The sequence below is a fragment of the Centropristis striata genome, chromosome 11 (assembly GCF_030273125.1).
Source record: "Centropristis striata isolate RG_2023a ecotype Rhode Island chromosome 11, C.striata_1.0, whole genome shotgun sequence".
In the NCBI taxonomy this organism is placed as follows: Eukaryota; Metazoa; Chordata; class Actinopteri; order Perciformes; family Serranidae; genus Centropristis; species Centropristis striata.
This window is the reverse complement of record NC_081527.1, coordinates 24,342,249-24,447,972: the sequence shown is the minus strand read 5'-3', so window position 1 is coordinate 24,447,972 and position 105,724 is coordinate 24,342,249. Positions and strand designations below refer to the sequence as shown.

Below are 105,724 nucleotides of genomic sequence, written 5' to 3'. Positions count from 1 at the left end.
TGGAAAAGAAAATGGTGCATTAAATTAATTTTGAATAATAATTAAATGTCTAACATTTAGTTTTACTTTGATTTTTTTTTTACCTTTATTTAACCAGGAAATATCCCATTGAGATTAAGAAGCTCCTTTTCAAGGGAGCCCTGGCCAAGAGGCAGCAAACAGTAAATACAGTTCCATATTTACATAAGACACAGACCTTAAACTTGTTATGCGAAACAAGTGCATATTGTGGAATTGGCCTCAATAACTCTCAGTTTGGATTTAAAAGTGCTCAAAGAAATGAAGTCAGTTAGTTTCCAGTCTTTCTGTAGTATATTCCAGCATAAGGTGCAGAGTAAACAAAAGCCCTTGGACCCAACTCTGTAGAGCAGAAGGGACAGAAAGCAACAACTGATCTTGTGAACAAAGAGAATAAGATCCAGCATTTCTCACAGTAATTAAGGTGCAAATGTATGAAGGCAGCAGTCCTAATATTACCTATCTTGTTTGGTCCGGAATTAAGGACTTTTCAGTTTGATCCGATCCTAAATTCCAGGTGTGAAAGGTGCCACAGACCACGCTCCGCACCAAAGGACTAAAGTTTGGTCCGACCAAAAGAGGTGGTCTCGGTCCGGACCAAACGAACCAAGGTCCGAACCTTTTGCTGTGTGAAAACAACTTTTTTTGTAGTTCGGACCTTCGTATCAATGACAGGAATGTTTTTTCTTCTTCTGCTCTCGAATTACGGTACAGGAAAAGACTGTGCCATAACTCGCAGGATTGCGAGCCGTTTTCTCCTCCTCTCCTGTCAACAGTGATACAGTTTTCCCATGATGAGGAGGCTCATCTTGCGAATACCAAGCACTCTCACGTATTGCTCATTAAGCTGGTGCTGCTGGTAGCAAAAGACCAATACCAAAGTATTACCATAGGTAAAAGGTTCCTAGCTGGATTCTTTTAGTGTAAACACGTTAAGGAAGTAACACTGAGGTCAGATGCCGGCCGGCCTAACAACGCAGCGTAACCAAAACAAAATGAGCCGTGGAAGTACACAGGGAGATGACGTGTCCAGTAGAATTGTCTTGTAAAGTCTGTTATTCCTTTTGCAGTGTGAAACCAAAACCAACAGGACCAAATGTTTACAATGTAACAGAACACAGACCTTGGTTCGGACCTTGGTACGGACTTTCAGGTGTGAAAACGACCTTAGAGTTGTGAAAGACGCTGCCACGCACGGACACACAGACACACACTGCTGCCTCAGAGGGCTCTCTGTGACTGAAATGTTACACAACATCATTCTGACAGCCATTGTGTTCACATCACGTCTGCATGGCAGGACACGACAGGAATCATTTTGTTTCAGTGAAATCTGGAAGTGAAAGATTGATCTACTCAGTTCCTCTGTTTCTCTGTAAGTATGTGACGTTAATCATTACTATTAAACATTACTTTCATTATTTTTTCTCTCTAAAAAATACGTACAGAGCATTGTTTCTTTACCATGAATGATTATTTATTTAATACAACTAGTTGACCATTTTACACCCTATGACAGACTTTATAATTAAACTGGATGCATTCTAGTGGTGGTGGCATGCTCTGTCCATAGGTTGGCGCCAGTCCCAGCTATGGACTGGGACATTGGTATAGTGCAGGGTTGGCAACCTGCGGCTCAAGAGCAGAGCCACATGTGGCTCTTCAGGCCATCTGCAGTGGCTCCCTGACTGTGAACAAAACATTTATATGAAATGAAACAGTTATTTGTTTACGTTTTAATTTTTATGTAACATTGGTGTAGACCCAAAGCAATTTATATTCTTAGATTGTAATTTTTTTTTTATTACTTTTTGGTCAACTTAAATGTGCATCATAGCTTACGAAAGTCTGCAACACGGCACCTTAACCTCAAAAATTTGCCAACTTCAAGTCTCGTTTTAAGTTTCCCTAGCTCTGCTAGCTTTCGATTCCAAATCTCCTGAGATATTTCTTCAGTGTCAAGTGTCTCATTTGCACTTTGGTTCTCACTGCTTTCTGACAAAATCATATTGATAAATGCTCATTATGACCTATTTTGTCATTTAATCTAACATGTAATGTCTGTCCTATTAAAAAGGAATTGCTCTACAGTGCTGTGACACAACGGTGTGTTCAGTGCACCACTGTTTCAGTTCAAATTAATGTTTGTTACTACACTATAGGGGAGGTGAATGAGCCCCAGCTTTGAAGAACGATCAAATTTCAAATTTCGTTCTAATTTGGATTGCTTTTATTAAAATACTAGTATTATTAATTTATTATTAATTACTATTTTTTTGCATGCACAAACTGACACAGTGAGCATTAGATTTGTCCTCTGCATTTAACCCTTTACACACCAGTGAACACACCAGCTAGGAGCAGTGGGCAGCACTTTTGCTGTGCCCGGGGTGCAGTGGGGGTATAGATGCCTTGCTCAAGGGCAGCTCAGCCCTTGACCTGTTCATTAACCACGAGGCCACAGGCTGCCCCCAACTCAGTAGCTCAATTATTCATGTCAGAAGAATGAGGCATTGCATTAGAAAACAATATAAATGCTGTTGGGAGTACCATGCCTGACACAGGGGTGCCATTTGGGTCTTATAGATCAAAAGGGTTGTTAAGATGGGTTTATTAATAGTTACCACAAATAATTATCCATTATATTGAATAATATGGCTTTATTTGTTACACAGTGGTGCAATGGTTAACATTTTCGCCTCACAGTAAGAGGGCCCAGCAGCACCACACTGCTGTGTGGTTGAGTATAGGGCTGTTTCCACTACCAGGCAATACCCAGAATGAGGCACACCTGGTAGAGTGCGTACCATAGAGGCATTGTCCTCGTAAACGGGCGGCCCGGGTTCGAATCCGACTTGGAGCCCTTTCCCGCATGTCTTCCCCTCTGTCTCCCCCTTCACTCTGTCCTATCAATAAAAAAAATATCTAAAAAAAAACAAAAAACCCAGGATGAGGCAGGTCTTACTCGCTGAAACGCCCCTAATTTGAATACGAGCAGTCCGGAGCCGCCATTTGTCTGGACTTCTTTAATAATAATAATAATACATTTTATTTATCGAGTGCTTTTCAGGGTACACAAAGACACTTTACAGTTAAAACAGTTAAAATGCAGTTAAAGATAAAACAAACAATTAAAATCAACAACAAAGGTCACACATTAAAAGCAGTTCTGAACAGGTGAGTTTTGAGGAGTTTTTTGAATGTGGATGGATCTGAGCAGTCTCTGATGTTTTTGGGGAGAGAGTTCCAGAGGGAGGGGGCGGCGATAGAAAAGGCTCTGTCACCCCAGGTTCGGTGCTTGGTCCGAGTGGGAGGGGCAAGGAGATTGGCCTCAGATTGGTCCCTGTAGAAGAGCAGGGTCTTTTTCCTCCCCTGAAAACAGCCTGGTTACTGATTGGATAGATCTCTAAGCAAGATGTGACGTAGTACTCTACAAGACAACAACACACGCCTTTTCTAAAAGCTGGCGAAGCAGTGTTCCCAACTTAGCAACTTTGTTGCTAAATAAAGCGACTTTTCAGACCCCCTTAGCAACTATTTTTCAAGAAAGGCACTGGAGACAAATCCAGCGACTCCTTCTTACTCTTCTTAACGAGGCGCTAACGAGCTCGAGGCCGGCTTGTTAAGAAGAGCCGCTGTTAGCGGCAGTTAGCTACAGTTAGCTCTGTAGTAGTACAAAGTGTATGTGCTGCTGCTACAGGAGGTGTTCACGTGGTGATCTCTGTTTGTTTACAACAAGCACTGGACACTCTGTGCACAGTTAGCGATGCTGGTTAATTCACAATCACTATGTTTATGATCAGCGGAGACTCATAATTAGCCATGCTGCTTTCAGCTGCTGACGTTGTGCACAGTTAGCGAAGGCGAAAACCATACGTCACCTCCGGAGTCTCTAAATCCCTCTGGGGGCTAACTTGTAATGGAGACACGCAGAGTGAGAGGACTTTTGAGAGGGTGTGGCCTGAGATTTTACCGGTGGACACTTTTCCCCCTAGTGGAAACACGGCTCATGAGAAAAGAGAGTGAGTGAAGGGAGTGCCAGTCTGACTGCAAACCCTGCCCTCTTGAAGTCAAGAGTGAGACAAAGTGAGGCTTGAGTTTTTATAACCTGGTGACACCTTGGAGTGGCAGAGCTTATACTGACCAATGACGGCTGAGGCTGGGATCTTCTCACATTGCTGTGAAACTGCTGAGCCTGTGGAATTGGGTTTAATGGATGTCCCCCTTTGTAGGAGAACAATAGAGAGTCTGCGGCCATTTCAAAAGGCTGAGTAAATTAAACATGCTGTTGCATTTTCCATTAAATCCAGTCCAAGATGCACAAATTAACAAAGCCCATTGGATACCTGTGGTCCCTACAAATACATTGTAATTTTAGAATCAACAAACGAGATCCAACAACATCCAACAGAGAAGAGTCTGTTGGACGACCTTGTACACCTCTAATCTGTCACATCAACCGAACCATTCATTTGAGATGGTTGGACGCGTTACACAATGCAGGAGAAGCATGACCTGCTTAACTGACTTCAGGGCAGATACATGGTACCAACATTCACAGGGACAGACATTTTACAAACTAGCCTGGTCAAATAACAACTCATCATAATGTGAATGGTCCTTATAGCAAAAGCTTCAACTTCCTCTTGTTTCAAGTAAGTCATATGGAGCTTTGTTGGTGAAAATGACAAACTATTTTTGCCACTCCGACACACATTGGCCAAAGTGGGGCAGCAAAAAGAAATATATACTGTCACACACAAGTATGTGGTTGTTCATGAGATAGCTAAAAGCTGTTAAAGAGAGCTAAGAGCAGTTAAATTGAAAAATGGGCTCATGAATGGTACCATGCACAGATAATGGGTTAAACTATTAGCATTATGGCTTTGTAGCAGGTAGCTTCTGCGTAATAGAGCTTTATTTCAGAGCTGAAGTGTTCTTCATCATGTGGTGTGTAAACCAAACTGTGATTCCTGCTGTCAGAAACAGATGAAGAGGTGTAGGGGGTGGATACATTTAGTGTTTCTCTTAGCTTGACTGCTACTGCCATCCTATGGAACATTTGTGAATAACAACCTCTAGCAGAAACATTTATCTTTTGTCAGACATACTGATACATATTTTTCAATAATGAGTCCACATTTTTAAAATGTTTTACTTTGAACAGTGTGACAAAAGAAGAAGGTCAAAGTTGTTGATACTCTGAAGGGATAATCCCCTTTATTATATAATAATATATCTGCTCACACGGCATATAATGCCCATCAAGGTAAAAAGTGCTTATGCCTTTGATACCCATACGGTTCCTGTGTCTACATACATTCAAGCTATCAACTCACATTTTAAAGTTGCAATTAGCTTTTTTAATGTTAAGGATTGCAGTTCTATAATTTTACTTTTTTACTTTTATTGGTTTATTTAAAACAGGGACCATGTGCAAGGTTCATTAATGACGTGGATTAAAAAAATGGGTTGTACCAGATTATAGCTAAAAGCTCATTTCCATCTGCAGTCCCTTGCACAGTCAGTAGACTAAACTGTAGCTCAGTTTTCCTGCTGTGACACAAAATTAATTTGGTGACTAGATCTTTAACACAAATAATAATAATAATAATAAATGAAAAACCCTCTTCAAATGTCACTTCACTGGGCAGCAAAGTAGTACAGTGGTTAGCAGCATCACTTCACAGCAGGAGTGTTAGATTTGGCATTCCCTGTGTCAGCTATCAATCTATCTATTTTAGATATCTATCTATCTATCTATCTATCTATCTATCTATCTATCTATCTGTCTGTCTGTCTGTCTGTCTGTCTGTCTGTCTGTCTGTCTGTCTGTCTGTCTGTCTGTCTGTCTGTCCGTCCGTCCGTCCGTCCGTCCGTCCGTCCGTCCGTCCGTCCGCCCGCACGCACGCACGCACACACACACACACAGAGGATGTTTAGTATCACATATTTTTTCTTCCGTTAGTGAACTCTGAGTGTTTAATGTAGAGAATCAGTGTTTTACTGCACAAAACTGAAACTATTCACACGTTGTTAAACATCATTACACTCACAACAATCATGTAAACAACCAACAACAAATGAAAGGTTTTCTTTGCAAGTTAAGGTTTAACTGTTGTGCATAAGAGTTTAAAAGTATTAATTAAATATATTAAAATATTTGGCTGTGTGTGTTTTCTTCACAATGATCAGAGAACTGCACTGTTAGTTATTATTTATTTTATTAAATAGATGATACATAAGCACGCACACATGCACACACACATACACGACCACACATTCATACACACAGACACATACACACACACACTTGCACATAGATACATACGCACAGACACAGACACACACATGCGCACACAAGCATGCACACAGACATACACACGGACACACATATGCATGCACACATATACATGTTCATAGACACATACACAAACATACACAAATACACATATATACGCGCACGCACAGAGACACATACACACGTACATATAAGCACATATATATATATATATATATATATATATATATATATATATATATATATATATATATATATATATATATATATATACTAAAGTGACCTATGTCAATTAAATGTGATATATGTGGCCCAAAGCAACTGAGAATTAACTTGTTCCAAACTGAACCTCATGATCAACCAGACCAGCAAACCTTCTGAAAGTATGAAAATATCTGAAGGGTTATCATGCACTATGGGATAATTTTGATAATGTGCATGGAGTTATGTCTGAATGTAACACAAATGTATGTAAAATAACAACATATTAGACATTATCTTAACTTAAGACATGACTCGTAATACTTAACAATCATATAGGCTATTGTAAATCTGAGTGGATCTAATGAAAAATGGATATATTAATGCAATAAAAATACATTTTGTATTTTATGTACTGCTAATGCCATCTTGTGGTGTATTATTATGAATACTAATAAATGCCTAATTTATGTCGGCCTACAATCACATATCTGTAATTTTAATTAGCTATATGCTCCATATCCACCGGACAGAGGACAGAATTTCTGGATAAACGTTAATCTAGCCCAGTGGTTCTCAAATGGGGGTACGTGTACTCCTGGGGGTACGTGAAGGCACTCCAGGGGGTACGTGAGATTTTAAAATATACATTTAAAAAAGTAGCATCCATGCAAAAATCCTTTTAAAATAATTATTAATAAATATTTTAGGAAAATATAAGTTTAAGTTCATAAAATGAATTTTATATTCAGTAGGCTATTCAATGTCATGATCCTAAAAACCCAGTCTCCCCCATACCAGGATGGTTCGACCCAACCTGTCATATGCCACCTGGCATCACCTGTCAATCACTTGAAAACTCAAAGATGGAGTCGTGGTTGAAGCGTAGCAGTTATAGTTTTAAATGGTTATATGCTCACTGTTTTTACTACATTAGTTTGAATCACTACATTTTAGTGATGAGAAATATTTGTTTGAAATAGGTTTTTTTTTTTTTTTAATTTTTGAATTTTGTATGTGTTTATCAGTTCCAAAGTTTAATAAATCAGACACTGATGGCACAGTGCTCTGTTTTTAAGGCTTTTTTTCCCAACCAAAAATGCTTTGCCCTGGTTAGGGGGTACTTGGCTGAAAAAGTATTTCACTGAAAAACGGTGGTTGAGAACCGCAGGTCTAGCCTACTGTTTGATGTAAGGTGCAGCCTGATCCCTAAACTGGGCTCAACACAGGATGCACATTTCTGAGTGTGTCACTTGTGTTCAGTCTGCAGGGGGCAGTGGTGTAGTGTTAGTCCAGCTGAAATGCTGGAGCAGACTCTCAATACATTCTGATTCATTATCCTCCCAGCTGATATTGGGGGAGAGGTGGGAACACCCTGGACAGGTTTCCAGAACATCACAGGACAGACACAGAGACAGACAACCACTCACGCTGACACAGGTATAACCATAGGTTTAACATGCAAATTCCACACAGTGTAGCCCACGTACGCTCAATAGCCTATACCAAAAGGTTTGGGTGCTATTGGAGCCTAAAAATACAGTCCCTTAATTAACGAATGATCAGATTAGTCGATATTTTCTTTCTCTCTTTCTTTCTCCTTATCATGAGTTTGTGTTAGTAATTACAATACAAGGAAATAGTTTTACATTTGAATTCAAATACATTATTTGTGGAATTTTGGTCAGATTAATTTATATTCTTACTTCAGCAGAGTCTTATTTAATTATTTAATCCATAAGAACCCATGGTGACACCTGTGTAACACTTTAAATCTTCTAGAATCTCCCATATTCAGCTTTATGCTTCACCTTAACTCATTAAATCCCTAAGGTACACATGGTGTGGTGGATTATGTGACTTTGACAAGAAGTGACTTTTCCAAAATGTGGGTGTGACTGGAAACAGAAATGTGAAAAAGTAGCTAATTTCAAAAAGCTTGATTTTTGTTCCGAGGCTAAGTTTAAAACCATTTAACAATTCTAATCCATTCATGTCCTGTATTGCATTTAACTTGTTTTGACCATATTTCCTGAACAAATTAAAGTCACAATTTTGATACATGTTATGGAGATGCAAACAAAAAGGCAAATGGTTATTTGCTTTTATTTATTATTAATGTATTATTATTTTGTTACTTAAATACAAATCTGAAAAATAATTTGTTCTTAAACAGCACTATTAATGTCACAACTTTTTATATATTGTTTGTTGTTTATTGTTTATTGAATGGATCCCCATTAGCTGCCGCCTTGGCGACTCCTAGTCTTCCTGGGGTCCCTAAAAAGACATAGAACATGACATACAAACAACATAAACAAAAACAGTACATACAAGAAAAACGATAACAAACACGATTAATACATACATACATGCAATACTGTTAAAAAATGTACATTCATATTTACCTGACAAATGAATTCAGATGTCTATGGTGTCAATATCAGCTGTATACACTTATATTTTATCATTTCATTAGAGAACATTTAAAAGGAAGGATCATCCGGCTACAGATATAGCAGAGAAATTAAATAAAGTAAGAAAACAAAATAAATCGCAACATATTAATAATCAGTCATATGGTGGGCGGCATCAAGTGTGTCTTAATTAAGTAATATATGTTGTGGAGATGCAAAGAAAAAGGCAAATTTGTGTTTCTGTAAATAGAAAGGTGTCTAGTTTATTTATTTTAAAATAAGAAATATCATAAACATAAATAGGGGTGGATTCGGGTAATGTGGGACACTTAAGGTTTGGCTGGTTTATTTCCTGCTTAAAGTAAATATAGTCATCAAAACCTTTACTATTGGTCTACCATGGGTGTCATGTGACTGAAATTACATAAAATATTGTTATTGAAAAATATAACAAAGTCAAAATTGCAAAAAGTGTCCAACATTACCCGAATTCACCCTACCATAAACGCCCATTGTAACGCATATGTCACATCACAGATCTTTGACATTTAAGGATAGTTTTTATTTATTTATTTATTTTTAACATCATAAATGTGTTCTATGTGGTCCACTTGGTCTGTGGTATATCCCCCATAATTTTCCTTTCAGGATAAATAGGTTTGGGTTCTTATGGGTTAAAATCAATAGTGGGGGTTAAATACCGCCAGTGTAACTCTTTCACGTGCAGTGTGAAAAGGATCAGCATCACGTGCCGTTTTTACACACTTGACGCCTCTACAAAGAACGGCGCGCGCGTATCGGAGTAGATGAGAAGGGAAGAAGGGAAGGAGGGAAGGAGGGAAGAAGTAAGGGAGGAGGAGGAGAAGACTGTCAACTACTTTTACAGCCAGCTGCTTCTTCATTCCTCTTTTCCTTTGTCCACCGACAGACAGCACCGTGCGCCATGGCGCCCCAGCGGTACATCCCGAGCAGCTCAGCCGCGATTCACAGCGTGACAGCCGCGGGAGCCGCTCCGCCAGGTCCCTACTACGGTGAGTCAGGTTACAGTCCGGACTAGTGGGGACTGTTTCAAACAATGGTCGTCTGATAGATTTATTGGTACTGTTATAACCTTAAAGTATACGCACATTATGTAATAGAGCATTATAATTAGTAGTTTCATAAACTAAGCTAAGATGAACTGATAAAAAACTTGTGGTGATGTGGAGAGACAGGCTGGTTGGCACATTAGATTAATGACGTTATCATTAGAGAGCATAAAGGATGTGGTGTCACAGTGTTTGCACTGCAAAAAAGGTGTGTCTAAAACAAGATAAAAACACAAAATCTGAGGGAAATGATCTTGCTGCATGGACAGATAATTTTACTTGACAAGATTTCTTAAATTAAGGTTGTTGAATCTAGAAATAAGCATGTTGAACGCTTAAAATAAGAAATAACTCTTAAAACAATGAAAAATTATTATCCAACACTTCTAAATATTGTAAATTGTTTTATCTTTGGTAAGAAACAAATAATTTGCCGTGCCCTCTGCTCGGGCCAGTTCATCGCTGCTTGCAGCTTTAATTTATCTTATTTTAAGCGTTCAACATGCTTATTTCTAGATTTAATAATCTTAATTTAAGAAATCTTGTCAAGTGAAATTATCTGTCCATGTAGCAAGATCATTTCCCTCAGATTTAGTGTTTTTATCTTGTTTTTAGACCTTTTTTGCAGTGTGCTGACTGCAGCTATGATGTGTGAATTATTTTCCTAAGGAAATGTAAACCTTTTTTAAAATCGCATGTGGTGTGTCCAGTGTGGGTGCTAGAAACAATATCAGTGTTGTCTGCTCTTTGTCTGTTAGTGCAGCTTGAGTCTCTGCACAGGCTGCTGCTGTCTCTATCTCACTCAGAAAGTAATAACCTGCATCCCGTTTTTTACTGAGCACGACTCAACCAGGCTGCCATTGATCACCATTTGATTTCCATCTGCTGCAACATAAAAATAGGAGCAGCAAAACATACACCTCAAACTAAATATTTATATTTGAAATTTGTTGGCATTACTAGTATTCAAATAACTGTTACACCACAGACTTATTGTGGATATGTTAACTGATAACACTAAATTCTGCTTTAAGTCTGTCATTTTTCAGATAAAACACAAACTAGAAAAATCTTTTTCTTTGGTTACTTCAGGGATGGGCAACTTAAATGCTGGAGGGGGCCACAATTTTTCATGAAAACTACCACAGGGCCACATATAGGACCGTGCACTAAACCAGATATGATGAAACTGCAATTTCAAATATGTTTACAGTGCAGTAACTTAACATAGTTCATGCTCAAAAGCATGTATAACAGTATAAATAGGAATACAAAAGGTTTGAAGCAAATAAAAAAATAATCACTTACTGTGATTTCTTTTTTTTTCAGTGCAAGAACAGCAGACCAACATTAATTGCAAGAAGTAATTTTGTGCATTTTTACACTGCACTTTTAAGATTTCATGCTCAAATGAATGTAGTTGTACTGAGGGCCACTTCAAGTGAGGGTGCGGGCCGTATGCGGCCCCCGGGCCTCCAGTTGCCCATCCCTGGGTTACTTTATTATTTTATTTCCTGTTTTTATTATTGAGCTACAGTAACTTAATTATTCGAAATATAAGGTGACTAAAATGTAATCCTGTTTTCAGTTTCTGCAGCCAGAAGCAGACGCCTGGTTGCCAGTTTGGCAGCTACTTTTACAGTTAGTTTTGGGTCCTGCTGAGTTTTTACTTTCTTGTGAAGGCTGATTCAGTCATTATTTCTGATGACTGATCATCTGAGAGCAGGCTACACTAGGTGGTCTTCAGTTTTGATTGTGAGCGTGCATGATGTTGGAGAGGAGATGGCTGATGAGAAGTTTAAAAATAACCAATGACAACCATGCCAACCACTGGCAGACTCAGGACGTCCTCGGGACAGGGGTAAAAATAATAAAAAGGACATCTGCTGTATGTGGTGGGGCACCAGCGTATAAAAGGGTACTTTATCATGTTTTGTCCACTAAAGGGTACCCTGAAGGGTACGTTATCTACCATGGGGGCATCCAAGAGGGCACTTTTGCCGCTTTTTTTTCAAACATGAGGGCACCAAGGGGGGTGATCCCCCTCCTGGAGTCAACCAGAGACTCCAACAAAGGTGTCAGTGCTTTGTACTAAACAGACTGCGGCTATTTTGGGCAGCAGCAGGATTAAGATTAGCTGAGTATTACTGTTCACTAATGCCATCAGCTGACCTCAGGTCTGTTTATTTCAACAAGGATGCTTCTTACTCATCCTGTCTTTGACATTAACTGCCTTTTATGCACTGGTTTATCAAATATAATTTTAAAAGATGTTCAGGGGTAGAAAAAAAGAGTAGATTTTGCCTTATTGCGTGTGTGTGTGTGTGTGTGTGCACATTCAGAAGTGTTTATTACATCAGTGGTTCCCAACCTTTTTCTTGAGGGACCCACATTTTTACCATTGTAAACTTTGGCGACCCCCCCATTGTCCATTTCTTTTATGAAGCCGAACTCAATGTAACTTTCATGGTACCCTCTCTTTTTCTTTTTGAGATATTCAGCATTTTCGTCTCCCTGACGTTCCGCCATTTTTCCATGAGCGCTGTGTTTCTGTCGTTAGGTGACATTACCGCTAGGTGAGGTTACCGCTAGGCGAGGTTACCGCTAGGCGAGGTTACCGCTAGGCGAGGTTACCGCTAGGTGAGGTTACCGTTAGGCGAGGTTACCGTTAGGCGAGGTTATCGCTAGGTGAGGTTACCGTTAGGCGAGGTTACCACTAGGTGAGGTTACCGTTAGGCGAGGTTACCACTAGGTGAGGTTACCGCTAGGCGAGGTTACCACTAGGTGAGGTTACCGTTAGGCGAGGTTACCACTAGGTGAGGTTACCGTTAGGCGAGGTTACCACTAGGTGAGGTTACCGCTAGGTGAGGTTACCGCTAGGTGAGGTTACCTGTGTATACTGCAGGAGGGATATTACACATGTCCTTATTCTCGCGATATAGCCTTTATTTTTACATTTTTCTATAGTGTTTTTTATTTATTTAAATAAACGAATAGTTTAATGTTGCCCTTATTTAGTTGTTTTTGTCCCACTAATGAATTAAATGCTGACTCATCTATATTTAACACATTAGATTTATTACGTCCCTTAAAATCAAGAGGGCTTCGAGACCCCCCATGGATCTTTGGCGTCCCCCTTGGGGTGTCGGGCCCCCCTGTTGGAAATCACTTTATAACATTATCTGCCTTACCCTATTCTTAGAGTTCTAAACACCTGAAGCTGAACATTTTTTCTTTTCTTTTTCTGAGCCTAAAGAGCATTCTCACCACAAAAAAAGTTATCACAGTTAGAAAATGTGCAGAGCAGTTGAACAATTCCAGAGATTTCTCAGAAAACCATACAAAATATATTTACATTAAGCGTTACCGAGGTGGTTGGTAATAGCAAATGCACAAAAAACATGTTCAGCTCTGCAGCCTCAGTCTCAAAGTACTTTTCCATTCACCTCGCCTCAGCTACACTGCCGTCAGCCACTGCAGAGCCGGCCCAAGGCATAAGCAAAATAAGCTGCTAGGGCCCCGTGGCCACTAGGGGGCCACAAGACCAATTAACAAAAAATATATTTTTTTAATATTTTGCATGTATGAGTGATGATTTATATATGATACTTTTACTATAATTTTACCATACTTTAGGCCAGGGATGGGCAACTGGAGGCCCGGGGGCCGCATACGGCCCGCACCCTCACTTGAAGTGGCCCTCAGTAAAATTATTTCTTGCAATTAATGTTTGTCTACTGTTCTTGCACTGAAAAAAAAATCACAGTAAGTGGTTATTTTTTATTTGCTTCAAACCTTTTGTATTCCTATTTATACTGTTATTCATGCATTTGAGCATGAAATATGTTAAGTTACTGCACTGTAAACATATTTAAAATGCAGTTTCATGGCCCTGTGGTAGTGTTGATGAAAAATTGAGGCACCCTCCAGCATTTAAGTTGCCCATCCCTGCTTTAGGCTGTTTATTTTGTTATAGCCTAAAGATCTCCTCACCTTTGTGTCTCACAGCAACCCTTACCATTTAGTTTATTTGTTTTAAAAATCTACATTTACTTTCTGTTATTTAACATAAAATATAATTTCATTTGTAATTTTAAGAAGGCATATGTGTTGTTTTGCACCGTTTACCCTACCTCAGAGAAATAAAAAGGTATTCTCCTTAATTTGTTAAAGATAAGAGAAAATATATTTTGTAGTTTTTATACATTAATATATATATTTTTCAAAAATGCATTCATTGAATAGTTTGTGTTTAGCAGTTATCTCTACCTCATAAGTTTTTGTCTGAGAAATAACAAAGGACCGCAAGAACTCAATAAATACAGATGTATTACATTAAAGCACCATAAATCAAATCAGTTTCAAGGGAAAAATAGGTTTGATGCAATAAAAAGCAATAACGCACACTTGGGCTTAACCTAGTGAGTTTTGCTGATGAAGACAGCATGGGCTCTGATCGCAGGTTACATAACAAACCATGACTTTGATATCTGACAGGAAGCAGAGGGATGAAAGAGGATAAAATGTTGTCCTCCCTCTAAATATTTCACATTAGCCCTGAGATGCAAATCTGAAAGAAAGTGTGTGTGCACTTGTCTTATGTGCGTTTGCTGTGTTTTCTGTTTGTGTGCATGTTATTACTATGTGTGTGTGTGTGTGTGTGTGTGTGTTGGTGGGTGGGTGGGACTGTGTAGTGTGATGCAGCTGATGTTTCAATTTTGACAAGCATAGTCTCATTTCCATATCTTCAGACCACTCATCGTCTCTGTGAAGGAGGGAAGAAAAACAACATATTCTGAAAGATAATAAAATACTGTCTCATTAATATGTTCAGCTGTAAACCTCCAACCCTCCAAATACAGTCTCAAAATATAGAATGTCAATAGACTAAACATCACATTATGCAAGGTGTTACATACAGTTGCAGTATATAACTTTGATTTTAACTGCAGCAAATTTGACCAATTTAACTTGACTAAATTTAAGTCTGTTGTTAAGTTTATTTATTTCCTCATTTTTGGTGCAATCGAAAAATCACACAAATTTGATGTGGAAGGCTGTCAACAGACAGTGGCCCTCATTTATCGGCCAAACGTAGAAACTTAGTAGTTCACTGGTGTTTCATGAATCGTTTGTACACTGTAAAAAAACCCTGTTGTTTTAATGATAAAAAGACAGCAGCTGTGGTTGCCAGAACTTTACCGTAATGAATACGGAGCAACTTTTTGTAATATTATGGTAAAATTATATTAGCACTGTTGATTTACCGTTTAAGATTGCCATTTTAGTCCATATTTCACTGTAAAAAATAAAACGTTTTTCCATCAAAAGAAACGCTGTTCTGCCATATAATTGACAAGAAAATACTTTATAAATGCCGCATTAATTAAAGATTTTTCTATTAAATATTACAGTATATTTCTGTTAGAGATATGGTGTTTAGTGAGAAAAAGTATTTTTACAAAAAATAAATGCAAAAATAATGGCTTGTATATATATTACAGGATATTTCTGCTACAAACACGGTGGCAGTGTATTTTACAGTAGAGTAATGTCATTTTAAAAATTAAAAAAGTATAAAATACTGTTTTGGCTGACATATACATTTACGGTGTTTCACTGTTACTGAAATTGAATTAACCCATTTATCATTTTACAGTCTTTCACTGTCATGGTTTAGCAGTTTTTCACCGTAAAATCTACAGACATTTTTTACACTGTATCTCACCAATCACAGCGTAAGAATGATTGTCATTTTAATATCATGTCCTAATATATACTTTGGTTAGAGGCCTCACCCTAGAGTTTATAACATGGAAAGATGCAATAAGGCCAAGAGAGGAATTTCTCAGAGGATTTAAGAATTTAAACGCTGATGTCCCAGGTTCAACCAAACCAATTGTTTTTGATGGCAGCTTAAATAGTGCCAGCAAAGCACCAAATCAGTGCTGCGGTCAACAGTGTAGTAGTGGACAAACTCCAGGGGCCGGATTCACAAATCATTCTTAAGAAGAAAATGCTTCTGAAGTGCCACTTTTTGAAAACTTTGCTCTTAAGACAAAATTTAAGAAGATTTGGTATTCATAAAGAAAACCTTCTCTTTTCTTTAGTTTTTTCTTAACTTTCTTCTTAATTTTTTTCCTAAGATAGAACTTGAGAACAAATGAGATTCTTGAAAACAAAGTTCTTAGATTTCTTCTCAAATTTCTTCACAACTTTAAGAGAAGCCCTCAGCAGTCTTAAAACAGCTACAGTGAAAAGGAAAGTCTTGATATGGATTTACTTGAACAATTTCTTCTGAAATGTATTTGATTTCTTTAATATTTAGTTTAGCCCTAGACAATGTGTTAACAAATTTTGTTCATTGAAGTTGGTAAGAGTCGTTTTTTTTTGTGAATGTATCACATAAATATTATTTTGGCAGTTGACATATAATGTAAATGTCCTTTCAGTCTGTGTGACATGTCGGTCTATTCCTAGATTACACTACAACGTAGTGTTAGTATTTGATACTACTTAATTAATCACAATGAACATATTATTTAAGTAGGCCAAGTTACTGAAACCATGGAAGCGATCTTAAGTTAAAAATCTAAGAACGTCCTAAGTGAGAAAACTAAGAAGTTCCTAAGTCATACGACAATTCTTAATAGTCAGGCAGCTTAGGACCAGATTTTCGAATAAAGGGGACACACTGGACAAAAGCACCATTTTTTCCAAATGCTCTCTATCACCATAAGTTTCAATTTTTGGTAGGAGCCACTTCATCAAGATTGCGGATCGGAGATGGCAGCCATATAAAATCTATGAGAACCAATATATCTTCAAAGCCACTTAGAAGGTCAATCTTGGTGTCAAAATCTACATTTTCTGTTGGGAAAAATGTATATACAAAATCTGACATGGGATGAAAGTGTTCACTCGAATTTTTTTGAGCAGTGTACATGGCAGCTAATCCACACTCTCCCGTGAACATTGATTCCAAATATTTTCAACTCAGGATTCTTGCTGCAGCACTTGAAGCGAGTTGCCTACCATTCTGGGTGAAAATGAACATATCTATTTGATCAAATAATCATCTAGTGATATTCTCAATAGCTTTAAATGATTCATTGACCCAGAAAATGTATATTTTGACACCAACATTGACCTTTTAAGAGGCTTGGAAGATATATTGATTCTCATAAACTTTATATGGCTGCCATCTCCGATCCACAATCTTGATGAAGTGGCTCCTACTAAAATTTGAAACCTATATTGATAGAGAGCATTTGGAAAAAATGTGGTGCTTTCGTCTGCCGTGTCCCCTTTATTTAGCTAAGCTGCCTGACTATAAGAAGAAAATGGTGAAAAGCATTTAAGACATTCTTAGAAACATCCTATTTTTTTTCTTAAGAATTTTCTTAAGTTTTATCTTAAGAACCATTTTGTCATTTCGGCCCCTGGTGAGGTTGGAGATGCCCATTTCATTTATACCACATGCAGATGTAGGCTGTAAGAACAAGAGAGCATCCTTTTATCTGTTGACTGACTTTGGCCAGTTGACTTCTGCTTAACCACTTCCCTCTCCTCTTACCAGGTGTAGATTCCATTTACTTAGGTCTAAAATTTTATTAATGTTGTTTCTTCCAGGGGAACCTCACAGATTTGATCCTTCCTTCAGAGGTCCAGTCCGCAAAAGGTAACTGTATACTTCCTTTTTCTTTTTAAAGCAGCAATTATACCTTTTCTATGTACTGGACAAACAAACAGACAAACTAGTTCACTAGTATTTCTGAGATATTCCAGTATAAAGCTAAATTACGGAGTGCAGGAGTGACCACATAGAGAAAAAAATTAACTCTAAGTTAAGCTTACATTGATATTATTTTTATGGCAATTTCTTGTATTTTATACAGATTGAAGATGTTATTTTACATAAAATGGAAGGTAATATTTTACAAATTTCTCCTGTTCATTAAATTAAAGAAAATACAGTACTCAGTCGTCATTCAAAGTGTTTTATTGTACAGATTAAAATTTAATTTAACATAAAACATGAGCTAATATTACAGATTTTCCTGTTTGTGATAATGATGAAATGCATGTTAATTGTTTTAACGATCTGTTTTTACATTCATTTTCTTTTTTAAGGGTAATAACAGTATTGGTACATACACTAAAGTGATTTACTGCAAATTACTGTAGAATGACCAGTAAAAGTGATTATTTTACAGAAAATATAAATTATACAGATTTTTTCATTTTTCTTGTATATATTCAGACATCATCTGGCCCTTAATTACAAACATTTTATGTTTCATTATCGCTGAAAGAGCAATTGCTGGAGATGCTGGAGCAAGCGGGGAAAATATTACGTCACTTTTAGACAGAGCTGATGTTGTGATCCAACTGGTTTTCAAATGAACTGGTTACCTTGAGCTGAAAATCAAAAATATCCGAACACATTTATCAAGTTTCTTCCTCCCTTTGACTAAATCAAGCCTACTGTCATATTTACGACCACATTAGCCCCATAAGAAACATACTGTGACAAATAAGTCTGTCACAAAAACAGCTTTCTTCCATCTGAAAAACATTTCCAGACTCCAACCCTCACTCCCTGACTCTGTGTCTGAGACCCTCACTCATGCCTGTTTTCAACTCCCGCCTGGACTACTGCAACAGAGTCTTGTCAGGGGTTCCAACCATAGACTGTATATAAATAATGGACGTAGTCACCGTGACGTCACCCATTGGTTTGTGGCCCGTTGGAAGCCTCGAGTTCAGCGTTACACTCATCGCCATCTTGCGTCGCCATCTTGTTTCTGATACGGGGAGCAGACCATATCTGGACTGTGGAGGAGGAGAGGGATCTGATCACTGACTACAGCCTCTCTACGCCTCAACCTGACTGAGAGAAGCTGCTGCTAATTCATGTTAGCATTAACTGGAGCATTAACTGGGATGTTAGTTTTGGCTAGCAAAAAACAAACTCCTTGGAGTGTCTGTTACACTGAACAAGACATTTTTACTGAACAAAATGTTCAAATAAACCGTCATTAAGTGAAAATACAGTGAAAATACAGTGAAAGTGACAAAGTTATGGACTGTTGAGTATTACTTGTTGGAATGTGGACCCCAGGAAGACTAGCGAACTGCCAAGGCATAAGCTAATGGGGATCCTTTAATAAAACATAAAACGTAAACCGGTAAACGTCCTTTTTTATATCTATATAACATTATATATAACTTTGTTGACACGTTGCCGTGGATACGTATTGTTCTGCTTCTCTCCTGATGACGGCTCGCCTTGTTAGTTACCTGTCAATCAAAGGTAGCCACGCCCCAAATCATACGATTCTTTATCTTCTATTTTCTTCTAAATGGGGCCATTATTAGAACTATTGGCATCAAATTGTCTTGAAGAAGATTTTGTATTAATGATTGAGACCATAGTGTTGTCCAAAAAAAAAAACTGAGGTAATAAATCAAGTGAGAAGTTTTCTCATTTTGTACTGAAATGAATGGACAGAATTTTTTTGCATCCAAACTTAGCGCCCGCTGCTGGAATTTTCGGTAGAATGCAGCTTAAGGCACTTCCTGGTTTGCCTCCATGCTCAGACCTGGAGGTTGCCGCCTGGTTCCAACTGAATCCTTGATCAGGCTCCAGTACATACAAAACTCTGCCACCAGAGTTCTCACCCAGTCCAGGCCCTGGCAGCACATCACCCCTTTCCCTCCACGTTCCTCACTAATCTCCTCTGCCCATATACCCCGTCCCAGAACCTGCGGTCCTCTGATATAGGTCTGCTCTACACCTCACCAAACTGCAAACATTTGGAGCTTGTGCCTTCAGCGCCGCAGCACCCACCATTTGGAACTCTCTCAAGGCCGAAATCTGTAATACTGCATCTCTGGTTTAAAAAACTCCTCAAGTTCCATCTGTTCACCAAGGCCTTTGTTCTTCAGTTACCCCTTTAACCTGTCATCACTGCCCACTTTCTCCTTGGGTTTCTTGAAAGGCGTTATATAAATTTTTATTATAAAGACTTTTAATCAGTGCCGATCTAACTCAGACAATACCATCACAACTACCTCTCTCACCTCTGAGTATCTTGTAAAAATACTCATACATTTATTTTTCATGCTTTTCAAATGTACAATGTCCTGGCAATCATTTTGTAAACATTCAGTGTTCAGCCCAAGGTACCCAGTTGTTTTAAATCATTCAAAATGTTTCCTTGGACACAAACCTATGCCTCTTAGTCAATATGTTGTTGGACACAGAGCAAACAGATGAGCATGAGTGTCTCACGATGTATGGCTAACAGTTATTGAGCAATTCAATTTTGCTGTTGTGAGACTGAATCCAGTTCTAACCGATCTTGCACTTCACTTCCCCCAGAAAATTGTTGCAATTACAAATGCTTTGGTATTCACATGTTTATTTCTTTTGTTTGCATTGGAAGAACACAAAAAAAGCAGAGAAAAAAAAGCCAAATCTGATCATTCCACACAGAACTCCAAAAATGGACTGGACAAAATGATTGGCACCCTCATTCTAATATATAGTAGCACACCCTTTGGAAAAATAACTGAAACCAATCACTTCCTGTAACCATCAATGAGTTTCTTAAACCTCTCTGGAATTTTGGACCACAATTGCCAACTGCTCCAGGTCTCAGATTTGAAGGGTGCCTTCTCCCAACTGCTGTTTTGAGATCTCTCCACAGGTGTTCGATGGGCTTTAGATCTGGGGCCTCATGTATCAACACTGCGTACATACAAAAACATTGCGTACGCTGTTTTTCCTGCACACGCCTCATGTTTGAAAAGTGAACTTGCCGTGAGAATGTGTGGTACGTGGCACCGCAAACTTTTGTTCATGTCTAAACTCAAACTACACACAACTGGCATTATTTTTTATAGTTCATAGCTCTCGGAAAATGGAGGGAAAATGCCGTTTTCCACCATCAATAACCCGTTCTAAATATGAGGGGATAGATTTTTTTTTTTCATCTATTATCATATTTTAGACTTCACCTGCATACCGCTGCTTACTTGTGCAATGATAGTATGTTGAAGTCTATATGATTTGAAGTTTATATATTCTGCTATTTCCACTATTTTTATATATACCGAATTTCCCTCCGGGGATCAATAAAGTACTTGTGATTCTGATTATGGAGCGCACACATTTTTCACAGTAAACCTTAATCACTGTGTTAAAGTGCCGATCGCTAACTGTTTCCCCTTTGGTTTAACATGGAGTTGTTAACGCTGCAGGTACACAGTGATCCATGACACACAGATCCCTTTCCCTGGAGAAAAAACGTGTGTTGGAAATGATCTGATCTGTGAACCTCCACCATGTTTGAACGTAGGGACCGTGTTCTTTTCTTTGAAGGCCTCATTTCATTTTCTGTAAACAGTACAATGATGTGCTTTACCAAAAAGCTCTACTTTGGTCTCATCTGTCCACTAGACATTCTCCCAGAAGGACTTTGGCTTCCTCAGGTACATTTTGGAAAACTCCAGTCTGGCTTTTTTATGTCTCTGTGTCAGCAGTGGGGTCCTCCTGGGTCTCCTACCATAGCGTCCCATTTCATTCAGATGGCGACGGATAGTGCAAGCTGACCCTGTTTCTGCAGCTCAGCTTGAATTTGTTTGGAAGTCGATCGAGGTTCTTTCTCCACCATCCGAACAATCCTTCATTGCAATATTTCATTAATTTTTCTCTTCCATCCACGTCCAGGGAGGTTAGCTACAGAGCCATGGGCTTTAAACTTCTTGATGACGTTGCGCACAGTTGACACAGGAACATAAAGATATCTGGAGGTGGACTTGTAGCCTTGTGATTGTCCATGCTTTTTCCACACTTTTGGTTCTCAAATCCTCGGACAATTCTCTGCTCTTTTTTTCTATTCTTCATGCTCAGTGTGGTACACACAGACACACAACGTTAAATCAACTTTTCTCCCTTTTATCTGGCTGCAAGTGTGATTTCTATATTGCCAGCACCTGTTACTTGTCACAGGTGAGTTTAAATACAAATTAAAGGAGCATCACATGCTTGAAAAACAATTATTTCTTACAATATTGAAAAGGTGCCAATCATTTTGTCCGGTCCATTTTTGGAGTTCTGTGTGGAATGATCAGATTTGGCTTTTTTTTTCTCTGCTTTTTTGTGTTGTTCCAATGCAAACAAAAGAAATAAACATGTGAATACCAAAGCATTTGTTATTGCAACAATTTTCTGGGAGAAGTGGTGCATTATCTGACAGAAATGCATGGGTGACAATAATTCTGACCATGACTGTATACAACGATGTTCGCAACAGTAGATAGGAGATACAACTTGGAAATCGTCAGTTATAATTTTATGAAATTGGAGTCGTTAACGTAACAAAAATGCAGTGATTTGATAAAACAAATACTTTCTTTTGCACAAACACCTGTCCACCCGTGACTCCCCTAAATACTTTCTATTCCCGTGGGTGATCAGCTGTGCAGGTGACATCACAACAACCTCATACAGCCCACACACACTATCACGCGTGAAAATGGGCTCCAACATATAGAATATTAATGGATTCAAAAGTTACAAAGACAGGTAGAAAGTGTAATGTGACAGTTTAATGAATATTAAAGAGCTGCTGTGGTTTACAGCTCGTCTTCTCTTTTCAGGAGCTGCACTGATATCTTATGTTGTTTGATCTTCATCATTGTCATCCTTGCATATGTGGCCCTGGGGATAGTGGGTGAGTGAGTGTACACACACACACACGCACACACACACACACACACACACACACACACACACACACACACACACACACACAGTGCCCTGAGTGTGGAAAATGAAGCCTCTTTGATCAGACTTTTCTTCCGTTCTCCAGTGAAAATACACACATACAATCTTTGTTGTTTCCTCTTGATCTCTCAATCTTCGCCACACACACCATGTCTTTGTGTTTGCATGCACTGGAGGAATGTCTCCTGATTTACTCTTGTAGGAAGGAAAGAAGTGCTGTGCAGTGTAGCTGGACACACTTGGTAAATATCTCGCAGGCTCCATGTCCATACTTGAGTGGGTCACACTGAGTGGGTTTTGTATGCTGACGTTGTAATTTTCTTAATGTGGCTGTTGAAATTCAGGTCTGAGTCCATGACTACACCCATATTTCTGGTTTGGTGTGTGATTTTTAACAGTGCTGACTTAGATGTTCCTCCTTGGCTCCAGAAACAACTACCTCAGTTTTGCCTTTGTTTAATTGAAGAACATTTTGGAACATACAATATTTGATTTGTTCTATGCACTTTTTCAGCGCTTGTATTGGCCCATAGTTACCTGGTGATGGTTATAAATCTGTGTGTCCTCTGCATGATTATGATAACTTACTTTGTTGTTTTCTGAGCCAATGAAAGCATGTAGATGTTAAACAGAAGCAGAATTGAAGCCAGAATTGAGCCTTGCGAACTCTACATATCTTTTTTCTGTAATTACCTATGTACCTCCCTGTTTTTAAGTAGGATTCAAAACAGTATAGTACACTGTAAAAAAAGAAAAAGAAAAAAAAGTTGTTTTTACGGGGAAAAACCGGCAGCTGTAGTTGCCAGAACTTTACCGTAATAAATATGATGCAACTTTTTGTAATATTACGGTAAAAAGATATTGGCACAGTTGATTTCACGTTTAAGACTGCAATCTTATTCCATTTTAACTGTATAAAAATAAGGTTTTTCCATCAAAAGAAACACTGTTTTGACATATAATTGACAAAGAAATACTTTATAAATGAAAAAGCATAAATTAAAGATTTTACCATTAAATATTACAGTATATTTTTCTGGCTTTTTTTGTGTGTATATTTGGTGGCTTGTATATACAGTAGTGTTCAAAATAATAGCAGTCCAATGTGACTAACCAAATTAATCCAGGTTTTTAGTATATTTTTTATTGCTACATGGCAAACAAGGTACCAGTAGGTGCAGTAGATTCTCAGAAAACCAACAAGACCCAGCATTGGTGATATGCAGCTCTTAAGGCTGTGCAATTGGGCAATTAGTTGAAAGGGGTGTGTTCAAAAATATAGCAGTGTGGCATTCAATCAGTGAGGTCATCAATTTTGTGAAAAAGCAGGTGTGAATCAGGTGGCCTCTGTTTAAGGATGAAGCAAGCACTTGTTGAACATGCGTTTCTCTTTGAAAGCCTGAGGAAAATGGGTCCTTCAAGACATTGTTCAGAAGAACAGCGTACTTTGGTTAAAAAGTTGATTGGAGAGGGGAAAACTTATAAAGAGGTGCAAACAATTATAGGCTGTTCAGCTAAAATGATCTCCAATGCTTTAAAATGGAGAGCAAAACCAGAGACACGTGTCAGAAAACGGAAGACAACCATCAAAATGGATGGAAGAATAAGCAGAATGGCAAAGGCTCAGCCAATGATCAGCTCCAGGATGATCAGAGACAGTCTGGAGTTACCTGTTAGTGCTGTGACAGTTAGAAGACGTCTGTGTGAAGCTAATCTATTTACAAGAATCCCCCGCAAAGTCCCTCTGTTAAAAAAAAGGCATGTGCAGAAGAGGTTACAATCTGCCAAAGAACATATTAACTGGCTTAAAGAGAAATGGAGGAACATTTTGTGGACTGATGAGAGTAAAATTGTTCTTTTTGGGTCCAAGGGCCGCAGACAGTTTGTGAGACGATCCCCAAACTCTGAATTCAAGCCACAGTACACGGTGAAGACAGTGAAGCATCATGATATGGGCATGTTTCTCCTACTATGGTGTTGGGCCTATTTATCACATACCAGGGATCATGGATCAGTTTGCATATGTTAAAATACTTGAAGAGGTCATGTTGTCTAATGCTGAAGAGGACATGCCCCTGAAATGGGTGTTTCAACAAGACAATGACCCCAAACACACTAGTAAACCAGCAACATCTTGGTTCCAAACCAACAACATTGATGTTATGGAGTGGACCTTAATCCAATTGAGAATTTGTGGGGTGACATCAAAAATGCTGTTTCTGGAGCAAACCCAAGAAATGTAAATGAATTGTGGAATGTTGTTAAAGAATCTTGGAGTGGAATAACAGCTGAAAGGTTCCACAAGTTGGTTGACTCCATGCCACACAGATGTGAAGCAGTTATAAAAACTGTGGTCATACAACTAAATATTAGTTTAGTGATCACAGGATTGCTAAATCCTAGAAACAAAAAAGTTTGTACAAAACAGTTTTGTGTTTGTAAAGTCAACGGCAGACACTGCTATTTTTTTTTTACCACACCCCTTTCAACTAATTGCCCAATTGCACAGCCTTAAGAGCTGCATATCACCAATGCTGGGTCTTGTTGGTTTTCTGAGAATCTACTGCACCTACTGGTACCTTGTTTGCCATGTAGCAATAAAAAATATACTAAAAACCTGGATTAATTTGGTTAGTCACATTGGACTGCTATTATTTTAAATACTACTGTATATTACATTAAATACATATTACAGTAACAAAACTGTAAAAAAAAATATTGTTTTGGCTGGTATATACATTTACTGAAACTGAATTAAGTCATTTATCATTTTATGGTCTTTTACTGTCATTTTAGCAGTTTTTCACCATAAAATCTACAGACATTTTTTTACAGTGCAGTACAGTATTTTGAATGGAGCCTTTGGCATAGGCAAAACCAAAGATAGATTTAATGGAAGAGGCTCTTGCAGCTGCAGTCTCCTGTTGTTGCACCCTCGAACAGCAGAGCTGCTGCTTCAGCAGTGTATGAGTATGACATCATCTGTGTTCGAACAGACAGCCCTAAATGATATCATCCAACAGTTAGATCACTCAGATGATCAGATGGTGTCCTACCCTGTACACACTGTTCAGCACTTCGAGGCAAATTTGTGATCCTCCACGATATCATCTGGTCATACTAACATCTGCTTTTATATATATATTACTGTACGAGTTATTACTACTGGTGTGTGTGTGTGTGTGTGTGTGTGTGTGTGTGTACTTATACTCCAATCATAGTGAGGAGCAGAATTAGTTCTTAACTAACTGAGTGAGGACATTTTTGTGAAGTGAGGACATTTCAGGCGGACCTCACTTCTTTAAAGGATTTGGTTTCAGTTTTAGGTTTAGGTTAGGGTCAGGGGCTACAAATTCATTAAATTAATGATGTAATGATGTGTCCTTAAAAAGCTAGAAGTACAAAGATGCGTGTTTGTGTCTTCTCGTACTTCCTACATAGTGAGGACCATGGTTTTAACCAGCAAACTGAGGACATCTTTTGTTTAAAGGCCTGTTTGAGGGTTAAGACTTGATTTTAAGGTTCATGCTATAATTAGCTTTAGGTTAGGTGGTTAGGGTTGGGGTTAGGCAGGTGTATTAGGTGAATACAGAGTCCTCACAAAGATAGAAGGACAAGAATGTGTGTGTGTGTGTGTGTATATATGTGTGTGTGTGTGTGTGTGTGGGTGGGTGGGTGGGTGGGTTGGTGTGTGTGTGTGTGTGACTGATGACATCACCCCATAAATAAGACATGAATCCAACTGTACACACACACACACACACAAGCATGCAGTAGCCTTCCTTTCACTCTGAGCATGTTCTGTGTGTGACTCCGGCTGACTGAATACACAACATGGACATACACAGAAATACATAGCCACACACACTCACAGGTGCACACACACACACACACACACACGCACACACACACACACACACACACACACACACACACAGCCACTTACACAAAGAACCACTCCACTCCAGCTCTGCTACTACCAAAAACGGATGACATCATTCCTGATGACATCACCCTCTCTCTCATGCATACCCACCATCTGCACCTTGTTAGCCCCATCTCCTTTTATCTCATCTCATCCCTCCTTTCTTTCATCAAAGCCACACACACACACACACACACACACACACACACACACACACACACACATACACACACACACACACACACACACACACAAACATACAGTATAAATACTATCTCGTTTGTCTTTACTCGTTTCACTGTGTAATTCTGTAATGGTAACATCACTGATCAGTTTAAATGAAACATATGGCTTCTGAATCATCTACACCGTGAAGGGAACAGAGACGACAGTCCAACAATTGCACACAAATGTTTTATCTCAGATCACGTTGAGTGAGAAAGAAAAACATCTCATTAAATGTTGATCTTCTGTAATTAATTGAAACATTAGCATGCAGTATTCAAGTTGTATTCAACAGAGGCAGCAGTTTTGTGTCATGCACTTGGTCCATAATACATTTTTACTTTGAATGTGAAATTGGGAACAAAAGCATTGGTGACTAAAACTGATTTAAAATATGTGAATAGGAAAAGGAAATTAAAGCAAGATGAAAAGAACAAAATGCTCTCCTACTAAAACAACTGTAATTTCTTGTGGCAACATAATTAATAATTTTGTAATTTCATTTAAATTGTCGCATTTACACACAAAAGGGAAATGCTTCTTGTTAAGGCAAAGTATAAAACTCTGCTAATGGAGGTTTGTGGTCAAAGGTGAAACACACTCCAGTCGTCGTTAGATCACACTATTTTACTGCACTGTGATGATATGAATGTTACTATGATGAAAAGGCTTAATTAGCTGGCTAAGATGGTTTGAATGTGCTTATTCCTTTGAGTAGAAAGGTAGTCAGATTATCCATTCCTCCATACCACGATCATGTAGAGAAAAAGAAAACACAAAACCTTTTTTTTTGCCAATATCGTTCCATTTTTAGAATACATCTCCTCCCAAAAATAAAAAATAAAAACATTGTTTTAATAAGGATTACAACTCTTAGTGTGAAGCTTTGGAACAAATGTCTATGAGTTTATATGAGAGAGACAGACATTGTATGTTGTTATGTACTTATGAAATGATGCATTTCGATTTGCTTTGATGACGGAGGAGAAGAAGTGGAGAGGTAGCGTTCAATACACATGCACACAGACTCGGATTCAATTCTCTCATGCTGCAGAATGAATGAAGAATACATGAAAGGATGATCGTATACTCGTGGCTCTTGTACACTGTAAAAATGTCTGTAGATTTTACGGTGAAAAACTGCTAAACCATGACAGTAAAAGACCGTAAAATGATAAATGGGTTCATTCAGTTTCAGTAACAATGAAACACTGTTAATGTATACATCAGCCAAAACAATATTTTTTACAGTTGTTTTTTAAAAAAAACAAAAACATTACTCCACTGTAAAATACTCTGGCACCATGTGTGTAACAAAAATATACTGTAATATGTATTTAATGTAATATATATATATATATATATATATATATATATATATATATATATATACAAGCCATCACTGTCATTTTTGAATTTATCTCTTGTAAAAAATACTTTTTCTAACTGTTAAATGTACTAAACACCATATCTCCAACAAAAATATAATAAGTAATATTTAATGGTAAAATCTTTAATTTATGCAGCATTTATAAAGTATTTTCTTGTTAATTATATGGCAGAACAGCGTTTCTTTTGATGGAAAAACTTTTTATTTATACGGTAAAAAATGGAATAAAATGGCAATCTTAAACGTGAAATCAACAGTGCCAATATCTTTTTACCGTAATATTTAAAAAAAAGTTCTATTACGGTAAAGTTCTGGCAACCATTTACTTTGTAAATTCTGCATAAATTAAAGATATTAAAGATATCGTGTTTAGTACATTTAACAGTGAGAAAAAGTATTTTTTACAAAAGATAAATGCAAAAATTACAGTGATGCTTGCATATATTACAGTATATTTTTGCTACACACACGTTGCCAGTGTATTTAACAGTGGAATAATGGACTGATGGATGGATTTTGTGCCGACATTTAGTGAATTTAAATATACATTTTTTATGATCATGAATTTCAAGATCAATAAATACATACTCGCATATACAGTATAGAGACTTGGTTTAGACCTGGTTGTTGCACTAGTACTATATAACTGCTTATAGCATTCCTGTTTCTCTGTTCAATGATTTAACTTGTCTGTCTGTCTGTCTGTCTGTCTGTCTGTCTGTCTGTCCAGCCTGGTTACATGGGGACCCCAAGAAGGTACTCCATCCAACAGACAGCTATGGGCAGTTCTGTGGTCAGCAGGGGACCTCCAATGCGTAAGTGTCAAATCAGTACAGTGACTGTTGAAGGACACCTTGCAACTTGTATCATGTATTAATGTCAAAGTGTCCACCGGTAAAGTCTCAAGCCACACCCTCTCAAAAGTCCTCTCACTCTGCGTGTCTCCATTACAAGTTAGTTCCCAGAGAGATTTAGAGACTCTGGAGGTGACGTATGGTTTTCACCGTCGCTAACTGTGCACAACGTCAGCAGCTGAAAGCAGCATGGCTAATTATGCACAGAGTCTCCGCTGATCATAAACATAGTGATAGTGAATTAACGACATCACTAACTGTGCACAGAGTGTCTGGTGCTTGTTGTAAACAAACAGAGATCACTAAGTGAACACCTCCTGTAGCAGCAGCACATACACACTGTACTGCTACAGAGCTAACTGTGGCTAACTGCCGCTAACAGTAAGAAGTTAAGAAGAGTAAGGAGGAGTCGCTTGATTTGTCTCCAGTCGCTTTCTTGAAAAATAGTTGCTAAGGGGGTCTAAAAGGTCGCTAAATTTAGCAAAAATGTCACTGCTTCGCCGGCTTTAACTAATGGCGTGTGTTGTTTTGTCGTGTAAAGTACTACGTCACATCCTGCTTAGCGATCTATCCAATCAGTAACCAGGCTGTTCAGGGGAGAAAAAAGACCCTGCTCTTCTACAGGGATTAAAAAAAAGTCCAGACAAAAGCTGGCTTCGGAATGCTCGTATTCAAATTAGGGGCGTTTCGGTGAGTGAGACCCGCCTCATACCAGGTATTGCCCGGTTGTGGAAACAGCCCTTCTGTCTCTGGCCTCACATTAACTTCACATTAAGTTGTGAAAATAATTTGCATATCTCTTAGAACATCATTTTTTTTATGTAGAATCTTGAAAAACTGTCCTTTAATGCCCAGTTACTACAAGAACATCCTGAACTGCTGCCTCACCAATACTCTCAGTGTCCAAATACATTTTCTTCCTATGTAACAAAGTAATTCCTTTGCTCACTTTTTGAGTAACTAACTTTTACTGAAGGACTTTTTGACTTTTACATTGAGCACTTTGCTACATTTTAAGTTGTATCCGTTACAGAGAAGTCACAACAATATGAAAAAGGATCAGGGCCAAGTAGGAGGAAAAAATAATGAGAGGAGGAAAAAAAGATTCATTATACACTTCGAGAAAAAAGTTGAAATATTGAGAATTTTTGAGTTCCGTAAAATAGACTGCAAGCTACAACTGGATTTTCCTTAATACATCTAATATATGTCTAAAAAATCACACAAAAAAATAAATAAAAGCAGATTTTTCAAAAACAATGGTTGTGGTAGCTCATTTATGTGTAGGGGGATTTTAGTACTACTACACCATTAAATATTGTGCTTATTGCTCTATTTATGACATTGATGAAAATTAGGTTGTAGCTTGCAGTCCAGCTAATTGTTCTGATAGAAAACAGTGTTCCTCCAATCCTCTTCTTTACAACAAACTGTGTGAGAATGGAGGATATCCACCCTAAGACATTGCACACCATGCTCATGTCATAGAGTGTGGATTGAGCGGTCCACTCACATGAGTGAGTGGTGTAACATGAGTAATATGAGCTGGTATACCGTGAAACATATGAACACACATACACACATTAAGTGATCCTGACAGACTTCTAAAAACACTAAATCTGGGGGAAATTATCTTGCTGGACAGATAATTTCACTTGACAAGATGTCTTAAATTACAATCATTAAATCTAGAAATAAGCATGTTGAACACTTAAAATAAGAAATTAACTGTTAAAACAAGATAAATTAAAGATAGTGAAATTATCTGTCCATGCAGCAAGATAATTTCCCTCAGATTAAGTGTTTTTATCTTGTTTTAAGACACACCTTTTATGCAGTGTGGCAGAGGTATGTCTGCCTGCTTACAGCTATGAAGAGGTTTATGCCTCTACAGAAATGTAGAAATATCAGATTAAAAATAATTGTTTGTTGCATTTAAACATTATTGTTTAAATAAAAATTAGGACAAACTGGGTCAATTTTTATAAAACATGATTTCTCTTCTTTCACTGAACATACTAACTTGTCGTGCAGCAGGTTTATCATAGATATCCATATCACTGCTGAATAACAACATGTCCAGGCTCTATTTAACAGTTTACATGAATACTGCAAAAAGTATAATACTATTAATACGCTAGTTCTGTCCATGGACTTGATATGATGTAATCGGGGCCAAAAAGACAGACTTCAGAAGATCCAGACACAGAACACATTCTGTAAATAAATGTGTGGCAGCACAGTAAACCCTTGTGTACTCGTCCCGTCGACTATACACCCATGACACAAGACTGTTTTAGGACATGTAGAAAAAAAAAGAATTATATTTCATTTTATGTAATTTTCATATTTTTTTCATTATTATTGGTCAATTTAGTCAAATATACAAAATTAGGCCTCATTTCAAGAGAAAAAAGTTATATATATATATATATATATATATATATATATATATATGTATATGTATATGTATATAAAAATGTACAATGTTTTCAAAACATAAGTTTCACTAAAAGTTGACATAACCTACTCTGTGCATTCCCATCAAGATTTTTTTTCTACTATTACTATTAAAAAAAAAATCTGATTTTATTACTCCTTTTCTCTTGAAATGAGGCATAATTTTGTATATTTGATTAAAATTGATATGAATATATGAAAATGATATATCAATGTGTTGGTCGTGAGTTACCTTAAAAGGTGAAAAAAAAAAAAAGTTGGTAATAACTGAAACCAGTCTGATGTCATGGGGTCCTTTTTGACCCCTGAGGAGGATGGGTGCTATAAAAATGTATAAAACACGTAAAAATGTATGAAGAAAGTAGAAACTTATATTATCTATAAAGGATGCAGAGGGGCACATATGAGAATTTCAAGCAATTCCATGAAAGTTAAACTATATTAGTCGTATGTTGAAAATGATTTGGGTCAAAAAGGAGCCCAGGAGGACACGAGGGTTAAATATAAAACATGTTTAATACCCACAGTCCTTGTCACTTAATGTGGGAATCATGCTCCATATCGTTCCTGATACCATTTGATTCTGTGTGAAAATTAACATAAACACAACAGTAAACACAAGAGTATGGTATTGAGACACAGACACATAGAGTATGTGTAGTCTGGTCTGCCCTCTACTGGTGACTCCCTGCTGTTACAGACTTAACACTTAGTTCTGTCTTGAAAACATTCAACCAGCAGGGTTTTGATTAAAAGGTCATAGGGATATTTTTATAAAGTAGGATTCATTCGACTGTCCACCCTTGTGGGACGCCACAGATTGAAGCGTGTGTGTGAACATGAAAACTTGTTCTTGCAGGAAGAAACCCATCTTATTCTACTTCAACATCATGAAATGTGCCAACCCAGCCATACTCATCAACCTGCAATGCCCCACCACTCAGGTACTGATGCAGATCTGCTGCATTACTTCATCATGTCACACACACACACACACACACACACACACTGCACTGTAAATCATTTACTGTGGTTTTTACAGTAACTTATTGGCAGCAATTAACAAGCACTTACTGTAATTATAATTTACAATAGAACTACTATTGTATTTTTATTTACAGTGCTGTTTTTTATACTGCAAAATTAAAAAAAAAACAATTAAACACTGATTTTTGTTGTTGTGTTTAACCTTCTGATTTGTTTACTGTAAGAATAAAAAAACAGTTAAACATTGTGATTTTTAATGGTACTGTTTATGGCATTACGGCACAGTAAACAATGCTGTTAATTTGATAATAATTTCATCATTACTTTATATAGGAATAACTAGTTATTGCAAGTAATTACTCTATACACTAAAGAAAATGATATTAATACATTTTCCATACTGTGTTTTGTATGAAAAACTTTACTTTAAGTTAATTTTTTAAACAGCATTAGTATAGGACTGATTCTGATCAAAATTATGATAAAAATGGAAAAATACAGTAGTCTACTTTACTATTCACAGTACTACACTGTCTACTGTGTTTTTTATACATGTTTTGACTACAGTAATTTATTTATTGTAAATTATACAGCACTATACTGTAAAAATCAAACACAGTGATGAACTGTGAATAATACAGTAAATAACTGTAGATTTTACAGTGATTATTTACAGTGTGTTTATTAGCTTATTGCAGCTTTGGGTTTATGAATAGGTGATCTATATGTTCATAACAGTAGTACATGAAATCCCTCTGTGTCAATTTTTTTCCAGATGTGTGTGTCAAAATGCCCAGACAAGTTTTCCACCTACACTGAGATGCAGCTGCAAAACAAATTCAGCAGGACTTCCTGGGAATATTACAGACAGTTCTGTAGGCCGGGCTTTAATAATCCTGACAAGGTACCCATCCTCAAACATTCAGTAGAAACTTTATCCCACTGAGCACAGATGACTACACCAAGGTTATAATAGTTTGGGATTTTTCATTGGTTTAAGTTTTAATTTCGTTGTCAATTTTTGTTTTCAGATTCAGTTAGTTTTAGTTCATTTTTAGAGTGAGTTTGCTAGTTTTAATTAGTTTTTATATTTTGGAAAATTCTTAGTTTTAGTTTAGTTTTTATTAGTTTTAGTGTTAGTTTTGTAATGGGGTATTTGTTGGGTGCGAGATTCAAAAAGGTCACAATAAATGTTGCCTTTATTTCCTTTGTCTGATCCATCTCAGCCCCAATAAGTTTATTAAGTCATAAAACCAGATAGATGAAATAGATTTCATATCAACCAAAAAGGTTTACGTATGTAAAAAGTTTAGAAAGACAAAAACTAAAGACATTTTCACTATAATTTTAGTTAGTTTTAGTTAGTTTTGTAACCACACAATACAGTTTCAGTTAGTTATTGTTTGTTTTGGATGTTTTCTTTCCACTGTCCTTAAAGAAGACATGCTATGTTATACAATATAGTGAAAGTCAAAGTGGATCTCGTCTAAAACTGCAATGGACAGAATGTTAGGGAGTGTGTGAGGCCGTGATAAAGTCTCATCAGAACACTCACACAGTGCTGTAACTCTCTGTCTGTCTGTCTGTCTGTCTGTGCAGCCAGTGTCTCAGGTTCTACGAGACGAGGACTGTCCCTCCATGATTGTTCCCAGTAGACCATGTAAGCATGAGACATGTCTCTACTCATTATAGCAATGTTTATGTTTTAGAGTAGTATTAAGCTCTGTAACATAAATCACATTTTATTTATTTCATAGATGGAGTTTAATCATGTAAATAGAGTTTCAGAGGATGACTGGTGATACAGTCAGAGTTATACAGACACCAAAGTGCTTACAGCTCACACACTGCAAAAAAGGTGTGTCTAAAAACAAGATAAAAACACTAAATCTGAGGGAAATGTCAGGGAAAGGTCTTGTTATCTTCTTAAATTAAGATTATTAAATCTAGGAATAAGCATGTTGTACACTTAAAATAAGAAATTAACTCTTAAAACAAGATAAATTAAAGCTGCAAGCAGCGACACTGCAAAAACTAACTGACAAAAATTAAGAAAAAAATAACTAGAATTGAGCAAATGGATGCTTGAAACAAGCAAAATTATCTGCCAGTGCAGAAAGTAAATTTTTCTTTGTAAGAATTCTTTAAATAGGTAAAAATATCTAGGCACTAGATAGCTTGAAATAAATACAAATATACTTATTTTGAGCAATTGTGGAATGAAAAGCCCAACTGTAGCAATACTTGAAACTAGCACGTTTTGGTGGGTAAATGCTTTTAAAAATAGCATTGAAATGGCATGTAAATAAAACTCTCAATTGGAACCAATATTTTAGTTAACAGCTCACCATATTCAACAATTGAATAGCTTGAGAAACATGTTCAAAGCTCACAATGTCAATCCTAAAAACAAGAAGTGTTAACATCATATCTCACAAACAGACAACAGTTCATCAATATCAACAACTGCTCTTCCTCCACCGCTCCCTTGTCCCAAGGCGTCCCCCAGGGTTCAGTGCTTGGTCCTCTCCTCTTCATCCTCTACTTGCTCCCCCTTGGTAATCTCATACGTCACCATGGTCCCCGTTTTCACTGCTACGCTGATGACGTCCAGCTCTACATCTCCACCAAAACCTTCACTACTGCCACTCACTCCACCCTCCTCCTACCTCACTGACCTCCTCCATTACCAGGCCCCCTCCTACCTCACTAACCTCCTCCATCACCAGGCCTCCTCCTACCTCACTGACCTCCTCCATCACCAGGCCCCCTCCTACCTCACTAACCTCCTCCATCACCAGGCCCCCTCCTACCTCACTGACCTCCTCCATCATCAGGCCCGCTCCTACCTCACTTACCTCCTCCATCACCAGGCCCCCTCCTACCTCACTGACCTCCTCCATCACCAGGCCCCCTCCTACCTCACTGACCTCCTCCATCACCAGGCCCCCTCCTACCTCACTGACCTCCTCCATCACCAGGCCCCCTCCTACCTCACTGACCTCCTCCATCACCAGGCCCCCTCCTACCTCACTTACCTCCTCCATCACCAGGCCCCCTCCTACCTCACTGACCTCCTCCATCACCAGGCCTCCTCCTACCTCACTGACCTCCTCCAGTTCCTCTGAGGCCAATCTCCTTGCCCCTCCCACTCGGATGAAGCACCGAACCTGGGGCGACAGAGCCTTTCCTATCGCCGCCCCCTCCCTCTGGACTGCTCAGATCCATCCACATTCAAAAAACTCACCTGTTCAGAACTGCTTTTAATGTGTGAACTTTGTTGTTGATTTAATTGTTTGTTTTATCTTTAACTGCATTTTAACTGTTTTAACTGTAAAGCGTCTTTGTGTACCCTGAAAAGCACTCTATAAATAAAATGTATTAAGAAGTCTTTAAACAAGACTGAAATCCCTTTGAAGAGGGTTTATTATTTACTTCTTTTTTTTTAAATAAGCACATAAAGCTATGGTCAGTAGGTAGATTATACTCAAAAACAATATGATTAATATACTATTGCTAGATATAAGAAGAAAATACTAAGTTAAAAGCTTCATGTTTTTTTGCAGTGGATGAACTGGCTCAAGCAGAGTGCACTGCAAATTATTTGTTTCTTACCAAGAAAAACCCCCCTTTAGATTTAGAAGTGTTAAATAATTTATCTTGTTTTAAGAGTTAATTTCTTATTTTAAGCGTTCAACATGCTTATTTCTAGATTTAATAATCTTAATTTAAGAAATCTTGTCAAGTGAAATTATATGTCCATGCAGCAAGATCATTTCCCTCAGATTCAGTGTTTTTATCTTGTTTTTAGACACACCTTTTATGCAGTGCAGCTCAGCTCACTCTCACATCATATTTATATAATATGTAAAACATAATTCTAAGTATAGTGTACTCATATTGAATATTCTAAGAATTTGTGTGTGTGTGTTTGTGTGTGTGTGTGTGTGTGTGTGTGTGTGTGTGTGTGTGTGTGTCAGTTCTCCAGAGATGTCTACCAGACTTCATCACTCTGAATGGGACTGTGACTGTAGCGAACAAAACCAGCTTTAAAGACGCTCTGGAGATGCCCCTCAGTGTTACAGAACTCCAACATGCTGCCAGGTACTCTAGGAACCAAGGTTATAATAGTTTTGGATTTTTCATTAGTTTTAGTTTTAATTTCGTTGTGATTTTTTGTTTCCAATTTCAGTAAGTTTTAATTTGTTTTTAGAGTGAGTTTGCTAGTTTTAATTCGTTTTTATGTTTTGGAAAATACTTAGTTTTAGTTTTTTGTAATGGGGTATTTGTTGGGTGCCAGATTAAAAAAAGTCACAATAAATGTTTCCTTCATTTCCTTTTTCTTATCCATCTCAGCCCAAATAAGTTTATTAAGTCATAAAACCAGATAGATGAAATACATTTCATATCAACCAAAAAGGTTTACGTATGAAAAAAGTTGACAAAGACGAAAACGAAGGACATTTTCACTATAATTTTAGTAAGTTTTAGTTAGTTTTGTGACCACACAATATGGTTTCAGTTAGTTATCCTTTTTTTAAAAAAAAACTCTTGTTTTTTATTTCAGTTAACGAAAATGCTTTTTCAATTCTAGTTTTCCTTATTTCGTTAGTTTTCGTTAACTATAATAACCTTGCTAGGAACTTCTATCACAGTTTTTTCTTCCTTTTCCTGTGTCGACACTAGTGAACTAACTGCACTTGGACCTGCCTTCACGTGATTTTAATTAATTGACTTCCACATGTGCAAGTCTTACCTGCAGAAATTAATGTCAGATATGGAGCCAGATATGTTACTGAAAGATAGCTCATGAAGACCTGGAATGTCAAGTGTTGGCATGAAGCTGCTGTACATCATGAAAACATTTCTGACTTTATTTTGAATGTCTTTGTCTTTGATGATGGACTCTGTCCTCCCTGCAGGGGTATAACAGGACTAGTGGACACGAAGGAGCTGGGCATGAAGATAGTGGAGGATTACGCCAAGTCATGGTCATGGATCCTCATGTAAGTACACACACACACACACACACACACACACACACACAAGTACACAATAAGAAAATATGTCTGCTCACTGGCTTCTAAGCCACCAGCAGTAAGTTATTACAGCTCTGGACTCACATACAATGTAGAATAAACATATATGCAAAACATAAAAACATAGAAAGGTTTTTGCTGACTATTAATACAGATTTCAAAATAGGGTTTTGCGACAAGTAAATTAAATGTACGACGACTGATAGACTTCAGATAGACATGAGTCATGAGCTCACTGACATTATAACTCTTCTCTGGTTGTGGTACTTTGAAAGCATTTAGCATGCTACTATATTAACTACATTATTGTTCTGCTGCACTCACTTTTGGACACAGTGACAAACCTGAAATCATTTAGAAAACTCACTGAGATGATGAAGCATGTTGAAAGTTGTGACAAGCAAGGTTATAATAGTTTTGGATTTTTCATTCTTTTTTTTTTTTTTTCAAATTCAGTTAGTTTTAATTAGTTTTTAGAGTGTGTTTGCTAGTTTTAATTAGTTTTTAAGTGTGTCTGCTAGTTTTAATTTGTTTTTTATTTTTTGGAAAATGCTTAGTTTTAGTGAAGTTTTTATTAGTTTTAGTGTTAGTTTTAGTTTTTTTGTAATGGGGTATTTGTTGGGTGCCAGATTTAAAAAAGTCACAATAGGTTTTGTCTGATCCATCTCAGCCCCAATAAGTTTATTAAGTCATTATAATACATACATACATACATTTTGGTTGATACATACATATCAACCAAAAAGGTTTACGTATGAAAAAAGTTGACAAAGACGAAGACAAAGGACATTTTCACTATTATAATATATAATATAATATAATATAGTATAATATAATATAATATAATATAATATAATAACTAACAATAATTTAGTTAGTTTTAGTTAGTTGTGTAACCACAAAATACAGTTTCAGTTCGTCTTTTAAAAAAACTTTTGTTTTTATTTTTATTTCAGTTAACGAAAAAGTTTTTTCAATTCTAGTTTTCGTTATTTCGTTAGTTTTCGTTAACTATAACAACCATGGTGACAAGATCAGGGTGATTTTCAAGTTGAGTTGCAACAACTTTCACAAGCCACCATGTTATCTTGTGAAGGAAGGAGAAATTGTGTATATAAACGTGTATGTGTGTGTGTGTGTGTGTGTGTGTGAGACAGAGGTCTGCTGATATCCCTGGCTGTCAGTCTGGTCTTCATCCTGCTGCTGAGGTTCACAGCTGGGCTGCTGCTGTGGGCCACCGTCATCACTGTCGTCCTGCTGCTGGCCTACGGTGTGTACTCAGGACACTGTGTCATAGTGTGTAAATACACAATAGCTCTTGTGTTGCTGCAGTGTTCTGCCTTTAAAAGAAAACAATCCGTCTCTCTCCATTGACTTTGTATTGAAAGACGGAATCTCCTTCACATTCATCTGCCAGCAAAAAAGAGAAAAATGGTCAAAAGCTGCTGTGTGGTGGAATGTACTACCAACAGGTTAAATAACCCGGAAATATGTTTCTATAAACTCTGTGTAGCAGACGGCTTTCTGCTCTCACACTCTGCGTTGTGTTGTGTAGGAATAAGTGAGACGTAGTTGAGTATCTTTGGGGTTTAGTCTTCACAGAAAAAACGGAAAACACAGGAGTTACACACAGGAGCCACACAGCCTTGTGTCTCCACCCTCCACTTTGAGCACACACAGCTCTTTTTTATCACACAATAAATGGTATAGCCTAGCCTGGCTAACACCAGACTAATCTCAAATGAGATCTAGTCTGGAAACCAGCCGTTCATTTTTCCGTAGAGGAGGCGTGGTTTACGATCCTCCAGAGCCGTTTATTGGGCGCTTAGAATGTCTATCAAAAGCGTCGTAGGTAGCTCTTAGCCAATCGTATCAGTTATACCAGATGACGTAGTAGAGCTACAGAAATTGATGTTTGTTGTGTGTGTGTCTCTGAGAGAGTGTTGCTTGCTACTTTGCTTCTCCAGTTCTCGCTTTCTGCAAGATTATTTATTTACACGCTTTATTCCCCCTCATGTCATTCAGCCACACACATCCACTGATTTTATGGGCAATAAACAAGCTGCTGCGGGTCTCTGGGGGCTCCGCTGTCCCCCGGCTTGTAGCGAGATCGCCGCCTGTGATTAGCGCCGCTAGCGGCTAATAGCCCCGCTACTGTAACGCCGGTGATCTCGCTACGAGCCGGGGGACAGCAAGAGACCTTTCGCCTTTCAACTTTCGCTCTAAACTATTTAAAACACCGTCTACAGCTAAAGAGAGTTTCGCGTCTGCTGCAGCCATGTTGGATCCGTAAGAAAACTAGAAAACTACAAGCTTCCAAGTGCCGAGTAGTACGCGTCATCGTCTTGCCGTCCCTCCCCGCTCTGTGATTGGATCCCTAAAACAGGGCTAAGAAACCTCTCTGGTTGCCAGATTGCCTGGAGGTTAGAAATTAAATTTGAGTGCGCAAGGCAGTATGGGGATACCCAGGCTAGGTATAGCCTATACTACATTATAAAAACAGGATAATACATAAACTCTCTTACAACCATCTCTCTCAGTCTAAAAAAATAAATAATTTCACGCACATATCTCATTTTTTATTGTGCAAAAATATTAAGAACATGAACTAAATTCAACAACTGGCATACCTTCAGAGGAAAAGCAGAAAAACACAGGCGTTACACACAGGAGCCACACAGCCACTCTCCACCCTTGACAAGAAAAATAAAATCAAAATTCACATAAACCACAATCAACCTACACATGACACATGAGGTAATACAATTTCAAATCAGCATAAAAGAGAGAAAAAAAACAAAGAAAAAGTTCAATTTTTAAATTGTAAGTAAATGTAGGCTTGACCAACAGGTTCATAAGCAGTATATATCAGCGTATTGTGGTTTTGAACGGGAAAAAAGTGAAGATAAAAAGAGAGAAGGAGAGAGAGCTTCATTTCATGACTCGCACACTTTTAGCACACACAGCTCTGTGACGCAAGGTGGTGCAATGCCAAAACAACTCCCCATAGGAACAAAAGCCATGCATTGATAGTCACCCTAGGAACTTTTCTACAGGCAGAAAATAATTCTTTTTTGGGGAAGTTCACAACACACAAAAACGTTTTTTATTAGGGAAAACAAATAAACAAAATTAAGTAAAAAAAATTGACTCAGCTACATTTGGAACAGAAAAAATAACTTCCAAGGAAATGAAAGTGGAGACAGATGTGAGACATCAGCAGTTAATATGAGGGGAATGGTACAATACTAAAACTGGGTATACAGTATGTAACGTACACTGGGCGGCTGTGGCTCAGTTGGTAGAGCCCACTGATCAGAAGGTCAGTGGTTCTGCGATTCATGTCGAAGTATCCTTGGGCAAGATGCTGAACTCCCGCCACGTTCTTTGGTGTGTGAATGAATGGTAGCAGGTGGCACTATGGTAGCCTCTGCCACCAGTCTGAATGTGTGTGTGAATGGGTGAATGAGTGCTGTATGTAGTGTAAATTGCTGTGGTCGCAAAGCGCTCAGACCAGTGCAATTTTTGCCATTAAGTGTAGCAATAGCATATTTAGAAATATAGTACATTTCAGAAATTCAGGTAGCCTATAGGTAGGAAGACCTTCTGTAAACTATAATACTTTGGTTTTTTAAGTAAAACACAATACTTTCAAGTACATTCAGAACATTGGAAACCCTGACTATTGGAAAACATCTCTCTGTTGCTTCAGAGGCCATAACAGACTTTGTTGATTTACCAACAGCTGGTTTAAAAAATCAAATTTTTTGTAACAAAATGTCCCATCATCCACGGGGCCAACCAAAGCGCCTCATCAGCTTCTTCATTCATGTTCACTGTGGTTTGTTGTTGTCTGAACTCATGAACGCTAGTTGGTGCTCCGGTATAATCGGTCCGCCTGAAACTCATCCAGTGAGAAACGTTCCGTGGTGCAAAAATAAGTGCGATTAAAATGCGTCAATTTTTTTAACGTGTTAATTTTTGTGTAATTAATTAATCTTAATTAACGCATTAAAGTCCCGGCCCTAATTCAAACATATATATTTTTTATATTTTAGCACTCTATATATGTCTATATCTATATCTACCGGAAAGGAAAAGTTCACTGTTAGCAAGCTATTAATATAGTATCCGCTTTTGTCCTCTTAAAAGTTCAGTTTGTCAGATTTTAAATACTTAGTTCTGGGCTCTTTAACTTGTTGGAAGTAGATTTTTTTTTTCCACACAGCAGCTTTTGGCCATTTTTCAGTTTTTCTGCTAGCGGATGAAATTGTCAAGGAGGCTCCTTCTTTCAATACAAAGTCAATGGAGAGAGATGGTTTGTTTCCCCCCTGGTGGGCATGGCTTTAAGTCTATGACATGTGTCACTCTGTCTCTAAAGAGAAGTTCTGAAAATATGTGTGTGTGTGTGTGTGTGTGTGTGTGCAGGTATGTGGTATTGCTCCATGGAGTTGTCCCAGCTGAGACAGAGACCAGGCTCTGATGTTGCCATAATAGAAGTGGGCCTGCACACAGACCTGCAGGTCTATCTCCAGCTCACACAGACATGGATCATATTTTGTGAGTCTGTCTGCTCTGTGACTCGTCACAGGAAGTCATACCAATACACACTCTGACTTTTGGATGTCTGCAGTCTTGTTCAGACAATGTTCTTAACTTAAACTATCTGTAACATGTCAAAGGGCCTGAAAAGTATAAAAGTCAGCTTCACATTTTTAAGACGACCCCTTTCTATAAAATACTTCAGAGACCTGTATGTGTTCTGTCTGTGACCTACCTCACATCTACACTGCCCTACAAAGTCTAACTGCAGTAACTAGGTTTTTGGTCGAAATTTAGTTATAACTAAAAATGAACTCCTTAATGTCTGTTTTATCTTGTGACAAAGTTTTAGATTTCAATTTTGCTTTATTTCAGAAAAATAATTATATAAAAACCACAAAATCCAACTCAAAACCAAGCAGTAATTGCACTTACCACAGTCTGATTTGAATATATATACTAATTTAAACATAAAAATAATAGTAATTATGAGTTTATTTGATAGGGGAATTATTATCTGGATAGTGATCAAGTAAAAAAGTGAGATACAATTATACTAAGACTAAAATATAACATTACTTTATAATATGAAGTCTATCTTTGAATAGAGTTGTTAAACACTTTTAAATACACTGATAACAAAATCAATTTGAATTTTTTTTTCACTGAAAACAAAATATAAATGCTAACAACATTATAGTTACTGTACTCTGTTTATCATTTCTATTAGAATCTTTTACAGCAAAACCAGAGTGCAGTAACTAAATTTTTGGGGTCAAAGGTCAAATAAATCGTCATGATTTTTGAGCTTATAAATGACATCATCAATACATGTAAAAATAAGTGTCAGTTAAAACATGTTAAAAAACTTGAAAGCAGTTTTTCTCAGTTTTACCTTTTTACCTTTTCTCCTTTTAAACTTTGTAGGGCAATACACTTCATTAAAGACTCACTACAGCATGTTCAAAAGGGCACAGATAACACAGACATTTTAATTCTTAAATACAAATTGAATGTTTTGACATTGCATATTTGATAACATGGGGTAAATAGTAACCATAATAAAAATTAGTTTGAACTAAATGAATATTAAAAAAACAACAAAAACAGATATCTGTGGAGAACAGAAGTGTCACTATGCAACTAACTTGGCTCTCACACAACTAAAGTGTGTGCTCTTTGTGTTTGTCAGTGGTGTCTCTGGGAGTGACAGAAGTCTCCATCTTATTGATGCTGATCTTCTTAAGGAGAAGAGTGCAGGTGGCCATCGCTCTGCTCAGAGAGGCCAGCAAGTATGAACTCTGAAGACAGTGCAGGAAAATATCAATTTATTTTAAACACTGTATGACCATAGCTGCAGTTATGGTTTGTCTTTTGTTGCAGAGCCATAGGTCACATCACATCCACACTATTCTTTCCAGTCGTCACCTTTGTCTTGTTGACTGTTTGCATCTCCTACTGGGCGGTTACTGCTCTGTATCCTTCACACTGAAAGAATTATTACCTGTTAATGTCTAAGTTCTAAGAGATACACTACAGGCCAAAAGTTTGGAAGCAAGGACAATACAAGTTTGATCTTGCTTCCAAACTTTTGGCCTGTAGTGTATGTACATTATTTTCACAACTTCCTAAGCAGCTAGTTAGATTTGTCTTTAACCAGCACTGTGAAATCAGTTACCTAGCGTCTTCAGGTGAAGCCGTCTACAAAGTGATGTCTCCTGACGGGACGTGTCCTTACACCAACAGAACCTGCAACCCAGAGGTACTAAATGTTTTCTTCACTGTCATGTTTTTGTGCTTTTTTACTTTCAAGACAGTCATACCATAAGTGTATCAACTAAGGTTTTAAGGCCTTTGGGTGCAAAACAGTCAAACTACATTTGCCTTTATTTGTGCTTGTAAACACTTTGGTCATGCTGTATGTAGTTTTAGTCTGCTGCTGCGCTCATTTACATCTTCAGTCCAACACAATCTCTTCCTGATGGTAAATTGAAGGACACTTTTACGTTTACATGAAGACGGTCTGAACAGAAGACGCAAAAGTGGCGTCGCGTCTTCACTTTTTATTCCGCGTTTCTGTGTTTTCGGTAGGAAATCTGCGTGCATACGGTGACGCTAAAGTGTGTGAATTGGATTGGGTATCATGCCAGGCGGCATCACTTAAAAAGATAACAGCATCTTTGGGCATGTGGAAGTTTTCACGCCACGCATTTTCATCAGCTACTCCTTCCACAAAGTTCTCCACCATCCACTAGATCTCCCAGGTCTCGTCAAAAGCCGTCTGGCTCGCCTGCGACCAATTGGTGCATCCAAAATGTGATAGAGGTAATTACAGATCCTTCTCTGTTCACTAATACTATCTGTACATATCCTCTACATTTGGTGGAAAGATGCCAGAGCAGCTTGAAGGTCCCACGCATGGAAATAATCCCACATGTTTGTTTATTTCCCTGTACTGGAGCATGTATGTGACGTAAACGCGTACGTGACGTGAGCAGATCTGAGCAGAGTTTTGTGTCTTGGCAGTGTAGATGGACACGCTACGGCGGAGCGGATTACAGTTTTACACTCTGGAGGGTGGTTACTAATTTTTGCGTTTTTAAGCCCCAAAAACGCCATCACCATCTAAACGAAAGGCACTTCAGATAAAATATTTTGTTGTTTTTACCCGCAAGCGTCCTCGTGTAAACGGGGCCTGAGTAAATAACCCCTCAAACTAAGTGCTCATCAACATATATTATGGGGACTTATGGAACAGTTTGAGTATGTCAAAGCAGCCTGTAGATGTCCTTCCTGAATGGGCCCTTAAGTGTCTGTTAAACAGCATTAAATGAGCGCTACATCTGTGCAGTGTACTTTGTCGACACCTTTTCCAACAATACAGTGCATAAAGGAGTAATGGTGCACACTTTCACACAGTCTCGCTATAGAGGTATTCAGAAGGTTCCACATGCTTGTTCACATATTAACTGACAGTAATTGCATGAAGAGTTTAAAATATAAGAGAGAAGTTCAACCCCACACCTCACACACCTGGCCCGTTGCTGTGTCATTGGCATTGGTTTGAGAAAGGTGCAAAAAAGAGTTGGATGCAGCCTGGTGTTGGACAGGTGTGGTGAGGAAGCTGTATGGATAGCTGTCAACAGTACATCAACAATACATGTTGGTGTCTCTTAGTATAAAAATGTTTCTACTTTATTAAATCTGTGCATTTTCTTTAACAAGCGGAAGACAACAATTACCCAGTAATTTAAATTTTATAAAACATAACTTCTATATTTTTAAACTTATATCATAATATCATATCTGTAAAAATGCATATGAATGCTATGGAACCCTTCATATCGACATACCACTAAAATAAATCATATATGAATAAATAAACTTCATATTGCAGAAACTTTACTTTCTCCTGTGATCTCCCCCTCACTTGTCTGTCAGGCCTTTAACAGAAGCAACATCTCCACATCAGCCTCATGTCTGGGTTCTCACTGTCTGTTCGCCTTCTACGGTGGGGAGACGTCCTACCACCGATACCTCTTCCTGCTGCAGCTGTCCAACCTGCTGCTATTCCTCTGGCTAGTTAACTTCAGCTTGGCCCTGGAGCAGTGCACCCTAGCTGGGACGTTTGCTAGCTACTACTGGGCCAGAAGAAAACCTCAGGATATCCCACCATGTCCACTCTTCTCATCATTCAGCAGGGCAATAAGGTGACGACACATCTTTCATGTCTGTTTACAATCCGACAAATAATAAACCACTTGGTCCTCTGATTCATCTTTTATCAAGAGCTAGTAATACGTGTGTGTGTCTGTGTGTGTGTGTGTGTGTCAAGGTTTTCATAGTTTTGGATTTTTCATTAGTTTTAGTTTTAATTTCGTTGTGATTTTTTTTTTTTCAAATTCAGTTTGTTTTAATTCATTTTAAGAGTGAGTTTGCTAGTTTTAATTAGTTTTTATTTTTTTTGGAAAATGCTTAGTTTTAGTTTAGTTTTTATTAGTTTTAGTGTTAGTTTTTTGTAATGGGGTATTTGTTGTGTGCGAGATTCAAAAAAGTCACAATAAATGTTTCCTTTATTTCCTTTGTCTGATCCATCTCAGCCCCAATAAGATTATTAAGTCATAAAACCAAATAGATGAAATAGATTTCATATCAACCAAAAAGGTTTACGAATGGAAAAAGTTGACAAAGACGAAAACGAAGGACATTTTCACTATAATTTTAGTTAGTTTTAGTTAGTTTCGTAACCACAAAATACAGTAACACTTTTTTCAATAACCCTTTTTTGAAACTCTTGTTTTATTTTCTATTTCAGTTAAATTAGACAGTAAAAGTTAGTTTTTGTTAACTATAATAACCTTGGTGTGTGTGTGTGTGTGTGTGTGTGTGTGTGTTTCTTCAGGTATCACACAGGCTCTTTGGCATTTGGAGCACTAATTCTTTCAGTTTCCCAACTGGTCCGGATCATACTGGAATACCTGGAGCACAAATTGAAAGGTTTACACACACACACACACACACACACACACACACACACACACACACACACACACAATTTCTCCATCCTTCCTACTTGTAAAATTGCTGCTGCTATCCTCTACTGATGTTGCATTGTGTGTCCTGTAGGTGTTGACAACAGCCTGTCCAGGTTCATCATGCTCTGTCTGAAGTGCTGTTTCTGGTGTTTGGAGAGATTCATACGCTACATGAACCGTAATGCTTATATCATGGTGAGTTGGATACAGTGGAGCCTGAGTTGTATGAAAACAATAGACTGTATCTAAATAATGATGTAGTCACTGTGACATCACCCACTGGTGTGTGGACTGCCCGATTGAAGCATCAAGTTGGTGGTACGGCTATCTACCGCCATCTTTGTTTTTAGAAACCGGGAGAGACCATATTTGGACTGGGGAGGCGCAAGTACCACTCCTTGGAGACATTTTTAAATTAAAAAAATGTTCAAATAAACTTTCATTAACTGAAAACACAAAGTTCTGAGACGAAAACATGACAAACAAATTCACAGCTGTTACACAGTGCCGTGGATACGCATTGTTTTGCTGCACTTCAATCCTTGATGTGTTAGCGACCTGTCAGTCACAAGGTAGCCAAGCCCCTTACGTTAATACACAGGACAAGATGTTACTATCCCTTCTGCCATAATCCTAGGTAGAAACACATTTAGTTGTCCAATTCAGATTAACAACCAGTCACTAACCAAGTGATTACAATCATCAGATATAACCCTATAGGAGACATCAGGCTACGCCGCCATACGTCTACAGAGTCACTCCTCAGATGGACCAATCACCAGCTACCTCTCCTAGCCACCAGCGCTATGCAGCATGTCATTGGTGTTATCAAGTGGGCACCTTCCCGCATCGATGTTTCGTTAAGTTAGACCCACGACGCCTCAGAAAGGCTCAACGGTGGAAACCAGCGTCCTGGAAACACCCCCCTCCACACCACCACCACAAAAAAACACTTTAACCTCCCTAACTAATGCCTGTCCTCAACCTACACATGATTATATACATTCTTCCAGAACGCATACACCAAAGAGCCTCGCAGCCAGCCATGGACTCTGTGTTTTCCTTCCAACTAATCAAAACCCAAGGACCCTGCAGCTACGCTACCTGGGGCTGTCCTGAAAGGTGCCTGAGTGAATTTAACAATATAAATAACGGACACAATAGGGACAGAATACCTTGACATTCTTGGCTACAAATGTCATCAGCACCATGCGGCCCTCCCCGACGACTAAGACTGTGTCTAGCCTCATTGGCGCCGTTAATGCTAAAACATAACAAGTCCCTCAACGAACTCCGCAGCCAACATGCTTCCTTCTCATCCACAACCACTCACTTCCTTGCTCTGCTGCTTGCGACAATCTTTTTTTATCATCTATTTTCTTCTAAATGGGATCATTATTTACACAATTAACATCATATTGTATTGGAGAAAACTTGAAACTCCTGATTGAGACCATAGAGTTGCCACAAGCATTTTTGCCACAAGGTAATAAATCAAGTGACAAGTAGTCTAACTTTGTATTGAGACAGATAGGAACAGACTCCTTTGTAACCCCTGTTGGATTCTTGAAAGATTGCAGGCTGAAGGCGCTTCAAGGTTTGCTTCACTGCTTTGACCAGGAGTTTGCCGCATGATAAAAACCAGCGATCCACTGTTCATTTTGTTTTTGTGATAACTGTGTTTAGTCTCTTCTCCACTAGGTGGCAATCTATGGAAAGAACTTTTGTACCTCAGCCAGAGAGGCCTTCTTCCTACTGATGAGGAATATGGTCAGGTAAGATAAGTTCACTGGTGATGGATTCTCTGGGGTTATTATAGTATTTATAAGATAGGTTGGCAGCAGCACACTGTACTCTGTAGTACTCTCTAGTGAAGTGGAACTTTTTGCCTCTGTGTCCTCAGGGTGGCAGTTCTGGACAGAGTGACAGACTTTTTGTTGTTTCTGGGCAAAGTGGTGATAGCAGGAGGAGTGGGTAAGTGACAATGCAAGGCTTAGGTCATGTTTATGTTCCACATTACAATTCACAAGAGCTCCTTTAAATGCAGTGTGTGTGTGTGTGTGTGTGTGTGTGTGTGTGTGTGTGTGTGTGTGTGTGTGTGTGGGTGTGTTTCAGGTGTGATTGCATTCTGTTTCTTCACTCAGAAGATCCCTGTAATCCAGGAGGAGGTGCCCGATCTCAACTACTACTGGGTCCCCCTGCTGGTCAGAGTCAACCACACACACACACACACACACACACTGTTTCCACTACCGGGCAATAACAGAATGAGGCGGGTCTCACTCGCCGAAACGCCCCTAATTTGAATATGAGCAGTCCGCAGCCGGCTTTTGTCTGGACTGATTGGATAGATTGCTAAGTGGGATCTGACGTAGTACTCTACACGACAACAACACACGCCATTTGTAAAAGCCGGCAAAGTAGTGTTCCCAACTTTTCCCGCCTTGCTTTAAAACGAAGTCCGAGGCTTAAATGTCCACACACTGTAATAAAAGAAAGTCTTCAGCTTGCTCATAGAATAACAGTCAATGTAGTAATTTTTGGACCTGGACCAACACCATGTTGCTGCTGCCCTGATCTCCCAGGATCTGATATCACAAACCTGGAGCTCCACATAGAACTGGGGATAACATACTTGGTACAATTTGTGCCACCCTCACTCTGAGACCATCTACAGCACCTTTGACCACTAATCTGCTGGAATATAAATTGCATACTTGTACCAACAAGCAATGAAGTGAACATGGAAATACAAAGAAGGACATAGAGTATATGAAGTGCATTGTTTTCAAGATGATTCCAATCTCTGTTTTCATGTATAATCAGATGTGTTTCCCATCAGACAGTCGTGATAGGAGCCTACCTGATTGCTAATGGATTCTTCAACGTCTATGCCATGTGTGTTGACACGCTCTTCCTCTGCTTCTGTAAGTCAATACTGTCACTGCTGTTTCCAGTGCAGTGCTAGTGTTTTATAAGACATACATAGTAGTTAACTGCACCGAAAGCGAGTTGGTTTATACAGGCTCCAGTGTTCATAAAGATAATGGCCCTCATTTATCAAAGGAGCGTAGAAACGAGCGCAGATCTGAGTGTATATTTCGTCTCACGACAGGGTTCATGTGTGATTTAACGATCATATCTCGCCCATCACAGCGTGAGCATTGATCGGCTGTTGATAAACGTGGCGGCTGGAAACAAGCGTCATTTAAATACCACGCCCTGATATATATAATATATATATATATAATATATACTTGAGTCAGATGGCTTGCCTCCAGAGTTTACGACACTGAAGGGCGCAATGCAGCCAAAAAGAGGATTTTTCCCCCCTAAAGCCAGCTTTATTAGCAAAGTGCACCGTTACAAATAACAACAGGAGTGAAATAGACATTTATTTTGTCATATATAAAACCTAATAGCATATATAATATGCAAATATTATTATTATAATGAAGAGATATTATTCACTTATTTACATTTAGTAATAATTCTGTCCTAGTCAGAGGCGTGTGTGACAGCGCTGATTGGAAATGTTTCTATTGGGTCAGAACCGCTGGTGAAGGAGACGCTGATGCTCCGGTGTAACTGGATAACAGTAAACAGCAGAAGACAACAACATTTAATATCCTCGGCTAGTATTCTGGTTAAAGAATTTCACGGTCGCAGGGTGTATTTATTTTAAATTATGTTTTAATTATAAATAATGTGGTCTAAACATGTTTTGCTTTGTCACCATTAAAAATTGCATTAAAACCACAGAGTTTTATCAGCTCCAGGGGTCGATACAATAGTCTAAGATCAATTCTCAGACTCAGACGTGTGGACTTCACGCTCACTCTAATTTGCGTACACGAGCTGAGAGCAGACTGAGATCTAATCGTACCCTCTGCTCACGTCCACATTGATAAATGCAGAGGCTTGTAGAAATGATTGTATGCCCATTTTACGCTCACTTTCTGTCGTACGCTCATTTGATAAATCAGGGCCTATGAGGGCACAGAATTTACTAAACTAATACCGCATTAGTTTGTTGTTAATGCAGCCTCTTTTGCATGTTGCTGTTTAACAAAACTAACTAACCTCTTTGTGTCTTCTTGTCTCCACTTCATTTAAAATCACCCTGGTCTCTCACTGTTCTACTGCCCATCCATACATCTGGATTTGACCGTTGTTCTCAAACTTGAACTCAATCCTTGACTTTCTCCGTGTCCATCATACCAATTCATCCACACATCTGTCTACCTGTCATCTATCTATACCTCATTTTTCTCCCATGCTTCCATTTGATCCACTCATCCATGTATTGGTCCAACCAGGTGATGACTTGGAGAGGCATGATGGGAGTTCAGAAAAACCTTTCCTCATGTCCCCAGAGCTGCACAGAATTCTGGGAAAATCCAGTCAGTCGTGTTAAAACTCATCCTCCCATCCACTGCATCAGGAGCCAATATGGTCAGTCTTTATCAGTCCTACACCTACAAAGTCTAACTGCAGTAACTACGCAAAAGGTAAAACTGAGAAAAACTGCTTTAAAGTTTTTTTAACTGGCCAGCCAAATGGGTTATAGGTAGATAAGTGATATGACACTTATTTCTACATGTATTGATGATATCATTTTATGCTCAAAATCATGTTAATTTATTTGACCTTTGACCCCAAAAACATAGTTACTGCATTGTTGTAAAAGGTTCTAATAGTAATGATAAACAGAGCGCAGTGACGATAATGAAAATAAACATTTTCAAACTGATTTTGTTATCAGTGTAATCAAAAGTGTTTTATAACTATATCTAATAAATAGATCTGCGTATTTTAGACTTAATATTATAAAAGTAATGTTATCTTTTCGTCTTGATATCATTTTATCTCACTTTTTTACTTCATCACTATCTAGATAGTCTCAACTGACTTTCAAATAAACTTTCTATTAAACTTTCTATTATTTTTATGTTTAAATTAGAGCAGACCGTGGTAAGTGCAATTACTGCTTTGTTTTGAGTTGAATTTTGTGGTTTTTATAAATTATTTATCTGAAATAAAGCAAAATTGAAAACTAAAACTTTGTCACAAGATAAAATAGACATTAAGGAGTTCATTTTTAGTTATAACTCAATTTCGACCAAAAATGTAGTTTCTGCAGTTAGACTTTGTAGGGCAGTGTAGAAGGTCAGTGATCTCAGTAACACCACCTGGTGCTCTGTAGAGACCCTGTGAACTGTTGAAAGGTGACATGTCAGCCCTTGTTCACTGCAACTGTCAATGGGAACACAGGAGGATTCCTCATAATATCTAAATATGAACGACTCAGCAGCAGTGACACCACATGTCAAAAATACATGAAACCAACAGCTGAATCATAAGACTTTTCAAAACTTAGTGAGGTCAATAATAGATGAAAGCGAACCTGTTGCTAGAGTATTCTTATTTATGCAGCGAGGAAGAATATTTTGTTGCAGTGGATTAATGAAAAAGTACTGTTAAAGGCTGGCAAAGAGTGGTGTTTGATCTAGTGCCATTAGAGGAACTTACATGTATACTGCATTCAAAAACAGACCAGTTCTACACTGCAAAAAATGTGTGTCTAAAAACAAGATAAAAACACTAAATCTGAGGGAAATGATCTTGCTGCATGGACAGATAATTTCACTTGACAAGATTTCTTAAATTAAGATTACTAAATCTAGAAATAAGCATGTTGAACGCTTAAGATAAGAAATAAACTCTTAAAACAAGATAAATTAAAGCTGCAAGCAGCGATGAACTGGCCCGAGCAGAGTGACCTGACAATGATTTATTTCTTACCAAGATAAAAAAACTTTAGATTTAGAAGTGTTAGATAATTTATTTTGTTTTAAGAGTTAATATCTTATTTTAAGCATTCAACATGCTTATTTCTAAATTTAATCATCTTAATTTAATAAATCTTGTCAAGTGAAATTATCTGTCCATGCAGCAAGATCATTTCCCTCAGATTTAGTGTTTTTATCTTGTTTTTAGACACACATTTTTTGCAGTGTATAAAGTGTGGGAACCCTATTTGAATTATGTTGAGCCTGATGTCTCTAACATCATGCTGCGGGGATTTTCCTGACTGCTCATACTACACATTATTACTGTAACCCCAACTATTATTTATACGAATTCTGGTTCTGTTTTTTTGTGTTATTTGTTTGTTTTGTTTACTTGTTTATTTGTTTGCTTTTTACTTCTGTGAACCATATTTTGTAACCATCTTTTACCTGTGAAAGTGAAAAATTAATGAAAAATATTGTTTAAAAAAACAAAAACCTGCTGTTAGAGTCAGGACCAGGTGCCCTCTGCAGTGATGTACTGCCTGTGTTTTTAATGCTGTGCCATTGTTGGTCTGAATTTAAGCCCTCAAATGAGTGAGTGAGAATAAAATTGTTTTGGATTTAGATTAATTTAAAGTGTTTATGTGTTTTTAACTATTTATTGTACCTTTTACATGTTGTCTATTTGGATGAATGTTCACAAACTTGTAAAAATCTGTTTAAATGGAAGTGATCTGCTCACTACACCTCACAGCACAGCGCAGAGTGTACAAGGAGCTTCATCCACCCATAGTGAAGACTCCTGTTCTCTCATTTCAAACCTCACAATACACAGTCACAAACAAAATAATTATGTCGCAAAAGTGAAGAATGTTATAATTATATTCAGGATACAGTAGAAGAATGTATTCTTCTCTGGAAACCAATATTCAAACCAATGAGGTTGTCATGATTTTGTCAAATTCTGGAGCAGTGCTTCCTTTTCACTCTTGTTTTGACATATCAGGTTTTTTTTATTACAGGACAGAAGTTCAACAAATGATGTATTGACGATGTCATTTTTATGCTTAAAAATCATGATGATTTATTTGACCTTTGACCCCAAAAATGTAGTGACTGCACTCTGATTTTGCTGCAAATGGATCTAATAGGAATGCAAAAACAGAATGCAGTAACTATAACGTTGTTGTCTTCTTTCAGCTTTTATATTTTGTTTTCAGTGAATAAACATTTTCAGATTGATTTTGTTATCAGTGTGTTTAAAAGTGTTTAACAACTATTTAAAGATGTGCCTATTTTAGACTTAATATTATGAAGAAATGTTATATTTTAGTCTTAATATAATTCGTCTCACTTTTTTACTTCATCACTATCTAGATAATAATTTCCCTTTTAAATAAAATTATAATTTCTATTATTTTTATGTTAAATTAGTATATATATCAAAGCAGATCGTGGTAAGTGCAATTACTGCTTGGTTTTGAGTTGGATTTTGTGGTTCTTATATCATTATTTATCTGAAATAAAGCAGATTTGAAATCTAAAACTTTGTCACAAGATAAAACAGACATCAAGGAGTTCATTTTTTGTTATAACTAAATTTTGCCTAAAAATGTAGTGACTGCAGTTTGGCTTTGTAGGGCAGTATAGCCTGGCATCATAAGACTAATTCGCAGATGTGTATTAGTCTGGAACCTCTCACTTCATTTTGGATTCCCACGTTATCAACGGGTGCAGTCCTACAACCCATCAGAGCGCTGAAGCAATGCAAGTTGGACCAACAAAGCTTGGTCTCAAATTACAACATAACAGTCCCTCAATGTGTTTCTGAAAACATTTGAAGAGAGAAACAAACAACATAGTAACAGAATCTTGATTCATATTTGGTCAGTGCTCCCTGGTTTGACAGTTTAATCTGAGTTTCATGATTTTTGCTGGACATCAGTCACCCTACCAAACTCTCTGATTGGTCCTGTGAGGTTCAGGCCATCTGGAAATCAATCTGAATGCCAGAACAAATACAAATGAGCTCAGCAGACTCCTCTGGTTTCACGCTGTAATATATGTAGTCAGATTTGAGCACTGGAGGAGTATGATGACAGCACTGTTTTGATGTAAAGCCACAATTTCATGTAATTTATACACTTCATTAAAGTAAGATGGATTCATTGATTTTTGTTTTTATAATGTGTTGGTTTTTTTATTTGGAAGGTTGATTCAAATAGCATACAATGTGCGTATCTCAATCAAAAAAAGTAAAAAAAAAAAAAAAAGTCTAATCAAGTAAAATCTATTAAAAATAATTTGGAGTTCCATAATTAAGTTATAATGATTTGTTAAAATTCGTTTGGCTTTTTTTCATCAATATGTTACGATGAAAAGTGATTTATAACACAACATTAAAAACCATCAAAAGCAGTGTGGTATCACATCAGCCCTGTGTTAGCTGATTGATGATGTCACAGGTCTATCACACCATGTGCACTGCAAAAAAGCCAAGTTGTATTTTTTGGGCTAAAACAGTGATTTAAGTTGGTAAAACTTGGAAATATAAATTATTGACATTTAGGGCAATAATGTAAGTTAGCACAACAAAGGAAGCCAGTTGTATGCTAAAAAACAAGTTGGTGAGTTGTTGTTACTTATATCTTTAAGTTGGGGTTCACAACAAGACAATAGTTCTGATAACTCTTATTTCTTTGTTGTGAAATGCGGGAAAGCGGCGAAATTCGGTCATTAGCGAAAGCTAGCAGCTAACTGATGCTAGCGGCTAATTGATGCTAGCTGTGCTGCTTGTTACAGCTACAAGAGTAGCCATTAGCGTATCAATGCTAACTCAAAATTGTGGTCGCAACATTAGCTGACATTTCATAGCGGCGTTACAGTCGTGCCAATTCAGCACATTGCAAGAGTTAGCAGAAGTAAGGATTAAAAGTTATTACAATGTAAAATTATAAGTTTGTACATCTTACAGTTGAGTTGACAAAAATCTGAATTCAGAGTTGAGCAAACTCAAAAACAAAACTTAAAATATTCAGTTTAATTGTCCAACTTAAAATTTTATCGAAGTTTGTTGCCTTGAAATTTTGAGTTCACCCAACTTTTCTTTTTTTGCAGTGTGGGGCGTGCTGTTTTATTTGATAAGTGTGAGTTAGATGAGGTAAACGATCACTGAATTGGTAACCTAGCTTAGCCTAGCCTTACTTTTAATATTTGGAATTAATTTTAATGTTTCTGCAGCTTTTAATTCTGTTCCATTTATGCCATGATATTGTAAACAGCAATCTCTGAACATGGCAGCATCTGCAGCCACATTCAGATTGCTGCTTGGTTGGCAGTTGTGGAAGAAGTATTCAGATCCCTTACTTTAGTAAAAGTACTAATACCACACTGTGAAATTACTCCACTACAACACTGCAAAAATGTTTGTCTAAAAACAGGATAAAAACAAATCTGAGGGAAATGATCTTGCTGCATGGACAGATAGTTTCACATCACAAGATTTCTAAAATTAAGATTGTTAAATCTAGAAATAAGCATGTTGAACGCTTAAAAATAAGAAATTAACCTTTAAAACAAGACAAATTATCAAACACTCCAAATCTAAAGTTTTTTTTTTATCTTTGGTAAGAAACAAATAATTGTCAGTGCACTCTGCTCGGGCCAGTTCATCGCTGCTTGCAGATTTAATTTATCGTGTTTAAAGAGTTAATTTCTTATTTTAAGCGTACAACATGCTTATTCCTTCATTTAATAATCTTAATTTAAGAAATCTTGTCAAGTGAAATTATCTGTCCATGAAGCAAGATCATTTCCCTCAGATTTAGTTTTTTTATCTTGTTTTTAGACACACCTTTTTTGCAGTGAAGTAAAAGTCCTGCATTCAAAACTTAATTTAAAAAGTACAATATTTACCTCTAAATATAGTTGAGTAGAAATACAAAGCTGCATCAAATGGAAATGCTCGTGTTAAGTACACATACCTCAAAATTGTACTTAAGTACAGTACTTAGTTACATTCCTCACTGCCAAGAGGGAAGATCATTAGAGGGACACATGTACCTGTAGAAGTGGAGTTATATCCATTAACTACTTTTTAAAAAAATATTAATAATTTAATACCTTCAACTTTAAGGTTTACTTAACCATTAAACCTACACTGTAAAAAATGTCTGTAGATTTTACAGTGAAAAACTGTTAAACCATGATAGTAAAAGACCGTAAAATAATAAATGGGTTAATTCAGTTTCAGTAACAATGAAAACAGTTTTTTTTAACAGTACATACATCACTCCACTGTAAAATACACTGGCAATATGGTGGAATATATTTATAAGCCATCACTGTAATTTTTGCATTTGTTTTTTGTAAAAAATAATTTTTCTCACTGTTAAATATACTAAACACCATATCTCTAACATAAATATACTTTAATATTTAAGTTTTATTTTTAAAAAAAGAAATGAATGCGGCATTTATAAAGTATTTTCTGGTTAATTATATGGCAGAACAGCGTTTCTTTTGATGGAAAAACTTTTTTTTACGGTAAAATATGGAATAAAATGGCAATCTTAATTGTGAAATCAACAGCGCCAAGTTTTTTTTACAGTGTACTTCTGACACACATACAGCTATACCAGTACACACACCTTCTACAGGCTGGAGCAGGCCAGATTGAATTCATTATTTTGACACTAGTATGCTGGATATTCCAAATAAAAGACCCCAGATTGTCCAAAAGAGCTGTGAGATGCCTTTTACCATAATTTCCTTTGTTCCAAAAATAGCTATTATATTTATTCAAAGCATTTCTTCTGTCAGCGTTTTCAGGGAATTCATTTCAACTTCCAGCTTTGATAGCATTCCAGCTGAGCTTTTCTAGCAATGTTTTTCAAATCTTAGCTTTTTGATCTATTGCAAAACATTTTTAAACATTTGAATCAGATGGCATGGAACTCCATATAAAAGTATTTATGAACTAGGCCTTTTTTATTTTTATTTTTTTTTAATTAAAAATAGCTGACATGATGCTGCATGATGGTCAGACTGGTTAGTCAAAACAAAGTGTTGCTGTGTGCTTCTACACTAAAAGTTTAACATGTAGACTAAAACATTTATGGCAAATTATCCCAATACATAAACAATAACACAATATGATATCCATAATTCATATTCATTTCAATATACAGTAGGGTATATATACATGCATGAATTAAAAAGCAACGAATAATTCATTTAGTAACCTCTCTCCATTTACATTTCACTATGTCACATTACTTTGTGTGTCTGTTATTTAAACACAAAATTACACTTTTGAAGGCAGAGTTTCATTTTGTTGAAGTGTTTGGACTTTTGCTTTGTGTGTGTGTGTGTATGAGAATATGCTTTCAAAAAATCAATCAAATCAAAACTACTTTATTTATCCCAGTTAGTCTGGTAGAATCTCTGTTATGGTCTGGTATAAAACAACACACTACCACCACAGACTGATAAAACATCTGCAGCATCGCACTACAGATGTCCAGAGATCTGAGCTTCAAGAAGAAAAAGAGGCGGCTCTGCCCCTTTTTGTAGAGAGCGTCTGTGTTTAGGGACCAGTCCAATTTATTAGACCAAAGACCAAAGATCTGGACTTCAGGAAGAAAGCTGACACCCACGCTCCTATACACATCAACGGTGCGGCAGTGTGACCAGCTTCAAGTTCCTGGGGATCCACATCTCACAGGATCTCACCTGGACCACCAACTGCTCCAGCCTGGTCAAAAAGGCTCACCAGCGGCTCTTCTTCCTGAGGACTCTGAAGAAAAAACACTTTTCCTCAGACATTCTGGTGAACTTCTTCCGCTGCACAATCGAGAGCATCCTAACCAACTGTTTTACAGTCTGGTACGGGAACTGCTCGGCCTCAGACCGGAAGGCCCTGCAAAAGGTGGTGAAAACCGCCCAGCACATCACCAGAGCCACTTCCTGCTGTCAGCGACATCTACAACAAGCGCCGTCTCAGGAGAGCCAGGAGCATCAGGAAAGACTCCTGCCACCCAGCACATGGACTGTTTACCCTCCTGCCCTCTGGGAGGCGCTATAGGAGCCTCCGGACAAAAACCACCAGGTTCAGGGGCATGGTGGCGCAGTTGGTAGGGCTCGCCTCACAGCTAGAATCTCCTGGGTTCGATTCCCGCCAGGACGCTGTGGGCGTTGGAGGCGTGTCCCAACCTCAATGTCTCCGGTGTCCGCAGAGCTGGTCGATGTCGGCAAAAGGGCCTTTCTGTGTGGAGTTTGCATGTTCTCCCCGTGTCCCCCGAGGATCCCCTTAGAAGGACCTCTCACAAATACATGCATTGACCCTGGTCGGTCGGGGCGCCTGATGGGGCGTGATCCTCCCACGCGCTACGTCCCACCGGGGAATCTCCCCCCGTCAGGTGTCAAGTAGCGGTCTGCTAACTCTGCATGTATCGGAGGAAGCATGTGACCAGTTTGACAGAAATAGGACAAACTGGGTGATACATAAAATGGGTTACAAAATTGTGGGATGAAAATGTATTAAAAAAAAACAAAAAAAAACCCCACCAGGAACAGCTTTTTCCCTGATAAACTCCGCCCCCCCCCAGCGGCCCCTCCCTCCTGACACAGACACCACCCATACTAACTGAAATACAGTAACCGTCACTGCACAATAAACAGCACTTTCACCTTGTTCATATACAGCGCACATAATGTTGATGAACATAATGTATCCTCCATTTGCACTACTATGTATATATATATATATATATATATATATATATATATATATATGTGTGTGTGTATATATGTATGTATGTATATGTATATATATACATCTAATTGCACTAATGTACAGTTAGATCTGCATTTATTTATTTTTATCTGTTTATTATATAATCTATACTGCATTTTTTTACAATTCATTCCTGTATATATTGCAATATGATTCACAATTACTGCTTAATGCACTTCTGGTTAGATGCTATCTGCATTTCGTTGCTTTGTACTTGTGACATGTGCAATGACAATAAAGTTGAATCTAATCTAATCTAATCTAAAATGATCCAGGTATAACACCTAGATACTTAGAACTTGGCACCACCTCCAAGTCCAACCCACAGGTATTCACTGGCTGAAGGGGGGGTTGAAGCACTACTTCATGTTTTTAACACAAAATAAAAAATGTATAGCAAATGAACTGTGATTACAACATTTCGCCTGTAGGTGTCACTCTGGCTGAAGTCAGAAGAAGCTGACTGAGAACATCACCTTCATTAGAATACAGAACTGCATCTTCAGCTCCTACAATACTGTTGTTTTGTCTTATTGTTGTTGTGAAACTATCTCACACACTGATCCTGCCACTGCTGACTGTCTGTAACTTGTGACATCAGAAACAAGGCACAAGATAAGATAAGATATTCCCCATGGGGTAAATTCAGGTGCTGAAGCAGCACAAGTACAGAGTAAAACAGATTAAGATAATACAAAGATAATAGAATTGAATTTTTTTTTAAAAAGATTAAGTAAAAATAAATAGTATTAAAAAAATAGAACTATAAGACAAACAAACAACAAAGCTACTACATTCATGAGTGGCACGCCAGAAGTAGTAGTGCAAGCATATGAAGTATATACAGTATACATATGTGCAATGTGAGAACACCATTAATACTGTTGACTTCATTTAATCTGTGTAAACGATGGTCTCTTTTTCTGAAGTGACAAGTCCAACAGCCTGTAGATGTGCTGCATCAATTCAAATAAAGATCAAATGTCTTGAAGAGAGAAAAACCAATGGTAACACTTTACAATAACCCTAATTTAAAAATGGTAAACAGTTTATTAATGTTTCATCATCATTTATAAACCGTATATAGGCCATTTAGAATGGTAGAAACATAATGTATTATGTTTAACTAACCAAATCATTTATAAATGACAAATATATGGTATATTAATGTAAGTTTATAGTTACTTAACAAACAAACAATTAAATTATAATTAATAGTTTATTAATAGTTTTAATTGCACTCATTATAACATTTTAACACCATATTAAGTATGTTAATGATTTTGAAATGATTCATATACCTTTAAGAAATTGGATTTAAACATTTAAAGATTAAAAATGTATAGCACTTTGTGAATGGTTAATAATTGGTCTATAAACCATATATAAACAACACTTACTTGGTTATTGTAAAGTGTTACCAAAACAACTCTACCCATCACATACCTACATTATTTTTTAAAGTGTAACTACTTTTTTATCTTTCTTGTTAATATTGCTTGTTTCTATTTGTTGTCATTTTATTGAGACTGCTTCTACTTTGCTGCTGTTACACCGAAAATGTCTCCTTTGTGTGACAATTAAGGGAATATTGAATCTAATTGAATCAAAATCTCTAACAATTTTTCCTCCTTTGGAATTGTATTTACAGATTTCAGTTATATGCAGGAGGTATTGATCTATTACTAGAATGAACCTACACTGTATATGTAGTATGTTTCGGTGTGTACTGTGTAGAATGTGTTTACAGATGTTCACTGATGTTACACTCATATTTACACGTAGGTCGGTTTAATAATGTATGATGATGATGATACAGCTATGAATCAACATGAACCTTAAAATCAAATAACTGATTTTTTACAATTATTTTTTATTTCTCCAAACTGCCTTAAGCGGAATTATTAACCAATTTGCAGGTACTGCTTTGTTATAATGAACGGTATTCAACTGTGTGTATGAACTGTTATTCAGAGCACTACAGTGTTTGTTTGTTTTGTTTTTATTTAGATCCCCATTAGCTTTTGCAAAGCAATAGCATGCAGCTATTCTTCCTGGGGTCTATCATCATATTCCAGTGTCACAAATACAATGTAGAAATACACAGAATGATAACAGACATGACATAACATCAACTGTACATTGAATCATAGTCTTGGATCTTGGTAAAGTTAAACAACCTCCAACTGCATGCCTTGTTGAATAATTATGTGCCTCTGAAGTGAAAATAACAAAATCACCTCCTTATTATTTATAGAAATTTGTCTATTACTTTCTTAATAAAAACCATCTGTAATGACAAAAATCTAGTTTTTACATCTAACCAACCTAGTGTGTGTTAAGATATAAGAAATATAAAAGGAAGCAGTAATATATAATAATAAAATAATAGTTAAAATAATAATAATATTTAAAATAAAAAATAATAAAAAATAATAGTATACTGTATCGTTGCCTGTTCGCCGACCAATCAGAGGCCAGTATTCAGATGATGGGTGGGCCTGCGCTAAGAATGGAGCGAGCAGCAGAGAAGGAAAGAGGGAGGAGAGGATGTTGTAAAGTCCGAACAGAGACGCAGGACAGGAAAGAGCTCTGGACAACTTCAGAGTTTGACAGTTCGGGTTCCAGCCGATCAGGACCGGAGGAGGTCTGATCCCCGGCCCGGACCATGCCGGTGAGACGGGGCCATGTGGCGCCCCAGAACACTTTCCTGGACATCATCATCCGCAAATTCGAGGGACAGAGTAAGTACGCATGAGACATCCAGAACACTAAAGTTACAAAACATAAAGCTACATTATTATTAATATTATTATTAGATGACTATGTGTGGCTGGGTTGAAATTAGAAGAGTACTTCTTTTTTGTTCGGTTTTTTGTTTCCTTAACTTAAATGTATACAGATTATGTAACGGGTAAAATTAAATACATTTAATTGAAAAAAAAATAATCTGTAAATAATAACAAGTTGTAGATACACTGTTTACAAAACATGTCTACTTAATTTTTTTTATTTTTATCAACCCATCAACTGCGACAGATTCAGGGTCTGTAGATCCCAAAGGGCGCAGTTTTCTTTTGGACATTGGAGGGAAAATAACAGGTCCATACACTTATTATGCACAGGACATATTCAAATATGAACAATATTTCAACTTGTGAAAATCCCAATTTGCACAGCACACAACAAATACATTTTTTACACCAAAGTATTAATGTGTTTAAATAACTCTGAATTACTCCAGTTAGTCCAAATATGGCTGGTGGTTTCCCAATGAAACCATAATGTGTTTCTTTGCCATTGTGATAGCTGCAGCATCACCACCATCTGATGACTTCACATCTGTTGACCACGATGCTTGGCCTTTAATAATTATTCAATATTGTCATCTTCCTCTTACAGAAAAGTGACCCGACTGAGTTTTTATATTCTTCATAAAGTATGAAAGGAAAAATGGATATAATGATCTGTTGCAATAAAAAAAAGATATTCAAATAATACTTGGACTATTCAATCATAAAATAAATTGATTCAAAAAGATAGAGCAAAGAAACACACAGCCAGCATGAAATAACATGAGAAATGAGGGTGTGCATATGTTGTGCATCAAAGGGTTAAACCACTGAAAACAAGTGACAGAGCGATGTCCTAAACAGCTGCAGTAACACACCTCCCAGCAGCAGGACGGACACTCTGAGACACTTTGGAGAAGCAGCTGTAGCTGCAGTGTTTGACAGATGCTTAGCAGAAACAGTTTAGAAGCGGGACAGTTTACTGACCACTCAGGTCTGTGTCCTGTGAGATTGGTGGCAGGTCTGTTGATTCCAATGGGAGAAATTAAAGTGAGCAAAGATTTTGACTGAGTCTTTTGTCTCAGTTGTTTTAAGAGCAAGCTTTTATTTGAACCATTTTTGGAGATTTTTCTGCTCATGCATCTTAGTGTTATTACATCTTCTCTTTTATTTAATTATTTGCAAAATAAAATAAAATAAATAAAAAAAATTTCACAGGCCACGTCATTTGAACATTCAGACACAAAAAGGGCATTTTTTAGACAAATCAGGAGGACAATTTTTTGTCATGTTAAATGTGCCGATTTGCTGTGGAAATGTCTAATGTTAACAAAAGAAAATATAAATAAATTATTCTTGACGTTCACAATATTTCTAAATGAGCGGCCCTCTGCCTCAGCAGTACGGAAGCACCACTTGGACAAACTACCGTATTTTCCGCACTATAAGGCGCATCGGATTATAAGGCGCACCTTCAATGAATGGCCTATTTTAAAACGTTTCATATATAGGGCGCACCGCATTATAAAGCGCATAGAATAGAAGCTACTGTAGTGGCTGGGGTTGCGTTATGCATCCACTAGATGGAGCTGCGCTAAAGGGAATGTCAACTTAACAGTCAGATAAGTCAGTCAGTCAAACTTTATTAATAGAATACAAACCAGCGTTCTAACAACTCCGCTCACTCCCAAAACAAGTTAGTGCATTCACAATACGGTACCGTACGTACCAGTAGTTCTTATTTGCGCCGCCCTCGTTGAAAACAATGTATTTCCAACTCCATTTGTCACAGTTCAAAGCCACATGAACAGCGCTCGAGAGCAAAGGCCGCGCCTCCTTGTTCTTTTGCGGCAGGATCCATAAACACGCCTCTGGCACACATGAACTATTGTCGCGACACAGTTTATCTTTTACCAACAGCAAGGTATAACAGGTAGTGCAACTTTTTATCACGTACTTAGTGCATTCACAAACGTGGAGGGGAACTTCTCCCTGATTCAGTAAACACGTAAAACAAAGTCTGATACCGCTACGGTAAATCAAACGTTAGTGCAATCACAATATAGTAACTCTCGAAATAGTGCAAAGCAATAACAATATAACAATAACTCAACGTTGTTCAAACGTTAATGTCCATATTCATAATATCTTGCAGCCTTGTTCAGTTGTAAACACGTAAAAGAAACACGTAAAACTCACTTTTTCAGTTCATTCCCCATCCAAGAAACCCTCGAATTCTTCTTCTTCAGTGTCCGAATTGAACAGTCGGGCGAGTACGGCATTTAACGTGCCCGGCTCCGTCTCCTCAAAGTCGTCATTATCCGAGTCAGTGTCGCTGCTGTTGTCTGGCAGTTCAGTGACAATTCCTGCCATCTTGAAAGCTCGGACCACAGTTGAGACTGATATATCAGCCCAGGCATCCACGATCCATTGGCAGATAGTGGCGTATGTCTCCCCGTCTTGGTGAACGTGTGGTCGCCTTCTGACATCCACTGCTCCCACGCAGTTCGCAGTCTAGCTTTGAACGCCCTGTTGACGCCAATATCTAGCGGCTGGAGTTGTTTAGTCAATCCACCCGGAATGACGGCAAGCACCGAATTAGTGTGCATCACTTGTTTTTTTACACCATCGGTGATATGGGCGCGCATGGAGTCGTAGACCAATAGGGACGGAGCTGTGTGAAAAAAGCCACCCGGTCTCTTGACGTAAATTTCTCTCAGCCACTCACTCATCTTTTCTTCATCCATCCATCCCTTCGGGTTAGCTTTGATGACGACGCCTGCTGGAAAGTTTTCTTTTGGCAAGGTCTTCCTCTTGAAAATAACCATGGGTGGAAGTTTCTGGCCATTAGCCTGGCAGGCGAGAACTACAGTGAAGGATGACTTCTCGTTCCCTGTGGTGCGTACATTCACCGTACTGGTTCCCGTTTTCTCCACAGTGCGGTTCACAGGAATATCAAAGGTGAGTGGAACCTCGTCCATGTTGATGATGTGCTCTGGCCGGATCTTCTTTTCAGTTATCTTGTTTTTGCAGTATGCGCTGAAAGTGGCCAGCTTTTCTTGGTAATCTTTTGGCAGTTGCTGCGAGACAGTAGTTTGTGTGCGGATGGAGAGATTACGTCTTTTCATAAAACGAAAGCACCAAGTGCTCTAAATTCATTGATGCTCATGTTGCGTGCTAGCGCTGTTGCCTTCATTCGAATAGTGACTGTAGAGCGCTTCTACTTGCTGCTCTCTGTTCAACAACCCACTGTTCGAGTTTGTCCTCTAACTGTGGCCATCTCGCTTTGTTCCCTCGGAAACTCTGTTTAGTCTTCTTTACTTGGCGCAGGTAATCTTGTTGCTGCCTCCACTTGCGTACCATTGACTCATTAACGTTGAATTCTCTCGCTGCTGCTTGATTCCCATGTTCTATTGCGTGACTGATAGCCTTGAGTTTGAACTCTGTGTCGTAAGCATGTCTCTTGAAAGGTGCCATTTTGGGGTCTTTATACACACACAAGTGGTGTGGGACTGGAATTCCCCTTTACCGTTTTTACCGCGGTTACTTCGGCGACGCCCCCTGACTACAGTAGCCCTAATCAACCAATATTGATCCATATATAAGGCGTATCGGATTATAAGGCGCACTGTCGGTTTTTGAAAAAATTAAAGGCTTTTAGGTGCGCCTTATAGTGCGGAAAATACGGTACATGCAAAGCATTTTACTGAAATACTAAAACTGGTAGTAACTGTCATTAATGATGAAGTTGAATGAAGTTTACTCATGATAACATTAGTATCATAGTTAACATGAATTACAGATGAAACCTGCTTTCCAATAACATTAGCTTGCACCAGGGTTAGCTGATAACTGTGTCACAGCGATCATGATGATTGAAATTCATCTAGATAAAATGAATGAAATGAAACAGAAATACATATAACTTAGGCTACATTACATTGGACACAGAAGTGAACTCGTCTCTAGAAGAGAGCTCATCTGCATGTTTCCAATATCACCACTCTATAAAATCCTGACACTAACTGGGGATTTCCACCGGGCGCGTTACAGCCACGGAACGGCTCCACTGCAGTTTTGCTCCGTCTTCTGCCCGGCGTCAATTCACACTGGGCGCGTTACAGCATAGCGAGCCGGTCGTATACACGCAAGATAACGAGAACACGCGTTAATCCTGACCATACGGGAGACCGCAATATCCCGTGATAAACTCTAAACTCTATTTATACAGTCTATGGATAAACTGTGTGTATAAAGTAAACAACAACCAACAGCTTACTTTGCTTCTCTGACGTGAAAGATCTGTTGATCTGACAATCTATCCTTATAATATGTCATAAATGATTGTATGCTGTTCTACTTCAACAATCAGTCTCTTGTCGTCCGTGTCGCCGATCCTCTGAGACCCTTTGATTGATTGATTGCCGATCCGGTGCCCCGGTCATAACATAATGTTGATGTGAAGTAGTTTTAGGCTGCATGAACTGCGTATTGTGTTTTATTTTGAAAGGGGGTGGAAGTTTGTTAGGTTGATTCTGAGTCGGACTTCCTGTCTGGTGCGATCTACTCTGTTGAGATTTACGCGGTTTGGCAGAGTCTCGCGGAGAAATAGAAGTCCTACCTAATGCTCGCGGAGAGCCGCAGCTGAGACGTTGCTGTAACGTTCCGCAGCGCGCCTGATGGAAATGCTCTCATTGATTAGAGTGGAACCTATTTGCAATGGCGCCCGGTGGAAATCAGGCTTAACTATAACTAACCTCCTTTATGAAATAAGACAACAGAGTAGAATGGACACCTCTTGTGGACAAAGCGTGTGCTCTGTCTGGAAAGATGGCATTAAAATCTAAAGGAAAGGGATCGCCGGACTAGACTCCAGCCAGATTTGGTTTTTTTTAGGTTGGCATTTAATTCTGCCAACTCTGTTTCTTAGGTCTACTCATTTTGTTTGTTCCTTTCTATGTATGGCTATGGTCTATGGCTCGTACTACCTTGCAGCATTGCAGCACTTTTATTTTGTAGGCTACTTATATGTTATGCATGTGTTATGTATAGTTTTTATGGATTTCCTGTGAAGCACTTTGGGTACCTTCTGGCTACTGTAAAGGGCTATACAAATAAACTTGATTTGATTTGATTTGATTTTCTGCTCTTCTGTGCCCCGTGTGTGTACATTCAAAACATAATTCAGCTGAATGATTTTGTCTCCCCGAAAGATTTCATTGCTGTTCCTGAATTGGAATATTTTTATCATGTATCTGTTGTATCTTTTTTGTTTGTGACATGCTCTAATTAATAATGTGTATAACCATTTAAATGTGTGCAATATTTGCTAGTTCTCCCTTGAAAAAGAGATTTTGGTCTCAAGGGACATCTTGGTCAAACAATGCTACTATACTTTCTGTTAATGACAGATACTGACCTTCCCTGTCACTGTTACCATGGTGTCAGATCATCAACCATGACTGAAAGAGTGGCCATGTGCATTAGAGTAGAGTGCAGAGAGTAAAACAAAATGCAAAGTTACATCATTTTATTGTCTTTTTTGTGTGGGTAGGAGAGAAATACTGTTTGTTCAGCAGCAGTGTTCTGCCCTCGTCAAAGAGTCCCCTTCCTTCACTCGACAGACAGATAACTCCTTCCACACACTGTAGTCAATATATGATGGATTTTTTTGCGTACAACCGTTTTACATTGACAGCATGAGAATAGGGTAAAACTGAAATGAAGAAAGAATATAAAATAAACAATTAGTGGGAAAACCTCACTAATGAACATTACAACATGTGTATCATCACCAAAAGGTCTATCTAATACATGTACATCAGATGCAATACAACATAGTTAGCTGAAACTGTTAACGAACAAGTCACATAGTGAGCAATGAATAGGATAAAACAAAACCTAGCCGAACATCTACACAAATATAAACATTAATGCAAATATAATCATCTTCGTAACACTGTATTTACAGACAGTGCCTCTATAAATGATTCCCAAAAGAGGATGGATGCAGATGCTCCGACTGCTCAGCTCTGCGATGCACTCACAATGTGAGAGGAAAACAAGATGGCGGCCTACAGGTCAAGCCGTGTGGCTCACATAATTAAATCAGAATTAGCACCACTAGTGGCAGCAGAATGAACTAAAAGTATTTTGATAGGCCCCAGGTCAGAACAAGCAGATTTACCATTTTTACCATGTTACCACTGCGGGGTAAAGTTTCTGGTCCCCATGAACACATACAATGTCAGCTTTGTTCCCATAGTCAAGGCTACTGCCAGATGGCATTTCTTAATCAGTGACATGGTACTTCCACTGTAACAAAGCCAGCACCTGTACCCCATTGACCATAACTGGATGAAATGCAGCATCTTCTGAGCACAGAGTACCTGGTTCTCCAGACATTTCTCTACGGGGAACACAGCAGTAACCGGACAGTTTAGGCTTTTTGAGAGGGCAGTCTGAGGCCTTGTGGCCAGGCTGCTGGCAGTAGTAACAGATTATAGTACCGGCCTCCGGGCGTTGATGTACTGCATTGCAAGCTTCACTGCCTCAACGCTGGTGGCGGGCTCTCGCTCCTTGACCCATGTGCGTATGTTGAATGGAAAGACTCTCAGAAGCTGCTCCAACACGATGGCCTCCCCGATATCCTCCACGATACACTGGTCTGGCTTGGTCCGTCGATACAGGCCTTTCAAGCATTGGTAGGTTTCGGTCGATGCCTCTCCCTGGGGTACAGCTGGATCTCTGAAGCGCTAGCGATAGGTCCCAGCAGAAATGTCAAACTTGGCCAGCACGGCTTGTTTAAGGTCTGGGTAAGAGTCAGACTGCTCTTCATCCATGGCAGAATAGGCCTCCAATGCCTTCCCTGTCAGTAAAGGCACAAGCCTGTAGGCCCACTCAGCCTGTGGCCGCACCGAAGTTTTGGCAATCTGCTCAAAGCGGAGAAGGCAGTTTTCAATGTCCTCACCTAACTGGTATGGAAGCAGCTTGGGGTCCTTCTGTGGGGCTGGTCCTAACGCTGGTGCTGGTGATGGATGTGGCGGCGGCACTGGAGCTACTGATGGCTGCTGCAGGGTGTAAAGCCTTGCTTCAGATCGAGCCCTTGCTCAAGGCTGTGGTGTAGGGAGCCCTATTAGGGAGACAGAACTCCCTGCGCTGGGACTAGGGATGGCTGTTGGTGTAGGTAACTGACTGCCAGCTTGGACGGCTGACCGTAGGCCTCTGAGTTCCCCCAAGAGTGCTTCTTCCCGGCCCCTCTGAACCCCCATAAACTGGCGTAGCAGCATGACCATCTCCTGCTTTAGCTCCTCTCCATGGGAAGGCCGGGGCGCCTCCTCATCCACCTGAGTCTCCTCCACATCAGTCTCCCATTCTCCACCCTCCGCACCCAGTTTGTCTTCTTCCAGATCTGCTTTGAGCCTGGCTGTCCTTCTCCTGGTTTGTACCTTCCATTTCCCCCCTTGGGATCTTTCGGGTGGCCATCCCACCACTGCCACCAAATATCACACTCTGACCTTAGTTAAGGTAGTTTGGCAGAAAGGCTGACTGGAAAAAGTCAATGGCAGGTAGCAAGACAAAGTCGAGTTGGTGCAAAAATGAAAGTTTTATTGTCTTTTTGAGACAAATCAAAATAAGCATAAATGCAGCAGGAAAAAGATATTTACAATTATCTGATCAGAAACTTCATTAGGTCTGCACAGCTGCACAGCACCACAGCACCACAGCACCACAGCACCACAGCACCACAGCACCACAGCACCACAGCACCACAGCACCACAGCACCACAGCACCACAGCTAACATCCCCAGCAGTGCAGCTCTCCCACCATTTAAATACTAGGCCCCTCCCACTGGACCACACCATCTTTAATGAATTCAATTAAATACTCATTTCTACCCCACAGGCTGTTCCTCATCAGGAACCCATACAAAGTCATTGTACGTTTACTAAACACACACCAAAGATTCATCAAAACATTCACATAATATCCAGAACAAGGAATAAATCTATAACCACATTTGAACACCCCCATCAGTTGGTTTGGTGCATTGGGAGGGACTGAGCAGGCTCCCACTCCACTCAGGCACTACAAAAGCCAGCCAAACACCATGCTCAGGTCCTTTGCCACTGACCAGAACCAGGAAGTGATGTGGTGAGAAAAGAAACAGGCAATTATTTTCAATATTTAAACAATAAAAAGGTAACCCAAAACTGTGTTTGTGTGTGTTACTCAGAACACATGTTTGTCTGTGTTTCTGTAACCTCATGTAAGGAAATAGCACAGGAAACCTGCTAAAATGTTAAATGTAGTCCAGTGTGTGCACCCACCAAACTAGCAGTAGCATGCTACCTGGCTAACATAAGGCTAACACATTGACCACAAATGTGTGGTGTGAGATAAGGTCAAAACAAAGTAGAGTAGTGCACACTTTTTTCACATGTAATGACCTGTGCATACACTTGAGTGCCAATGTGACCGCACGGGCCAGATATTTTTGCCTCTGAAGGGCCAGACCTGGCTTGATGCCACCTGTTGAATTTAAGTGATATAGAATGTGCTCAGCAGCTTTGCATATGTGTTTTTTTTGTCCTCCTAATCTTATTTTATCTTTAATCTTTGTCCACAGATCGAAGGTTTATCATCGCCAATGCACAGGTAGAGAACTGTGCCATCATCTTCTGTAATGACGCCTTCTGTGGGATGTGTGGTTACACCCGGGCTGAGGTCATGCAGAAGCCCTGCACCTGTAGCTTCCTGTATGGACCTCACACCAAGAGACCGGCAGTGGCCCAGATGGCTAAAGCGCTGCTGGGAGCTGAGGAGAGGAAGGTGGAGATTTCCCTCTACACTAAAGATGGTATGATCCTGTCAATATTAATTTTTATAGATTCAGTCATCATATGTAGAGATTATTTTTAGTGTCAAACTTAGACTGCTGACTGAAGTGACATCCTTTCAGTTTATTAGACTTAGCACAGCTCCCTCTGGAGAGACTAAAGGCTGCAGACTACTTTTTCACAACACCTGGAGACACACTTTGATGTGTAACATCGGTGACGTTTCTCCAGTAAAAGCAGCTGGTGTGGCATTACATTTCAAGTGTAAAAAGGACAACAGTTTTGTTTTTTTTGTGAGAGAGATTGAGAATGAGTGTTTCTGCCTGTCCTGTCATTCAATTCAAACACCTGTAATGTCCCTGTTAGGACATGGTTTTTGAAAGAAAACCACTCTTGGAGGAGCACCTTGTAGTGGCAAAAATCGTTATAAGGAGGAAAGATCACTGAGTCGTTGGAGTATAAGCCAAAAAGGTTTATTCTAATTGCAATTAGGAGAGCACAAGGTACAGTCAAAAAGGTCTGCACAGAGTGAATCTGCAGACAAAGAGAGCTAACAGTTTTTATAGAGTTACAATGAGTGTGTGTGTATTGATCAAGGAGGTACAGCCTTACAACCTTGAGGACTTGAGATAGCAGGCATCCTACGCAAGAACAAGTAGAAGCAACTGTGACATGTTATCTTACAGGATGAACAGGGCGGATTGTGTTCGCATGAAAATGATATAAAATTAATTAAAAGGGATATGAAGTCATGTGAAAATGTTCAGAGAGTTATGTGAAAAGGCATATGCATGGCACTTTGTCATAACATTTCCCCCTTTTGATCCGTAAGGATCAACTACAGAGAAGATCAAACACAACCAACAAGGAAAACAAAAAAAACCCATAAAGGAATGTACAAAAGAATCACCATTAAACAGTATCAGACTGAACATTCCGCACTGGTTTAAGACCAATCATCATCAATAATGGCAACAGTGAAATAGACTCAAGGGAGAGAGCAACGCTGTTTGTTTTTTTAAGGAGGACAGTCTTCTCGTGTCATGAACAAAGCACAGTGGGGCATAAAGTCAACCTACATATCAGCATCATCATTAACATCAGAGTCAGAGTCAAAAGAGGATTCAGAGAAAGTGTCATCAGAGGCGAGGGCAGACTGGAAAGCAGGAGAAAGTGGGGTGGGGTCAGGCAAGGGAATGAGTTAATTCCTAAGGAGCTGAGTAGTGAACATGGAGGAAACAAAGCCTTTAAGCAGGGGGACAACACAAGTAACAAACAGGAAGAATTGGAGCCATCAGAAGAAAGTCCTAACAGGCAGCCCTGTGTGAGCCAGGCAAGAGAGGTAACGTTAGAGTCGGAAGAGGTCAGAATTGGACGTACACGGAGGTGGGGAGCAGGAGGAAGAGTGGTTAAGGGAGAGGGAGGAGTTAGCGTAAGGTGGGGAAGGAGGGTGTAGGAAATAGAGAAGGGGGAACACTATTAGGAAAGCGAGCAGGCAAAGCAACAGAGGGTACCACGGAGGCCACAAAGGCCAGGGGCACGAAAGGGATGCCAGGGGTGGTGGCACTCCATAGCCTAAAGGTTAAGGGCTTTGAGAATCAGGAAGACAGCAATAAATGAAAGACAAATTAAAACAAAACTTAAAGAGAAAGTCAAGACAACAAGAAAAAATGTGTCACCTGTCCTTCGCCGTAGGTGTTGCAAAAGGAAACTATGGTGGGGTGTGAGAGCAGTGTAACTGCGTATGCCTGGGACTGGCACTTGTGATGTCACAGGTTGCTAAGCCAACCTGCTAATCACAACACTCTCAACACCGTGTGTCCGGGTCCTCTCTTCAGGCGTCGCAGGGGAAAAACTATGGTAGGGTGTGAGAGCAGTGTAACTGCGTATGCCTGGGACTGGCACTTGTGATGTCACAGGTTTCTAAACCAACCTGCTAGTCACAACACTCTCAACACCGTGTGTCAGAGTCCAGTGTGTTGGTGTGTAAATCTGTGGACTGAAGAGAGAGGGGGGAGAGACAGAGCCTAGACTAGTGGCTTGGCACCACGTGTTTCAGTCAGAGCACTTGTTACACCTCTGGCTGATCTTGTCGCAGGGGAGCGCTATTTCACCTCACCCTAAAGTAGGAGGCTTGGCACGCCTCAACCTTGGCTTGCAGAGGGTCCGGAGGAGGCGGGACCTTAAAGTTGGAGGCTTGCGTGGATCCAGGTGGCCCTCTCAACGACTTTCACGGCCGTATGGGTTGTCAGCAGGACCTGGAATGGGCCCTGCCACCTATTATTCTTCCAGGACTTTCGCCTGAAGTCTTTCACCACCACATAATCACCAGGGTGGAGCTGATGGATAGGACTGGTGGCTGGAGTTGGAAGGGCAGCAGTCACCTGTCTCCTAATGTCTGCAAGGTGTTTGGTTAGCACAATACATTAGCATAGCATCTTCACACAGTGGTAGATGGAGCTGGAAACTTCAGGGCGTCCACACCTACAAAGGGAGGAGCTGCAAAAAGAATCTCATAAGGGCTGAGGTTAGCATTAGGTCGCTTGCGCATCCTCATGTACACAAGCACTAGAGGGAGTGCTTGTGTCCATTTGAGGCCTGTGTCTTCACAACATTTGGCCAATTTGTTCTTCAATGTCCCGTTCTCACACCCAACAGCGCCACCACCGGCCAGGTGGTAGGCACAAATGACACAGGCTTGGCAATGTTTTTGAGCATAGGTTGAAAAATCTTTAGTGAACCAATGTTGATCAATCATAACCTGCATTCCCCCTTTTTACGCATGGTCAAGACCATGTGTCAACTTAGCATAATGGGGAAACGGACTGCCACTGCTTCTCGTCAGAAGGAGAGGCTAGAGTCTGTACTGCAGAGAGTGAGTCGGGGACAGAGAGGGAGCTGAGAGAGAGTGTGTGTGTGTGTGTGTGTGTGTGTGTGTGTGTGTGCCTGCTGGGGGAGCAGAAGAAGAGACGCAGCCTGCTCGTGCATTTCCTGTGGAACCAGGGTCAAAGGAGTTAGTGTGAGCAGCACATTTACACACAGCAACACACAAAACAGCTTCTAGGAGGTCAGCAATGAGAGAGTGATGTGGGATGGGCTCTCCATCACTCTTCAGGAAGCCCCTATGCTTCCAAAGGGCCTGTAATCAGATTTAGGTGTAACAACAACATGTTCGCAGTTTTTAATCAGGCCTACATCATATTTGCCATTCGCTCATAAGGAGTCAGAGACTTCCTTTAAGGCAGGGTGAACCTCAGTAGCAGACAGTAACACAGCAGTTTCCCCTTCCACCCTGTCTGCATCAATCAGTACATGCACTGATCTGAGGCAGGGGAAACTGAGTTTGCAAAATTATTTGTAAACCCCCCCTTTTGATGAATACATCACAGCAGGGTCAGGAGTTCGTGTCCAATCAGAAAAAGTCGCGCAAAAATTTACCCATGGGCCCAAGTCTCTCCATTGATCAGAATTTGGTTTGGAGAGTGAAATATGTGGATGTGAACCTGGTACATGGTAAAAGGGTAACTGTTCGTCAGTCAACGTCACTGAGAGTGCACATCTCGTCTGCGACCAGTAGAGGGTGTCAGTCATGAGGTTGTCATTGATGTCAGCAAAGAAAACGTGTTCTAAGTCGAGGTCATGGTCATGAGCCACGTGTGACGTGCCGTGGAGAGCCTCAGCCCGCAAAAACTGCGAAGCCGGGTTAACCAGTGCACGTGCACGTGCTGTCAGTGGCTGTGCTACATCAGTAGGGATTTTCCATTGGTACACATAGAGCAGGTTTTCAGGTAGCCAACTGGCTAATTGGTACGTTACCATGGGGTCACTTTGCAGGGGGGAGGTGGAGGAGCCTCTCTGCACGGCTTTAACGCCATCTGGTGTCAAGATGAGGTCCACTCCCAGAGTCATCATCAGGTCTCGTCCCATCAGATTGAAAGGACAGACAGCAGAGAAGAGAAAAGAGTGTTTAATTTTGGTTAAAGGTACAGGATGTACACATGAAATGGGAATGGTGAACTGTTCTCTGATCCTGTTACCACATGCACCAATGGAAATTATGTTTCTGCCACTATACCTTATGTGTGGAAACACAGATTGTTTTAAAACAACGTGAGTAGCACCTGAGTCAACAATGAAATCAACATTTTGGCCTTGGACTTCAAAAGTCATAGTAGGTAATTTTTGCACACTTTCATCAGTAAGATGTACATATGTACCAACATATGTACTTTGTATATATATATATTTTTTTCTCTAAATGAGTGATAGCATTTGTCAATATCTTGTGTTGTTGTTGCGGTGTAAGCGTGCACGTGTGCATGTTTTCACTTCCCTTTTGTGGAGCAGGTTGGCTGGGCGTCTGGTCAGCGGGCACCTCCTCCTCCACCTTACCCCCGGACGGTCAGTCTGAGGCCTGTGTCTGGGTGAGGTGTCCACCGTCGCCTCCAGGCGGTCCTCCATGTCCTCCGCGTCCGCACCCACGGTTGCCTTTGGGATAGGGACAGTCTCTAGCCCAATGTCCAGTGGTGGGACTGGATGTGGTCAGTGAAGTGTTGTCTGATCTTAGCAAAATCTGCTCCGGACAGCTTCCTCATCATAACGCGGCCCATTTCACTGGAAGTTGGTGTAAAGTCTCTGATAAAGGCCATCACTGCGTCACCGAGGACTTGACCTCCCTGTGTGGCTTTAGGGAGGTGTTCAGCTGCTTGGAGCAGGTCGGCTACAGTCCACGGGCGGTAGACATAACCAGCTGCGCCTTCATGTCCCATCACTTGGACCACTGGGAGTGTGAATGTTTCTCCTCCCCTGCCGGTGTCATCCTTCCTGTCGTGGGACCTAGTGTGGTCAGTGACTGGGGAGAAGGCAGGCTGTGGGAGTGGGTTGTTGGGGTCCCACAGAGCTAGCCTTGGGCCTGGGTGTGGTGTCAAAGTCGGAGGCAGCTGTGGTGATTGTGGATCTCTGGCGCTGCTGAGGGCACTACTGGTTGGTGGTGATGTCACTGGAGGGGTTGAAGGAGGCTGTCTTTGAGGGGAGGCGGCGTCAGCAGGCGGGTTGTAGGTGGGGGGGGCAGATCGAGGAGAGTGTCGCTGCTCAGAGGCCCGCCACCATGACCTGTTAGAGAAGGATACAGAGAAGACTTGGATTTAATCTTTGATTTTGCAACTTTATCTGTTTGTGATCCCTCTTCAGCTTTTAACAGTGTCATGGTTTTAAAGCCCTGCTTTCTTTCCCTGTGCTCACATTCATCCTCCCACACATTCAGACATTCCACATGTTTCTCAAGTTCTTTGATTTTTTCAGTTTTAACTTTGCCTTTTTTCATCAACTCATCTTTTGCTGTCTGTAAATTTGTTCGTAATTGTTCCAACTGATTTTTGCTCAGGGATCCCCCTTTGGGGAACCTGTATTTTTTTTATCCAATATGGCAAGCATTCACAACATTCAGGGCCGTATTTCTTTTTCATTTGTTGTATTATCGGACTGTTTGGATCACATTGTTCAGCTTTACTGCCTCGGGAACCCATTGTTTACTCATTCAATTTAATTCAATTTATTTATTTTATTCAGTTTCTGTTATTTTATTTATTTCAATTTATTTATTTAGTTTTTATTTTATTTTTCAAACTGCTTTTGTGATATCTCACAGGACTTTAACCTGGTCTTAATATAACTTTATATCTCACAGGACTTTAACCTGGTCTTTGATATAAAATGTATCTGTTATATCTCACAGGATTTTTTAACCTGGTCTTAATATAACCTTATATCTCACAGGATTTTAACCTGGTCTTAATATAACCTTATATCTCACAGGATTTTAACCTGGTCTTAATATAAATTCACACCCGGCTACTTCACAGGATTTCAACCTGGTCTCAGTAGGAGTAAATCTTAGACTGCAGTAAATTGTTTAAGTGAACGGGAAGTACACCAGACCAATTCTAAATGCTTTACTCCAAAGACTCAGAAATACTACGTTACCAATGTCATTCAATTCATCATTACTGCCAAAATTATCAGAATTAGTAATCATACAATTTTTAGAAAATGGAAATTCAACATCTCACCAAAATCAGGAGAGTGTAGGTTCGGTTGGGGATCGCGCCGGAGCCAGCCAGTCGACCCCAGGACATCGGTCCTCCCTTCTCTGAATTTTGACTGGAAGTTAGAGGATGATCCTGAAGATCAGGTGGCCACCCCCGACGTCCCGACGATCCCGACGGACTCTCGGGCGATCCCACTTCTGACACCAAGTTGTAGTGGCAAAAATCGTTATAAGGAGGAAAGATCACTGAGTCGTTGGAGTATAAGCCAAAAAGGTTTATTCTAATTGCAATTAGGAGAGCACAAGGTACAGTCAAAAAGGTCTGCACAGAGTGAATCTGCAGACAAAGAGAGCTAACAGTTTTTATAGAGTTACAATGAGTGTGTGTGTATTGGTCAAGGAGGTACAGCCTTACAACCTTGAGGACTTGAGATAGCAGGCATCCTACGCAAGAACAAGTAGAAGCAACTGTGACATGTTATCTTACAGGATGAACAGGGCAGATTGTGTTCGCATGAAAATGATATAAAATTAATTAAAAGGGATATGAAGTCATGTGAAAATGTTCAGAGAGTTATGTGAAAAGGCATATGCATGGCACTTTGTCATAACAACCTTCTCTTGGTCTGGACATAATTTTCTTGCCAGAGTCTGCAGCTGTGCAATGGTCATGGTATTGTCAGTTAGGGCAGCTGAGGTCTAAGGACATGGAAGGCTCCTACGATTTCCAACTCCTAGAACCTCCTTTCCAGTTCTGTCTCAAGGCCAGTAATGTAGGGTTCGATGACCTATAATGAACAGATTGGCACATTTTAGGAGGAACATAAAATCACCTTCGAAACAGGCATTAAGGACCAAGCTAGACAGTGTGCTTATTTTTTTTAAACATTAACATTTACCTGTTGCTGAAATCTGCACCACTGTGCCTCCCTCGACTGGTCCTGGAAACCTTGCCATCTCCTGCCCCTCTCCTCGCCATGCTGGATTTGGAAAGCACCAAGCTTGTCAGGATCCTCTAGGTCCTCGTGCAAGCGAGACAGGAAAGATCCTGTAAGTCCCACAGAAAGTGTAAAGGCCCTTGGCTGTGGGACATTTCCTTAGCTCTTCCTCCTCTGCCAAGGCCCCAAGGACAGCAGCCAGGTTCCTCTGCAGCATCTGTATGGCTTTGTGCTGTGAAAGCCACCGCGTGTCCTTCACTTCCTATGAATGTTTCAACAATTATTACAATTATCACTGATAAGAAAACATTAGATGGCATCAAACGACAATTACCTTAACCTTCAGGTCAATGACACCCAGGGTAAGAGATGCAGCCTTGAGAGTGGCAGTCCGGTTTGCACTGTTATTGAAAAAGAGGTACAGATCATGCAAGTGGTCCCTGAATGTAGCCATGTATGGGACACTATTGGAGGCATCCTTGCAAGCAAGGGCCAGTTTTTGGGAAGCACAAGTCACAGTCAGAAGTTTGGGATAGCTGTCTTTTACACCATTCACACGCCCTAGATTAAAAAAAAAAAAAAAAAAGTGTTAAACTTGAATACAAATATACAAAATAAAATCATATTGCATAAAAGAATTACCTGTCATGACAGCTGCCCCATCAGTACCGAGTCAAGTTGAGAAGTACAGCTTTAACAGCAGAAACAGTGGTGTCTGCTTTGCCATTAATGATTGATACTAGATCTAGGAACTGGTTGTACACATTTCCCTCTTTATCCAAATAGCTGTAGAAAACAGTATTTAGAATTAACAATTATTTTGCTGAGATCATGTTGTATGTGAATGGTAATGTTCTAACCTGATGTGCAAATCAAGTTGCCTGGACACAGAGACATCAGTGCTCTCATCTATCTCCAGGCTTATGGCCCGTGATGAGCGTATGTCAATGAGAATGGGTTCCTCCAGGACCTCTGCCAGGATCTCCAGCATGTCATCGATAATTCGATGAGACCTATAATTATTCCTCTGGTCAATCTTGACATTGGGAGAAGAACAAGATGTATAATTTGTTCAAAAAAGTATAGTCAATAATGCAAAGACTGAATTGTTGAGATGATGTGTGTTACCCTTTACTTTTCATTTCATTTTTTACCAGCCAGTAAAGGCACTTGAAACCACTAATTATGGCCTCATGCTCAAGCACAACTGTAGGCTCGAAGGAGTCTATTGCACCTGTTAATTAATAAAATAATAATGAGAAAATAACTTTTATACATGAGCCTACATTCAATTATATATTTTCTAATTTTGCCTTTTGGAAAGTAAAGAAATTAGTAAGACAACATGGCCCTCACATTTCATGCTGTAACGCGCCCGGTGTGAATTGACGCCGGGCAGAAGACGCAGCAAAACCGCGGTGGAGCCGTGCCGCTGCTGTAACGCGCCCGGTGGAAATCCCCAGTTACTGGTAAACAACAACAACAACAACAACCACAGCTCACTTTGCTTCTCTGATCTGTTGATCTGACCATCTATCCTTACAAAAACAATATGTTATGTCATAAATGATTGTATGATGTTCCACTTCAACAATCAGTCTGGGTATGGTATAACCATGGTTTAAATTGGGCTATGGTTAGCCATTCTGGATTGAATCCAGTGCCCCTGTGCCTACAGGTAGTTGTCTTCCTCACCTCCTCTACCAGGAACAGTAGTCTACAGTACAAGACCCCCGGCTCGCCACGTCCGCCGTCGCCTCCTCCACCGTGTTGTATATTTTTTGCTCCTTCCTCATAAAACAATGGGGGCTGGGTAGAGGGTTCAGAACCTCAGGTTCTTGTCTTTAAGGATCCTCCGCGCTTCTGGGATATCAGTATCAAAGGTAGCCACGCCCCAAATCATATGATTCTTTATCTTCTATTTTCTTCTAAATGGGGCCATTATTTACACCTCAAATTGTCTTGAAGAAATATTTTCACTCACGACTGAGACCATAGTGTTGTCATAAAAAAAATTCTGAGATAATACATCAAGCGAGAAGTTTTCTCATTTTGTATTGAAACGAATGGACCGAAAAACTTCTGCAGTCGCCCTCAGCACCCCTGCTGGAATTTTCAGTAGAATGCAGCTTAAGGCACTTCCTGGTTCGCCTCACTTGCTCAAACCCGGAGGTTGCCGCTTGGTATATTGTTGCCAGTGTCATTTTCACATCTTCATACCCGTTAAAATCAGTGAATGAACACTTTCGATCTGTTTCATTAACAGCATTCTTCCTGCCCTGTGCCTCACACACAGACACACATTAACAATAGTCCACAATCAATGCAAAATTATGTATTTATATTTTACAAGAGCACATCCATCATCGTCCAACTTAATAGAACAGAATGGATCAATAAGTTGATGAATAACTTTGACCTCATCATCTTAATATAAGGTGAACTTTGTAACTCAATGTCAACATGGCGGGGTAATTAAATCCGTATCCTTATCCATATTTTTTTTATCATTATAATTCTAATGGCTTTTCTGTATTTATCAGCTAAGATTACAGATTTATTCAATAAAAGTAACAACAAGTTTAATCATAACAAAGGCTGTATATAAACAACACATTTGAATTGTACAATAAAAAGGCAGGCAAATTGTAATAAAGCTGTTTGAAATGTTATTTTTCAGCGCTGCCCGAGACGGATGCACCAGTGTATAGATGTAAGGGATAGTAATTCTATGATTTAATTTGAGACACATTTTAAGACCTCACACCAGTAAAAAGTGGGTCACAGTCTAATGTAGGAGCTAGTTCTTTCAAGGGAACAGACAGGGAGTTTACTGTCCTGACTTTTTATATAGCAGGTTTGTGACTTTTAACTGTTACTGTGCGAGTGTGCAACTGTGATTTACACACTGGTTGTCCCATATTTATGCATGATGATTGTTTTTTATCCGGAGCATCATTGTAATCCCACCAATCTATCTTTGACTATATTTATGGACAGCATTTATATTCTTTATTTGAACCAAGGGATGCATCTTAACTAGAATTCAGGTTTTATAAAAGAATATCATCTGTCTGGTAGGGCTGTAAAAAAAATATGCCATTGCAGAGGTGGTTTTAAATAAGTATAAGGTAAATCCTCAGTAACTACTCACCAAATTCAAGGACCAAGGCAGTTGTGTAGGCCTCAGACCAGGTTTATTGCCCTTTGTTGAAACACGAGGGATTATGTTAATTAATGGCCATTTTGGGAGTTGCGCAATCTGTGCAAAGCCCCGCCCCAGGTTTTCCCCTCATCAACACTAATTGGCCAACTGACCACTGACCGGTGATGCTTGCAAGCGCCGAGTGCTTTACAAAAACCAATGCAACTCCGCAAGCAGGGCGTTCTCAGGTTTTCAACTAACTGAAAGAGACGTGCATCCAGGTACCAACGGATTTTCGTTTTCCCTCCTTTTTGAACGAGAAAAAGGAAACATAGTTTTTCTAAAGTTTACTTTTGGCCAAAGTAAAACTTTTAAAGGACTCTGAAAACCAACCGTTTTGTTTATTCACCAAGGAACGGAAACTATAACTCAAAAGGAAATGGGTGACCAGATTCCCTTTTTCTCTTTCTCTGTCGACAATTTTTCCCTGCATCCTTCATCCGAGGATTATAGACTGTTTATTACTGACAAGTATTAAACACGGATGCCTGCGGCTCATTGCAAAGGATTCTCAAAGGCCGACGAATAGCTGATCGACTCCACGTGTTTCCTCACCTCCACCTCCTGACCGAAATCAGCTGAGAAATCACAGATCGATTTCTAACTAAGTTCTAATTAAGTAAGGGCTTAATATATCTGGGCAGATTTTAGTTAAGAAAGGTGTTTCATTTAAATCTGTACTGTGAATTTTTACTGTTTGTGCTACTATAGTTTTACTTCAGTGCGCTGTTTTCTCTCTCTCTCCCTCTTTCCCTCACTGTTGCCGTACCACATACACGTACACACACTTACCCACACATACACATGCACACACACACACACACACACACACACACACACATACATACATACACAGATCCACTCATCTCGGTACATATAGACGCCTTTATACATACATATACACATACATATATACACGTATACACATCTTCATATGTAGACCCCATTATTAATAACTATTACTGTGTGCCTTACCTATAATTTACAATATTTTACCTTTATGTTATTACTGTAAATAAACCTTTTTGTCTTTTTTAACGAGAAGTTCCCTGGTGTTGTTTATGAATTATTGTGTGAAAGCCAACCTCTGACACGTCAAAAATTCATTGATTTTTAAGATTTGAGACTGGGTTTTTGCTATCTTTCCTCTTTCTAAGTAAAGAGGTGGTGCCCCTCAAGAAGAACTTTAGTTCATTTAAAGTGTTAAATATTAATTTAGTCAATTTCTGATAGCAAAACTGATCTAAATAGCTTTTACCCCTACAGAGGAAACAAGTATCTGGTACGTGTTATTATGGATCCCACCGAACATGTCACACCTTGCGATGCTATGATTTGTAAGGGGCTCATCCCTATGTTCCCCTGGTCCTATGTTCCCCGCAATCTATCAATCTTTACGGTAGACTCTCAGCATGGCCAGCAGGCCTACCGTCGCATGGCCCACCTTAGCTCAAGCAGCACAAAACTTAAATTTGCACAGCAACTACTTTCTGGTTACTTTGCAGTTCATTTTTTGGCTTTTTAAATTTAGGATTACACATGTTTGTATATTCCCACCCCTAATGATATGTGACCTGCTCCATCAAAATGAGTCACATTGACCCTGAAACACATTTTGAGATGTTGATATATCTGTAAAGAGGAGACTCTTAGCTTCATGTCAATACCAACATTATGTTTCTACGCCAAATATTCCAAATATGCTCATCCAAAGTTCGACTGTTATCAAAAGTTAGTTTTGAGAAAAAGGGCTTTAAAGAAAATGATACAGATTCCGCCATGTTTCACATTAAAACACATTTATTAAGACTAGAGTCCAAATGAACACAATATTTTTGGGTCAAAGGTGATACCCCACATCTGTATAGTCTACTCATACTGTCACACATACATGTGCACGTGAACACGTGCACCTGACCTCGTGCACGAGCACATACACAACACAGTACAGTCCTAGAAACCCATGTAGATAGGTATCCAAAACATATGGAATACAATAATGATAAAATATGAACAAATATACTGTACATATGATGTAATACAGAATATATGATGGGTATTTAAATATAATAATACTTTAAAAATATTAATATAAAGAATATTTATAAAATATTAAATAGTGAGCCACATGCACACATGTACTTACAGTTACTTACAAGTGCATATCCATACAATTAAAAATATATATACAGACAATGGCCCTTTTAATATAATAATACAGAATATATTTTATATTATTTCATATTTATTTATTATTATTTCATAATTAAACTGTCACATGCATCAAGGAAGCAGGCAGTCCTGGTGTTGCTGCTTCTCACACTGCATCCTCTGACAGAGTCGTATGGAGCTTCACGAGATGGACCAAATGTTTTCATCTACAAAATAAGATAGCATTAATAAAAAATGCAGTCATCATCACAAACCTTTTGGGCTGGCTAAATCATATTGAATCATTGTTGAATGAGGCCTGATCATTTCTGTATTATTGCTTCAATATGATCAGTGTATTCACTGATAGACAGACTGCACAGGATTCAATACAGCCCCATATTCAGAAACATAACATATTCACCATACAGTTTATGATTCACCATATCAGATATTTTAAACAATACTTTTACTATACATTAACCATACTTTAGGCTGTTTATTTTGTTATAGCCTAAAGATCTCCTCACCTTTGTGTCTCACAGCAAACCTGTCTCCTACAAATTATGTTTGTATATTACTGTTTAATAATTAGCCTCAGTTGTGTGGTGATAAGGTAATCACTGCCTGGATTATGTTCAGAAACAACAATTTTTTGAGTGAATGAAACACTGATTTTCCTCATTATGTTAATAAATGTAATGTATAGGAGACAGTAGACACCTGAGACACGCCCACACCTGGGCTAACGTTACACACAGTGTAGTGTAGTTATCAAGCATTATTAGCTGCTTTCTTAGCCTGCTCTAGTGATTATATTAGCCCTTACTAACAGAGAAAAACAGGATCGCGTAGATAAAGTATAAGCACTTACCATCAGTCATCTCTTTAACTAGGTCGGGTCTTCTCACGTCTCCTCCGGTGGAAATAGCAGCTAGCAGGCGCCGTTGTTGTGAAGTTTGCGGCTCCACTTGTACTTCCGAGCTGTCGCAGTCTCTTTAACATTGTCCTCGTTTAGATAACTACAGTCAGAGACATTGTATGCTACCATCGGCTCATCCATCAGTGCAATATCTTCCTCCTCAACAGCCAGTTGAGAAAACATCCCTCCATACAATTTTTAGCGTAAAAGTTAAGCCAAGGACGTTTAGGCAGAAGGACGTAAGGCATGGCCCTGGCCAATCATAGCATCGCAGGACGGGTCTTGTTCGGAACTGCAGTGGGATCCATTATACCACATCTGGCACAGATTATGTTCTATCTGTGTGACCAGCTGTCAGAATGACATCACGGCCAGACACCGAAGCCTGCCTATGAACAGTTAATTCATGCTTCAAACAGTTTACACCCACAACGTCTCAATAATGCAATCGCAACCCCCTCAACGGAAGGCGTGTGAAACCTGATTTGTCTTGTTTTAAGGTGATGCATTGACTTACTATCCTTCTCTCCTACAGCCATCATTCTTCCAGAGATTCTAACAGACTAACTGAATTTCCCCTCGGAGATAAATAAAGTAATTTTGATTTTGATCTGATTGATTTGATTTGATTGATTTTGACTGAACTGTTTTACAGTAATTGGTAAAACATTAAGTCTTTATTGAGTAGACTGAACTCAGATTTGGGGAGTCTTTTCAGTTCAAATGCACACACAGACGCATACACACACATACACATAAAATAATATTGTTTGCTTGGTTTAATACACCTATTGAAAACCCAAATTGAGATGTGCTCCGTTTGTAATTGCAGTTTTTGATGACTTATATTTATTTGGTACTTGCTGTCTGCTTTATGTTTTTTTATGGTTTGACAGCCCTGTTCTCTTTCTATTTCAAACCCACCCCACCATAATCTCTCCTCTGCTCTGTAAATATTTTTTTTCATGATAAATAATAAAATCTGATCCACACATATCCGGCCATTTTCAATCTCATATTACTGTATTTGAATGAAGTCCAGCAGTGTGATTGAGTTCAGCTGGACATGGAGTGATGACTTTAGTAGTTAGGGATAAACACTAAATCCTGTAAAGGCCAACAATTCTGTGAAACTGCTGATTTCTTTTTGCATTTAGAGACCAAGGAGTCTGACTTTTGCTGTGTAATTTTACAGTTCCCTCAGCCACAACAGAATATTGGAGAGTCCTTATTAACTTTTAATCTGTCATTTTAGCAGCTCCTGACATTCAACCTTGTTATTGTGCTTTTATTATATTTCAACAATTCCCAGATTTATTGCTTTTGCCTGGAGACAAGGAGACCAAAATTGTAAATGGCTTGAACAGATAGAAGGATATGGCAGTGCACAATGATAACTGACTCAGGAGCAGTGGAGGTAGCTGACACAGCAATCAGACTTTTTGCTGACCATTATTACTTTTTTCGTGTCTTAGACTTCCCTGTATTATTACAGTGATGTTACAAGAATGAGAATTGAGTGAGGCTGATTATTAGCATATAGACGTGTGAGCAGTTAGGATTTTGCTGACATTTCAAACAGGTCAGTCATTTCATCCAAAACTGAACTATACTATACTATACTATACAGAAAAATCACCTGGCAGATCTTGAACTCATCTTAAAATGCAGAACAATGGTCTCCACAAAAGAAGAGAAGCAAAATATATAAATTTGATATTGTATATTCTGGTCTTGCTTTTAAGAGTCAGTCACTGCCTCATGTGTCCTTAAACCACTCCTCAGACCACCTCTCTGTTTACACTGCAGCCCTTAATGTTCTACGCTGTTAAATACGCACTTCAGGGTATAGACTGCAGGAAATCAACAGGTGATGACCAAATACCGTATTTCCTCAAATATTAGCCAGGGCTTCTATTAACCCATTGAAGCCTGGAAAGCGTTTACGTCGTTTTGTAGTATTTTGTATAAGCTCTCAAATACTTCTGAATTTCATTTCTATCTGCTACAGAGGCTGAAAAATCTATTATTGAGTAGAAGAGTTCACACTTTTTTTTCCAGAATTTCCAGAAAATTAGAGGCTTATTTTAAAATCGCCCAGCGGTTTTTCAGGCCTCAATGGGTTAATAAAAAATCAGTTTGGGACCTGGCTAATAATAGGGGCAGGCTATTATTTGAAGGAGGCTTTTATTAAAAAAAGAAAATCAGAGCAGCTCTGACTGGCACTTTCTAGAGTGTTTCACACAGCGCATTGTAGCCAGTTACCCGGATGTCAGCCATATTGGAAGTACTCGGACGTAAACAAACAATGAACAGCACGCTGAATGTACATTTTAAGCAGGATTTAAAATGTCTAAACTACTAAAAAGCCCAGAAGAACGTGCATAAACGGCTCGACTTTACAGAGAATGACTAGGACAGCGGGAGAAACACCCATATTTTCCTACAGTACTAACTCGTGTGGCCAAACTTCAAAATACAGGTGATACTTCTGTGGAACGGAGCAAGTCTGGAGGACACCACCACCCTATTCCAGCTGAGTTGAACAGGTGTTTTTGTGGTTGTTATGCTGGTGCAAAAGTGAAGGCGTGGAAATGGAGATATAAGCCATTTTTGCCATCAGTCATCATGGGGAATGTCAATTCTCTGCCCAACAAGAGTGATGAACTGGAGATATTTGTGAAGACTCAAAGTATACCCTGAGTGTAGTCTCATGTTTTTTTACGGAAACGTGGTTGAATCAAAACATCTCAGACTCTAATGTGAATCTACCTGGCTTCACTCTCATACAACTGGACAGAGATGCTAAAGCTACTGGCAAGAAAAAGGGGGGGGGGCAAGTCCTCCAGACTTGCTCCGTTCCACAAAAGTATCCATCACAAACACGACAAAAAATATGATAAAAATACACACAAATTCAGCAAAACTGAGCAAAACCAGAGAGCTAACAGACTTTGCTGCTCCTTGATGATGAAACACATTGCGGAACGCTTTTTTTATTCCCACTCTTGTGAAGTAGGACTATATATGCTCATTTCCAGACCTAAACAGATATGTTGCTGGGGGGGGGGCTTGGCTTTATGTGCTGTCTAGACATTGGTTTATTGGCAGTCAGTATGAGACCATATTATGTACCAAGAGAATTCAGTCATATAACAATACTTGATCTGCTGTATGCCAATCTCAAAGAAGCTTACAGAGCTACTGCCTTACCTCCATTTGGCAGGTCAGATCACAACTTAGTTCTTCTGGAGACTTGTTACAAACCCTGTTTTGGGAGGCAGCCTGCAACTCAACTCACAGTCAGGAAATGAACACCAGAGGCAACTGAGGCTCTAAAGGACTGCTTTGAATGTACAGACTGGTGTTGCTGGAAACAGAGGAGAACAGTATGGACATTGACAGGCAGGTTGACTGCTTTACTGATTACATCAACTTCTGTAGAGACACAGTCATACCCACAAGGACTGTACGCTGTTTCCACAATAACAAACCTTGGATTACTAGTGATTTAAAGGCAATCCTCAATGAGAAGAAGGCAGCTTTTAGAGATGGTGACAAAGCACGGCTCAAATAAGTACAATATGAGTTGAAAAAGAGATTAAAGATGGCAAAGGAGGAATATAAGAAGAAATTGGAGAGAAATCTACAGAACAGCAACATCCGTGAAATGTGGAGAGGAATCAACACCATCTCTGGTTACAACAACAAGAAAAGACAGCCAGTGGCGGGTGATGTAGACAGACTTAATGAACTCAACCAGTTCTTCAACAGCTTTAATACAGCGGCCTCACCCAATACCAATGCTGCTCCCCTTCAACATGTGTACATCTCCAAAGCAGCATATTTTATGTGTGATTTAACTTGTGTTTACTATTGTTCCATGCATTGAATGAATGAATGAATTAACAAACCTGAAATGGAAGTAATGCATGTTCCCTTGACATATTGGACTATAGAGAAAATACATATATTCACAACATTGCAGTGAAATGTTGCAACCGCATGATTAGGCCAATCTCAGCTCAACTTCAGCTGGCTGACGATGAAGCCTGTGACTCAGCTTGCCATGTCATCCATACTATTTTACAGTTCTACAATTTAATTTAGCAGACACTTTAATTTAAAATGTCACGTAAATTTGAGAGAATACAACACAAGCAAAGATCAAGTCAAAAGACAACACAAGTACTTGCCATGGGTTAAATTTGAGTCCATTAGGATGTAAGTGGTATCAGGTAGTGCATACGGATGGTGCAAAAAGTGCTTTTTCCCATCTATGTGGATTATTATGTGTTAAGGTGTTCTGTAAAGAGCTGGGTCTTTCGTCTATTCTTAAAGATTAAGAGGGACTCAGCAGATCGGATAGAGTTTGGGAGTTTGTTCCACCACCGGGGAACTAGAATAGTCTAGTTTGAGATGTAGAGCCCTGCAGCGGCGGAGGAGCCAGACGTCTTTTGCTGGAAGAGCGCAGTGAGGGGAAGGAGTTGTTGACATAAATGAAGGAGTTCAGGAAGCAGGCGCAGTGCCAGTTGCTGTGTTGAAGGCAAGAGACATGGTTTTGAATTTGATGTGAGCTGCAACAGGGAGCAAGTGCAGAGAGATGAGTAATGGAGCGACAAGCTCTTTTGGGCTGGTTGAAGACCAGACACAACTCTGGGTTCTGGTTCATCTGCACAGGCTTGAAATGACGTATTTTTGTAAGGCAAAGTAAGAAGTAACAATGCCATGGGTCTCTTGAGAATTCGCCTATGGGATTTTTCATTGGATTTTGGATCATTGCAGAAAATAAACACAAATTTCTGATGCTGACATGTTTTGTTCAGCAGTTTAATCGTTGCCGTCCGCATGATGATGTTTAATGTCCCTGACAACCACTATAATCTCATTTAGCCACTTGTTACTAACCACCTTTTTAAGGTAAAAAAAAGTCGTGGGTGTTTAAACTTTTTTATTTTATTTTTTTACATATTTTACAAAACACAAACATCTAGGTTTCTAACCAAACCCATTCAAAATCCTCATTGAGTTTGAGAGGTTCAAATGCTAACTTACTTCCAGGTTTAAGAACTCTTTCCTGTGATGCCCTATATCAGAAGGTGTGTTGTATGCTCAGTGCAGAACTGAGTGGGCAAAAGTTGCATTGATCTGAGCTGAATATTAATAGGCTGATATAAAGCAGGATGCGCCTCGATGACAAGAAGCTTGGTCTTAAAGAGGTTAAGCTGAAGGTGGTGTTGTGAGGTTGTTTGGTGGAAAGGAACAAAATAGCTGGTTATCATCAGGGAGGAAACTCATTTCAGCTGCTTGTATTGGTGATCTCGCTCTTTCGGTCACTACCCACAGCTCATGACTATGCCTTCAGACTCAGCTCCTTCTTCACCACAACAGTCCGGTACAACGCCCGCATCACTGCTGACGCTGCACCAAACCGCCTGTCCGTCTCACGCTCCGTTCTACCCTCACTTGTGAACAAGAGCCATTTCATTTCCATTTCAGACTCTTTTAGTTGAGTCAGTGGACTGGAGGTTATGGTCACATTGTACATTTATCCAGTATTTGGCCAAACGTGGAGGACATTGTGGTAAGCCCAAAGGCTGTTGACATCACGGCACATAAAAGCCTGAAATAGTGTATTGTGTGATGGGTCTAATGGGATCAGTGGGTTTCTATTCTTTAACACACATAGTCACAAAAACCTCTCAGGTCTTTATTATTATACTTCAGTAATGTGTCTCCTTGGTTCACTTGACCGTTTTGACTTTCACCTCCCTGCGTGTGCGCAAGCACACATACGCATATGCATACACCCGCCCACACACACACACACACACACACACACACACACACACACACACACACACACACACACACAGAGACTGTTAAAAGACAGAGTGAGGACAGTAACAGGCTATATACATTGTTAATGGAGTGCCATTGTAACAGGCTTAACAGGCTTCATTTCCAGTACTCAGGTGTGATAAACACACACACACACACACACACACACACACACATTAAAGACACCAAATGACATACAACACATAATTAATACATTGGGATTATAGGGTGGATAAAGGGGACCTTCACAGCTCTCTTTCCCTGCACTGATGTAATTAGACTGAGGTCACCATGGAAGGATGAGAGGATCTCTTTCTTCTCATCAAACAATTGAAGATGAGCAATTAAGACTGAATTCTGATTTGTGCTGAAATGAGGCAACACACAATTTTGAAAGGCGTGTTTCTGTGTTTGAATATATTGTTTGTTCTTTTACCAGTTGATCCCCATACTTGCTTTTCTGCCTTCTTTAGTTTCACAGCTGTACACAGCAGTCACTTATCGGACATACAACTACTGTTCCAAGGTCCTTTTTTCTTGATTTTTATTCATGCCCCTTAGCTGAATGCCACTGCTCCTCCCACCCACATGACCACACATTGACTGCATCACTTGAACCCAAAACATGCAGTGTGTTTACATGCACTTACTGGAGAAAGTTGACTGTAACATTCAAAAGGTGATTGCTGAAACATCACATGAACGAGTAATCTGGTTTTACTACAGAGAATGTGAAGGGTGTTGGCCAAACTAAGACCCTCAGGGGTCATCCAGATCCCCCGGTTCTTGGTATAGAGCCAACCTGGGCTCAAAATGTTGTACTTTAGCTGAAGGAATGAAAGAAATCAACATTTAGGTTTGAGCAGCAGAGAACCTGTTGTGTCCTGTCCCTTTGTTGGTGCTGCCACCCAACCCTTTTATCTCCATCCAAAGTCGACAAACTACACCAACGATCTATGAGAAGCTACCCATGTAGTAACCACGCCTACTAGGGAAAATACAGAACCGTTCAAACAATACGGCCTTATGGACCGCAGGGTTTTTGGTTTTGCAATTCATTTTTTACTGATGATTTACAGGCCACTGTGTGTGTGTGTGTGTGTGTGTGTGTTTGTCTGTTAGTGTGAGAGTGGGTTCAAAGTGCAGCCATAGTTGCCAGCCCGCTTATTACTTACTACTACTACTTAGGGCTTATTTTCGTTTAAGTCATTTGAAAATATTGGCAGTTGCAAGTTGTATTTTTTTGGGCTTGATATAAAAGTGAAATTGCTGTTTTGGGCAGGCCCGAGAGAGAGACCCGAAGCACAATTGTAGTGACCAACAAGACCAACTCAGTGCCGTCGAGAGAGACTAACTAAAATAGTATCATTCATTTAATTTGTTTAACTGCAATGTGATTGATACAGGTTAGCAGGCTAGCTTAAGTCCAACATTAACATCTTATGCTCAGTGTTAATAAGAATGTAATTGCCGTTCATAGCGATCAAGGTGAGCAGCACTGATGTGTTGTACATGTCCACCAGTGTATAAATGTGTGTGTGAATGAGTACTGTCTGAGTTGTCACAAAAGACTAGAGAAGCACTATATAAGTGCAGACGATCTACCATTTACCATGTAATGCAAAAGTGTTGTGAGCCATGACTAGAACTGCACTACAAATGCAGTTTGTATTTATTATTAAAATGTTATGCTGCACATAAATGAATGACAACATCTAGAATGGGAGGGAAGGAAATAAAATGATGATAAAATTGTCAGGATTCCTTTATAATAACAGATTTGCAAAAAGATATTTTTTCGAAAATTGATTAGTATTTCATTTTATTTATTTCACTTTAAAAATATGTTTTCAATGTTTTTGTTGTTGTTGTTTTTTTTGAAGGTGAAAACACAAGCAAACCAGTTAAAAATACTATCACAGTGAGTTGTCTGGGAACAAGAATCTCACTACAGCTCCCCAGTGTGAGCCTATATTTTTGTTTATCAATAATTTCATGTATAATTCATTTCCATTAGTAAGGATACTCGGATCTCAGTGCACTTAAGTATGGTCAATCTATATGACTGCTCCTCCTCCTCCTCAGCTCAATGATGTTGCTTTTAATAGCTGATATACCCACAGGTCATATTTAAACTCTCCTCTGAGAGAGAGAGTGTGTGTGTGTGTGTGTGTGTGTGTGTGTGTGTGTGTGTGTGTGTTTGTCTTTGTGTGTGAGTGAGAGACAGAGTGTGTGTATGAACAGTTCAGTGGGATTCATTAATCAATAAGAGATTGTTGTTTTGCGTCACTACCATTATAAAATCAAAGGTATTGTAAGTGTTAAACAGTCAGTGCGTTTACATGCACAGTTTAATCGAGCTATGCTTAAAAATCCATATTTGGATTTGGATATTTCCAATATTGGCGTCTAATAGGACTTCTGTCCTTGTCCCAGTTTACATGCAATTGAGAAAATCGAATAACTGACGGGAACGTGTCCTCCTCCTCAACACTTGGTGTTGAAATGCGTCGTTTCAGTGTGTAAACATACTGAGTGTAACTCCAGTCCAGTATTATCCTGGTTTAAACTGGTTTCCAGCTGTGTTGTGACGTGTGACAGATAGGGTTGCAAAGGGGCGGAAAATTTCCGGAAAATTTCCGGTAAATTTCCGGTAAATTTCCATGGGAAGTTAAGCTTGGGAATTTTGGAAATATTCCATATTGGAAGCTTTCCATGGGAATAATGGGAATTATGGGAATTAATGGGAATTTAGGAGAACTAACTGGGAATATATTATATACAAGCATAAATATAAGCAGAAGTCATAAGAAAACATCCATACAAAATGTTTTCAACAGATATACAGATACAGAAGTAGAGTAGAACACGTTCTAATTACTTGTTTCATGGATGAACAAAAACAGGAGTGTTGGGTTCAATATCACCCATCCCCTAACCCCACTCATTCAAAAATGCCCCCCCCCCCCCACATCCAAAAATCTCCACAAAGTCCCATTCAAAATGTTAAATGAAAAACATTTTTGAGCACACTTTTGAGCTTCAGGCTCAAAAGTGTGGTCCAGTCTTCTAGAAATCTTCTGTACATGTGATGGAGGCATGCACAGTGCCAGTAGGGGGTGTGGTCTCAATAGCCATGCAGTAAGCAGTGTGCTCTGTGCATGTGATTGAGGAATGGCATGGATATTCAAGTGTATTTGAATGGCATCTGTTTGTTTTAGTCAAGATTATGCTAAAATATACTTTCCTCAACTATATTTAAGTTCCCTAAGAAGAGCCAACCTTCAATTTTGAAAATTCCCAGTTTATTCCCATAAATTCCCGTTAATTCCCATTAATTCCCGTTAATTCCCTTAAATTCCCATGGAAAGTTTCCGTCTTTGAAAATTCCGGGAATTTTGCAATCCTAGTGACAGAGCAGCAGCAGTGCTGCACAGTAGCACAGTGGTAATAAGCTACACAGTTAGCTCTGTAGCAGTACAGTGTGTATGTGCTGCAGCAGTATGTGTTCAGTTAGCGACCTCCGTTTGTTTACAACAAGCACCGGACACTGTGCACAGTTAGCGATGTCGGTTTCTTTACGATTAGCGGTGGACACGTTGTGTACAGTTAGCATGTCGGTTTGTTTTTACAATAAGCGGCGGGGGCTGTGCACAGTTAGAAATTGCGGGCGCCGTTGTTGTGCGGCTGCTGAACAGTGATTTGATGACTGTCGGACCAAGTGGAGGTGTGTGTTAGATGTCACACGAGACGTCAAATATTCCTCCTTGCCGGAATGGCCCTTTCATAGTGGTCCTGCTTCCAACAGTCCCACCTATTTTCGCCTCTGTGACTACCTCTGGAGGCGTCCCGCTTCTGTCGCTTTCATAGTACAGGCTAAAGGGGCTTCAAATTCAAGGTTACTGACTGAAAGATATGTCAAAAAATAGTCTTTATAGTTAACTAACCCATTACCAATTTTGAATATAAAATTGAGCATTTTGGGCATTGGGGAATTTTCCCCAACCTAAACCTGTTCCAACCCCACATGGCACTCATGATGTGAACCCTGGCTTCTGATATCACCCACATGCATTTTATACCTTCAACTGTCCACCTGTACCCCCTCCCTGACTTTGCTGTGGATTTAGAATGTCACACTATTAGAACAAATTGTTGCCAGTAAATATAAGAATCCTCCTAAAATACAAAGATGCTGATTGTTGTTGTTGTATGCTGCTAACAATCTCATGCTGATTTCTTTGGGGCCCTTTGCACCTGCATCTGTTTTTATGTGCAAATATAAAACATCACCATCACCATTCAAAGATGCCGGAAATGGTATTTTCTGGTTATATTTTTAACAGAATCTAAAATTTGTTTTGTTCGATGTACATAACATGGTATGTATCTATTTCCCGTCGTATACTGGAGGGGACTGAAAGAAAAACCATCCAAGTTACCGAAAAAGTATTCTTACAGCTTTGCTTTGATGACCTGGACTTAAATTCATATAGAAATGTGAAAAAAGAGGTTTGTACAATAGGATACATGATACTCTGAAATACAGAGAAGCAGAAATAAACTGGAGGTGAGGCTGTGGTAGAATGACAGGGAGGAAGAGCATGGTGAGAAACAAAATCTGTGTGTGTGTGTGTGTGTGTGTGTGTGTGTGTGTGTGTGGGCTGGATAATCTTTCGGTTCTTTCCATTAATCTCTAATCCGTTGTTTATCACTTCTTTTGGCTGATATGGTACTTATGCTCTAATGAAAACTATGATCCTATTTCTCTCTCTGTCCCTAAAGACTGCCACCGACCTTCACTATGACCTCAACACACACTCTCTCTCTTTCTAGTTAATATGAAACTGTAGAAACATATTGTAACATGAACTAAATGAATGTGGCTGGAATAAAAAGAGAATCGGTTGGGTTGTTTGAGGGGTAATATATGAGCCAATTTCCTGCAGTGGTATTTCGTTTTTAGATCCTCTAATGTTCAGTTTGTGACATGAAATATGTCACAGCATTCTGTAGAACCTGCAACATTTTGGTACATAGTCATGAAAATGTTGTTTGTTTAATTTTAATTAGAGCCGGGACTTTAACGCGTTAATTAAGATTAATTAATTACACAAAAATGAACGCGTTAAAAAATTGACGAATTTTAATCACACTTATTTTTGCACCGCAGAACGTTTCTCACTGGATGAGTTTCAGGCGGACCGATTATACTGGAGCACCAACTAGCGTTCATGACTTCAGACAACAACAAACCACAGTGAACATGAAGGAAGAAGCTGATGAGACGCTCTGGTTGGCCCCGTGGATGATGGGACATTTTGTTACAAAAAACCAATGGATGGAAGCATCGATAAGAGCATGGTTGTGTTGCTATGCAACAAGGAATTCACATATCACCGCAGCACATCCAGCCTCAAGTATCACCTCAATGCAAAACATATAGCAGCAAGCGGCTAGTGTGGTAGCTAGCGTGGATTGTGTTTTACTTAAAAAACCAAAGTATTCTAGTTTACAGAAGGTCTACCTACCTATAGGCTACCTGAATTTCTGAAATGTACTATATTTCTAAATATGCTATTGCTACACTTAATGGCAAAAATTGCACTGGTCTGTTGGACTTGAACAAAAATAAACAATATTTTTGTTGCTTAAGCTTATGTATTCAGTCATTATTCAATGGTATACTAAAAATACATGTGAGAAAAATTGCTTCTCACTGTTCTCAGGTCAAATATTTATATGCGATTAAAATGCGATTAATTTCGATTAATTACAAAACCTCTAATTAATTAGATTAATTTTTTTAATCGAGTCCCGGCCCTAATTTTAATAGATGTCTAGATGTCTCTGCACCCTCCCTTGGAAAAATAGAGGTGGTTCATATGTATAAATACTTAGGAGTCTTAATTGACGACTCACTCACCTTCAAGCCACATATAGAAAATCTTGTGAAGAAGCTGAGGCTAAAATTGGGTTTTTATTTTCAAAATAAGTTGTGTTTTTCTTTTAATGTAAAAAAAGCTTGGTGTAGCTTCTTGTCACTGCAACATTTTTATCTGTGTTGGATTACAGAGATCTTTTGTACATGAATGCTGCTGCTCAATGTCTTAGAATGATTGACAGTGTTTATCTGTTTATTCTTTGAGCTTCATTACTAACGGTAAGATGGTGAATGATCCTCTGGGGTAGGATGGCCTGCTGTGGCCACTCCAAGGGCTAGTCATTAGTATACTTTACTTTATAAGGCGATATTAGGACTGCTGCCTTCATACATTTGCACCTTAATTACTGTGAGAAATGCTGGATCTTATTCTCTTCGTTCACAAGATCAGTTGTTGCTTTCTGTCCCTTCTGCTCTACAGAGTTGGGTCCAAGGGCTTTTGTTTACTCTGCACCTTATGCTGGAATATACTACAGAAAGACTGGAAACTAACTGACTTCATTTCTTTGAGCACTTTTAAATCCAAACTGAGAGTTATTGAGGCCAATTCCACAATATGCACTTGTTTCTCATAACACGTTTAAGGTCTGTGTCTTATGTAAATATGGAACTGTATTTAGTGTTTGCTGCCTCTTGGCCAGGGCTCCCTTGAAAAAGAGCTTCTTAATCTCAATGGGATTTTTCCTGGTTAAATAAAGGTTAAATTAAGAATTTTAAAAAAATAACTGCTTATTTATAATCATAAGCTATAAAATTCTAAAAAAAAAAAACGGTGCTCTATTATAACACTCCAGTAAATATTATTGCACTCAATTAAAGCCAGAGGACTCAAAGGAGGGTGAGGTTTCCTGACTTTAATCTCTAGTGAGTCATACTCCAACAACACATTGCCCTTACCGCAACAGAAATCACATTTTGTAAAGACCTTGTTGCAATCAAGAATACAGTTGTGGAAACAAAGATTTGAACAGAAATCTGAAATGAAAATGTGCATTTAAGCTTATGTAGAATAATTTGGTTAAAGCCAAGGGCCTATCAAGGCAGTGGCCTCGGATGGCATGGGACACCCCTGAAATCTGATTGCCAACCCAGATGCCAGCCCACTTTTCTAAATTACGATTGTATGCCAGGTCAGAAGTTGGACCTGATCCAGCAGTTTGGAATGTAAGAAACTGAAAGATGCTACCATGTTCGTGTACATTCACAACAAACACAACACCAATATGGATTGAGTTTAGAAAAATACAGTAAAATACATGACAGTACAATGGAAATGGTGTTCTACTAATGCTCAAGAAACAAATACATATCTAAAAAAAATATCTCTTTACGTATCTAAAAAGATCACTTTGTGTGGGCAAATTCCCCTGCAGAGGCAGAAATGGCCTACCAGCACATTTAATACTGTCACACTAATATAATAACTTTCACATCTTTCTGCAAGGCAGGGATTATGGGATGTCAAAAAATGACCTGCTCAAAAAAGTCACACTATATATAGCTTGTCGATTTTTGTCAGAAATGATACAATTTTGAAATAACTAAAAATGCTTAAAGTTGGTCAATTATAGTCTGTTGATACATTTATTAGAAAAGTTTGTTCAAAAAAGGTGATAAAACATCATATTATGGGATGTCCAAAAATGACACCCTCAAAAAAGCTCATACTATAGCATTTCAATTTTTCTCAAAAATGGTCAAATTTTAAAACACCTGAAAATGCTTAAAATGGGTCATATTGACACCTTGGTGATATAATGTAGCAAGCAAACTACACATGCTGTGTTCAAAGTTAGCAAGCAAACAAAATAAAGTTATTAATCTGAGTTATGAGTCAGAGAGCCCATTAATAGCTTCTTACCGCATGTTGCCAGGTGCTGCCATCTTTCCACCTCTCTCGCCTCGTTCCCCTAAAGACCACCTCCACCATCACCTGCCGCCCTGCTCAGTCAGGTCCTGCAGCTGCAGCACTAAACATTTCAGGTGGTTAGTTAGATTGGCAGTGTCTACCTGAAGGGCTTGTTATTTGTTTTTCCTCATAATTTCTCCGCGCCTCCTTTTCGTTTCTTCTCCATTTCTATTTACTGTCTGTGCCATGACTGATTGATTGAATGACAGCCGATGGGCCCAAGGAGGAGATGGCCTTGGTCCTCGGCCCTCCATCTACATGTTTTTATTGGCCATTGGGCAGTCAGTCAACCAAAAAGAATTTAAAATTGTATTTTATTTTATTTTATTTTTTTAAAGTCGTTCAACCCACAAGACTTGACAGCCCACCTGGCATTTGCCCGGTATTTACATTACATAACATGTCATTTAGCTGACGCTTTTGTCCAAAGCGACTTGCAATAATGCATTTCAAAGGTGCATTCAACCTGAAGGTACTAGACTTAGACCACAGGAATCAAGTAAGTACATAACTTTAAGAGCCAACTGTCATCGCTACAGGAGTGCTATATGTTAAAGAAGAAAAGAAAAAGAGCATTTTAAAAAAAAAATTAAATATATATATGTTAGGTGACCATGACTTAACCGAGGTATTGTTGGAAGAGGTAGGTCTTCAGCCTGTGGCGGAAGATGACGGTGGGGAGCTCGTTCCACCATTTGGGAGCCAGGACAGAGAAAAGTCTAGAGGTGGTTTTGAGGCGAGTTGACCCACGCAGGGTGGGAGTCGCCAGCTGTTTGGCTGATGCAGAGTGGAGAGGATGAACAGGGGTGTAGGGTTTGACAAGGTCCTGGATGTAAGTAGAACCTGAACCATTAGCAGCGGAGTACGCCAGAGCTAGAGTCTTGAAGCGTATCCACGCAGCCACCGATAACCAATGAAGGGATCAGAGGAGGGGTGTTGTGTGTAAAAATTTGGGAAGATTGAAGACCAATCAAGCAGCTGCATTCTGGATGAGTTGCAGAGGTGGGATGGCTTTGGCAGTCAGACCTGCCATGGGTATGCCAGATGGCAGGTCCAGCCCTGGACTGGAGTAAGAACGGTGTCAGAGGTTCATAATCTGGATTTCTAAAAGGAGAATGTGAATCTGTAAATGAGTTTGTGACCAGGGATGTGTAAGGGTTATACTTGCTAATGAAGTCTACGCCAATGCTTTCTTTGGAATAACCAGATCCTGTTTAAAAACATTAAACTGATTCTGCTGAGAATGATGGCCTCGTGACAAATGGTAACTAAAGATTGGACAAATCAGCATGCTGTTTTCACAGAGCAGAGGAAAAGATGGCAACATCACTGTTGTAACATAGATGAGGCCCTTGAACTGTAAGGTAGCCACTCCCTGAAGCGTACCCTGTCTTATTGCCTATTTTACTCTTAGAAAAAAAAAAGAAGCCCTGCCGTCAACTTCCCGTTAAAATACTGGTTTGAAACTCCATGTCAGTTTCTGTTTGATGATGATAGGCCAAATAAAACCAGAGATAAAGTGAAATATATTTAGTATAAAAATATAGAACTAGATGTTCTCCTTATGTTATGTCCTAAGTGTTATATTTGGCACCTTTGTTCACATTTGCAACATTTAAAATTCTCCATTGAGCATGGTTGTGCTTTGAAAAGAAAAAAAAAACATCATTTCCAAAATCAGATTTTTTTTTGCTGTTTTATGCGGTTTAAAATGTTAATCCGGTAAGTCAAAGTGAAAAAGTAATTATCAGATCATATAGGTGAGGTTGTGCTGAAAAAAGCTGCATCAACATAGCAATGTAAACATTTTTAAGTTGTGTGTATATATATACAGGCAGAATGAAAAGGATTCAAAAGCAGACCTATGTATGTACAGGTTGGTTTCCAATCTACAAAACATTTCAAGAAGCTACAAGTTCTATAATGACCTGAAGGACTGGGAGCAAGTTATTAATTGGAAGAGAGTATGAAAAAAATATATATCAAGGCCACGTCACCAAAATTTAACCATCAAATGATTTATTACAAATGTATTAATAGCTTATACTTCACTCCCAGGAACCGCTGTCAGCTCCAACTTTGTCCTACACCCAGCAGCCTTCTGTGTAATTACAGAGAAATAGAAACCTATTTGCATTCAAATGTTCTGATGTGGAGTTCTTCTTGTCCCAAGCGGCATCGCTGACGGGAGGTAGAATTGGAATCGACATACCATGTAGTCTGACTATTTTACCTTTAAATAATGATTATCCATAATCTCTTCATCCTCTTTCAGGTCTTTCAGGTTGTCAGTAGCTGTTAATATCAAGCATTATCAAGCATCAACTACATATCTTTGCTTTGACAGTAGAAACATATATTTATATAGTTATTTATACACCATAAATTCATAATAGTTTCTTCAAAAATAAAAAATATTCACACATTTAATAGCCTTTGTACTAGTCATCCAGGATCAGCCATGTTCTCAGTCTCAGTGGAAACCCAAAGAGAGCCACACTAACTGGGACATGCTCGATGATCCAGGATCATTTTTTGAAATCATAAACTTGTCTCTCCTGATTAAAGTCACTTTAATGTTCAAAAAGCTTAGTCTCTATGGATTATCATGTTGGAAAAATATCTGGCTACTAAATTAGTGTGTGTGTGTGCGTGTGTTTGTGTGTGTGTGTGTGTGTGTGTGTGTGTGCGTGTGTTTGTTTGTGTGTGTGTGTGTGTGTGCGTGCATGCACGCTCTATAACAGATGGTCTTCCAGCCGCGTCATTGTGATATCATTAAGGTAGAATAAGTTAACATGTAGCTACCTTAATCCATCCTGCTGTCAATTCAGCCCTTACACTAACCCCTCTACTGGTTCTGTCCTTCACATGCCACACACACACACGCACACACACACACGCACACACACACACGCACACACACAGACACACACACTTGCAAGAAAAAGCATGAACCCTTTGAAAAAAGTAGGTTTTTTGCATTAATGTTTTCATAAAATGTGATCTGATCTGCATCTAAGTCCCAAACAAATGTGCTTAACCTTATATCACACAAGCAATTATTATATTTCTTTATATAATAGTCGTTGTCCTGCTGCATCCCCAAACTTTTACTGATCTTCATCCGGCAGACAGACACCCTGACATTAACCTGTAGAATACCTTGATAAAATTGGGAATTCACTTTCCCCTCAATGATAGTAAGTGGTCCAGGTGATGTGGCAGCAAAACAGCCCCAAATCATGATGCTCCCACTTCACTGTTGGGATGATGTTCTCATGTTGGAATGCAGGGCCCTTTTACACCATACCTATTGCTGCATGTTCTTCATGAACAATTCAGCCTTAGTCCACTAAACTACACTGCAGAAAAGGTGTGTCTAAAAGCAATATAAAAACACTAAATCTGAGGGAAATGATCTTGCTGCATGGACAGAAAATTCCACTTGACAGGATTTCTTGAATTAAAATTGTTAAATCTAGAAATAAGCATGTTGAACGCTTAAAATAAGAATAAGAATAATCTAAAGCGTTTTGTTTTTTTTATCTCGGTAAGAAACAAATATATTGCAGTGTACTCTGCTCGGGCCAGTTCATCAATTTATCTTGTTTTAAGAGTTAATTTCTTATTTGAAGCGTTCAACATGCTTATTTCTAGATTTAACAATCTTAATTTAAGAAATCTTGTCAAGTGAAATTATCTGTCCATGCAGCAAGATAATTTCCCTCAGATTTAGTGTTTTTATCTTGTTTTTAGACACACCTTTTCTGCAGTGTAAACATTTCCCAGTAGCATTTTGGAGGGTCAAGGTGCTCTTTGGCAAACTTCAGTCATGCAGTGATGTTTTTTTGGAAAGCATTGGCTTCCTCCTATTCAATCTTGTATGTGTGGTAGAGTCATGACTAGAGATGTTAACCAGTTTGAACCAATGATTCCTTCAAGTCTTTACTTGTTACTCTGGAGTTCTTTTTTACCTCACTGAGCTTTCTGTGTTGTGCCTTTGGAGTGAACTTGGCTGGTAACCCACTTCTAGGGAGAGTAGCCACAGTACTAAATCATCTCCATTTGTGGACCATTTGTCTAACTGTGGACTGGTGAATACCAAAAGTCTTTGAGGTTACTTTGTAACCCCTTCCAGTCTGATGCAAATCAACAATTCTTGATCGCAGGTCTTCAGAGATCTCTTTTTTGCGAGGCATGGTTCACATGAGCAGATGTTGCTTGTGATAGCAAACTGAAAAAGTTTATGAGTGTGAGTGTTTTTACAGGTCAAAGTATCTCTACTCACTCCAAACATTCATTGTTAGGACTCCAAGTTTGCTAATTCCCTTCACTTACTTTTTCTACCAGCATAATGAATGTTTCATGGATATATTCAATAAAAACATGAAATATTATAATTGCTTGTGTAGTTTTAGGTTACGCACATCGTGTTTGTCTATACTTGGGACTAAGATGCAAATCAGATCACATTTTTATTACAAATGAATGCAGAAAACCAGGTCATTTCAAAGGGTTCACAGACTTTTCTTGCAACCGTACGTAACAGCTGATGCAGTGCATTCTGCCTTTTCTATACATTAAACCCTTTTTAGGTGGAATCTTTTTTTTTTATGAGCTGAATGGAATATATGTAAAAGAAAATGAGAAATGATGAAGAATTGAAAGTCAAGTGTATCAGTGTGTATGTAGTTATTGTGTCATATTTCCCAAAAAAGTAAAACTATATATCCTTCAATGGGTTGAATCTTTCTGCTCCAGTCACATAAATAATACAGCAAATCAAACACATTCTCCTGCAGAAATGTTACAGGAAAAATTCAGAGGAACTATAATTATTAGCACTTGTACCACACAAAACACTAGAATCTGATTGAGATGATTCATCACTACCCTTAAAAGTACACCACTACAGTGAAACTACTGCACTGCCAGCAACACAAAGACTCTTCTGTACTAGTTTACAATAATGAATTTAATTAGATATACAAGGTTGAGAGGTCATGAAAAATGTAATACAAACAAAATGCCATGATTTGCAAATCATTTGTGAATATTTTCAATTAAATACCGTGCAAAGACAACATATCTAATGTACGGAAACGTATTGCTGTCACACAAACAAAAGTAGCTCAGTGTCACGTAATTATGTGATTTCACGTTATGTAATGATAATAATCTTATCACGTTATAATGTGACAGTTTCACGTTATTTCATGACAACAAAACAAAGAATAGATGCATAGAGGCAAGTATAGATTGCAATACGTTTCTGTACTAAATTTTCAGTCAAACCGCGGTGAGGTGGTGTTTTATTTTGTGTTCTGGTCTTCCTGTTTTATTTTGAAATAGTAACTCTCCTCCCGTTTCAGGTCACTTGCCCTTCCCCGTGTGTCATCTGTCTGATTGTCTCCCCTAATTACCGATTGTGTTCACCTGGTGCTCCCTTCCCTCCATGTGTTCCAATAGTCTGTGTTTTCCCTTGTCTTGGTCCAGTGTGTTTGACCCCGTCACCATACCAGACAGTTATCTCCTTCTTGCCACAGACACAGCTTGTCTTGTTTTCGCCCTTTTGGTTTCCTCGCAAGAGTGATTTTTCTTTATAATTTACTAGTTATGTGCAGTTCTTAGTTTCTTATGTTTTTCGCGTCAGCCGTTTTGTTTTTCCTCCTTTTGGAGCGATTTTCCCCCCTTTAGTCCTGATCCAGTTTCTCATAGTGTTTTAGTAGAATCTTTTATTTTTCCTATCAGGTTTTGTTCCTCCCTTTTGGAGCACTTTTATTTTGTAGGTGTTATTTAATAGTTTCCCCCCAAGAGTTTAGTTAGTTTTCCCCCCTTATCTTAGATTAGGATTTATATTTTAGTTTTTAGTGTAGATAGGTTCAGTGTTAACCTCCTTTGGAGGGACTTTTCTTTGTTTAGTTTTTACTTAGTACGGTGTTTCATAGCCCTTTTCTTTCACTCTGTGAGGACTTACCCTGCTGCATTCTTTGAATAAAGAAACTTTTAAGTTAACCTGCTCTACAGCTGAGTTCTGACTTGAGCCCGACCTGACATTCTCAAATTGGCAAACTTCAGTTTTTCTTTAAAAATATACACTCATTCTGAATTTGGTGTATTTTCTTTTCATTTACATTTGAATTAGTGTCCTAACTTCTGATTTAGTTTAAAGACATCAGCTGATTGAGGTACAAATGGTTTTAAAATGGTGCAAATGCCAGTGAGTGTACATGCTCAGATGATCTAATCATTTCCTGCCTGGGAGCTCCATCTTGAGGAATTGTTCAGAATGACATGTATGAACTGAATGACTTCTTCCTGTCCAGAACAGACGCTGGTCATTTGTCATGTGAAAAAGGAAAGGACTTTTCATAGGTATCCTGTGTGTTTCTACAGGAGTGTGTTTCCACTGTGCAATAGACGTGGTTCCAGTGAAGAACGAAGACGGCCTGGTCATCATGTTTATTCTCAACTTCGAGCTTCCCACTGACCCCAGACCAGTCAACAGCTCACCAGCCAGAGAGCTCAACAGAGTGCTGCGTATCCCATGGCTGACCCTGGGTATGTTTCATTCACATGATACTGACTTGAAACGAATGAATCACACTAACATATCTATGTGTTCTTGGTAGATTTTGAGGGATTTTATTATTGTTTTGATGACCGAATAAAATGTGATTACACATGATCATTATAGATCATTACATGTGAAGAAACGGAGTGCATTCTAAGTGTAAGCTCAACCCTTGAGTCACATGTACAATGCAAAAAAGGTGTGTCTAAAAACAAGATAAAACACTAAATCTGAGGGAAATTATCTTGCTGCATGGACAGATAATTTCACTTGACAAGATTTATCAAATTAAGATTGTTAAATCTAGAAATAAGCATGTTGAACGCTTAAAATAAAGATAACTCTTAAAACAAGATAAATTATCTAACACTTATAAATCTAAAGGTTTTTTTTATCTTGGTAAGAAACAAATAATTGTCAGTGCACTCTGCTGGAGCCAGTTCATCGCTGCTTGCAGCTTTAACTTATCTTGATTGAAGAGTTAATTTCTTATTTCAGGGTAATTTCTGGGTATTTCAGGATGGCCTGGAACATGTTGACAGGTCATCTTTCCATCACCTCCTCCAGTGTTTCCAACCTGGCTCCAACCACAGAACCAGCTCTTTAGACCAGTCTGTCCAACCGCCTTCATCTCTGTGTCTGATGCTGCCTCCCCAGCAGACTGCAGCATAAAACAACACACTACCACCACAGACTGATAAAACATCTGCAGCATCTTACTACACATGTCCAGAGATCTGAGCTTCAAGAAGAAAAAGAGGCGGCTCTGCCCCTTTTTGTAGAGAGCGTCTGTGTTTAGGGACCAGTTCAACTTATTATCCAGGTATACACCTAGATACTTAGAACTTGGCACCACCTCCATGTCCACCCCACACGTATTCGCTGGCTGAAGGGGGGCTTGAACCTGCGGAAATCTCTGATCATTTCCTTAGTCTTTGAGGTGTTCAGTAGGAGATAGTTCTTGTGGCTCCAGTCACTGAAAGCTTTTATCAGATCCCTATATTCAGATTCCTGTCCATTCCTGATACACGCCACAATAGCAGTGTCGTCGGAGTACTTCTGGATGTGGCAGGACTAATAGTTTTATTTAAAGTCCTCTATGTACAGTGTGAACAGGAATGGAGCCAGAACAGTGCCTTGTGGAGCCCCTGTGCTGCTCATTAATGTCCCAGAAACACAGGAAGACCACAG

At 39.0% G+C, this 105,724-nt stretch overlaps 3 protein-coding genes across 4 annotated transcripts in view; all 3 read left to right on the top strand.

The window, feature by feature from the left end:
* Positions 1-9,880: 9,880 nt before the first annotated feature.
* Positions 9,881-51,457, top strand: LOC131980991 (choline transporter-like protein 5-A). Its single transcript, XM_059345289.1, has 20 exons — positions 9,881-9,968; positions 29,092-29,176; positions 32,535-32,619; positions 33,438-33,566; positions 34,262-34,322; positions 36,643-36,766; positions 37,585-37,668; positions 38,859-38,971; positions 42,130-42,261; positions 43,436-43,535; positions 43,627-43,719; positions 43,918-44,005; positions 45,685-45,953; positions 46,646-46,740; positions 46,870-46,973; positions 48,480-48,553; positions 48,682-48,752; positions 48,894-48,982; positions 49,621-49,705; positions 51,098-51,457. The coding sequence occupies exons 1-20, from the start codon at positions 9,881-9,883 to the stop codon at positions 51,193-51,195; spliced, it is 2,067 nt and encodes a 688-aa protein (XP_059201272.1). The 3' UTR covers positions 51,196-51,457.
* A 10,464-nt stretch (positions 51,458-61,921) lies between these two features.
* LOC131980649 (potassium voltage-gated channel subfamily H member 2) lies at positions 61,922-71,480 on the top strand. 2 transcript variants are annotated; one of them, XM_059344928.1, is made up of 3 exons: positions 61,922-62,113; positions 70,793-71,023; positions 71,126-71,480. In XM_059344928.1, the coding sequence occupies exons 1-3, from the start codon at positions 62,038-62,040 to the stop codon at positions 71,131-71,133; spliced, it is 315 nt and encodes a 104-aa protein (XP_059200911.1). In that variant the 5' UTR covers positions 61,922-62,037; the 3' UTR covers positions 71,134-71,480. The 2 variants fall into 2 exon arrangements, with proteins under 2 accessions (XP_059200911.1, XP_059200910.1); XM_059344927.1 differs by having other exon boundaries at positions 70,793-71,480.
* A 32,762-nt stretch (positions 71,481-104,242) lies between these two features.
* LOC131980989 (uncharacterized) overlaps positions 104,243-105,724 on the top strand; it is a 10,654-nt gene continuing 9,172 nt past the window's right edge. Inside the window, exon 1 of the mRNA XM_059345288.1 lies at positions 104,243-104,520. Coding sequence (XP_059201271.1) covers positions 104,418-104,520 — 103 coding nt within the window. The 5' untranslated portion in view covers positions 104,243-104,417. The remainder of the gene's footprint in view (positions 104,521-105,724) is intronic.

Coding starts and splice junctions, on each gene's coding strand:
- LOC131980991 (XM_059345289.1), top strand. CDS start 9,881: ATGGCGCCCCAGCGGTACATCCCGAGCAGCTCAGCCGCGATTCACAGC. Junction 42,262..43,435: donor ACAGACATGGATCATATTTT/GTGAGTCTGTCT, acceptor TGTGTTTGTCAG/TGGTGTCTCTGGGAGTGACA. Junction 46,974..48,479: donor ACCGTAATGCTTATATCATG/GTGAGTTGGATA, acceptor CTTCTCCACTAG/GTGGCAATCTATGGAAAGAA.
- LOC131980649 (XM_059344927.1), top strand. CDS start 62,038: ATGCCGGTGAGACGGGGCCATGTGGCGCCCCAGAACACTTTCCTGGAC. Junction 62,114..70,792: donor CCGCAAATTCGAGGGACAGA/GTAAGTACGCAT, acceptor CTTTGTCCACAG/ATCGAAGGTTTATCATCGCC.